Source organism: Lissotriton vulgaris, chromosome 2_1, assembly GCF_964263255.1.
Source record: "Lissotriton vulgaris chromosome 2_1, aLisVul1.2, whole genome shotgun sequence".
Classification (NCBI taxonomy): Eukaryota; Metazoa; Chordata; class Amphibia; order Caudata; family Salamandridae; genus Lissotriton; species Lissotriton vulgaris.
Window position 1 is genome coordinate 926123457 of NC_141687.1, and position 144179 is coordinate 926267635.

Below are 144179 nucleotides of genomic sequence, written 5' to 3' on the forward strand. Positions count from 1 at the left end.
ATGCATATAAATGTATATACATAGGTAGTTCCACCGCATAATGCAATACCTCAGACTGATCCCAATCACAAATAGTACATAAAAATGCTTTCCAGTGATATTAGGAATTAGACGGAAGGAGTGCAGATGATGTCATTTGTTAAAGGATCAATATAATTAACCTATAAGAAAAAAGGTATTCAATATACAAATCAGAACATATTCCATAACCATTTCTTGAGCCCACATATCCATCGAGGAGCACTGCTGGATTGCTTCACCATAGCATCTAACTGAAATGATTTGTCATGTTTTAAGCATTACAAAAAGTAATACCGCATACATTGATACATGCATTTTTTTTTATTTCTGTTAAGGAATTCCATTCACATCTACTTTAAAAAACTGGTGAGGGAGGCGCAAGTGCCTTACACCTAAGCGTTAGATGTCCACTTTTATTTTTATTGATAAACAATGCAGGTGAAATAAGGTTATAAACTACAAAGCACACCTTTTATGAAGGATAACAAGTCAATTTTTAATATCCCTTCCAGTTCAGAGGGAACTAGTTGCATTATACAATGTTTCCAAGAACACAAAAGGTAAGCACTTTACGAAAGTTAGGTGCAACACTGCACATTGTGCCATACAAAGCAATTCCACAATCTATAACCACAATCAAATAATCCAACGTCTTTACATTTGATAATTGCATCATTCCACACAACGAGGAAGCAGTTTGCTTACTAACATATGACATTACAATTCTGTAATGATAATTAACTGGAATACAAGGGTATTTCACACCCCTGTGGTTTCTTAGCACACAGTGCTAATTGAGCCAGTGTGAACAATCAATCAACGAGAAAAGAGAACATCCCTCAGAAAAAGTTTAGGCGAGGACTGTCTTCTTTGCTACAGCCATGTTCTATTGATTATCCCCTTTTGGCACACTGAGGGACTTGTAGATTGACCCATATGAACACATATTTCTAATAACGATACAATGTGTATCAACAAATCCATTGCCTGGTCTTGCAGGTACATTCACTTGCGGCCTAAAACAGCAATGATGTCTGTGAACAGATTCAATTAGGTTTTTCGGTTACTATTTTTTTTTTCAAATTACACAGTATTTACAAATACAGTATTAGTCGTTCCCTGAAATCGGAAAATTCACCAATGAAGACTTTTTATCTAACAAAGTAAGAGGTATACACACCACAATTGAGAGAAAATAATGTTTGTTCAGTCATATACTGTTCACAAAATCTGACTGTGGCGAAACCGCAGTTTATAAGGGAGGGCACAAAATGCGACAGTGACAAAAATAACAGAAAGCAACATTGAGTCTGCAAACAGACTGGCTAACTGTATGCTTCTGGCACACTCTGGCACCAGTAAGTAGTTACATGTGTGCACATAATGCCTATGGACCGGTGGCTAGGTTATTCTAACTGCAATATAAGATTGCGTAGAAGATAACATTTCAAACCCAGCACAATGCCGGTATGTTAAATGAAGGGGGATTAGTAAATTAAAAGGCCACTTCACTAAAACTATTTATTTAAAAAATAAACTTTCTTTATTTTGGGCTTTTTTACAGATCAAGAAAAACTGTAAATAGTAAACCTAAAAGGGCATAGATATCTGGGTTTAGAAGTAGATGCTTGGTGACACTGAGGTTCGCCTCCCTAAACTACTTTGGAGAATTTAACATAATCCTTAAAATGCAACCACAGGTCATGCATGGGCTTTGACGGGGACATGTAGAGAAGAACTCTAGTTTAAAGTCATGGACAGAGACTAATGTGCATATGTTGACACTTTCAATTTAGTGTCCTGATTTTCTGCCATTGGGCACATGCCTAATAATATGCAGACAACTGTAAGACAAGCCAAAACATAAATGAAAGAAAAAGAAAAGATTATAACATGAAGAAAGCAGATACAAGATACACTTAAACACCCATCACGACAAAATGCAGGAAAAACACTTTCTACTGAAGTCTGAAATAACTTCAAGCTGAAAAGGCAGTGAATGTAAAGATTATACTTCAATTATTATTGGACTGGTGCAGACAGCTAGGTGTAATAAGAAATTCAAAGGTGTATTGTGATAAAAACAAGCAAAGAAACAGGCAGATGAGTTGGACTAGCCGGTGCTTATCCTCTGCCAAATCAGAAGTACATAAAAAAGAGATTCAAGAAGACCTAGGACAGATAGACAAGCCATAGTAGTTCAAAAATAGAGACGAACGATAACAAGTAAAGGGATCATTCTAAGCAGCATATATGTGTGGTACAGAAATACTACACCTGGAATGTCATATGCCGCATGTCGAGGCAATTTGATGTTGTGGCATTCCCACACAATTCGAGTTTTGGACCTCAAAAAGGGGACAACACACTAATTTTGTTTGCACTCCAGTTTCTGAGGTGAGTAAACTCAGAATGCAGGGTGTTGGTCTACAAAATTTGTACAAGGTTTTACTCCTGTTTACACCTCAATCAGGATTAGCAAGGAGGTTTTTTTCTGTGGTATTAAACAGAGTGCAAAAGCATCCATGAAAACTGCCCTACTATGTTGCCCTCAATGTGCCCACCTCCCTTCAATTAACAGGCACCCAAAAAAAGTACACAAACTCACATCCCTGGGTTTTGAGACTTATAACTGAATATCTCAGCAGCTAACCTTTGGGGGTCTGTCAGATGAGGGTGGATTTGCATTACTCTGTCTACTAACTGAGGGTGGAAGATTCCACATAATTTTATGCGTGTACTTGAACGCTCTTTTGCAAAAGGATCACTCTGTGACCACTGGTTTACTGATGTAGATGCACCAGGAATTTGACAGAGATCCCGAGATCTTGTTTGAAGTGATATTTGGTGCGGTTCTGAAAGAAACTGGGAAGGGGCGGAGATGGGGTGATATGAGCCTGGGTCAGAACGATATTGAGTAGGCATTGAGGCAGAATGATAGTCACTGGGAAGACTATGTATGTCAGCTGGAGATTGGTGCTCAGATCTCACAAAACCTGGATACTTGAACGATGGCCTAGAATGAGACTGGTCCTGTATGTAAGGGAAGAGACTGCCACTAGAGCAACTCGAGGTAATCGTTTTGTGAAAGTCTTGATGGTGATGAGGGTGTTGGGGTGGCCGGTGATGAAAGTCATCATGTTTTGCAGCACCAGAGGATTGGTAGGCTTCTCTTTCTTTATTACATGGACAGTATCTACACGGTCCCATTGGGTCTGAATGAGAGTGTTCACAGTGGCTTGTTGACCTGCAACTCCACCTGTTAGGGATTTGGCTCTCAAGAGACAGAGACATAAAACCAGAGTCTGCACGATCTAGAGAGGAATAGGAAATTGAGTCCATGTGAGAGGGGTGATGTGGATACCAATCGGAAGATCCATAGCAGCTGTCATGAGAAGACACACTGTTCGAAGCACTTCCTCTGACAGAAGCATCAGCCACAAAGCAATTTCCCTTATGGCTGGAATTTCTTCTCTCTATTGAAATTGTTTGCTGAGGTGCTTTGTCAGACTCTTTCGAAACTGCTGGTGCAAGTTCAGCCTGTGATGGCTTCCTGGTCTTTTTTTCTTCTCTTTGTGGGGCCACATTGCCCTTTGTTGGGGAAAGCCTGGCGTTTGCACGAAGTTCATCTGCGACAGACCTTTGTGGCTGATTGATCCTCTCTGGGTGGTAAAATTTGCATTTTATCCCATATGTACATTTTTTGCCTGAAAAGAACAGAAAACAGAAATGTATTTAATTAACCTGATGAAATTAGAATAAGTGAAGCAAAACGTTTAGTGCTCTCAATGTACTTCCTACACCACCTTACCATATGGGCATTGAGCCTTTTTGTGCTCTGGAACAATGGCTTTCTTTCTCAAAAAATTGTCCAAGCTTGGTCCATGGCGACCCAGGGGATCATCCGGAGGCATAAACCTACAATACAAAATGTGAATTACAACTAGCTCTTCTTCATAGTTTTTGCACAGATTATAATCTTGAATACATTTCAAACGCTCAGAAACACACTGCAAAATCAAAAATGCTAGGTAAATCTACATTCATTGCAACCACCACTAGGTGCCAATATTTTGAAGATCGCAGAAACAGCAGGAGTAGAGAGAATATGATGGTGTGAGCCAACCCTACTCCCCAGTAAAAACATTTCAGATTGGGCAAACTAACAATCTTCACCAAGTTGTACAAGAGACTGTAACAACCTTCATGTATTTCAAAATGTTGAGCACATTTTTCAACAGATTCAGGTAATATCTACAAATGGTAATTCCACGTGGTGTGCTCTACAAGTGCACTGACCCACCCAAGCAATTAGCTTGTGGGGACGCATTGTGCATTTAAGGGTTGTTAAACATTCTTCTGTGGTTTTGATTTGCACAATGGAAAAAAATACTGACTGGGTAATGGCTTTCACTGTAAGTCAATACTTGAACCCAAGTATATATAACTAAATTCCGCAATTTATTGCATCACTTGTTTCTGGTGTTCATATCTGTCTATTACCAAACAACACCAAAAGACATCAAATTCACATCATCTAGTCACAATAACAGAATAGTAGGACATAACTAGCACTATGTACATACGTACTTGCATTTCTAACATTAGTCCAAGCTAGTTCGGTTTCCAAACCTTACGTTAGGAGAGTTTAAGACAATTCTATTTCTCTTAGTGGGTCTAAAACACAGAATATCATCGCTTTCTCAAAGCAGTAATTCTGATGTATTCGCAGTTTCTGTCCTCCTTGTAAAATTACGAAAATTAATTGAAATTCAATGATTTACAGGGTAAGCAAACGTATGCAATTAATGCTTGCACTTGACCATAAAACAAAAAAAACATAAAAAACATACAGCTTTGCACCTACAAATTGATTAAATATGCACAGGAAAAATCCAAAAAAGTGGGAAATTAGGACATGGATAAAGTAAAAAAAGATCTAAGACTAAATTTAGATCACCATTTAAAGGAGACACATAGGGGCTGATTACGATGCGGCCCGTATCGGCCGGAGCCTTCCGGGACGCATCGTATTCAGCTCCTCTGTTTACTTTCTGACTGCCACATTACCATGCTGGGGGTCGGAAACTAAACTGGCTGGCCATTCCGGCTGGCTTCTGGAGGGCTCAAGGAGCCCGTCGGCCAGTCGTAACCGGCTCGTAATCCCAAAGGGTAGGCCCTTCTGCCCTTGGGATTACGATGCACAGTTTCCGGCATGTTTTTTTGCCGGCCTCTCTGACATGGAAACCATGTCAGAAAGCGTATTTGGGGGGCCACAGCAGGGCCCCCTTGGGTGCGCTGCCTCCAGTATGGGGACGAGGGATCCCATGCAGATCCCTGCCAGCACCCTGTGGCAGGCCCCTCAAGAGTGCCTGCCACGGGGTGCAGGGATGAACAGCACCTTCCATTTCCCTATGGGAGCATGTATTGCAGACGGTTTACGGCTGTAATGCATGCTCCCATGGGGGAATGTAGGAATGCGATCAAACAGTGTTCGGTCACATCCTAATTAGGCGGTGGGGACCGCCAACCAGAGGTCAGTCAGTCTCAGGACCGAGACAGTATCACCATAATATTTACATTACAAATGCCCACTTCATATTCAGGAGTGCTGAAGATCATAGCTAGCTATACAAGATTTATATGTTAAGTGGCTCCTCCGCTTATGAAACATGAATGTTGTATCCTGTCACACTTATTTATTAGCTCTTATCAGGCACCGGAAACACATACTTGTCATTGACGAAAGAGTACATCAGTAGTCGTTCCTCAATAAATTTCTTCCATTCAGGTCTTTCATTTTGCAGATCACGGTATGTATCATTAGATACAACAATGCCATCAGATTCGTAAGCCAACTTCACAATGAAACGGTCATCGTAGCACACAACACGCTTGCCTCCAACACGCCGAGAAGGGGTGAAGACAAGGATTTTCTTCCGCTCAAGCTCACGAAGTAAATTTTGATCTGAAAAAGAAAATGATCAAAATATGTAGGGAACAAGTTATAACATTTTGATAGTCAAGAAAAGAGTAGTTTATGCAAAAACATGTGTGTGCATTACTAATATGATTTAGGATTGTGGATGTACTGCAAACGTTTCAGGTTCAAATCTAAATAAAATAAGCATAGTTTTTCGTTTTGTTTAGGCGCTCAGGTGGGGATAACTCCAAGTCACACATGTCTGCTCTAAGCAATGCAAGCATAACAAAATAAAGATTAAAAAAATACATTTGAACAGTACAAACTAAAGTCAACTGCCCATCTGAAGGGTCAGTCCTCGCACTAAGGCAGTGGTTCCCAAACTGTGCGCCGCGGCACCCCGGTGCGCCGTAATGAGGTGCCAGGGGCGCTGTGGCACGATGTGTGAAATTTAACGCACAGTCATCAGCCCCCTGCCCTGCTGCGTTACACAGCTAGAGTTCTGAAGTCACACGCAGTGAGAGTCTCATGCTGTCAGGTCACACTGTGTAGGACAGCGACGAGCCGCACATCAACATGCTTTTTGAAATATAACAGCGCCTGCTTTTCGCTGTAGTGCCACAGCCTCTTAGACTGCGCGTGGTTGTAGAAACGTTTACATTTGAACTGTATCTTCTCTACCAAGTGTGTAAACGAATGCTGTCATTTTTCACACGGTACTGTTAAATATAAAGTATGTCTCTCACCGAACCATTCATATAATCAGAGGTTGCTAGTGAAATCTGTCTATGAGAAAAGGTAATTTGGAATTACTTAATTTAAACGAGCGTAAGAGTTTCATTATGAAAAATGAGAGCTGTTTTAATGGTTATATGACACAACAGCCAATAATTCTATAATAGCTGCGGGTTTTATGATGTTACAAGTCTAACATTCGTCGTACAATTGAATTGATATACAAACATGGCAGTGTTCCTTGTTTGTAGGCACAATCCATACTTGAGTCTGTCTTCAGCTTTTATGAGCGGTAAAATCGGTCAGTGTCCCACTGTTTTTTGATAGGTCTCTTTGTGCAGATCCGGTCTCTTACATTGCAGCTAAGAAGGTAGCGCCCATGGGCACAGGGTCTGTTTAGGCCCAGGATACTGTGATACCACAGACTGGCACCTACTTGAAGCAGCCCGAGGCAGCAGGCATTTTGCCCAGCACTGACAATAATTCTTATTAAGTCAAAGACCCGCTGGAAAGACATCAGAGCTTTTTCTAGTGGCAGTTTTGAGTTGTCTCAGACTCACCATAAACTAGTGCAGAGGGTTAACATGCCTGCAACAAAGAATGAAGTACCTTGATATCACCAAAATGTATTTATGTAGATAGCCCGATAGGTTATTGTTTTTGCCACAGAGATCCATTTGTTACTTGTGGTTCAGCTGCACCTGTGACTGAGCTGGGGCAGGGGGTGCTGTGCTTAAACATAATTTATGGGTGTAAAAGCTCCTGCTAGAGTTACTTGTGGGTCCAGCAATTCTCACACCAAAATAAAAACAACAAAGCTAACTTATGATTAATGCTCCTGCTGGAGAGAGATCAGAGTTTTGTCTAGGAGCAGTTTTGACCCACCATAAAGAAGCGCAGGGGGTTAAAATGCAATCTGTAAAGCAGGGCACAAGTCCAATAAAAAGAAGTGGGGGACTGACCAAGTTAGACACTATGCAAGTGACATCATGACATCACAACGTAGCGCTATAAAAAGAATTTTAAAAAAAATGTAAATTATTTGTGTAAATACTGGGACAGGCCACCCTTTCTGACAGTGTTTCAGTGGCTGCACTTATGTACAGGGATAGAACAAAGGCAAAAGCATGCCTCTCAAATACCTGTGAAGAGATGGCAAGCTGTGTGCCTTTGTTTCCCCTCTGCTGCATTTACATTTAAGTGTGAGGTTCCAATGCGCCTCCAGTCAGGCGTTTCAAACAAGAGGAGGCCTGATGGCCCCTTAACTTGGGCCTGGCTGGAGGTGAAAAAAAAGCCTCCTCACTGGACAAGTTCAGCATATTTCTGTGGGACCCAACTTCCTGGCAGGGGGGACGGAGTCCACCATGTGAAAATAGTGGGTTGACGCCGTGTACCTGCATGTACCCCTGACTCGTGCCCTGCTGGAAAGATCAGGTGCATTGCACCAGTTTCAAGATCTTTGTAGAGTTTGCTCGTTGCTCAAATGGGAGCAATATCTGATATTTATATGTTTCCCTTGTCTTCATTGCTTGATTTTGCTCATGAGAAAGTGTGACTCGTAGTCATGCGCCCTGGCACATGTCAACTAGCATCCAGGTGAGGCTTGCACACATGATCAAGGAGCGTGCGTACACACTTAAGCGCTGAATGGCTGTGCGTGAACACAGAAAAGTGCACACACTTCAGAGAGAGAATCTCGAAAGTGTGCACAAAGGCAAGCACTTCTGAGCAGAGATCGTCCAGCCGCGAGCAAAGAGCATGCAAACATAGGTAACGTGCACACCCTCAAGATTGCTAACACACACAGGATAAAACACCTTCCAAAGAGAGAGCATGTGAAGTGTGCACATACCGCCGTTAGCATGCCTAGACAGGCGAGGCGAATGCATGCACGTGCTCATTGACCGTGTACACCAGTAAATAAAATGGTGGGGAGCCACGGCCAACTGCCGATTAGGTCAAGGGAGCCTCAGGTCACAAGAGTTTGGGAACCACTGCACTAAGGTAATGCTTTATGGCCTTTCTTTAACCCCCTTCAGCGCAGCGCGAATTTTCGCGCTGTGCTGAAGGTTCTATTGGGCCAACGGACTCATGACGGAACGGTTCCGTCATAAGCACAGGCCAACCGACGCTCATGATGGAACTGTTCCGTCATGAGCACCGAAGGGGTTAACTCCCTATACCTACACGGAATATGTATAGGAAGCTTCCCTTTGAGGGAATTCAAGTATGAGCAGTTTATAAGGCAATGAGACATTTACCGAAACTGACTGTTTCTAAAACTAGTTATAGGCAATCGTTCTATGCACTTTTGACAAGACCAGAACATTATGTGAATCTTTTTTTTAATTAAAAGTTCTTATTTTGCTGAAAAATGACAGCACTGCCAGTGCCTATCACTTAGATGCGCACTGGCATTTCTAGTAATTGCCACAGAGGTCGTTTCTTAGAAACGACTACTAAGTTTGTTCTCCATAATGAAATAAGTTCCTCCATTTTTTTTTACTTCCTCATTGGATGCCATCTGTTTGTGCTTCACATTTTATACGCGATTACTGGAAGTAGCTCAACCCAGGCATGGGTTCTATGCTATTAGCTGCGCTGAAAAATGTAAACACATTAAGTACATTTTATGAGGAATACGAATTGTGAAATAGATGTTTTCGGACTCAAGCGAATCATTTTGAGAGCTACAACTTTTTGGTGCTTTTAGAACAAAGGATTTGAAAACTTGGTGTATTTACCGCCAATGAGCAGATTAACTCCTACATAAAGACATTCCATACTGGCCTCCAAATTCTCAATATTGTTAAAACATTTTTTTAATAATAATGCTGAAGTAACATGCTTATGTATCCAAATCAGTGAATTTTTATTCCACTTATGTCAAAATAAACAGTTTCATTTTTGAATTTCACTAATACGGCTGTCCCAAGAAATTATTAGTTTCCTTTATATTTTTGAGACTATAAAATCTGGCGTGAATTGGAGGCTGAACTCACTGCTTTTCCTTTGGACACGAATGGGGTTCCTAGGTAATTCAGTCTTTCAGCTAAGTCCTGGCTCGGAACATATGTACCAGATAACTGTGCTCAGGGCTTTAAGTGGAATGAAAAGAAAATTGGGGGCAGGGGCCTCGCAAAGGGGCGTGGCCAAATTAATTAAGGGCGTGGCTTACAAATACAGAAGCTAAAACTCTGTGCTTAGAATAGTGTGCCACCCATCTTGTATTTTGCTGTTTGTCATTGTATCCAGATATATAATACAACAAGTAACATCATACCTACAACAAGTCAGGTCTATTGGCTTTGTCAATGATTGTTAGTTGCATAAGATAAATAAGCAGCAACTATGGCTTGTATATAATATTGAAAAAGCTTTCACTTAAAACCCTGGTGACACCACCAAAATGTTGCTGCTCCTGAGTTTCAAACAGAGAAGGGAAACCCAGAGAGAAATCACTCTCTTTACAGGATTTCCCTTCCTCTACAACGCTCGCCTGGCATGAAGTAATGCCGTAACTTCTCCCCTAGTCTGAAGTGAGCAGTGTGAGCAAGCGCAAATTGATGTGCCTTCTGTCACTGCAGTCTGGAAAAAAACGGATCGCCTGTGCCAGGGCACCAAACAGAGCCCAATAGAGATCCATTTTGAGGCCCCCTTTCAAAAACTGCCGATGTTCAGCACCGGTGAGACTTAGCCCACTTAAAGCCCTGACTGTGCTATCAAACAAGAATACTACTGAGGGTTTGAGGGAGGTGTTAATAAACCAGGACACCTAACAAACCCTAGATCCAGCCATAGCCATTGCAGGTAAGATTGGTGGGAGTTTTTCGAAAGACAATGAGGGAAAAATAATAATGTATTTAATTTTCCCTCGTGGTCTGTCGAATCTCCCCCTCTTACCCCAAGAAAATGAATTGTAAACTTCGTTCATTCATTTTATTCAGGTGGGGTTTTATAGTATATTTATAGTGTATTTTTTATTGCAGATGTGAGGGCTAATGCAGCTCCCTTCTGTGATGTTGAATTAGGAATAAACCAATGATTATAAAATATGTGGACTTTGCATATCTTGTACTTGGAAAAGTATGGCGACACAGAAAACAATGATTTGCTTGCACAGGGTGGGCTCCATTCAAAAGGTTTATGACAATATTTATTTATAAGTTTATCAGCAATTTACCAAGTAATTTCAAACAAAATGGTTTTGAACATGAGTATAACTCTGCCACAGTGGGTAGAACTCTGCACTTATAAATCTCTTTATGGGGTGGTAAATAGGTATAACCATGTCTTGTTTGCCCTGGAAGTTTGGGTATGCCCACAAAGATTTACATTTGTGGGGATTGCCAAAATGTTGTCTGCCCTCTTCCCATCCTGGAAATAGTCGGAGATTCAATTAGTAATTCTCTTCCTAGGATTGGAAGGAGTATGGATCACTACCAATTTTGCTCTCTCCACGCTGAAAAAAAATGCTTTACCTGTGCTTTTGAACAAAAACCTCATGTGTAGTGTGTTGCAATGGAGGACTCTGCTTACGGGGGATATTGCTTTGGGAAAAGTTGCATGACATTCCCAGAAGCACACCTGGAAGCATGTGAGTGGAGCAGCTTTCCAGGTGTATTTATGGGCATGTTTGTGAAACCTAAGAATTAGAAAATCTTTACCCACACAGAGACCCAAATCTACAGGTGCAGATTTACAATGAGTGATATTTTCTCGTTATTTAAAGAATCGACCTTAGAAAGTATTTAGAAAAAATAATAACAAAAAAAAATAGAAAGAAATTATGTTCTATGTTTCTCGTTAGAGGAAATCTATAACTGAAGGATGTAATTCCCAGTATAGAAAATATTTACTGGATATGGCATTGTTTCTTTTTGTGCTACGACAATAGTCACTTAAAAATCAGAAAAACAAGTTAGTACAGTAAGAGAGTCTTTCATTCATCTCAAATGGCACGCCTATTGTATTGCCCCTTAAGGTTTTGCAACAGGTCTGAATAGTCCATATTTGATCATTGTTAGAAAAGTGGTCTCTAGTTGGCAGTGGTTTGCACCCTGTCCAAGCAGAGACCCTCACTCTAGTCAGGGTAAGGGAATTACACACCAAAGATAATCCTGGCTCACCCCCCCTGGGAGCTTGGCACGAGCAGTCAGGCTTACCTCAGACGAATTGTGTAGAAGGGGTGAAAGTCCAGCAGGTGGAAACATTTTGTTATTTGGGTGTTATTTTTTCACATGATGGTAGTTGGTACCAGGATTTAGTAAGTGTTAGGTCTAAGATGGTAAAGAGCGCCTATGGCATATTTAAATTCGCCTCCAAGATCGGTGATAGGCGCATCAGGGATATGATGCAGATCTAACCGGCAAGGAGTGTCTCTATTGCATTATATGGGGCAGGATTGTGGGGCTACACCACTGTAGGTTCTCTGCAAAGGGAAGAAAATGTCTTCCTTAAAAAACTTCTTTGTTTACCTACCTCAGCCCCAACCGAGTTGATCCACAGGGAAGTTGGGGTTGCTTATTTGGGTGATCTCATTTCATTAAGGCCCCTGATGCTATGGCGAGCTATATGGTGCAGGAAGAGACAGTTTTTAACCAACTTGCCATTAAGGACTGCCTAGACCTGAATAATTGGACCAAGATACCTTGGCTCAAGTATGTTGTTGACAGTTTTCAGATCATCTATGGACTAAACATATTGACAGACCCATGTTCTGCTGGAAATATCCCTAAACAGGATATGAAAAATATCTTTTTGTTGTACAGAACTCAAAAACGCTTAGTAGCTAATGGTTGCCTTACTACAGTTCATCTTTATAATAAATACATTGAAAGTGAAGGCTTCTATCCAGATATCTAGACCAGCCCATAGATTTGTCTTAACGAAACTTAGATTTGGAACGGCCCATGTCCTGGTGGCCTTCCCCCATCCAAAGAAGCATCCTGTTGGCCCTTGCCCATGTGATGTGCATTCCAAACAAAACACCCTGCACTTTATGCTAATTTGCACGTTATTTTTGAATTTTAGGGTTGTTTACTTAAAACGTTTGTAAAGTACAGCATTTTTAATGTGGAAGACGCAATGAAGCTGATTTATAATATGAACTCTGTGGACAAATGTTTTTATACTGCTACTTTTATATGTAAATCCATTCAATCCAGGAAAAGTATGATATTTTAACCATTCGCTTTTTTAACCTGTATTTTTTATATTGTAATGCATTTTTGCCTGTGTGCTTTTATGGTCATTGTATTAAAGTAGCGAATAAAGCTTCATGAAATGAAAATGTGTAAAGCAGTTACAGTCACACACAGTAACAGTGAAAACACTCCAACTGGAGTTCACACCCATTCAGAAAAATAGCCAATATTTATCTGAATAAAACAAGACAAAAATAACAAAAATCCAACATACAGAAGTAAAGATATCACTCTTCAAAAGCTAAATAAGTTCAGTCTATAGAAATCTATGGATGAGTTTCCTTTAGCACAAAGTACCTTGGATTCGTCAAAATTCAAAGACAAAACAGATGCCAGGGGAGGTGAGGTGCTGGAAAAGCAAAGCGATGCATTGGTTCCTTACTCCCAGGGGAGGTGATGCATTGGTTCCCTACTGCCAGGGAAGATGATGGGTCAGTTCTCTACCTTCAGGGGAGGTGATGCGTTGATCACTGGGTACGCAGCCTCAGTTCTTTACTGCTCTGCAACTTCGATGATGAAATCAGCATCCAGTGACTATGCATCGAAAATCCAGTCGATTGACAGCAATGAAACAGGCACTGTGTCTGAGTTGGAGAGGAGTGTCACAGACTTTGGGGATGCGGTGCTCCAAACTGATGCTGTGGCGGTTCTTCTGACACATTGCAACTGAAAGATGGGGCCTGCAGTGAATGCTGTGGTCGATGCGCAGATATAGAACCATGCTACAGTACTAGCAGTGGTGATGCATTGAGGTTGTTGGCGATGCGTCAACTAAAACAGACGCTGGGAGTCGATATGTTGGTTTCTCCTTCAGTTCACCAGATTCTTCTTCCAAGGGCCCAGTAAACTGGATTTGGCACAACTTGGCAAGTCGGGACTCTCCACAGAAGAGCCCAGGCACTGATAGCTGAAGTCATTTATGGTTCTGAGTCTAAACAGGAGGCAACCACACACAAGCCCCGGGAGAACCTTTGGAAGCAGGATACAGAAAGTAGTCCTTTCACTCCCAGGACAGAAGCAGGAAGCAACAGGCTAGCCCAACAAAGCAACAGGCAGAGTTACAGTCCCTCAAAGAATCCAGCTCTTCTTCCTGGCAGAATGTCCTCAGTCCAGAAGTGTTCCGATTTGAGACTGTCAGAGGTCTAATGCTTATATCTCATTCTTCCTTGGAAGTAGGCAAACTTCAAAGGAAAGTCTTTGTAGTGCACATGACCAGGCCTTTCCTTGACCTGGCTCCAGACACACTACAGGGGGGTGGACACAATTTTGTGGGAGGACAAGCACAGCCCTATTCAGGTGTCAATGACAACTCCTCCTACCACTCTAGCTCAGGAAGACACATCAGCCTGGTGATGGCCCATCGGGATCTGCAAGGCACACTTCAGCTCCCTTTGTGTGACTGTCTAGAGTGAATTAACAAAAGCCCACCTATCATCCTAACCAAGGCATAGATTCTACAAACAGGCAGAAGCACAGAATGGTTAAGCAAGAACAGTCTCACTTGCTAAAAGTAGCATTTTCAAACACGTAATTTAAAAACCAGCTTCAACAAAAGATGTATTTTTAAATTGGCAGTTCAGAGACCCCAAACACCATATCTCTATATGCTTCGAACGGGAAATTACACTTAAATATATAATTGAAGGCAATCCCCATGTTACCCTATGGGAAAGATAGTCCTTGCAGTAGTGAAAAACGAAATTAGCAGTATTTCACTATTGGGACATAAAAAAACACAACGGCACACGTCCTACCTTTTAAATACACTGCATCCTACCAATGGGTTGCCTTATATGTATTAAAGGGAAGGTTTGAGCCGAGCAAGTGGGTGCACTTGCCAGATAGAAATAGCAGTTTTAATACTGCACACACAGACGCTGCAGTGGCAGGTCTGAGACATGTTTCCAGGGCTACTCATGTGGGTGGCACAATTAGTGCTGCGGGCCCACTAGTAGCATTTGATTTACAGGCCCTGGGTACACCTGGTGCACTTTTCTGGGGACTTATTAGTAAATCAAATATACCAATCATGAATAAATTGATCACCAATACAACTTAGACAGGCAGCATATGCACTTTAGAACTGGTTAACAGTGGTAGAGTGCCCAGAGTCCTAAAACCAACAAAAACAGGGCACAGAAAAAAGGGGGGGGGGGGCAAAAGGTTTGAGGATAACCCTACAAAAGGGTCAGGCCCAACAGTCATCATTATGTTTTCAAATGAAACACAAAACAGCAGCAGAAGTATTGTTAGAAAGCATACACAATGTTATGATTTTAATTTCTGAGCTAAATCATATTCTATTGTTTAAAATGTGTTTAATTAACATTCAGCATACCTGTGATTGGCACATCTGGCCTGGGTTGCTCCTTCCGCCATGATGGTACAAAAACGGTGATATCAGTATGCCCCCGTTCCAAAAACCAATCCACAGCCAATGAAATACCACGACATGAGAAGACCTCTTTGTTGCCATGGCTGTTGAAAAACACACAATTGGTCATTTAAGGTTGTTACAACAGTCTAAAAGGGAGAATTGCATTCTACAAAGGACAATGACCCTCTCGCATGAAATAAGCATTTTTTTGCTAGTTTTTGAACCCCTTCAAACATTTTTTTGCATGCTTTTAAATTTAAAACTGCCTTGGAAAAGAAGGACGATAGTGGAGTGGATCTGGAAACATGATAAAACTGTCTCTAAATGTTGGCTGAGACAAATAAAGCGAGTCAGTAAAAAAAAAAAAATTGTATATTTGTATAGTGCACCCATGAAGGCATCCAGGCGCTGTCCATGGGCACGGGTAGATTAAGTGATTTGCTCAGAATCATAGGTTGTTGGGCAGATGCAGAGACCCGAACACTGATTCCGTGCTCCCGAGTCGGCAGCTCTGTCTGCTGTGCCATATCCTCTACTTTGTAACAAGAAAGTATATTGTCACAAAAAAATATATATCAAAAAGATTTTCATTAACTAGACAAATCAGTGGAGTAACTCTATATCGCTGATATGCAATAAAAGGTCCAGATGAGACACATCCATGACAAAACCTAGTGTTTTTTTGTCCTCTCTGAGGACAAAAATGGCAAGCAGCAACGCAGGAGGGAGTGGGGTAAGCAACAATGCAGGAGGTTGGAGGGAAGGACGGACGGGATCAAGCAATATGGGAGCGGTCAGAACGATCGGGCAAGCAACAACACACAAGGGGGGCTGGGGCAAGCAACAATGCAGAAGAGAGTGACGAGCAAGCAACAAGAGTGAGGAGAGGGACCTGGCAAGGGCGAACACCAACAATGGAGCAAGCAACAACGCAAATGGGCGGGTGCAAGCAAAAATATGGAGCAAAATGGAGGAGACGGCCTGCAAACCCATGCACTCTTATGAAGTGCTGTAACTAATAGAAAGTGAAATCATGACCAGTGGACAGACATTGGGTGAGGAGGCAGTACTTGGGCCAAGCTCAAGTGTAGGGACAAACAAACGAAGTGATGTTGGAATGTCCTTACGAAAGAGAAGCAAGGAAGTGAGAGGGACAAAGCACTGGTAAGCAATGGGTGGACTTTGAGCTCCCTGTATGTAATCAAAATGTCTGTCTCAGGTAAGACCTAAAAATGAAAACTACAGAGATGCACAGATTTCCTAACGCTGCCCACTGCCATTACACTCTGGTGTCGTCGTCTATCACTATATTTAAGCTCAAAAGTGTTTTTTATCGTCTCACTCAGTAGATATTTCTGCCACCCGAAAAAAATAATACAGAGAGCTGTCTGCCCTGCTTTGTTTACCAATTATGGAATAATTTTGAAATTAAAGATCTAATATTAATAGCCTTATAGAAAGTGACAAATTACCTGCATCGAGTTGTTGGTACATAACTGTACACGTAAATTAAAAAATGTGCAGCTAAAGCTTCACACAGTATAACTGTCGGCAGACTTAGTATGAAAAAGTCAGATAAAAAAAAAACATTATTATAAACTTTAGAAAATGGTAAAAAGTTATATATGCAGTATCGCTAAAGACTAATTTTTCATTAAGTTTAGGCGAGTGGTTGGGAGTCAATGAATATCAGCCTTCCTTCTCTATGCACGAGAAGAGAATAACAAACAGAACTTTAAAATTCGAAATTATAGTGGGATTGCAAAAGCAAGCTATTTAAAACACCTCCGATGTCGAAAAGATTGAGCCATAAACGTTTGCATTTTATGAAACTAACCGTTGCAAAACTAAAATTGTCAAAATGTAATAAAATCTTTCGCTTCCTCGACAAAAAAAAGCCAATTGACCCTTTGGTACTGATCGTTTGTAACATAAGCAAGCAAACTGGCAGACACACAAACGCACATTGGTATACTCGGTGATCTGATTTGGCAACTGCTGCGAAAAATTCCCCGCGAGGAGGAAGTAGGTTCCGATTTACATACAGCTTTGCATAATGTCAAGAGCGTCGACATGCTGAACACCGTGCACATGAATCAACCAGGAACAATGTACAAGCTTCACAATACAGGAAGTTACAGGGTGGAATTCCCCTCCCGGTACATACACCGTCAATTAATCAGGTGATTTCAGAGCAAACACGAAACACATTTACTTCATGAAACTGCACTCTCAGGAGAGGAAGCACGCACCATTTATGTCTAGCAAAAGGGAGCCAAATTATAAATACTGGTTATAAGTTTCAGCCTACCCTACGGCAAGCCTTCTTTTTCTGCATATGAAGAGAAACAAATTATCAAACACAAACATGTCAGATTCTCAGTGCCAAATAACTTCAGTTGATAACATACTTAAAGGAAGAGTCAAATGTTCTAGATTCACACATAATAAATAGCAACAACTTCCAATGCACCATTTATGTTCTGGTCCTTATTTTAGATGTATTTGTAAAGCGCAATATCACTCATGAGCATAACCTGCTGCTTCACAGGTGTGCAAGGCTAGTCTTAGCCTGGGGTCTTACTCAGGACATCAGCTTCTTGCGGAATTCAAGAAGAGAGGAGGAGGTTCTAATGTGGAGTAAGAGGTTCTTTCGCGCTTTTGGAGTAATGTATGAGAAGGCTCGACCTCCGCACTGGCTTCTATGGATGCGTGGAACATGTGCTAGTAAGAGTTCGGCTAGGAGGAGATGCCTGGTAGGTTGGTGGAAATGTATGCAGCTGCTGAGGTAGGCTGGGCCTGAGCTGTGTAGTGCTTTGTATGTGTGGACAAGAAGCTTGAATTTTGCTTGCATGTGTATCGGAAGCCTGTGGAGCTCCCACAGCTGTGGTCGGATGTGGGATTGGCGAAGGACTTGCTTGCTTACTTATACTTACTACCTCTCCTGGGGCAAAGGCCATCAACCGGGACACTTCAGCCCTCTCATTTTTTTCAATCTGACTCCAGGTGTAACCCATCCCCTTGCTTCCTCTTTTCCCTTGAGGGTTTTAGGTCAGGGCTTGCCTAGTTGATGTGGACTTGTGGAGGGTGTGATCTATTTAGCCCCAGTGTCTTCATGATTTCTTCATGAGCAGAGAGTTGGAAAGTCTGCTGGCATAGGTTGTTGTTGCTGATGGCGTTTGGCTGGTGGATTTGGAGGATGAATGTCTGGACTTTGTTGGCAGTGGTCACTGTTGTCCTCCAGGTTTCTGCTCCATACAAAAGGACTGATTTAACTTTGGTGTTAAAAAGTGTGCCCTTGGTTTGCAGCGTTAGGTCCTTGGAGCTCCAGATCTTCTTTAGCTGAATGAAGGCAGTCCATGCTTTGCTGATTCTTGCTTTGATGTTGGGGTCTGTGCCGCCCTGTTTTTCTACGACACTGCCCAGGTAGGTGAAGGCCTTAACCTCTTCCAGTGCATCGCCTGCAAGAGTGACTGCAGTTGTGCTGGCCAGGTTAGCCTTCAGGATCTTTGTTTTTCCCCCAAGTTGTGCTGTTGAGGCAGCCACATGTCTGTCTTTTCTTGCATTTGCAGATGGATGTGGGAGAGTAGGGCCAAGTTGTTTCTAAATTTCAAGTCATCAAGCTGCATCCAAGGAGTCAACTGGATCCCATTTCTTGTCCTTTCTGTGGATGTATTCATATTCCTGTCTATGACTAGCAGGACGAGAAATGGGGAGAGCAAATCACCCTTGCGGACTCCAGACCTCGCTTGGAAGGCTTCTATGAGTTGTCCTCCAAGTACTATCATGTGGGTCATTCCCTCATAAGAATTCCATAGCATTCCTCAAAGTTTATCTAGCACACCGTAGTGGCCGAGTAGTTTCCAGAGGGCCTCTTTGTGGATGAAGTTCAATTCAATTGACTGCTCAAGGGTGATGCACAATGTTGCAATCTGGTCTGTGCGCAATCTATCTGTGTGGAAGCCAGCTTGCTGGTCTCTCTACTGAGTGTCGACTTGTTCCTTCAATCAGTTCAGGGTGACTCTGTTGAACACTTAGCCTGGGGTTGATACAAGAGTTATCCCTTTGTATAACATGGGGTAGAGTGTTTTCTGTGTTTCAATGTCTGCCTTCAGCGCCTCTGTGGGAATGCTGTCAGGTCCTGCTGCCTTCATATTTTTCAAATGTTTGATGACTTACTATATTATCTCCATGGCTTTCCTGCTGCAGTCCATTGGCAAGTCCTTGCCAGTTGGCTGCATGTCTGGTGGAGACTGTGGCACTGGCTGGTTCAGCAATTCTTCAACATTCTCCACACATCTTTGTTGTTGGCCTTTGTTACCCATGATTTTCTTCTCTGAGTTGTTTTCAACAGGTCTTTCTGGCTTGCTGTTTCTGCAGGAGAGTTTCCTGGTTATGCCATACGTTTCTTTTTAAGTTTTCATAGCTGCTTACTGCTTTCTAGGCTTCTGTGGCAATACCATAGATGAATCTTCACTTGTCTGTCTTTTCACCATTCTCGTTAATGTTGCCAAGAACATAGTTGCTCTTGACTTCTTCGTACCAAGTGTTGTTGCTTCCAATCTTGGCATCAAGGTCTCCCATTAGTATGGTGATGCCTCTCTTAAGGTATTTCTCCAGGATGAACCGGAGTCTGTTGTAAAACTGTTCTTTTTCTTTGCTGTCATTGGCTTAGGAGATTGAGGACAAGTATGGCTGCTGCACACTGGATGGTCTGTAGTCTCTTTGTGAGCTGCTTGGTGATTCCTATATTCAGGGAGTTACAAAGGTCCAACCAGATCGTGATGAAGGCTTGGGAGATGGCGTTTCTGTTCAGTCGCTACCTGGTGATCTTTCTCAGTATCCTCAGGGCATGGAAACAGGTCGTAGTGACCGTATTGAACTTGGCAGACACGCCCAGCTTGTTGTCATTGATGTTCCAGAGGTTTCTCGCTTCTGGGCTGGGGGCTGGAGTGCATCTAAGGTCTGCAGCCCACTAGATGGAGACCAATAGCGAGGTATCTACTCTAAAGATCACCAAGACCATCCTGTCGGTGCTGCACTCGAGACAGTTGGACTTCATCCATGTGGCCACGTCTGTCATGCATGTGATAAAGTTGTTCCTTGTTCTGGGGGAATTTTCTGAGGGATAGTATCAGCTGCTTGCCAGCAGTGCAGAATATGATGCTGTTGTGTATGTGGAGGACACCAGCTAGATGAGTGATGCAGATATTGCAGAGGGTAGGGCTGAAGGAGGAGCCCCGAGATACTCCTTGATGATGAACAATTGAATTAATACCCTTTTATAATAAGGACAGAACATGTATTGTGTAAACCCCTAATATAAATGAAAACGAAAAAGAAGCAATGATAAAGAGAGAATAGACCACACTGCATGGTGGAGTACAGCCTACAAAGATTTACCTGCCACATTACCACTTGAATAAAGTCAACATTAATGAGTAAGCCTTAAAATGTGCAAGAAATAGTTTGCTTCACATCTAGGCATTATGTTGAAGCCATCCATGTGGTTTTAAGCATAACACTCATTTGCATTTGATTCTATTTTTATCCTCACCACCCTGCCCAGCGTTTTTCAGAAAACTAACGTAGTTGTACTGCAACACATTTTTATATTCTTCTGTCATTTTAAGAACAGAAAACACGGTGTGAGACGGAGGTGCTCTTAAAGTAAAAGTCAACCTATTTCATACTGATTTATTAATAATAAACATGATTTTTCACTACACAAATTAAAAACACAGAGTGAACTCATTTTGATTTTGTAAGAATAAGACCACCAGAACGCTCGTACTTTCTGAAAGTTGTATTCACGTCTTCAGGTTATTTTTTTACTGACAAATGACTAGAAAAAGATGCAAGCGTTGGAAGTTTTAGCATCGTACTTTGGTGTATGCACATCCAAAGACAAGATAGGGCCCTATTTTGAGACATAACTAAGTTATGGACTGTTTAAAGATTGTCATTGTTTAAATAGGCATGTTTCAAAGCTGAAATATCAGTGTCCCTGTCATGGGTTTAAGTTAGATCTGGTGGATGGTATACTGCCTGTTGTCCAGACCCAACAATATGGGGGGGGGGGGGGGGGGGGGAGGGGGTGAAAAAGGTATTCTCACTGCCATGGAGAAAGATGGATCCAACCATGGTCTAAGTATAGGGCCCTATGGAAAATGAGTTCTCTCTGACTTTTACTGACACCCTATGAAGGATAGACTTTTTGTATTCATGTGGGGTATAGAGTTTGATGTAAATTCGTGTTAACTATAGATCAGGCACAGCTGGAATGAAGTGAGGTCTTCCGGTGCTGAGTTTGTACAATCACACCGGGTCTTCCAATTCTGGCTAGCTAGTGCATTGGCCCATTTGTTAGTCTACTGGACAAACAACTGATCTTACAGTAAAGCATTTTCATAAGCAATAGAATTCAAGAGAGCAACAGCGTATTTTAGTAAAATCAGAAGTGATGCAGGTGAACTTCACATTAAAGAAGGTAACACTATTTAAATTGAAAACTTGCCTTACCTCCACGTGATTGTCTCACAATTACTAATTAAACTAACCATATGACAAACTATACTGGCCTTTTCTAGGACGACATTATACTGAAAGCTCTGCATCAGGAAGCTAAGGAAATTTAATGTATGTATTTTCCATTACATAACAGCAGTTTACAATCACTAATCGCTCTTTATTGTTTCTCCCAACATAAAAGTTGTGGATAATGGGTGACCTCAGAAAGTCAATAAATTAGACAAGCATATCTACTACTACTAATCAGAAAACCATTAGTATAAAACTTTATACTGATACAATATTAAACCATGATTTTCCGACCCTTACATTGAAAAGGCCTTTTAAGATCTCGCCTACAGACACAAACCACCCACTATACAACATACATCAGCGTAATAATACATGAGACGCCTTTAGACAGCCCCTTCCAGCCTCTGTGATTCAGTGGGCTTTAGGCATTAGCCAACAAGATTGTCCATCAGCACTGGTATCAAAACACTGCATTTTGAGCAAATAAACTAATTCAAACTGTAGTTTATACACGTAGCATTTAATTCTGTCTTTTTTGTGGTTTTACTTCGTAGGCTCCCCAAGCTCTCTTTAGGTGGTTTAAATGACCCCTGTGCCTGCTCTTCCGAGGCAGCTCAATGCTCCACTACACATCCCCATGCTTCTCTACAGCAGCTGTGAAAAGCTACCAAGGGGCTTGCTTTACTGCAAACTTTATTTGGGTATTTTTATATTGCCACTCTTCAATAGCTGTCGGATGTGTTAAAATGGTAAAATAAAAAACAAATGGGTGCTGTATGCTTGCTTGCATTACGCTTTACGATGCTCACATGGCTAACTGCCATTTTAGAAGGGAAAAATATAACTACCTAAACAAAGCAAAATAGCAAGTGAGCAGCCTGGTAGTAATTAGCACCTGCTGGGCCCTAAATAATATCAACAACAAAAAAAAACACTAGCAAGGCCTGTAAAGGCAAGATCTATTGGCTTTGCCAATGCTTGTTTGGCTTTCTAATTACTTTGACGACGTTTGACTACTCTGCACAAAATCTGAGACCAATTCACAAATCCTATTATGTTGTTGTATGTCAAGTTTAATAGATATCCGTCTGAGGGAGGGGAGGAGTTAAAGGAAAAAAAGTTTCCAATTTTTTGCTTCCAAGGGAATATTTGCTCTTCACTACAGCAAAACCAGCCGAATGGAATTATACTAATCTTTGCAAGATACTCAAAATTTACTAGGAAACGGGTCATTTGGGTTTGGAGAAATTTTTGAGGTAATCAGACATAATAGGATACATATTAGAGATAAACTGGTCACCACAGAATTTTTTTGCCGGAACAGTCATTACAGGGTGCGAGGAACAAAGCCTGCACCCCGGAGGGTCAGACATCACCCCGCAACCATGCCTATAATTAATTGTACGGTTTGCAGTGACTTATCTAGCGCTCCAGTGAAGGTCAGGCAGAGAAAAGAATCATTTTTCCTCATCACTTCAGATGCACCCGCCTGCCCAGGAATAAGCAGATTTCCTATGACATACTAGTCAGACCAGTCACACAACATGGGAGGATGTTCTAATGCAGCTGGATTTAATGGAATGCCGGATGTGGCCTATTTCCTTGTGCTTAAAGCCAACTGAGGTGAACAGGTTTCACTTGGACACAAATATGGAAACTATCACTTAGGATGCCTCATAAAATAAACGTGATCCACCGTTTTGTTATGTATATGAGCTGCAGAGAATGATTGGTAAAATCAACCAAAAAAATCATGCTTTGTTGTACTCACATGGAGGATTTTGATCACCCAAACTACAACCAAAAAACATGTATGGTACAACCAAAATGGATTACTCTATTTTCATGGGAAGGCTGTTCTACAAGTCAATTTGCAAGTACAAATCCAGGGTTATGATAAGAATTGAAGTGCTGCCATTATTATCTATTTTTTTAGTTCTCATAGCTTTCTCAAAAGGCATCAAAAAAATAATGGTACACATCCCAACCAAAATACTGGCATCTTATAATGGTGCATTTGCCAGTGCCTCTAACACCGGCATGCCAACAAGATCTACTAAAGAGAGCTCTACTTCCTTTGATGAACAATTTCTTCAATTTTGCCCTTTAAGGTAGGCATGGTCCAGACAGAAGTTAGAAAGATTTTTTTTACCCTTTGCAATCCAACAATGGGTCACAATTTGAAGAACACATCACACAGTACAGAGCTGATTGCTGGACTATCTATTTGGCAAAAACACATGATTTAATAGGTTGTGAGGTAAGAATAACGTGGGAGCTATTGCAAAGTGAATACAGTTAGCGTATTAACTTGGGGCTACCCAGAGGCAAAATGCATGAGCTACACGAGGCCTTGTTTGCCTCTAGGTCAGCAATTCTTTCAAAACAATCATACAATGATAACAATGTTAATAGCAAACTCACTAAGGTCCTCCAGTGCGGCTGCATAGAGAACCTCTGGGCTTAGGTGGGTGAAGAAAGGCAATTCCTTTTTGTGCCCTCCTTATGAGCTGCATGGACATGGCAGGGTGCAAACTCCGCACAAGAAATGAATGTTAATGTATGGCAACAACCCACCAGACAGTTTAATGTGGAGTTAACCCTTCTAAAATGGGGAAAAAACTGTGCAGACCTACATTTACCAGGAAGATTTCACTTTGGGTTGCGGTGAATGGGAGATAGGGAGACGGGGGCGGGGAGGGGGGTGGTTTGGAGGGTTGGAGAGTGAATGAGAAAGAGTGTCCTAGCAGAGGGGAAGATTGCATGCTTTTCCAATGTCGAAAAATATGCCCCGGCTGGGATGAGGCCTGAAGTTTGGCTGCCAAAGTCTCATACAGTTTTACAAGCAGGAACTACTGGCTGGTAAAAGTAGGCCTAGTGTTCCAGCGCCCGAAAAAACTAGTGGAGGAACCAGGCCTGTCGCGATCAAGTGCAGCAGTACTACATCGGAACACCGCACCACCTGATTTGTAATAAGGACCTAAGATTCAGTAAATATGGACCAAAAAATAAGACCAAGAGCATTATGGGAAGCCATTCCCACTAGTCTGCTTCAGAAGTAGTGACTCGATTTAACAAATGATAATTGGCTACCCCACTTTTGACTTTTTAGGTTTTTTTTCTGGTTGCTGGACTTCAAAATGTTCAAAGGACATCACACAAAAAATTAACACATGCAGAAAATTTCAATAGTACACTTATGACTGGAAAAGACTGTAAGACTTAAATACCCATCAATAACGTAAATAGCTCACTGCTAAAACTAAGAGGAAAACGGCGTTTCCTAGATACTGTTTTACAGCAGGAAATGACTTGTTCCGCAGTGCCAGAACACCATGCCTAGATATCACCCAGCTTCCTCCTATGTGATCTACTACCACTCTGACACTCAAGCAACACCTCCTTTGACTCTAAGAATGAAATGAAATGAAAAAGAGATTTATAAAAGTGCAATACAGTTACCCGAAGGTGTCAAGGTGCTAGCTTGTCTAGTAAAAAGGTGCCGGGAGGTTTAATTACACTAGAGATTGAACATCCATGTTTTTAGTGCTTTCCTAAACGCCAGTAGGTGAGTTTCATTTTTTAACACCGTAAGTGCTGCCGTCCGCCAACGGTCGTCGCGAGCACTACCTCCCCAGTGCTGCGCACGACCGTTGGCCGACGGGCCAGCATTCGTTCGTCAAACGTTCAGCACTGGGCGCTGAACGTTCGACGTTCTTAAGGTGTTAACCTCCGTAAGAGGGAGTTCCAGAGTCTGGCCGTGATGACCAGAAAGCGTCTCTCACCCCAGAAACTTTTCCTGAACCTCGGGATCACCAAATTAAAGGACTCAGCTGAGGGTAAGTGGCGCGCGAGAATGTACAGATGAAGGTGCTGCTTAAAAAAGGCTGGACCTATGTCATGGGTAGCCTTTAAAGCTATACAAAGAGCCTTGACCTCAATACGTCTCTTTAGTGGTAGCCAGTGTAGTTCTTTTAGAGCAGCAGAAACAGATTTGTGTTTAGGAATATCTAAGAGAATAGGCGCTGCAGCATTTTGCACAATCTGTAGTTTATTCAGACATTTGGTTCAGAGGTTGAAGAAAAGACCGTTACAATAATCAGCTCTAGACAGCACCAATTTAAAAATCACCAACTTGCATAAATTGATTGGAAAGAATTTTCTGAGTAGTTTTAGTGTATAGACATTACTATGAACACCGCTACTGCCCCGGAGCTTGGTTCCGATTCAGATTATTCTCAGTCACTGACTTTAAAAGGGAAGCATGTTTATTTTATTCACTTTATTTTTGTGATATATTGTTCCGTAATTAATCTGCTACGTCGCACATCCCATGGTTCCACTTGCCAATTTGGTAAAGTCTATGGTTACTCTACACGAGCATACTACATACAGCATTGGCGCATCCAGCTGCTACAAAAATACGTAGATGTAACAACATTCCTTGTGTGGGGATGGGAATGAATGGGTTAATACAGCTATATTTACAGTCTGCATTGCAGAATCCGAGCAAGCCATGCATCGTAATTGTGGGTAATGCTTTCATTTCACAGTGTTCGTTTTCTCGTCGTCTCCAGCTTGCAAGAAAGGTCAAAAGTGTTGCGCATAGTTCCATAACTGCCAGGTTGAATTTTTGTTTCGTAACCATTGGGGTTTATTAAGGTCAGGCTGAAACTCCTAAACGGTGCTGTAAATGGAATCTTCCATTGCACACACACTTCCCTGCCCACAAAGAGGCCCAGGTCAGCCAATGAAACAACAGAGCTGTTGCTCTTTGTGATATGACAATCAGTTGTTACAGGTCTGTGCTATATTTAATCCTGGCTAGGGAAGGGAACATTTCACCTCCGTGCCAGCCAGCTGAGAGTCGCAGAGACCAACATCTGGCAGCTGATTGGCAAGCAGTGCAAACTGAATTTGGAAGCCTCGTAGTAGTGTCACCCCCATAGCCGACCCACCAAAACAAACATCAAAAGCCAAGTTATAGGGCAATTCCATCCTAGGACAACTGATAATACGGGATTTGACGATCTCTCAATCTGTTCTGGTGTCGTGAACAGAGCGGGTGGATTAGGCCCATTGGTAGATCAACTTTGGGAGGTTCAGTCTCTGTTGGCCAATTGGGCTTTTTGTAGGGCACATTCATTCAGTAGCACACATGCAAATATAATGGCTACGATGCTAGAAGAATTCTAATGCCCTTTTGTGGAACTTTCTGGAAGGTTTATAAAGCATCAATGTAGCAAATACCCCGTTTCTATCCCCTAGGAAGAATGTGGAACTGAGACAGACCTCAGATGTAACCCACAACACAGTTACATTGTGCTAACAGAGCAGGATACATTGACAATTGTACTATTTTGTTAAAATAACAAAAATACTAAAATACTTTCAGTCGGGAATTTGGAATAGCCAACAAATCGTACATTTTAATGAGTAGTTATTCTTGCAGAAATTAGCATGAACAAAACTGAACTGCTCAGTCTGATATAAATGAAGCCAGGATAATTGTGACAGTACCTACACAACTCTAGCTAGCTCGGTAGATACATCGGGTGTGCAGAATTAAAGACACATTTACAGGTGCAATTCAGATGTGCATTGCTGCCAATCCATCATATTATCCACAGCATATAAGAAATCACTCCAGGCACGAAATATTTGAATTAAAGTTTTCTAATGCTTGGATAGCAGGTGACAAGACCGTGTGATGGCTGATATCTCAAAGTGCAATACATGTGCCTAATACATTAAGACTTATGTACCAATCACAACAGAATTTAAATTAGGAGCGAGAGTGATCAGGATTTTGGAGCAAGACATGGCTCCTTCATCAAGCCGCACAAACTTAAGAGTTCAGTAAATTGGAACCTTGTAAATGCAAAAACCAAGAGACATCATTATTTGTATGGAATCACAAAGCATTCACGCTCATGGATCTTAAAAGACAATGAAGTTACTAAAAAAGACTTGAAGTTGGGACCGTCTTCACAAGCAACAAACAGGAGGCGCGTATGAAAAATATTTTCCCATAACTATCTCACAGACACCATAAGTATACAAAATAAAAACTAAACGTAAACAAAGTCAAACTTTACAAGAAAAATAGGCATATCATACATCCAAGTACATTTACGAGAGGTTTGTTGCGGAACAGTTAATAGCATGCATCCTACTAATTCATTTTAAGGAGACGGCTCCACTTGCTAGACAATGGTTATTGAGACTCAAGAAGTACAATCAAATATATTAGTCAAGAACTCATTCATGGTGGTCTTCCTCATTTCATGCTGAAACAAAACAGTTGTTCTCTCGTTTTTCACTCTGCAGTCCCTTCACAGTATTTTTGCATCTGTCTCCTTGGTGACGTCCACATATCATGCAGAATTAGCATACAAAAGCAAGACAGACGTAGCACTCCCTATCTACTTTGTCACTCAGGATAGGGTACACACACCTGAGCAGCTGAAGTGTGCACAGCAATGTAAACCTCATATACAGTCTGAGGAGGTTCAATCCAACAACAAGAGGGGGGCGGCATGAGAAGCAAGGTTTATGGGTTAGCTCCACTTCCAATCCCTTTAATGTCCAACACCAAAAGAGAGAGAATTTGTATTGCTAATTGATCTAACCTCTCTATAATGAAGTATTGGGAGGATTCCCTCTATGTTGAAAAGAACACTTGCCCACCGGTAACACTAGTTGCATGCTTCATTCTCAGGTGCTCACCCGTGATCCCATGTGTATCTAGGTGGCTTTACGCTGTGTTAGCAGTGTAGCTCTTTGTTCGTATTAGTGGGGGTCTATATTTAGAATTGCCTGCATGTGTCCCCATCTTGAACAAGCATTTACAATGCAATGGTCTCGGCAATATTATAATTAGAGCTATTGGTAGTGCTCATGATTTTTGTAATATATTTTGTATCTGTAAATAAATGGCATTGTTATTTCTATTGGCATTTTCTTTTTTTTGCATATGGGATACTTATTGCATTAGCAGAGAGAGAGTGAGGTAGCAAGATAGAGTGAGGTATTGAAATAGAGAGTGAGGTAGTGAGAGAGAGTGAGGTAGATAGAGTGTGATGTAGTGAGATAGAGTGTGAGGTAGTAAAGAGTGAGGTAGTTAGAGAGAGGGATGTTGTGATGTAGTGAGATATAAGCATACAGTGATGTGATGTAGTGAGATAGAGAGGTAGTGAAAGAGAGTGAAAGTGAGTTAGTGTGTTAGAAAGAGTGAGGTAGTGAGATAGAGAGTGATTGATGTAGCGAGTTATAGTGAGAGAGTGAAGTTGTGAGCTAGAGAGTGAAGTAGTGAGAGAGTGAAGTTGTTATATTTTTAGAGAGAGAAGTTGTGAGATAGTGAAGTACTGAGATAAATAGAGTGTAGTAGTGAGGTAGAGAGAGTTATGTAGTGATAAAGATACAGATAGAGAGTGAGGTAGTGAGAGAAGGAGAAAGTGAGTTAGTGAAAGAGTTAGGTATTGAGGTAGTGGAATCTTTTAAGGTAGTGAGATAGAAACAGTGAGTGAGTTTGTGTAGTAGTGAGATAGAGAGAGAGTGATGTAGTTAAACAGAGTTAAAGTGTCTTAGTGTGATACAAATAGAGATAGTGAGGTAGTGAGAGTGAGGTAGATAGAGTGAGGTAGTGAGTGACTGAGAGAGTGAGGTAGTCAAAGAGTGAGTTTTTGAGGTGTAGTGTTGTTAGATGTAGTGAGATTGAAACAGAGAGTGACGTTGTGAGGGAGTGAGCTTGAGAGAGAGTGATGTAGTGAAAGAGGTATCGAAAGTGAATTAGTGAGATATAGAGTGAGTGAAGTAGTGAGAGAGAGAGAATTTGTGAGTTAGTGAGATAGATATTAGGGGTATTAAAGAGCAGGCCGTGGTTACAGTTGCGTACCTCTGCTCACCTATATTTAAGCTTTCCAGATTTTAGTTTAAATCTGAAAAACACCGATTCTCAAACCCCAACTTCAAAACTTGCTTTTTTGGTTTTAACATGAATCCACAGTTTTTTAAAAGATTTCACCCACTACAAGATGTCCCATGGACATGCTGCTCTATCCACCTGAAGGGACACGGGGTGTCAGAGTCGCAGGAAGTAGGCGCGGTAAGTAATGTGTACCTTTATGAATCTGGTATATTAAAGAGACACAGCTCACACCACAGACTTCATTTTCCCTTCCCTCCTCCGACTGTTAGGCACCATTAATGTGAGAAGACATCAGAAAATGAGGTCAGTCTAACAGACCCTGTCCAAATAGCGCACAGCTCAAACGTTGGCAACATACTGATCCAATTGATGGGGGAAGGAGTACAGCAATTGTTGAATTTTTCACATCACTGGTCACTTCTTTGGTAGCTGTTAACTCTACAGAATATAGTCACAGTGGGCTGTAGAGGCAGCTAAACTTATTTGACTGAAGCATCACGAGGCAGTGAGATTCCCTAGCAACTTCTTCCTATTGGTTTTACTGAGCTTTCAAGTTTCCTAGGTCCACATATGAGCAGCACATAGATCCCAGTTTTTTTGCTTTCCACTTATTTTTATTATATAAAACCAGGACTACATGCCCCAGAATGCAAAGTAAAAGTCTAGCCTAGGTGAGCTACTTGCACATTAGCCTAGAAACTTTGGAGGCATGAATTTTAGGATGTTCAGTTCAGGTTGCAGCAAACGTTTTCTTAGTGCAGCACGTTCTGCCCTGTGTCAATACTGTAACGACATTAAAACAATGAACACTTGTGTCGGCACTATGGCCATCAGCACCTTAGATGCCTTACTCGTAACACACGTTTGCAGTTAAATAACCCCTCCCCATGTGCACACATCAAACTTTCTGACAATCCGTGGGCGTCCATGACGATAAAAATGCCTTGGTCTACAAAAATGAGCGTCTCTAGCCACCGGCTAAAATTAAGCACTGGGCGTCATGGTGTACAGTTCACAGAATACAGCAGCCAGCAAAAGAGTTTAAAATGCTGCATGTAACTTTTGAGACCAAGGAGAGCTGCGGGCAGAAGGAAGGGGGGGAAGAGAGACAGAAACTCGGGATCAGGCTGTATGCTAATGGTAAGAAACAGCGAGGAGCAGCAAGGAAACAGGGACGTCTGGGTCAAAAGTCGGGAGCAGCAGCAAGGGAACAGGGACATCTGGGTCAAAAGTCCGGAACAGCAGGAAGGGAACAGGGACATCTGGGTCAAAAGTCGGCAAAATGGCAATATGCCCGGGGCGGATGCAGGGTTTCTGATTAGAAAGCCTGGGGGCAAAGAATCCCCCACACAAATACGAGCAATGCAAAGCTCAGTCAGGACAACCTGACATGAGGATAGAAAACACTTAATGGTGAAGCAAGTGAGGTAAGGCAAGTGAAGGCTTGACGTTCTGATACCTAACCCACGTTACAGTTCAATGCTTACTGTAAACAGCTACTTAAACTATGTTAATGCACCAGGGGCAACCCAAAATTTGTTTGAGGCACCTTTTTTTCAGTTCTTTATATAGAGCGTCACTTGAACTTGATATTAGGGTATTGGAGCGCTTTCAACGAGCACCAGTTACATTACACTAGGAAACATTCATGTTTGTGTTGTCTTCCTGTCCACTCCAGCAGCAAAGGTGTGGTCCATATTGTAATCCAAAATTCAATTAAAGGTAATATCTGATGCTTCTTGTAAGTGTAAAGTGACCTAGTAATGTTTTCATAAATGTGTAGTTTCAAATATCCCCTTTAAAAAAGCAAGTATGGAACCAGACACAAACTATGTTTGCATAGGCCATGATCTGGTGAAAGCATCTCACGGCTATCAACTCAAAAGCTCCAAAGTTTTCCAGAACATGCCAGGGGTGAGATTATCATCTAATCCTTTGCTTACGTTTTTTTTTCTAATAGAAACTGAACTATGAATCTTACATGCTAAGAAAAAAACGGTTGGAACTGGGAAATGTGCCGAATTCCGCAGCTAATTATTATCTAGATGTTAAGTGAGGTGGCATGACACACATCCCCAGTACCTTTTAACATACCTATTAAACCTTTCGATTTGTTGTTTACAGCAGTCAGACTCCCTTGTCCTGCCACACTGCCTTGAATGTCACTGGCCCCATGATCTCCAGAATACCGGGCTGCACATGTGGGCCGGGTGCTGTGGACTAAAACGGCCACTTTGGCAAGCAGCGAGTGTATTGGGAAGGAAAATCAAAGCTGCCTGCTAGTTTTCCATCTGTCTGCCTCTGGCCAATAAGGGCACCGCACGCGTGGTCAGCAGGGCGAAGGCCTTTCCGGAAAAAACAGCAGGCAGGGTGCGGATCCACGAGGGGGTGCTGGGCACGCACTGTCTGCTGGGTGGCATTAATTTATTTGACAATAACAGAACACTGAGAAACATATCATGTGGAAGGCTCCTTATCTTTCGGGGATCTGAATTCAGCTATCGGGCACCGGAGCTGAGTGTGGCAATTAGCAACAGCGCACTAAATGGCAAGCAGGCTGCCTCAGTACTTACTGTGTCTAAGTGTCAGAGTCCAGGCTGGCGAGGTAAAGTAGCGGCCCGCGACAACGCCGCGTGAGGGCATGAGGTGCTGTCCTCTACTCTGCGCAAGTTCAAAATGGTGGCTCGGGGGGCTTCTCTGCGTCCTGGGGCTGAGGTGTGTGCTCCACGGTGTCGCGACTGCTGGAGTGTCCTTCAGAGCCAAGTAGACAAGAGAGATGGGAGCTCCGTGGGGAGAGAGTGGGGGGAGGTGAGCAGCGGAAAAGGGGGGCGAGGAGAGACGAAGGGGGGGGTGTGCGACGAGAGACGAAGGAGGGAAGGGGGGGTTGGGGGAGATAGACAGAAACTCGGGATCAGGCTGGATGCAAATGATAAGAAACAGCGAGCGGCAGCAAGGAAACGGGGACTTCTGGGTCAAAAATCGGGAGCAGCAAGAGAACAGTGTCATGCGGGCCTCGGAGCTCGCGTAGCTTCGCACGGCAGCAGACCTGAACGGCGGGGGGGGGGGGCATGAGGAGGGGCTCAAGCGCTGTTTGCAAAGGCGGGGATCCACGAGGGGGTGCTGGGCACGCACTGTCTGCTGGGTCGCATTAATTTGTTTGATAATAACAGAACACTGAGACATATCACGTGGAAGGCTCCTTATCTTTTGGGGATCTGAATTCAGCTATCGGGCACCGGAGCAGAGTGTGACAATTAGCAACAGCGCACTAAATGGCAAGCAGGCTGCCTCAGTACTTACTGTGTCTAAGTGTCAGAGTCCAGGCTGGCGAGGTAAAGTTGCGGCCCGCGACAACGCCGCGTGAGGGCATGAGGTGCTGTCCTCTACTCTGCGCAAGTTCAAAATGGGGGCTCGGGGGGCTTCTCTGCGTCCTGGGGCTGAGGTGTGTGCTCCACGGTGTCGCGACTGCTGAAGTGTCCTTCAGAGCCAAGTAGACGAGAGAGATGGGAGCTCCGTGGGGAGAGAGTGGGGGGAGGTGAGCAGCGGAAAAGGGGGGGCGAGGAGAGACGAAGGGGGGGGGGGGTGCGACGAGAGACGAAGGAGGGAAGGGGGGTTGGGGGAGATAGACAGAAACTCGGGATCAGGCTGGATGCAAATGATAAGAAACAGCGAGCAGCAGCAAGGAAACGGGGACATCTGGGTCAAAAGTCGGGAGCAGCAAGAGAACAGTGTCATGCGGGCCTCGGAGCTCGCGTAGCTTCGCACGGCAGCAGACCTGAACGGCGGGGGCGGGGGGGGGCACGAGGAGTGGCTCAAGCGCTGTTTGCAAAGGCCGGGGTAGGCAGGAAAACGGCTCACCTTCACTGTGGTGCTGCCTTCAGGCTCGCGGGCGACTCGAGGAGGAGGCTCTCTGCACTTCAAGACTTGGCGATGGACAGGCAACAATAGCGGCGAACAGCTTCTGCAAATTTTCGGATTGGGGGCGTGGTTTTGCTGTCCTGAGTGACGGACAACGTCACTGTCTAAAGAACAGCAAAATCTACGCCCCCAAATCCAAAAAAGACGGAGCTTGTTTGGAGTGACGCATCTCTCCTCCAATGGCTGGCCTCCGTTTAGGAAGCCAGCCAATGGAGGAGAGACGGGGCAGGCAGGCGGGACCTACAGCGCTACTAAGACTCATTAAATCTCACGCCTAAGACTGCGCAAGCGCAGCCTTTTAGGCCTTCGACCTAAAAAAGGTAGTTAGAGAACATCAGTATAAAGGATGAAAACTACTATCCGAGATTAAAAGAGTTCCTGTCTCAGTCTTGAAGCATAACTGAAGTGAAGAGTGCTGCTAGGCGATGCCAAGAACACTGGTCAATAGTTTCAAAAAGTAAAAGTTGGAGAATCCATCATCAACAAGTAAAAAACAACGAGGTGGGGACAACAGCCAAGTGTTAATCAGCGAGCAATCACTTAATAGTTGAGACCAGGGTTTCACCAAAGAGTAGCTCCGGAGCTACTGGAAGTTCTACATTTACCAGCTAATAGATCCTTTATGTATAGCCAAACCTAGTAAAACGAAAATCTTTTGTTTGGTTCAATTAGTTATACTTTCAAAATTGAAAAGGTTTTTTTTTTTTTTTAAGTACAATGAGTATATTTTTAGACCTTATAAGCTGCTGTTTGCAGAAAAATATGTACTTAAGGCTGATATTTATATGGCTGTATTGGGGAGTCTTATCACTGCGGTTCTTTCTTATGTGCCAGGGGCCATTGTGTATATAATTGCTATGATATGTAAAGGCACTCAAAACATTTTTAAAAAAATCTTTAGATTATTGCTGGTGACATTGCCTGATGCACCGAGATGGTCACTCCTAGTAATCCTGCTTGCAGTGGCCACTAATGGAATTGTCTCTCAAGTGGTCAATACTATAACACAAAAAATTTATTTTAATGGATCGAGATGATTTTTATTGAACGTAGATATCTCTCATAATAGAAAAGGTTGGAGATCCCTGGTTTGGACAACACCTATTAAAGATGCATCAGCATAAAGAGCCCAGGCTTTAAAGGTGCCCAGTTTATGATACCAAACGACTCGCTATAGGGCAGACACGTGTCAGTCATATACGTATTTAGTTGTATCTCGTGAGTGTATTTGTAACAGATATAGCAACAGATCATTTTTAAATATTACCCATATAAAGACTTTTCAAATCGGCAAATACTTTCTTTACGTTAATGCTAGACACTCTGCCTGATGCACTAGGGTGATCACTGGTGCGAATGTTGCATAGGGTGGCCACTAATACAATCTTGTCTGATGTGGTGGCTGTTACATCACTACAACACTAATAATATTGGTAGCTTTGGTTGATGGTTAGAGACACCTGCCATACCTATACCCATAATCCCTGTAGAACATATTCTCAACCACATACCCAAGTTCTTTAACTCCAACCCTTACCTTTTATACCCCTTACACACAATGTTTATACCCTATAACCCAACGCCTTAACACTTAACTCCTAATCTCACATCCTTTATTTAACCATCTACAATAAACCGTATACATGTAACCCTGTTAACACCTAACCGAAAGCCCCATTCTTTAACCTTATGCACCAAACCTTTAACCCTCTACCCTAAAACCATTACCTTTAATACTATTATTCATACATTCTGTACCCTACACTCCAAACCCCCAACACATAACACATATCGAAAATAGTATATCCTTAACCTCAAAATCTTAACCCTGTACCCCAATCTCCTAAACCTATATGCAGAGGCTTTAACCCAAAATGTACAATTCCATATCCCCAACCCCAACCATAACCCCATACACACCCTTAACATCTAAACAGTTTAGTGTACAGTTAGGAAAAGCTATAATTAGACATATTCGTTGTAGTTTTTCTGATCCTTTATTTCAAATGTGCTTGGTCTGCACCATACAGACAGCCAACGCGTTTTGCCCAAACATGGGCTTCTTCAGGGCAGAGGCAATGTTGCTAGAGTCTTGCCAGGTGAAGAGGATCAATGATCCTAAAATCAGTATGAAACGTCCGTTGCAGAACGTGAAGTTTAGAGACAAGGGTCTCTAAGCCAAGGATCCACCTGTAAATCCGTAAGGTGGTGATCCTAGGTCAGTAAGAGGGTGATATGTCCAGATAAATCTGATGTATTGCTATGATTTGTATACTTCGCAGTGTCGCATCCGTCGTAGCCATGTCCGGTAAACGTCCAATAGTTGGCGCGATGGAGACTACAACGAATACATCTAATTATGCCTTTTTCCAACTGTACACTAAACTGTATTCTCATACTGAACAGCTTGTGTTGCCTCTCATCTCCCGCTTTGCATGCAAAAAAGGAAACAAATACACAACATACTATTAGACACATTGTATAAAGTACTCGTGCCTACAGGTTATGTCATATGCATTTACTTGTGTAGCGCTAACGCCATTAATATGCCTTCCAAGGCCATTCTTGCAGAATCTAGGAAAGAAATCAATTGACTGTGAAAAGCATTGTCTGTGTCGTTAAATTTGAGTTTGCCCGTCTTAAACTTTGAAGTTGTATGCAAAAGTTATAGTGAAAATAGAAAAAGTAGTATAGGTGGTTGAGCTGAAGGAATTTCCTTTTCATCTTGATTAGAGCAGGTGGTTCAATTGCCCTCTGGTAGGTCAGAGTACAGTGTTTGCAACATGTGCATCACAACCCAGATCGGTGTCTTATGATTCAATGCCGTGCATGTTTTAGGCTACTGCTAGTCTTATTTACATGTTTCTAGGGTGCATATTAGTGTGGTGCATGACAGTGCTGTTGACCTGATAGCCCTTTGCAAAGTATATGGCTATGGTGCGAATTTAACTGTTATGCGCCAGTGTGTCTTTTATACATTAGTGTGCTCTGGCGTCGAGTAGTCCACGTAGTCCTGTAGGTGAAAAGCCTTAGGAGAGGCGAGGCAATATTCAGTCACAAATCTTGTAAGTCACATTCCTACCAACATGTAATCACACATAGCACATTTCATGCAGTTATAAGAACCAGTTTTGATGGTATACTAAAACGCAGCACCTCAAAACTTAACTGCATGCTCACCAAGCACAAGAACGTCTCATAAATGTCTTTCTCTTCTACATGGACCTATGGGAGGAGCCAGACAAACCTTCCCAACTTCCTAAATGTTGGGTCAGAGCTGCTGTTAACTGTGCTCATGTACGGTTTTTCTGGTATTTAAGGAGGCAGTTTACAGTGGAAATCAAACTACAGACTATTAATAAATGTACCCTCTTAAGGCTTTGTGGTGCCCTTGTTTTCATCTAAACTCTAATGGACTGAACCATTTCCTTCGTAATGCCCTGAACATCAGACATGTGTGCAGTGTACCTTAACAAAATTCATACCACCCATGGGAATTGAGAAAAAAAGAGTAAACCGTTCTTCAGCATGAGTGGATGATGGTTTAACTCTAGTACTCTATAAGGAGTAAATAATTAATATGTTGTCAAAATGCAGAAACTGTAAAAGAGAACAACATTTTCCGCTTAACTGCAATCTAGAAAACAATTTTACATCTTTTTACCCTGAGCGTTAGCTTGCAAGCGGCAAGCACAAACAGAAAATGTAGGACGTTCTCTCTAACAGCCACCCATGTCCTCGTCACAATATTTATTTCCAAGCTGCACCCTAGTGCGCATTCAAGTTTGTAGTTCCACAAATTCCAACTATAGAGGGGTCATTTACTATTCAACCCACTCAGTATGAGGGTGTATGCCAATGAAGAAGACGAGCCACATGCATTCTTTTTTCCATCATTCTATGATAACAACCTACTTTATCAACCTACACAAAACGACACTCGACCACGTACAATGTATAAGGGATCCTTTGATACAAAAGGGACCCAGATTGTTAACTGCAAACATTTCACACATGTATAAAGTCTCCTCATACATATGTATTATTCCGTTAGGTTTAGTGTGCACCAGCATGGCAAATAATTAAAAGAAATCATACGAAGTTTATCTTTCGCCTCTTTGAGAGGTCCCTGTAAATTCGATGGCGCTAGTGAGTTATAGGTGCCTTCAGCATTTGAGGGCCGCAGTGGCGCCAAACATCTGGTGTCTTGAAGCCTAAGTGTTTTCTGGTGAAATATTTTTGGGTGGAATAGCTAGAGGACATGGCATGGAATTGCAGATTCCGCCGCTAAATTCTAATTTCCAAAGGATCCACTCGTATTGCCCAGTAACTTTGACCCTCATGCAGGGCTGGACCGGCCGTAGCAGGCCCCGGCATTTTACCAGTGGGGCAGAAAGATGTGGGCTGGTTTTGACCCGTGGGAGCCGGTTTTGTTACTGTGGGGCGGTTTTGCAGAAGTGCAAAATCGCAATCTGTAACAAAAGCGGCAGCTGTGATTCTCTGTAGCACCCCTTTTGAAATGTTAAGCACAAGTGTAATAACATAAACTGAAATACAAAAATGGAGGATAAGAAGAAGTGAAGTGGAGTTAGTTTCCTTTGAGAAAATGAGATCTGGTTACTGTATAGAGAAGGTTCAGACCAGGATTCGGTTTCGCCGTCATTTGGTCACAAAATGAGCAACAATAAAGACATCCACTTTGCATGTAAAAACAAGCATTGGCCATGCCAAATGGTCTCAGCATATTAATGAGCTTAGTGGTGTAGTTGCTATTACAAATATATTAATATACTGTGTTTAGTATCAGATGAATAAGTTAGCAGGTTAGCAATGACTTCAGAAGTAGCAGAATAGTAATGCAGCAGTTTTACTAGTGAAGCAGTAAGCATGAGTAATAGAGTAGTGATAGCAGTTAAGTTACCAGCAGAGCAGTGATAAAAGTTAGTAAGATAGCATTAATAGTGTAGTGTTAGTAAAACAGCAGTGATAGTAGTGTGAGGAGTACAGCAGTGATAGTAGTGAGGAGTACAACAGTAACAGAAGTGTGAGTAGGACAGCAGTAACAGAAGTGCCAGGAATAGCAAACACAGCAGTATTAGCAGTTAACCGGATAGCAGTAACAGTAATAAAGGAGAAGAACAGAATAGCAGCAGGAGAGCAGTAATAGAGGCGTGAGTAGCTTTGTGACAGCAGCATTAGTAGTAACAGTATCATTTGCAAAAAAGTAGTAAGAGCAGTAACATAACATTAGTGTTAGTAGTATGAGAAGCAACAGAGTAATCACAGCAGTGACTGCAGAGCTAGGAGGATAGCAGTAATAAACTCCAAACGAGTTTAAGATAGTGGCATTGCAAATGGCAATGCCTTTTATTTAGGTTTCAAAATCAAAAACAATAATAAAAGGCATTGTCATTTGTAAGTTGTGAGACCATAGTACAATGCCAATGCCTCTGGGCTGCAAATGTAGAAGCCAGGAGGGGAACAAGAGCTCCTCCTGTAGACGAAACAGCGTACACATGGATAGTAAAGCACATATGGAAGGATATGGAAGGATATGGAAGGCAATGCAGAGCCTGCAATCTCCTCTGACCTAAGATGGAGCATGAGAAAGAACATATGTTGTACTCTAAATTAAAACATTTGGGCCCACTCAAAAAAGATCAACGTAGAGTGGATGATAGTACGAAACCAATGTCTTAAGCAAAGTACATTAGAAGTATGGCAGGAAATTTACAGCTTGTATGTACACATGCCATGGTGATGTGCAAATGACAGGCCTGAAAAACTCTGCACACCCTGAAAGCTTCTTCGGTTGGGAGAAAGTGGATGAAATAAAGCACAGTTTTATCCTAGACTCAAACATGAGTAATGTAGAGCAACCCATAGTGCTACGCTAATGTCTCATCCAATGAACCACAAGAGAGGAAAAGAATGCTCCTTTTGCAGAGTGAGTAGCAAAATAAGTCCACCTGCCCAGTCACAACAGCTGGGAGGATCTGCACAGTTCTGCACCTCCTGCCATCTGCTATGGCCAGAGAAATTAGAGGAAATAGGACGCATTTATAATCTAGAATGGAAAGTTTAGGCAAGAACATAAATAACCAATGGAAAGCCAACCACCATGGAGTCTCAACTGACGTATTTCATAAGCAGAAGATACAGAGGGAAATACATAGCTCCCTTGTAGATGGAGCAGTGACAAGCAGAACACATGCCATGCCCCACTATGCATGGGTCAGATTATCCATAAAGCTTTGCGCTGCCTGTAATCAGCTCCAACTGGCGAATGTAAAAGTAATTGGACACATTTTTAATCCTCACTAATAGATTTGGCTCAGATCATATTACTGTAACTGATCATAGGGCACTGCACAAAGCGTCCAAAGCTCATGTCTTCTGTTAGTCTGCCTTTCTGTGTTTCCTTCCAGGTTTCTCTTGTCGAGTGTCACTGTGTGCCTCCTACTGTTTTCCTTTTTATCTTTGTCCTTGTTTTAGGATCTATCTGTTTTGTTTAGGGCCATGATCAGTGTAACCCAAAGTTAGAAGTACTCAATGGACGTAAGAAGACATATTGCAGGATGAATCAGAAAACAGTAGCGTGTGGCCCGTAATATGCAGCACTGAGGGTTTGCAAAGATTTGCAGACCCTGCGGTCAGCTCTGCTAAGGAAAAAGTAAATTAAATGTGAATGCTGTGCAGGCCAACTCAGCGAATACCAATGAAGAGGGGCTCGAAACAATAGGCCAGTGTTTCTAACTAATGGGTCTCCAAATTAGCAGTTTGCAAGGGAAACAAAGAGCGGATGCTACAGACTATTGGAAAATGGAGTAAATAGGTCTAGTAACATATAGAGAGCACAGAGGATTCACACACCTGCCTATTTAACAATGTATCCGGGTATTTGATTAGGGGTTTGCAAGAAAGAAGTAGGAAGGAAGGTCAACTCTGGTCTCTAACTGCTCTTCTGGACATCTTAAGCAATTGGAAAACCACTGTAGCGACTATAAAGAAGCGCATCTTTAGTCCCATCTGATGTGAAACCAATGAAGCATTTAAGAAAAAGTTCATGTTTTATTTCCAATAAACTTCTAGAGTACAATTCCTTTTAACATAAGTATTTGTAAAGCACACGCTCACCCAAGGTCAGGTGTTGGTGCTGAATAACAAATGTTTATTGTTACCCAACTCAATGGCACTCATTTTATCGGCCTCAGAAGGATGAAAGACCGAGTAGACCTGCCAGGATTTGAACCTGTGACCATGAGGTAGAACACAGGTTCCTACAGGTGAATTCATTAGTCCACTAAGCCATCACACCCGGATGAAAAAATAATAACACATTTACAAACAATGGGTAAGCTCTTGCTGCCTCCTCAGGACGTCCCCTGCAGTGCGGTTTTCTAGTCTGTTAGAGCTCCTAACTAATGTAGCTGCTGGCTGTCCGCTGTCGGGTGTGTCTTGTGCATCGGAGTCCCCCACTCATTCTTTGGACATTCCAGAGAAAGTTTTGGCATTAAATGTGGTTTATAGTGAGCCACATCTGGGCGGGAAAGCTGGAGACATACATCAACAATGACATGTATGGGAGACAGTGCTTACGTAATCACTTTAAAACATGATTATGGCTTTACAATTTTAATTGATGCAAACTAGTAAAATAAAATAAAGTAAAAAGAGAGACGAACAATATCTGATCGCTGTCTATTTACGTATAAGATCAGAGCGAAAATGTATTTTTACCTCGCAGGAATATGTTCCAGTTTGAGCTCTTACGTGTATGGCGGGGTGAGTCGCAGGCAGTGAGAAGGGGTATTTAAGATACAAGTTCTAGGGGCATTTTGTGTTGTTCTTATAATAAGGCTGTGCTTTTAGCTAACATATGCGAACATTGACAATAAAAAACAAGCACTGGCAATGCCACGAGATCACCGCCGGGGCCCGAGCTAAGATAATGCCCCCAAAGCAAGCTCCTACGAGCTGGCTCTCACTGCCAATGTCCGAGAGCCGACTCACCCACACTCTTCCCCCCACCCCAGGTGATCACACACTGCCGCTACCTGGACTCCGGGCGTTGCTGTCTCTTCTGTAACTTCTGGCAGTTGAACGGTGGAGGAGGTCAGGTTGCTTTGTGACGCCTTGCACTTCCTGGTATTCACCGCAGCTCCTCTCTGCGACAAGCCCCTTGTTGCCGAGCAACCAGCTTGTTGGCACCAATCCTAGCGCGGCAATTCCATGACGTCAGCGGTGCAACCACAGGGTTTCCGAGGCTCCTGAGCTGGCAGCAGTGATCCCAAGGGCGATTAGAGTAACGATTTAGCTTGGGGCAGCGGCGGTGATCTGGGGCAAGTTTAAATGGCGTGAACACAAGCTCGCGGTGATAACACACACAGCCACAAGCAGAGAGGTGAGGGAGGGGGCGGGACAGAAGGCTCGGACAGCGGGAGGGGTTGCTCAGGACCAAAGTAGTGCTCAGCAAACACGCGGTAAAGGGGTCAATAGCCATGGAAGGAGACATGGCCGTCATAAGGCGGGACTAGCAGCGCCTAAACCAATCAGAAGGAAGCATTTAGGCAGCATGTAGTAAGGACAAAGCCACAAGCCAATGAAAAAGTGGGTGGGGTAGTGGGCGGAGCTTCCCCCACTATACTGTATACAGCATTTCTCTGACGAGACAGCGCATGCGTTGCCTAGTCCGAGACCTAAAAGGGCCAATAGAATTATTTGTACATTAGAAGTATGAAGTTATGGTATATGCACCATACTAAAGTGGTCCTTGCAGCCTAAGTCTACATTTTTAGAACTAGGCTGATTGGGTTTGAGGCATGGCAGAGACAGGATGGCACATCACTGTTATTAATGTTACACAACGCTATAACTGCAGTTTTCCGACCAAGGTATCGGTCGGCACAGAGGAATATCGGCTTGTTTGTAAGCAACTGCTTTAGCTGATATTGCTGATTCTTCCTTTAGCTTCCTTGACATCATTACCATAAAAAGTTTGAGATCAGAATAAACTTAGCGTGATTAGGGCCATTTTCTTTTACGTAATCGTCTACTGGTACACAATTCTGTATGACCTACTTCCTGGGCACATTAGAAGAATATTCTGTGATGAACTGACCCAACCTCATAGCAAATCAGTCCTGAAATCAACAGGAAGAGGTTGAATATCTATTGCTTTCATCATCAAATTATAAGATGAGCTGGGAAAGATCAAGTGTCATTAATGTGAGGTAGACATTTAGCTATAAAGCAACAAATCACTGCTCCGTGGTAACAGTACAGAATGTGGGTAGCCTATGGAGGCTCCAGTACACAGCACAGAGAAAGAAGAAGAATAGGGCAGATTTCAACAAAGGGTACATAGGTGTACAGTAGGAAAGATTGAAGCGATCTATGTAGTATGCAGAGAGGAAAAGCAACCAGAAATGAGAAGAGGAATTTCGGCAGTCGCAATTTGATGACTGGAAAAGGAGGCGGTATGGTATGCGGGGTAGAGATGGTGGTTAAAGAAATATGAGTCTTTAGTTAATTTCAGAAGTAGAGGAGTACAACAAACTCAAGCTTCGGCCTACCAAATCCACTACTGCTTGAAAATATACATTGATTAGCTAGGAGCATGTGAAGCTTGCCATAGCAGGCAGGGGAGAATACTAAAAGGTTGGTATTGTGGACAATAGAGTTATTGTCTACATAACTTCCTGAATCAAAACAGAGCCACTTGTCCACTCACTGTCTTGCTCATGACGCTGGGTACATTGTCTACTACTTACTCCATAGATGCTTCATAGTCTGGATTCAGATCAGCAAATTATTTGGTTTGCCCACTCACTGTTCATTTTTACATTATTGGAGAAATCTCTCTCTCTGCCTTTGTAACAGAACAACCTGTGAAAATGCACCTAAATTAAGGAGTCGCTTTAACCCCTTCCATGCGGGGCATATTCCCCCGCTGTGCTGAGGGGAGCGCGCGCAGCACCCCGGTGCTCATGACGCCACGGTGGTCATGTGCTCATGTCGAGCTGAGCTCGTCATGACCACACCCGTTTCATTAGAACGCTCGCACAGCAGGGGAATTTGCCCAGCGTGCGAGCGTTCTAACGGTCATGACGAGCTCAGGTCTTCATGAGCACACGAGCACCGTGGCTCATGACGAGCTGAGCTCGCCATGAGCATCCAACGTGTTAAGTGTCCAAATTTAGATGCTTAAAGTTATAGTAGAAGAGCACATCTTCACTAGTTTCCCTAGTAATCATCTGGCCCACTCATAGCATTCCTCATTAGGCAGCCTGCTTTCTAACGTACATAAAAAACCTGACCACTTCACCTCAGCACTATCCTCTATTAAACAGTTCCCTATTAATACTGATGCAAAAGCAAAACAGCAACTCTTGCATGCAAGGATCTCCACCTTACTATGCTTAGATATCTAAGTTAAAATTCAAGAACCACTGGAGGTGTATTTTGCACATAAGTAGGGCTCCCTGTTTTCCGTTTTTACTGATTTTTATAGATAAATACAGACAGAAAACCATTTATTTTTCGGTCTGCATTTATTTTTATATGTGGATAAAAATGGAAATAGGGGTTGTTTTTTGAGTGATTCTGAATGCTGTCAGTCATGACTACCAGGCCAATAGCTCTGTCGAATCAAAAGGAAAGGGGGTTAGAAAAAAATAGGGGAATTTTAGCAAAGAGCCTTAAACAGCAATAGATCTGCACAACCTTGATATTAAAATTTGGGTATGCTCGGACGTGAGTCCCATGCTCTCCACACCACTGGATTCAAGCAAGTCGGGCTGAAGACGGCTGGAATGCCAGAAACCGGTCCTCGGAAGCTTGTTTCCGGTCCAGGGAAGGCATGGCTTGGCAGTTCGGGCTGGACTGTTCCCATGAGGTACAGGGTCAGACTGATTTGCATATGGCCATGTCTGAACTGGGGTGGTGTGGAGTGCAAAAAAACTATGGATTTAGGCTCAGATCTCTGTACTGGGGTGAATGTATGACATTGTTCTGCATTCTGTCCATCAATTATTCTTTTTGCTGTTTTCTTATAAGAGCATACTTTATCATATGAGTGTGTTTATTTTCCTGAAACCAGTCAGTCGTTCAGGCATGTGTGCATATTTATCAGTCAAATAAATGTCGAAATATAGTCTTTCAGATTTTCTTTTTCACAAAACCCAAAATAAATATGGATAAATAAAGACGGAAATATCAAAAAAAATTACCATAAAACCATCAGCCCTACTCATAAGCAAAAATACATTCCTCTTTAATACTCCTCTCTTGAAACAAACAAAGGCAGTACTTGTTAGATGATTTGTAATTTAAGACACAGAGAAAGCGTCTACTGTTAAAGAAATGCCTCAACAAAAGTAGCACACCTTTGAATACCTAAATGAGTTATTACCTCAAGCTTGTATATTTGATCTTCTGGCCACCTCGGTATTTTAAGTCGAGCCTACCAGACATCAAAGGTGTCCGATTGCAAAAAACATATTGTGGACTTACCAAGAACACACAGGGGCTTGGAGCCCACACATTGTTGCCCCTCCCCACCGGTGTTAAAAAAAAAATGAAGCAGAAAACACTTTTGCGCTATTCACTTTACTGAACCAATTCTGTAAATAGAAAAAGTGCTGTTAATGTTATGTTAAAAGTATTTATTGAGTGCACATACACATGCGGTTTAAAGGGGCTAAGGTCCAGGGAGTGCTGCCGCTAAGTGGTTCATTTGTACGCCTGGCAGAAAGGACAAGTCGTTAAAAGCTTCCTGAATTGTGAATACAAAGTCATCGATCTAATGTCAGGAGGAAGAGAATTCCAGAATTTTGGGGCCAGGACCGTGAATCTTAGACCCCCCTCAGTTTCCTATGTTTAAAAGAAGGGGTAACCAAGGTTGGGGTGGGAAGACCTAAGATTCCGAGAAGGGGAGTATCTCCGAACCTGAGAAGAAACAAACACTGGACATTTGCCATAGAGCGCTTTAAATATGATGCATTCTAACTCGAACACACTGCGTTCAGCAACCGGGGGCCAGTGTAACTTTTTCATAATCAGGCTGACATGGTGCTGTCTTGGCTGGTGATAAAATCAATTTAGCGGCCTAATTTTGCACCAGTTGCAGTCTTTTGGATTGGTATGCTGGTATACCAAAGTGAAGAGAGCTGGCATAGTCAATATGAGAAATTACTAAGGCCAGTACTACATGGGTCAGGGCATCGGTGGTAAGAAATCTGCTAATCTTCCTGATCCTCCGGAGCTGAAAGAAGCAGGTAGAAACAACTGTCCCAATCTGGGATTTCCTCAAGAGGTCATTGTCAATAGTGATACCGAGGTTTTTGATAGAGCTCAACGGAAGGGGGGTGTTTCCCAATTCTGGCGACCATAAGTTGGACCTCCAGGGGTTTAAGGGCCCTCCAATTCTGATCAATTCAGTTTTATCTGGACTCAACTTCAAGTGATTGCTGTTCATCCAGTTACTAACGTATCGCATAGTTGTTTGAAAGTTAGAGAAGGAGGCGGGAGAGTTGTCAATGTCTAAAATAAATTTAAGATCATCAGCATAGTTGATGGTGCACAGCTTCTTTTCACCCAAGGAATGAATAAGGGGATACAAATATCAATTAAAAAGGTGCGGCGAAAAGGAGGAGCCCTGCGGCAACCCACATGTTAATTTGACTTTAGAGGAGTGGAATTGAGTGATGCGGACCGCTTGCGAGCGATCCGCGAGAAAGGATGTGAGCCACTTGAGGGCCAGGCCCTGTATCCCTGCGTCGCTGATGCAGTAGACTAGAAGTTTATGGTCGACTGTTTCAAAAGCGGCGGAGATTAAGGCGTGCCAGGGCCTGTGTTTTGCCCTGGTCTGCCCCTTTCCTAAATTTGTCTAGCGCAGTTATGATAACAGCCTCAGTGGAGTGAGAAGGTCGGTAACCCGCCTGATGGGGATCAAAAAAGAGGGATTGTGCAATAAAACAACAGAGGCAGTTTGCAACGTGGGCTTCCATTATATTGGCTAAGAAGGGAAGTAACAAGATGGGGTGATAATTTGTGAGGGCTAGAGGATCTGCCCCTACTTTCTTCAGAATCGGGACAATTTCCGCTTCTTCAAATGCCTTGGGGACTGACGCCTGAGTAAGAGTTATTCAATAGCGCAAGAGGAGTGTCAGGACTGGAGAGGAAAACTTCCCTTAAGATGTGAGGGGCAGCAGTCTATCGGAGAGCCTGATCTGACCGGCATCAGTAGGCTCGAGGAGGCTTCTCTGGTGATGGGAGGGAACTGTTTCAAGGAGTGAGAGTTCCTGAGCGGGGGTGGCTAAGCTTTAAGGGGAGGAGAGGAAGCAGGAATACTAGCCTTGATGGTGATAATTTTATCAATGAAATAAGTGTTAAGTGAGTCGCATAGTGCTTTAGTGGGGGCAGGTTTCACCTGGATTAGATAGCTTGTCAACAATAGTGAAGATGTCCTTAGATCTATTAGAGGAACTCAGTATTTTATTGGAAACAAAAAAAAAGTTGTCTTACTTTGTAAAAAGGCATTTTTATACTGTTTGAGTAGGGTTATGCATCAGTCTCTTTTTTGTAAGGAATAGTATAGTGTCCAGTCACGCTCAGCGCGACAAAGCAAACGTTTTTTAAGTTTTAAATCTTCAGAAAACCAGCGATGAGCATTGTGGTTTCTGACTGTGTTGAGTTTCCTATAAGGGTCATACCAGTCACTGGTGGCCACCAGCCAAGATGTAATGCTTTCTTTATGCTTGTTAATCGAGAACTGTTCAGATGGAGCCGAAGTAGCTAGCAATTTACAGAAATCATCAATGTTGCAGTAGTCCTAATTTCTTGCCATTCTGCTTTCCTTGGCTTGGGGCTTTTAATAGAGAATTTAAGGGAGAATTTAATAAAGTAGTGATCTGACCAAGTATTTGGGAAGACACTCAAATTAGTAACCGTCAGGTTAGATTTCGAGACTTGGTCATGGGTGTGACCTTTGATATGAGTGGGAGCTGTCACATGTTGGAAACAATTCAGTCCTCTAAATAAATCAAACAATTCTACTGAGCTAGTATCACCCATTGCATCGTTAGCCCAATAGTTAAAATCCCCAATTATTTGGATTTTGGCGTAGTTAATAGCCAAGTGGGATATTTTCTCACCCAATTATTGGGGAAAAAGTGGCATGTGACGCAAATCAGGGGGGTATGTGGGGTGTCCAGTTTTATGGTTAAGCTTTCAGTTGAAGGTATGCCTAGGGCACTGAGAGAGGAGAACTTTAGCTTCTGTTGGACTATAGCGGCAACCCCTCCCCTTATCTTCCTGGGGTCCCTATTAGCTTGGAGAATGTCATAGTTGCTGGAAAGAGCCGCTCATATGTCCGGAGTGGACTCTGCCGAGAGCCAGGTTTCGGAAAGAAGGAGTAGGTCAGGTTTGTCAGAGCGTAGCAGCTAAAATATCTCTAGTTGATGTTTGACGAGAGGGCAGGTAAGTGACTGAGTTCAGTCCGCCTTTGGTTGTACTGAATGAGAGCATCTTCCATTGCAAACTCAGCTTAAGGTATTTTGTTGGTACACTTGGTTTTCTTTAGCCATACTGCACAACACTGGTGATACTGGACAGCATGGCTAAAAAAAATAGGCAAAGCCAATAGTTCCCAAAGTCGAGAGCTACTGGTTAAGCCAATGCTTCTTCTTAAATGAATATGAAAACGTAGACACAAATCTAGATATATGCACACAACCATAGTACCTTTCATGTACCGTTTGATTAAATGCCTTTTAGTTTTTTAGAAAGTCCTCTCCACTTATTCTTAAGTTTATTGCATTGAGATAATAACGTAAGTGACACTGTCCCTTACTTGCAATCGAAATGTAGGGAGAATTCTGTTATTTTACATGTTCTCAACTTTCGTTCACATATGTACTCTGACAAAGGATTACATTGAGGAATACCCTTTTCACATTCATCTTCTATGCCTTAGAAACACCATCAATCATATGTGCTTTTTATTCTGTTCGTTAAAACCTATACAAGCATACATTTCCCGTCAATCAGTAATAAATGTATATTACCTCGCTAGCTTAATTATTGTTGAGTGCACTGAAACCTAAAAAAATACAAACTTCTCCAGAACACGGAAAAAGCTCAAAGCTACACATTTGACAGCAAAAGACCAGCTCCTAGAAATAGGAACCTGCTGATTAAATTCCAAAGTCTACAAACAATTCTGAAAGCTGTCATACTGGCCACAGTTAGCGTGATAAGGCTTATCTGTGAACATTACTCCACCAATCTGTAACCAATAATGAAGTGCAGCATATGGACCAGGGTCAAGATTGATTTGCAAATGGCTGGGTCCAAACTGGGGTGGCGTGGGTAGCAAAAGAATGATGGATTAGACCTGGATCCTTGTGACTGGGCGTGAATGTTTGCATTGTTCAGCATTCCGTCCATCAATTGTTTATTTTGCATATGTTTTATGAGCAGTGAGTGGAGTAAAATCGTAGACCCGCATTGGAAATGAGGCTCTTGTGCTTTCTACAATATGTGTATCAACGAGGACTATCTGACAAAGTCATTAAGTGTTTTAATTCTGTACATCAATTTTCGGGTAAGAGACAAATTCATTGCCCTGGAAGTCGCAATCCCCTTTTCAGGATTTGATCCCAACGAAACCAATAACACCACTTCTGCCTTCTCCCCAATTAGTTCATCTATGTTTTTCTCTTGTGATACCTATTTGCTGTGTACATATTGCACATGTGACATTTTATGCTAAATTTGTTTTCATGGTTGACCAAACTCCCCACACTTAAAATACTGTTTTATGCATTAAATTAAATTACACACAATTTATGTCATCCTCCCCTAGTATATATTATTCTTCCTTTGTAACTTGTGATATGTTATTTTGTGTAATCTTCAGTTGTAAAGAAGTATGGCATGAAGGGGGACCATGTTATGCTCTATATATAAAACTATGAGACATTTCAAATGTGAGCTATTATGAAGGCACATCATATACACCAGAAATCATATGTAGGTTAAGAGTGAATAAGCCGCTTGCGGCAAAGGAACAGCTATTTCCAACATCCAAGTCTACAAATTGATGTGAAGCACATTGAGATTTTTCCCAAAAATTGATGAATACTTCAAAGTATAAACAGATGCTGTATTTTCTACCCCTCTAGGACGAGGACAGAGAACTTCCACACTCACAAGTCACTGGGTCAGGTGCTAAATTAATGAATGAGCCACAGAGGACACGGGGACAAGGGTGTGACATATGTAGAGTGTTCTTCTGCTGCAGGCACAATAGGGTGCATTATGAAAGCATGTGTGGACAAAGCTTAATTTTAAGACACACCCAGGTTCCATTCCAAGCCAATAAAGCAAAATGGCCAAAAAACGTGCTTGTATTGCATACATTATTTGATTAACCTGGATGTTAAGACTTGAAAAGTTGGTGAATTAAATGTTTTAAGAATGTCCACAAGTAGTACAGTGCCAGTCAATTCTGTATATTTGCATATTGCGGGATATAGGTGATGAGGAACATTTTCTTCAATGAAAAGATAGTAGGAACGCATGGAAGTGCTTTCTACCAGGTGTCCTGTTGGAAATATCAATAACAGAATTCCGAAACTCCTTTAACAGGACTGATCATTGTATGAGAACAAAGAAAAGCTGGAGACTATCCAGAGGGAACAATGTAACAGGAACTAACATCACCTTCTTAATGTGCCGGTTAGTCATCATATGTGATAATCAGATCGATGATGGATTTAACGCAGGTCTGTGACTGGGGGGGGGGTAGGGGGGGGCGAGTGTCTGAAAAGTGTCTGCACTCCATCCATCATCTCCTTGTGTTTGCTTTGTTCGCCCTTAGTTGGCAGGGTATGCCCAGATGTGGCTCCCTTGCTCACTTTGCCACTGGATTCAAGCTAGCCTGGCTGATGAGGGGCGTTACCCCGAAACAGGTGACACTCCGGTTGGAGTAACCATTGCGCTTCATAAGCTTACCAATAATAATAATAACAATAATAATAGGATGCTGGTTTCTTGTCTAGGGAAGACCTGGCTTGGCAGTTCGGGGTGGGCTGTTCCCATCAGGCACAGGGTCAAGACTGATTTGCATATAGCTGGGGCTGAACTAGGGTGGCGAATGGAGCTAAAGAACGATGATGGATTCAACCCAGATTTGTGACTGAGGGTGAGTGTCTGAAAAGTTTCAGCACTCCGTCCATCATCTGCTTGTGTTTGCTATATCTAGATCTACGCCAGAACATTTCCGAGGGCATCAACTCTAAATAAAGAGTGTATTAACATACTAGTCCTGCCCTTGAATACAGAAAACTTGTAAAATTTGCTAAGTGTACGTATATATGCATGTGCACTTTCCTGTCAATTGTAGAGAGCATATCTTCATATACTTTTAACAAAGGGACAATGTTTCAATTCTGTGGAAGGTTGTATATGAAAAAACAATTTATCATAATACCATTGTTGACAAATATTGAATCTAAACCATTTAATGTAAATCTTCAGAATGAATGGCATTTACCATTTCACAGAAACCAAGAAATAGAATGTCTTTTATTTTTTATTGGCTGTTGCTTATTTCTTCCAGCTCTCTCTCTGAAACTTCCATCCCCATTTTATGACTTCAGAATGTGCCTGCTGCCAATAACATTACAGTAGAATATAGCATACCCCCTTTTCTTAGAAAAAAACAACACACTAACATCATGGAAACTAATACATATAGAATAATATTACTAGACAACATGTTAGGCACCCCTATAACACACGCTAAGTATTCACCTTGCGGAGTGGATCACATTTTTCATTGAATAAAACAAATATTACAAATAATAAAACATGACTCCAGACCTCGATTACCTTTTTCATATTTCTGGGAGGATTAAGAGTATGGTGGTCCTATGACTTCCACACCCAGGGTGGCGGTCCGATAGCCGGATCACGGCCATGGCAGTAGGACTGACGTAAGACCGCTGCTACCGCTAGGATCCTAGATCCAGCGGCAGTGGCGAAAGCAGTGATCAAAGGCGGAGGTGGCGATGCCGGCACCGTCCTGCTGATCACAGCCTGAATTTTCGCTGACCTTTTCATGGCGAGGACCCAGTCACGAAACAGTCAGCGGAAAGGCATGGAAGAGAGCCCACAAAGGGCCCTAGGGCGATTTTTGCCCATGGGGCGCTGGGCATGGGGGGCACATGTTGTGCCCCACTTTGCTTGCACTGTCATGCATGGACTATGTGCCACACACAACATGGCACATAGTGCACCGACATACAAGTGCCACAGCAGGGCATGTACTGCTAGCTCTCTATAAACCGAAGCATGCTGCCGCCTTGGCACCACCGCCGCAACACCACCAGCCCAGTGCTAAAATTGTAATGCATCGTCTGGATGCTGCTGGCTTGGCGGCAATCTCCCGACCCAGTGTGACCGACAAAGTACATTTCAGACTAAGTCTTTCTTTTTGTACAAGATTAACACTGTTTTATTAAAATCACTGTTGCACAAGTAATATTGTACATGACCATGTATTAACAACAAAGAGGTCTATGTTCCAAAGAAGATATCCACATTTTCCAAAACAATACAAAGATTGCAAACCAAAGAAAAGTAAGCCCTCTGAGCTTTACAAAAACTACCTAACAGAACTAAAGAACACAATGTTACACATCTAGGGTAAACCTGTGAAACACTCAAATTCATATACGGGTAAAAGTTGTGTAGGGATAATTTTGATACTGCCACCATGACCACATAGGGAATGGTTTGGTGGCCAATGCTAATGGATGGCACTCCAGTGTCAATGTTCTGAGTGATTTAACTTTAAAAAGGCACAACATGTTGCTGGGTACTTCTTTTCAAACATTAAGAACAGAACATCTGGATAATATGCTGTTGCCTTCAGAGAAAGGCAGGGTGCCATTAAGCATTGTTTGCCTACCTTTCACGTGTCACTGAAGCATTTCCCTCAACTCTGTACCCCTTCAAATACTTGAGCATCAATACCTCTTGCAGTAATAATGAAAAATGTACGGTTATTCTTTTTTTAAGCCACAGTAATGCCTGCAAAGCCATATAGTAAAAGAAGTGTAGCCAACAATGAATGTGACATACCTAAACGTTTTCACAATGGCGCTCATCAGAGCACTACTCAACCATTAAAATGGGGAGAATGCATGCCCAGATACGGCTATGACTGATACAGACAGAGCTTTGACCTTGTTCACCACCCAGCAGAACCTACCGCCCTATTAGAGTATCCAGGCAGCGACACCTGCAAACTCCTGCCAGTAGGAATTGCTGCCCACTCATTCAGCCAGCTCAATATACCAACCTCGATATCAAAGAGCCGGAAGTGCTACACCTTACACCACTCACATTCAGATCAGCTTTCTGCTCATCTAATGGTGGATGGCGGTACCCTCCTTGTGACCTGTTGGCATGAGTGACGATGAAGAATCCTTATCATTCAGGCCCACAGACTCAACATCATTTCATACACTGACGACCCCCAGCACAATCTTAACCCTCTCAGGAGGCACCAACCTCATCAAAAGTAACTTCAAAATGTACATGACCGATATGGCAAACTGGATGAGCGCAAACTACCTCATACTCAATGCCCAAAAGACAGAAGCACTGATTTTCGGCAACAAAAGCTTACACTTCAACTTCATCTGTTCGCCCACAGAAATAGGCCCCACTCCCACACCCTCCGAACATGTCAGAAACCTGGGCATCATCTTAGACACCAACCTCACCATGAGACATCAAATTAATGCTGTCATCTCATCCTGCATTCACATCCTCTACATGCCTGGAAAAAAATCATCAATATGGCTCACAACCGAGAACCACACTGCCTCCTCATTCAGAAACGCTGCCAGTTCATGACTCCCACCCATGCCTACAAGGCATTACACAACCTGGGTCCCATCTACTTTAACCACCATCTACTCTTTCACCAACCAACCAGGAACCTCCGCTCTGCATCACTCGTGCTTGTCCACCCCTCCCCCCCCCCCCCCCCCCCCCCCCCCATATCCACAGAAGCAAGTCAGGAGGCTGGGCATTCTACTTGGAAGTCAAATCCTGGAACGACTTCCCCCAGCACATAAGGTCAGCCACATCACTTATGAAATTGCACAAGAAACTGAAACATTGGCTCTTCATTTGAACCACCATGCAGAGCCTGTGCCTACTCAGCACTTGGATACCCTCACAGGTGATAAGTTTGCACTCTACAAACCCACATTGCATTACATTGTCCCCACAGTATTTATTAGTTAATATCCTGTATAAGCAATGTCACACCCATACGAGCTTTCAAATTAATCAATAAACGTGTACATTTGTGGCATTAGGCCAGGGGGGTTCAAAGTATAAGGAGGGCACCACTAGGGGGTCCTCAAATGATCCCGGAAGGGCTGTGGGGGTGACAGGCTCTGGCCAAAAGAATCATTATGCTGATAACTGTGCTTTGTTTTCAGAGGGAAAAAAAATTAGCAGCAATAAGCTGGTCTGTAATGGGCCATCACTGACATCTTTTGTCATTTATATCGTGGCTGGGAGAAGGTGTCAAAAGGGAAGTTACTCCAAATATTCTTCACCTCCACCTCCCTTTCTAATAATCACACTGTGGCTACCTTTACTTGTTAGTAAGGCCTGCCTGACCAGAATAGTATGTTTGTCAATCATGTATTGGATTCAATTTTGTACAGTACAGAACTTAGCTGCAATGTTTAAGTCTAGACATTTTTTCAACATTGCCAGTTTAACAGCATAATTGCGAATAAATTTGAGTTGGGCCACAATTATTTTTTTTCCAGGAGGGTGCGCAACATTAAAAAGTTTGAAGACCACTGCATTAGGCAATAAAATGTTTTTTTTTTGTTCGAGTTTATTGAAAGAGGGTCTTCATATCACTTATTATCCAAAAGAAGTAAATTGCTGACCCTAGAAAGGTAAGCCAAGCAAAATGAGGATGTTGTAGGGGTGAATGATCAACAACTAACCGAGCCTTGAGTAATCTTCTTGCATATGACTAGTAAAAGGCTTAACTGGCATTCAACCAATTAACACCAATGAAATGACCTGGTAAACATTTCTCTAAGGCTAGCAAAAACCGTGCTCAGCTTTCAACCTGATCTAAATGTTGGGTTATTGAGTTACCAGAAGAAACCACGTCATGAGGGATGCAATGTTCCAGTCCCAGGCTTTCATTTGATAGCTTTATGTATTACTAAATTAAATAAGTCGATTAGGAGTACATAAATGCAAAGATCTGGAAAACAAAACAAAAAATAGCAGTCCATAGTCAGCCCATTGCGTACATCTGACATGGAATTATCTGCTAACTATCACGAAATGCAAACGGTGGGACGAATGTGATTTGAGAACACAAGGGGATTACATTTGTGATTCACAGGTAAAGCCAATAAAGGCTTTAAAAGATCCTTAGCAGAAATGTAGTAAATTGCCTTGAACGTGCATTGAGAGTTAATCTTACCTCATGGCCACATTACTTCCATCAATAACCACAGGTTTAAACTGCTTCCCTTCACTCTCCTCAGGAGCCACCGCAGGGGCAGGGCTCGGGGTAGAACCCCCTCCTCGTGGTACCAGACAATATTCTGGAGAAGCTTCGGGCACCATCTCTTTATCAACAGCAGCCGGTGCATGCTTCACAAGTTCTCCGAGCACTGCATTAGTGTCTGCATTCACACCCAGTTTCTGAAGGACTGCAGAGATCTCTTCAGAGGTGTAGCCAAGTTTGCGGCAAAAGTCCATTTTGATTTGCATTTCATTATCATCTATGGTTTCTGGCTCAGCCTTTTTCTGATTCTCAGGTGTGAGGGCAGTTGCAGACACCACCCGATTGGAAGAGTTGAGGTCTTTCAGAGTCTTGCTTGTTAATGAGTCGTCGCTATGAAAGTCACAGTCCAATGTATTGAGAGAAGGCATGTCCCACTCGGGCTGGATAATGGGGCCTGTCTTGAGCTTACTGTCATAGAACCTCTCATTCCAGAGTGGCAAGTCCAGCTTGCTGAATGCATCTAATGCAAGGTTGTTGTCAAGATTCATGACTGCTCCCGGCTGCTTCTGTCAGAATCAGTTGCACTGCGCTCCTGCAAATGAATAATAATTACTGGTTAACTTTGAAGTGTTATCAACAAACATACATTATTTTTTTTACAGTCAAGTTGTTATGTGTCTAGTTGATTTGGCTCATATTTATGACAAAGTGGCATAAAATAGAAATAAAAAAATAAAATAAAAAAAAAAGATTTTCATTAACAAATAAGAATGTTGTATCTTGGGGCAAACCGTGTTGAAAATAAAATCCAAGTCCATTTCTTGCAGAGTTTAAAACAGGGGGTTGGGGGTGGGAGTCGGCTTATAACTGCTGCAACCCGTCTTTCACATACTTTAAAAAATACTTGCTTTGTGTATAGGCAAGTGTCTGACTTCTCAAGAGAAAGGGGCAGATTCGCAGGGATGCGCCAGAAGAGTTGCGAGGCATCTGCCCACCCCTGCGCCACCACTGATGCGCCGCATTTACAATGTGGCCCACTGTGGCGCATGGATGGGCAGATGCGTGTTGCATCTCCCGTCGGAAAGGCGGCACATTGCTGGAGTTGCGTCGCAAGCGCGACTCAGCTCCAGCAAGGCTTGGGGGTGCCCTGTCCCTAACATGCTGCGTCAATCCTTACGCCTGCTTCAAGCAGGCGCAGGGTTTTTATGCAGCACGGCCTTAAAAGTGACTGAGTGAAATCTTGTAGATTTCACTCAGCCACTTTTAGGACGCGTTCCTGCGCCGGAACGCCTACATGTGGTACAGGGCTTTACAACGTGATGCATCTCCCAGATGTGTCACGTTGTAAATACCCCACAGCATGGCGCTGGCTTTGCGCCGCCGCTTAGTCACAAAAGTGAAGCACCTGCGGCGTAAAAGAGGCGCAAGGGGCTTGTAAATCTGCCCCAAAGTGTTTAGCAACACAGTTGTACTTAGCCCCATTTGGTTATGAGTGACTAAATGGGTCAAACGTGAAATGGATTTTGTCGTCCCAGGAATGTAAAAACACTAAGGGGCAAATTTACAAGCCTAGCGCCACATTTGCGTCACTTTTAACATGGGAAAAGTGGCGCAAAAGTGGCGCAAGGGGCTTGTAAATGTGCCGCCGTACTTTGGAAAAATATGCAAAGCAAAAGTACAGGTCAACAGTTGCACCCAGTAACTGAAAGAGGAAGGGCTGGGTAATTATGAGAAGAGTAAAAGGATCTGGCAATCGAACGGATCATAACACATTAAAAAACAATTTAGGGAGTTGTGATGCTTAAACTAGAATATAAATGCATAAAGCAGCAGTGCTACACAAGGAATCTACAAGAACAAAATTATAGATGTTGCTAACACTAAAAAGTCTATGATCAGCTTATTAAAAAGCTACACCCTTGCCATTTTGAACCCCACTGTAAGTTTTATCAGGAAATTGTTTACATTCGCATACTATGAGTCTGTGTTCGACTAATGAGGATTTCCATTGGGCACCAACCTCAAAGCAACAGGTTATTACAGTGCACTGAGAAAATAAATCCCTTTGACCGCAGGTCGGTTAACTAGGGTATATTGGTAGTGCAAATAGATAATGTTATCACAATCACTCTCAGTGTCAAGAGGAAACAAGAACTGGAAAATCCCCTCTAGCAACAATCACAAAGCAAAGAAAGGCGGGAGTCCTGTATGCACCTCCACTTCCTGCACAACACAGGTACGAAAGAGCCAACTCCTATTCTTAGAAAAGCAGATCATACAGAATGTACGCGTCAAAAGGATGGAAAATAGCATTCTTGACAATTAACTGACCTGAGGTTAAAAATGGCACAATCTCAATAGGTGAGACGCGCCCTTAGACAGGCAGGCATCTGTATTTCCTGTAGCAACACGTATTTGCCTGCAAAATGGCATCTGCAAGGAATACACGTCCAGCCTCTTCCCAAGTTCACTCATGTTAAGGTTTACCTAATGATCACCTCAACATCAACAGGGGCGTGCCATTTTCAATAAAAAAAACTACTATGCGTACTTGTTTAAATGTGCTGCCAGTTTGAAGCAATAGCATCTGGGCTTGGCAAGTGGGTGCAATGCTTTTTTTTTTTTAAATAAATTGTTGCAAACTTATGTCACTAAAATAAAAGGAAACCTACCACTGCATATATATGGTGGTGCTATCCTTGCAAAACAAGTTGATTAAAAACAAATGAACTATTGCATGTAATTTTAATAGAACATTGTTTATGCTTCCTAGGAGAGAGGTGTACTTAAAAAAGGCATAGAAACCCTTGTTAGTTTGAATACATATCACAGGGAATTACGATCTTATTGGCACAAAAAGGTACTTTTAGTTTTAATTTACTGTAGCCTGAAAACATAGTTCAAATACACATGTAAGACAAAAAAATGAAAAGAAGAAAAGCATTTGACCACGAGTTCTAGCACTCAAGTCCATTCACTTTTAGGTGAATATGAAAAATGCAGACACGCAATGCAACAGTCAATAGTGGAAGGGGACTGACTGCCCACGTTGTATGTTGTGTTGGGTAGAATAAATATATGAATGATAGCTGAACAGGCCAATGGATGAAGAGGGTCAGTCTAAAGCCCCTCTATTTCTATTTGGAATGTATCCCAATTTGAGTTCTAAATGGTCACAGTTGTAAACTAATACATTTGTGAGCATATTTGAGGTTATTAGTATGGGCACAAAGACCATGGTATAAATCCTGCTCGCTTAAAAGGTCCATAGTGACTAAAGGTGCCAGTGACAAGTTACTTGGGCGCGCTATGCAAATATGCAGTTCTTGCACCATAATAATTCCTAGGAGTCTGTAATTATAGCGTAAATGATCTCAGAGTATGTATGTCAAAGTATTCATCAGCTAGGAAGATGCTGGTCAAATCATGGAGCACCGGCCGAATAATGTCTAATGTATGGAATCTACCTTACAGATACATCCACCAACCTCCACGCTGGTGGTCAGTAACCCCTGGGGTCACTGGGAAAGGACGATCTGCCATATGCATTATGAGGAAAGAAAAGGGTGGGTGGTTCTAAAGAGTAGAGTTGGCAGATGTCTCTGTGTTACCAAGACTGCCCTTTCATGCAAGTATGGTATATTCTTCAAGTATGGTGTATTCTGGAATCTGTAGTTTTAGTTCAGCTTATTTTTGAGGCCCTGGGTTTCCCTATTCCCATGGGCTATGAGCTCTTCAGTCCAGGTTTGCTCTCAGTGGTTTGTGAATTCCATTTATAACTGGATCAGACTGCAACGTAAAACCCCGGGCAAGGATAATCTACCCCCACATTGAATCGGTATTTAAGAGCTTAAGAAGCGGTGTGACCCAGTGTCACTCAATCAATAACTCCTGCGAAGTATTACTTTAGGTACATACAACATCAATAAGTGTGTGCGTGCTCTCCACTTATAAAATGTCAGGCCTGGGAGGTAAGGACGATGGGGGATAGAGCTAAATTTAAACTGGGATATACGGCCTACAAGATTGACCACTCATTTTGTTCAGTTTCCAATGAAACTGCAGTTGTAAAACGGTCCAAGTATAAGAGGGACCTCGTCCATCTTTAGAGGAGCGCTTATTGGGATCGAAACTATGGTCTCTTTCCCTTACTCAACATGTCCCGCTTTTCAACTTTCTAATACGACAAAGATTCGGGTAAACTTAAACTACCACAGTCAAAACAGGATATTTTGACTTTATTGCAAGGTCGGAAAAAAACAGGTATTGGCGAGTCTCGCGTGACATGACAGTGCCCTGACCGGTCACGTGACCTCTTCCTGATCTCAAAGGGCCTCATCTCAGACGTCCGCTTCCGGGTTTAGAGGAAGCGGTGATCGCAACAACCAGCGGGGAAAAAGGACGCGTTAGAAAGTAAAATGTCCAGTCCCCCTCCCCCCCCTAGACTGCCAGTGAGGAACGATTGCTTATAAAGTTACATAAGCCAGGCATTACATAATTCGGTAAACCAGGCGCCCAGGTTTAAAGTAACAGCTCCCTCGGCGTTACCTCCCGCTCAGACGGAACAATTTTAAACTTACGTGAGTTTTCGCCCCTTTGCTGCTTCATTTCTGGTTGGGTTGCTTCCACGGTAGGCCGTATTTCTTATTGATTTATTCAGAGAGGAGGGCAGAAGGCACAACAGAGCCGCGGGAGAGGGCATGAGGCTGTGGCACACATCTGTGAAGTGGCTGCTACTGCGTGTTTTCTCCCCTCGGCTCAGTCAGAGAGGAGTAGCTCGGGCCACTGTCTCTTTTCGACTTAGAACAGCAAAGATTCTGCTGCTGCCTGGGTGAAGGTGCTCTGTGCACTTCCTGTACAGCGACGGCCTGCCCAGGCTATGAGGGAGTGTGTTCACCCGCCTCCCTGACTGTGCAAGCGTGAGCACTGGAGGAGCCGGAGCCCACGCCCCCTCGGTCTGCCCTCCCACACCCGGCACCTCGGAATAATCGCAGCCTGGCTCAACTGAGCACTGGAAAATATCGCACCCCGCCATCAGTTATATCCATAAAGTAAAAAAAAAAAAGAAGTGGTTTGTTTTACGAAAACCACACTCGTATTGCGAAAGTAAACTGAAAAAGAAAAAACAAACAAGAGGCATACAATGATGGACAGCATTAGTCTTCGCAGCAGTGGTCAATCCATTTATGTTACTCTCTTTTAGCAACTAGCGTTAAATATATTTTGCCTTCTATTCGACTGAGTTGGTTCCTTGATAGCGAGGCTCTGAGGAAGTACACCCTGCTCTCATATCAAGCACCATTCCAGGCCAGCCCAGGCTTCGGTGGGGGTATACACAGGGCTTTAAGTTGGATAAAAAAATGCATTGGCAAAGCCCATAGGTCTCACCTATGCAAGAGCTATTGGCGTTGTTAATATGTTTTAGGCATATTGTTCACTACGTGAAGGTGGCTGCTGTTCAGCATGGTTAAAAATTAGGGGGGTAAAGGAGAGTGTGGTAAAATGGAGTGTTGTGCAGGGGTGGGTTCTCTATTAGGGCAGGGGAATGTCGCCCCACTGCTTTATCACAGTGCGAGAAGCAGAAACATAAAATGGTAAAACAACCTTTTTTTGTTTCTGCTTCTCGCACTGTGAAAAAGCAGAAGGGTATGGTTGTGGTTGGGCGATTCCAGGGGAGGAGTGGCTTGCCCAAACCAGTCATACGAACTCTGCATTTTCTCCATGTAGGCTGCATGCAGCCTATATGGAGAAAATGCCCTCCCCATAGACGCCTGTGTGGTCGGCGTCCCAGCCAATCACAAAGCTGCCATTGCAGCGTTGTGATTGGCTTAGGGAAGGGAGGGAGGCTGCCTACTCTACCTGCTTCCTGTTCAAACATAGAGTAGAGTAAAGTGTCATAGAGGAACCTGCCTAGAGTGTCATAGAGCGAAGTTGTGTTTTAGAGTCACATAAATGGAGTAGACTTATACAGGGAGTGCCAAAGGTACTGCCAATTCAGGTACAATCACACAGTTTTGGGAAAGAGATCTGGCACTGGATACTTGGTTAGCACGAACCCAGTGCACTTCTAGTCGAAACAATATAAAATACCAGGCAAAAAGTGGGGGTGAACAGTCATAAAGGGCCACTTTCCTACACCAAGACATACAGTTTTAGTCATAAACGTATTCAGAAAATAAACAATAGTGTGGGGGAAATGTCATCACCTGGTTTATTTTGATCTTATTTAAATATTTATTTCCACCACACTTCAAAATGACCCAAAAATGTGCTTCATTTGTTCTTTCCATATTCTGAAATATCTGCACAGTTCATTTAAAAACATTTACATTTTGTTTTGTGCTAGAAAAAAATAACATCGTATAGCCCACCGGAGTGGCCAGCATGATTGTCACGAAAATCCTCTCACTTTAAAGTCAGAGAAAGAAAAGTAAACACCAAGCTCCCTGGAAGATGGAGCATGACATTTGACCTCTGTCAGTGAATGCACAGCAAATGCGATAAGATAGGAACAAGATTTATTAGATTTGTTACAGAAATTCAGTACTGGTGGAGGAATACAATAAATAGGGTTTGGGCAAGGGAAGGGACAAACTCAAGCTGGACAGCCTAAAAAATATAAAGCAGTAAATATAAAGCAAGCAAATGTGAGTTACAAACCAGGAAGTGGCGGCCTGTCCATTTAGGTGGAGGAGCTCCACCACTAAGTCAAATAAAACAGGTTTTAAACCCGTTTTATTTCCTTTTATTTTAATCCCCTGGACCCGAACCCAGGACTTGCCTGGGGACGGGTTCAGGGGATGACGCTGCATGTGGGGGACTGGTAGTGCACTCCCTTCACTGCGCATGAGGGTTTGTCGGGCCACTGAGGTTTGCCAAACCCCCATGTGCAGTGAAGCTCTCTTCAGGCCCAGCTGCATTGCTGGGGCTGGAGAGACCAGGCACGGGCTCCCAGTCTGCCTGAGAGCTCAAGTTACCAGTGCTCATGTCAATCCTGACACTGCTTTCATGCAGCATAAGGATTGGCCACAGTGCCGTCTGGGAGCCTGTGCCCAGTGGAAAGAAGAGTGTGATGCGGTGGGCAGCAGTAGGGGCGTTCAAGGTAAGTTCTTTTTAATTGTTTATTGTTTTTGTCCCCCTAAAACCCTACCTCCCTCCCTCTAGCCCACCCTACCACCTTGGCAGGGGACGGGGCGCTACTGAAACCACTAAGCCAATGGTAAGCAATGGGCGGAATGCATTCCCAGGGAAGCTTTCTGAATTTCCCCAAGATGTTGTTAGCAAACTAGACAATGCAGGCTTCAACCTTTAGTGGTGCGTCTCTTCTAAGGTCATGGTCACATGGATATGGTAACGAGTGCCTTATAAGAGGCAGACGTTTATAAATAAGGGTGTGGCCTAAATCAGGTGAGTGTAGAATACTATTTCTCACAAGTTTATCATCTTACTCAACAAACTACAACTGAGATCAGCAGCAGCATAATTTTTGTATCATAAGCAGTAAAACAGTTTACAAGGTGCATGTAAATTTCTAAGAGGTAATTGACTCCATTATATTTATTGCAAGAACCTTTCACCAAACCCATCACACTGTTTTGCATGAAGTCGCTGTTAACTGAGGGCCTAATTATGATGGCAAGGAGACCACCACTGACAGGTTGACAGTGGCGGTCTCCATGCCATCGGAACAGGGATCTCCGTCTGCCATATTATAATGGCGTCTAGAGAGGTGGTCTATATCCGACCGCCTGTCGGACCTTCCTGTAGTCCCAGAATGGCGGCGGTGCCTGTCAGGCACTGCCATAGGGATTGCAATGTCTCTTTCTGCTGGTCCTTCTGCGTCAGTCAACCCACCGCAAAACGGCAGGCGGAAACAGATTTGGGGGCCCGTTGCGGGCCCCTCTAACCCTCTGGGCCAGGCACATAGGCACAGCATATCCCTACACCATGTGGTAGGCACCGCATGGTGCCTGCCTCATAGTGCAGGGATATGTGTGGCGTGTCTGTTTTGTCTCGCGGTGGGTGCTGCAGGGCGCAGCACCCGCCGCAATACAAAACATGGGCAATGCGACATCCACAGTGGCAGTCGCATTGTAATTTGCCCTGTGGGACCGCTGCCTTGCAGGCGGGCGGTCCCAAATATGATACAATGGTGGACGCACTGAAGTCCATCTGTCATTGTAATGACCACCTGAGTGTTTTTGGGCTCTATTCACATTAGCATGCAAGCCCAAAATGTATAAGACCTTGAATAAATAGATGCTTCCCAGAGTTACTGCAAAGAAACATGGACATTCTTGGCGCCTTTTTAGAGGTATTAAGCTCTATATAAGTGGCACTTACGTAGGTGTAGTATGAATAAAGTTCTAAAGAAGTTCACCAGAGCAGAAACGCTGTAAAAAAATCAAGTTTACGTTTAAAATAACATAGGTCCAGTGGCTAGAGAGGAAAAGCAGCCTTTCTCCATTTGACAAAAGGACAGATTTACATTTGCTCTTTCCACTCAATACCAACCATGCTGCAAAGCGTGGCAGAAGAGTTAATACTGCGATTACTTACAGGAAAATACCATTACTCTAAGTCCTTCTCTCTTTGTGCCGAGTCACATAGTATTGACCCTGAGTCAACACGGCTAGAGGGATGAAGGGGTATTGCAAACAAAAAATCTATACCCCACTTCAATTACTAGAGTTCCCCTTTGCTCCAAAGCTTCTGATCCGATGACGGGACCAGAATTCTTTTTTCACAAATTCATTATTTTCTTTCCCCTCCAATAGAGGACCCCTAACGGGACAGGCCGACTGCTTCCCACAGCTGCAAACCGCAACAAACACTGTTTAATTGCAGACAGAACATGGCTGATGATTTACTAGTTTGGTGTAACAGAACAGAAGACAATACAACAGAAGGCAGGGTCTGCTGGTTTCCACAAGGTGCATTCCTTGGAAGAGTCCAATCCTATCTGAAGAAGATCATGCGCTGCAAAAGTGGCAGAAAAGAAAGCATGGTTTTGTCTTGGGCTAGCCAACATGCTTCCAAGCCCTGCTTCCGATTGTTCCCCCCTTCTGATGCAGGCTGGGGTGATACTATCTATTGGGAATCTATCATGAGCCACGTTACCCTGTTCCTGACGGTGAACTAAAGGTTTTGTTTGCTGGAGTTTCTGCTGTGTTTTAATCCGCTCTTAAGAGTCCAAAGGGGACCCGCTTCAATCCTTCTTTTTAATTACTGCCGGTGCTCAGAACTGGACAGACCTGGCCCACTTAAAACCTTAGCCATAGCGTATCTTAAAAATGATGCACTTTACTAAAATGTAGTGACGGAAATGGGAAATATTTACTCCTGAAACCCTCAGATGGAGATAAAGGAAGGAGAAAAAGAGTGGAGTCACTAGGGGCGGTGTCATTGGGACCAGATTCTGTTTAATAGCAGTGTCATGAATGGGAGTAGAGTCTTTTAAAAGCCAGTACATATTGATTATTTTTTACAAGCTGCCACTAAAATAAATTGAGTACAAGAAAGCCTCAGTGAAGCTGTTCTTGCTCATTTGCTCACAGACAGAATGCATTTCACATCACTTTAGTGGTTTAAAACACTTACTGCAGAGATCTATGTGTATCCAACAAGTTTCATGGTATACCAGAAAGATATCTCAGGTGTGCACTTGCTCATGACATCAGTATGTAACGTTAAGTCAATGATTTGAACCATCGTAAAATAATGTCAACGGTTAATGTGCCTACTACAGATCATTAATTCAAGCTCTTTTTATAAGAGAATAAGGGGCCAATTATGATGTCAGTCAGAAAGCCTCTGACTGCTCGCCGGAAGCTTTCTGACCGCGGTCGGAGGCTTTCAAGCCGACTAGGTCAGTTTGCAGTCCGACTGGGCGATTACAACGTCGGCGGTTGGAACGTAAACTGGCCGGTCATTTCGACTCGGTTCCAACTGGCTCTCGGAGTCTTCCTGTCAGTCGGAACCACGCCGTAATCCCCTATGGACGCCGTTTCCGCCGTCGGTCCAATATCAGTTTCTCACAGCCTTTCCGCGCCAACCTTTCTGACATGGAAAGGTTGCTCTGAAAGCAACTTTGGGCCTCTAGTAGGGCACCCTTGCCTCTGCAGTCTACAGTTGGTGGTCGAGGGGGTACCTCGTAAATACTCTGTAAAACCCTGCACTGTGTGGCAGGCTCCATGGGGTGCCTGCCGCAGTGTGCAGGGTTTTACACACACACCCATTTATCTATAGGAGCCTATTTTAGGACCTGTTTATGACCATAACACAAGCTCCCATAGGGAAAATTGGGAATCCGACCGAACAGTGTTTGGTCGCATCGTAATCAGGCAGTCGGAACCGCCGATCTCAATTCGGTCGGTCCCATATCCAAGACAACGTTAGTCGGAGGCAGCTCCGACCGACATTGTAATAAGCCTCTTTTGTTAAGGCCCAAAGTTTGGCTCAGGGGCCCCTGGCCGGTACTTTTTCAATGTCAGTGTGCCGAATATCAGGGAATGCTGTGTAGTCTTGATTCCACCTCTTGACTCTGTGCTCCAAAACTAGAGACTCTCTGCCTCTTTATCTCACTCTTACAGGCTCGTTTTCATTCCTGCTTTGTTACTTTGTCATGGTTTTCTGACTTCCTCTTCAGCCTTCTTTCCCACTTGTGGGATGTTATCTCTATTGCTCTGGGTTAAAATCTGATGAGGAGAAATAAGTGTCTGCCCCTAAAAATGAGTGCAGGTGGACCCACCTGCAACCACTAGCTTAAATTAAGCAGTGATTAGGTCTATTACGTATGTTTCAGATTCAAAATCTATGTAAAATTCGGTAAATGTGTTTTTCAGAGAGATCCACATGTAACCCTGTACTACAAGTTAAAATATCGGTAGCCTTGCTTAATATGGTATGTGCATCATCAGCAAGCAGATAACTTTAATCGCTTTTCGCTTATTCTAAGTTTGTGAAAACGGGTTCTGTTGCCTAGTGAAAAACACATTATTATGTGCCTCAAACTAAACAGATTGTAGTTTACGATGGGGGTTGTGATTAGTGTATTATCACACTCACGCACATTCCCACAGAACAGACATAAACGTTTGTATCTTACAAAGATATAGAGCATTAGAAAGTCGAAAACACTTTCAAGTTGCATCTTATTTCTTGTCCATTTGTGAAGTGACATGCTGAACATATACCCCTGTTTGGCTGTTGGGTGCTGCTGCGGGAAGTGAGTAACTTGCTGTGTTCCAATTGACCACCCAAACCTACTCCCATCCAGGACATAATTCGAAACAAATAAATTCGTGATTGTACATGAACGGAGGCATTTATTGTACTGCTGGCCCATTGCTGGAGGGAGAAATTAGCCTTCCACCCCAGCTCATGCAGGCTGCTGCTCTAACGCTCACACTACATGTCACTGGATTAGTCACAGCACTGACAACCAGCAATATTACATGAGATGATCTGTTGGGCCCTGGCTACTACCCTACTCTGGCTCAAGAATAGCTGCTGTAACTGGATCCGCCCAGCGCCTGCTCTTTCTAACACTACTGGCATCAGAAACAAAGCAATCATACTCAAAGTAGGATCATGGGGTGAAATAAGTTACACGTTGACCTGCAAGGTTACAGTAATGGCACAAATGAATATATAAGCACATTTAGGTGGCATTACATTACTTCTAGCCCTCTCCCATTATGATTTTAACTAATCCACAAGGGGTCAGAGGGAGCACTGTCAATCCACCGATATGCTCTAGACTCTCTACTCCAGTCTCAGGGAAGTGCAAACTAAGATTCATCCCCTTTTTCCTCTAAACCTTCCAAGGTCGTGCTTAGAAGGTATCCTTATATAAAATATAAGCCTCTCTTCCCCCAAATACAGTTTTATCCAGGACTAGAGTGGACACCTAAACCTTCTGCCGAAACCACAGGTACTGAGGCAGAGCTAGGCCTCACTTCCCCATACCTTCTGCTGTTTGCAGCAAGGAGGAAGTACAGCTCTTTATTTCTCTCAAGCACAGTGATTCACCTTACCAGACAGGAAGAGGGAAGTACACTCACTTTGCATTCACCGCTCAGTCCTCAAAGAGCATCTCACCAGTGGTAACTGCCAGCTGTAGCACTGCCAACATAACTTTTATAAAACATGTACTGACAAACCGTTGTCTTGGATTTTGTACATTAAAGGGATTCTTTAGGACAAACAGGACCCAATTCATATTTGTTTTCCTGTGACCAAGTTTATTTAATTATCAATGTAGATATGATTTGCTATAGTTTTTCGGCGAGTAAGCCACCGTCCTATGCAAAGCATCGCAAATATCTGCGACACTTTTTCATTAATTGAAAGAAGCAAAAACTGAAGTTTGCATTACCCCCTTGTAATCTGGTTTAACTTAAAGTTCTTAAAGAAATCATAGATTACCTTTGGTAACAAAACAATGGGATGACAAGGCCATCATAAGAAGGGGGAAAGAGGGGTATTTTGACCCAGAGCCTACACATTTCAGGGCTCTATGCTCCTGAAATAATATTTATTTATAGCTTTTTACTTAAATCAAACGTGTCTGTCTTTATAAATAATGAAGCATTTTACAAACCTATACCACTGCATGGCACAAGGTGTCTTAGCTGCTTTATTTTCTATTTCTGTTGAGGATATGTCTTGTTTTATATTTTAAATCCGGGCTTAAGATACCTGGCAAAATGTAAGATGCATCCAGTATGCCCACCTCAAGTTTTAACGTCAGGCCACAAACATCTTTGACAGGCAAGTCTAATTTAATTGTACAACAATCTGATGGCCCGAAACTCACTTGGAGGACATTATTAGGGGACCGAGTTTGTGTTCACAATTATGTTAGGGGTAGCTGGACTCAGTTGCCCACTATTCATCACACACCCAACTCTTGGAGGTAAACCAATTGCTCAAATGTTAGAAATATAAAAGACACAATGTATTACTATAGCTACATATGGAGCAGGAGTCTGGGACTATGCTAATTCCTCCTCGTTTTACGTGGAAGAGATCTGCTTTTTCATCTCGTCCTTTCTCTTCCACCTCCTCCTTTCTCTTCCACCATGTACCTCACATTACATCTGTCACGATGAGCTAGGGCTTTCATATTTAGAGGATGCTATTAAGCTCAGCCCTGTTATGCTGTGACTATTTATTTTGACAAATTACTTTGCTTCCTTCAATCAAGGGATCATTAGAGATTGTCTATTTTGTGACAATATGTAGCGAAATGGATTCCGCCCATTTAACCCACCTGCATTTTTTGCATTTTGATCACTTGGTTTTGGGCTTTATGGTGAGGGTGAGTCTCACTACTGGAGACTCACCCACAGTAAACACATGGTACATGTACTGTGCGTGGTTACCACCAGTGTCCACATTTTAAGACAAGGCTGCTGCGATGCATCAAAGGAAAAGGGCACTTGGCTGGTTACGTGTGAACATGTGCACATGCATGTCAACATGTGTGAAGGCTGCATGTGTGAGACTACCATTGTGCACAGCTTGTGAACTGCACACAGGTAGACGGGCACAGAGGGGACTCTGCAAGTTTAGATATTAAACTGGGGTGGGCCTTATAATATTAGTGACATCTCATAGGGACCGTCAGTACTCTTACTATTTTATTTACTGCATCCCTCTATCATACACACAGTGGACACCTAAACCTTCTGCCGAAACCACAGGTACTGAGGCAGAGCTAGGCCTCACTTCCCCATACCTTCTGCTGTTTGCAGCAAGGAGGAAGTACAGCTCTTTATTTCTCTCAAGCACAGTGATTCACCTTACCAGACAGGAAGAGGGAAGTACACTCACTTTGCATTCACCGCTCAGTCCTCAAAGAGCATCTCACCAGTGGTAACTGCCAGCTGTAGCACTGCCAACATAACTTTTATAAAACATGTACTGACAAACCGTTGTCTTGGATTTTGTACATTAAAGGGATTCTTTAGGACAAACAGGACCCAATTCATATTTGTTTTCCTGTGACCAAGTTTATTTAATTATCAATGTAGATATGATTTGCTATAGTTTTTCGGCGAGTAAGCCACCGTCCTATGCAAAGCATCGCAAATATCTGCGACACTTTTTCATTAATTGAAAGAAGCAAAAACTGAAGTTTGCATTACCCCCTTGTAATCTGGTTTAACTTAAAGTTCTTAAAGAAATCATAGATTACCTTTGGTAACAAAACAATGGGATGACAAGGCCATCATAAGAAGGGGGAAAGAGGGGTATTTTGACCCAGAGCCTACATATTTCAGGGCTCTATGCTCCTGAAATAATATTTATTTATAGCTTTTTACTTAAATCAAACGTGTCTGTCTTTATAAATAATGAAGCATTTTACAAACCTATACCACTGCATGGCACAAGGTGTCTTAGCTGCTTTATTTTCTATTTCTGTTGAGGATATGTCTTGTTTTATATTTTAAATCCGGGCTTAAGATACCTGGCAAAATGTAAGATGCATCCAGTATGCCCACCTCAAGTTTTAACGTCAGGCCACAAACATCTTTGACAGGCAAGTCTAATTTAATTGTACAACAATCTGATGGCCCGAAACTCACTTGGAGGACATTATTAGGGGACCGAGTTTGTGTTCACAATTATGTTAGGGGTAGCTGGACTCAGTTGCCCACTATTCATCACACACCCAACTCTTGGAGGTAAACCAATTGCTCAAATGTTAGAAATATAAAAGACACAATGTATTACTATAGCTACATATGGAGCAGGAGTCTGGGACTATGCTAATTCCTACTCGTTTTACGTGGAAGAGATCTGCTTTTTCATCTCCTCCTTTCTCTTCCACCTCCTCCTTTCTCTTCCACCATGTACCTCACATTACATCTGTCACGATGAGCTAGGGCTTTCATATTTAGAGGATGCTATTAAGCTCAGCCCTGTTATGCTGTGACTATTTATTTTGACAAATTACTTTGCTTCCTTCAATCAAGGGATCATTAGAGATTGTCTATTTTGTGACAATATGTAGCGAAATGGATTCCGCCCATTTAACCCACCTGCATTTTTTGCATTTTGATCACTTGGTTTTGGGCTTTATGGTGAGGGTGAGTCTCACTACTGGAGACTCACCCACAGTAAACACATGGTACATGTACTGTGCGTGGTTACCACCAGTGTCCACATTTTAAGACAAGGCTGCTGCGATGCATCAAAGGAAAAGGGCACTTGGCTGGTTACGTGTGAACATGTGCACATGCATGTCAACATGTGTGAAGGCTGCATGTGTGAGACTACCATTGTGCACAGCTTGTGAACTGCACACAGGTAGACGGGCACAGAGGGGACTCTGCAAGTTTAGATATTAAACTGGGGTGGGCCTTATAATATTAGTGACATCTCATAGGGACCGTCAGTACTCTTACTATTTTATTTACTGCATCCCTCTATCATACACACAGTGGGAAATCTGCCTTATAGTGCAGTTCCGATTCCGCTAGGCCTTCAAAGTCCAGTAAGGTATCAACCTGGGGTGAAACATGTGCCCCAAGTTTGAATACACAAGTCGCAAGCACATATATGTAAACTTTATGGGTCATCCAGAATTGTCATATTTCTCTGGCTCTGCTCGGTATCAGAGTTTAGGCCTTTTGTCATTCTGCTGGGTCAATTTAATAAGGCTGCTGCACAGTAGAGGGAACAAAAACTATCCCATACAATAGGAGCAATAACCAGTGCTCCTGAGAAGGTAGAATGGGGGAAGAAAATCTCATCTGATAATTAGCTCTCACACTGACCCAGGGTTGGTACACTGCAGTCCCACTGAACAATGGAGGAAGGGAAGACCCCTTTTGTCAACACAGGAGAGGGCTCTCCTTTGAAGTTTTTGTGTTAAAGTCCCTGGCAGTGATGTCAGCTAGGAGCGGAGCTGAAGTCCCCAGAGGAGATGGGAACAGGGAACACTTGACGGTTCCATCTTGATTTGTCTGAGCATGCTGTGCAGGAGAATTGGGTCAGGGGTGATGTGGCACCCTAGGATTGGCCAGGTGTACCTGGCTTCTAGATCTTTCCACCCCCACTTTAAATCCCTTCCACAAGGGAGAGACAGAGAGTTGGACATTGCAATTGGATGTCGGCTGCAGCCATAGACAACTGGGAGGACAAGCCCTCTGATGCCCTAATAGACTAAGGACTCTGCCTACAGCTGACCCCAAGACTAGAAAGTTTCTCCAGGACTAGGGCACCCAGTTCCCTTACACCCCCTAAGAACCAGTTGGCTGTAGTTTTGGACTTCTGTGCCCCAGCATGAGGGGCTGAGTACCAGAGATTAAGCAAAAGAGAAAGGCTGCTGCAAAGTAAACAACATGAGAAGCTGGGAGGCCTGCTACAGAGATTTCAGGTGACTAGGACTCGCCACCAGGAGCAAAATGAGCCTAAGATGATTGAAAAAGGCCCAGCAGTGCCAGAGAGATCAACATTTGAATTTTGTGACCTTCAACCCCTGAGAGCAAAAAGAGCGTGTGGGGCTATGCTGCAGTTTTTAAAACGTACCCTCAGGGTGGTCGAGTGTCTGGGGGCTGGAGCAAGTTTATTAAATGTTTATCAACTTGGAGAGGTCATGCATACAGCTCACTCCCTAGAGCTCAGCTCATTTTGAATAAATTACTGTTAGAAATGGGGTTCCTGGTTTGAAGAGGTATGCACCCTGTCCAAGCAGGAATCACTAATCTAGTCAGATACACATTAAAAGACTTGTGCTCAACCTCTGATAGCTTGGCACATAGCGGGCAGGCTTATCTAAAAAGGCAATGTGTAAAATATTTGTGCAATACACACACAATAAAACACTACAAAAAGACTCCACATAGGTTCAGAAAAATAGAGAATATTTTTAGGAGAAAATCAAGACTAAAATGACAAGAATCCAATTAGTAGAACCAGAGTCATGAATTTGAAAAAAGTATAAACCCAAAATAGTTCTTAGAAGTCAATAATGCTATAAGGTTACCTAAGGTCGTACTAGACCAGAGTAAATCCAAAGTTAAGGCTGACAGTGATGGAGGGCAGGTCGGATGCAGGACTCAGACAAGTCCCTCTGACAAAATTCCTTGGATGGAGCAAAGTGGTGATGGTGAAATCTTGAGGCAAGGTGTTGCTGCTTCGTTGTCACTGATTCGTTGTCGATCCGTGGATGGAGGTGGGCGTCAGCACCGAACCACGCTGTTGAAGGAAGCTTCGGTATTAAACCCCTTTGCAATGAAGGTGCTGCGTCGATGTTGAACTGCACCGTCTGCCACGTTGCACCGCATCAGCTATATATTTGCTCAAGGCTAGCGGGTGCTGCTTTGGCAATGAAGGCATGCATCAGTTCAGATCAGCACAAAGTCACAGCTGCTTCAACGTTGATGTAGAAAAAGCTGCAAAAACCCACTTCTGAGGCCCAGGATTGGAGGGGACACCTCAGACAGGGGTAGGTCTCACATATGACAGTCCAGCAGCACCAACAGAGTTGGAAGAAGTGTTTTATGATCCTGAGACTTCAGAAAACAGGAGTCAAGCCAGCAAGCCCTTGGAGTCACTCTGGGTTTAAGTGAGATGGGTCCAGTTTTTGTCGGCAGCAGGGCAGAGATCAGCAGGCAGCAGGGGCAGCTCAGCACATCAATGAGGCAGTTTCTTTGAACAGTCAGTCAAGTAGGGTGGCAATCCCGGTAGTACAGCAGTACTTACTTCTGGCAGAGGTCTTCACAGGTCCAGTAGTGTACTGATTTAGTAGGATCAGACCCCAGTACTTACACCCAAATGTGTAGTTGAAGTGGGGGACGACTTCTAAACATCTCTCTGGAGTGCACAGGTCCCCTTTAATCCCAGCCCTATCAGCTAGGCTTATCTGTGGGTAGTATAAAGTCCTTTGTGTGGAGACAGGACACAGCATATTCAGATGTTGTAAGTGTCATCTCCCTCTTACCCTACCTGCCCAAGAAATGCTATCAGAATCTAGATTAATGCAGATAAGTCATCTGTCATACCCACCCTCCCTGTGTTTGTGGCTGTCCAGAGGGAATGCACAAAATGTAGCTGTCACCCAGCCCATACGTGTATAATTGACAGGCTGCAGGCACACAGAGCACAGTTAAGAGCAGAGAAAATAGTAATGTTAAATTCAACTTTACCATTAAAGAGGATTTATTATTACCATTCCAAAGATATGAAACATAATGCAGCTACTCTTTTCTAACCGGTGATTACAGCATAAAAACATTTAAAGACATTTCCCAATGTTAGCCTCTGAGAGGAGTAGGCTTCACAGTAGTGAAAAAACAAATGTATCTGTCACTACTAAGACATGTAAAATGTAAAAGAACATGTCTTACCTTTTAGTTGCACGTTACAATGACCATAGGGCTACCCAGGGCGTCCTTAGGGGTGACATATGTGTAATAGAAAGGAAGTTTAAGGCTTGGCAAGTGGTTTTCAATGCCAAGTCAAAGTGGCAGTAAGCTGTACACACAGGCCCTGCTGTGGCAGGCCTGAGATAGGTTTGAAAGGCTCCTTGTGTGGGTGACACAACCAGTGCTGCTAGTCCACTAGTAACATTTCATTTACAGGCCCTAGATATATGGTATACCACTTTACAAGGGACTTACAAGTAAATCAAATATGCCAAACAGATGTTAACCAAATATGCCATGTTTAGAGGAGAGAGCTCATTCCCTTTAGCACTAATTAGCAGTGGTAAAGTGTGCAGAGTCCTAAAGCTAACAAAATGAAGGTCAGAAATACAGGAGGAGGAAAGCAAAAGGTTTGGGGTGACCCTTCAGAGAGGGCCATTTCTAACAATAACCATCATTAAATCTTACATCATAAACTATTTGTAGCTAGTAGCTGGATTGACTTCTTAATAGTGTCTTTAAAAAGATGCCAGAGCTTTAGGATGATACACTTCTTTTCCTTTTCAGTCACATGCTGAGAATTGGTGTAATTCCTTCTATTTAGGTTTGACCAACATTTAAAAATAATTAAAATATAGGCTCCAATTATGGTCTTGTATGATACTAAAAATCTCCTTATTCTATTCTGTTGTTGAATTGTTTGCTGACAATTTGGTGCAGCATTTAGAAGGAAGAGTAGCAAAATGAAAGCTGACCCGGCCCTTTTGGCAGGTTCACCCCAAGACTTTTTGCTTTTTCCTAGCCTGTTTCTGGAACATGGTGGTGGTGATTTTAGGCCTCTGCACACTTTTTCACTCTGGTACAGTGTAAAGTGCATGAGCTCTCTGTCTATGTGTGGTGAGTGACCTGCCCTCCCATAGGAATGAATGGGGAATATGTATGCCCATGGTAGTTCCTGATGTGTGGGGAGTTCAGGGTCGAGTTTGGTATGTGCAAACTCGTGAGATTGAATGCTACGTAATGGTATATGCGGCATGATTGTGTCTAGTGGAGAAGTGCCACTTTTAGAAGTTGGCATATTTGTGTAATTTGTGTCTGGCGTGTGATTGGCTGAGGCTGGCTGGTGAGCCTGGCTCCAAGAGTCTGGGAGGGTCTGCCCCGGTGGTGAATGGAGTGTTTAGCATGCTGATGTGAGGGGAGGAGTGAGCCTGGGCCTGCTTGTGGATTGACCGTCTGGTTTGAGGGTCCTGAGTGAGGCTGGGTTTTCCCCACACAATGCTGGCTCCACCCCCTGGGGTGCGTCTGATGTCCCTAGCCTGGTCAGTGAAAGGAATTCACTATAACCAGTTCTAGCTGGTTCTCACACTGCCTGCACCCTTTAGACAAAGGATTTTGGGTATAAAAAGGGTGCTGTGACACTCTAAAAATGTTCTTATTTCTGACTTGAATCCTACCAGGGGCGTGTTGCTGCTTGGGCCCAGGGGAATCCCTGGGCCCTGCCCAGCCCCTGGATATCTGATGGACTTTCCTGTTCTGGGAGCTGCTGGGCTCCACCTTATGTCCTGGACTGCTGATTTCCTGGACCCCTGAAGGACTTTGCTGGACTTTGTGTGCCTTTAGCGCTGGGAGCGCTTTACTCTCACTGTTAAGCGCTGGGAGGGCTTTATCCCTGCTCTTAGCGCCTGGGAGCGCTTTTATTTCCAATGGGACCTTGTTGGTCCTCTAGTGCTTGGTAGCGCTTTTATTCCCCGTTTATTTAGTTAATTTACGGGTGCCACCCCGTTTTTATTTAATTATTTGAAGCCGGTGCCCACCCGGCATTGCCCCGTGTTGAATTCACCGCCGCTGGCCCGGAGATCGATATAGAGGAGCTGCACCCGCCTCCCAGCCAAGGGCCGCGCTGCCATTGGCGGCCTTCAGCACAGGAAGCCAGGCAAGCAGTGGCGCGACGTGGGCGGGACCTTGCGACACCAGGAAGCAGCTCGCTGGCCAATCCTCTGCGTGGCCGGCGGGAAGAGCTCTGGCGAGAGGAGAAGGAAGCGGCCTGCCGGGTCCCCCAGGGCTCCCGAGTGAAGGGAGAGCCCCGGGGAGAGAGAGAAGTCCGTCGCGAGGGCAGCGAGGCTTTCAGAATGGAGGGAGAGCCCCGCAGCCGGTGAGAGGAGCCCCGCAATAGAGACAGACCGGTGAGTGGGGCAGAAGAGAAGGGAGGGGCGCCGGGACACATTGTCGGTGTCCGACCCCCCAGTAGCGCGATCTCGCGCTTGTTGTCAGTATGAAGCCATGAGGGCTTCAGGGGGGGCCTAGTTACTGCAAGCAGGGCAGCCCCGGTTGGCAGTGGGTCGCCCCAACATTGAAGTAGAGCCCAGAGAGGCTCCAAAGGGGCATTTGTTTTAGGACCCAGACAGGCTCAAGGCGCCATTGACCTTGCGAGTCCCCCGAGAGGGACACCCACCACCGGCCATATTGATTTACGAGCCCTAAGAGGCTCGAGGGCCAGTTATTTTGTTCACGAGTCCCCAGAGGGGGGATTCCAACGTTGGGCACGTGTTATGCCAGAGCCTGTGTGGCTCTAACGTGTGTAGAGTGTTTTCAGAGCCTGTGTGGCTCCAGCAGTGGGCGCAGTTCGCGCCTAAGGGTCAGTGAGGACCCTGTCGCAGTTTTGATTCACAGCTGCCCAGCAATTAGTGGGCAGCTGCACCGTTTAGGTATTGTGATTGTTCCCAGGTGCCCAGCAAGTAGTGGGCACCTGCAACGTTTAGGTTTTGCGCCAGTGGCGCACCCCTGACTGGCGCTGCATGGCAGCGCGCCCTGACATTCTGGACACAGGGCTCTTTTAGTCCCTTTTATTAGATGGGGGCTGGTATGTGATTTTATTTAGGCGCAATGTGATTATCTATGTGATGGTAATTGCCTAATGTGTTTTCTTGCGCTATTGAGTTATGTTCTGGCACCTCTGAATGTTTTTATGCATCATGTGTCTTCCTTGATTTTACACCTCTGAATGTGTTGATTTATGCATCATGTGTTCTTCCTTCCCTACACCTCTGAATGTTTTAGGCATCATGCGTTTTCTTTCCTTACACCGCTGAATGTGTTTTTATGCATCATGTGTTTTCTTTCCTTACACCTCTGAATGTTGTGATGCATCATGTGCAATGTGTTCTTGCCTATACCCCTAGATGTATTTTATTTATTTAGAAAGTTTTATAAAGCGCGAACAAGATCCTAGCGGATATCAGAGCGTTGTACATACAGTAAATGTTACTTAAACAGAAAACAAAGCAGATCAGAAACATATGTACAAGGGAAATAGTAAAAACAGCCTAGTTAGGTGTAACATCAAAGGAAAGAAAGTGTCTTGAGGGTTGGGGGCACATGTGCGTTTCGTCACAGGACTTCAGTAGGTTCAGTAGCATCATGTGAACTTGGCCATGAGGATGGCTTTAACTTCCTTTTTAAAAAAGGTAGTGGATGGGTTGAGTCTGGTTTCTGGGGGTAGGGCATTCCAAATTCTGGGTGCCATCCCAGAGAAGGATCTGTTATACGTTTTTTTCTTATGGAATTTTTGTGGTTTTAGTAGTAGTTTTGCCGCACTTCTTGAGGATCTGGGACCACCCGAGATCGTCAATTTCTGTGCCAAATAACTGGGTGACTTGTGATGCATGGCTCTGTGTGTCATGCAGGCAATTTTCAGCTGGATTCTCGCCTCCAGGGGTAGCCAGTTCAAGGATTGAAGGTCCGGGGAGATGTGGGAGGTACGTTTAGATCCAGTTATGAGTCTTGCTGCAGCGTTGATGGATGCTCTGAGTGGTGCAGTTGATGTTTTGGGTAGGCCACAGAGAGAGACACATCCGTATTCCACTCTGGGTATAACCAGGGCTTGTACTGCCTGTTTGAAGTCATTGTGTGGTAAGTAGGGTTTCATTTTCCTCAAGGCGTTTATCTGAAAGTTGGCTCCCTTTGTAGCATTGCTGATATGTTTTTGCATGTTGAGGTTACTGTCCAGAGTGATTCCTAGTGATTTCACAGAGTCTACGATGGTAGGTTTAACGTTAAAAGCCGTAATCTGTTTGATCCAATCTTGCATTTTGGGGATTTGAGCCGGGGGCGCTATTAGTAGGAATTCAGTCTTTAGGGCGTTCAGTTTGAGATGATTTTCTGCAAGCCAAGTTTGGGTGCTCCTAAGCGCTGTATTAAGTAGTTTGACATCCTCTAGGGTGTGTATCTTGAGGTAGAGTTGAGTATCGTCGGCGTACATGTGGAATTGCACGTTAGAGGTTTGTAGGATTTCAGTGAGCGTTTCTAGGAAGAGATTAAATAGTGTTGGGGATAGTGCAGATCCTTGTGGGACACCAGTGTGTACCTACCTTTACCAGTAGTTACTGGATGTGATTTATAACTGTTATTTTGTGCTATACTTATTCTAAGTTCTAGAAGTGCTATTTCTAAAAGTGTTGATTCCGACAGTGGCCCATGTGGCCCTGTCCTGTACATAATCCCTTGTGAATATTGCCCGTGCCAGTTGGCACCATGTATATTGTGTGATACTATCTGATGTGTTTTTACAATACAAAAGTTATTTTATAATAACCTTGTGTGGAGTTCCTTTTGTGGTGTGCCTAAGATGTTGTTGCTGTTGTGTGCTGACGCAAATGCTTTACACATTGCCTCCAAGTTTAGCCTTACTGCTCGTGCCAAGCTACCAAGGGGGTGAGCAGGGGTTATCTTGGCGTGTGACTCCTTTGCCCTGACAAGAATGGTGGTTTCTGCCTAGCTTTGGCGTCAGCCTTAGCCAATCAGAAATAGCCAGTTCTAACAACCAGGATTGAGCAAAGTTCAAAATTTTTTCTCTGTAGAAAGTAGGGCAAAGGTCTGCTCCACAGGGCAATTTATATGCTTATTTAATGAACGTTCATACTGCCGTTGAAACAATAGATAACAATTGCTTCTGGGCTACAATAGGGACCCTTTGGGTCTCTATTTCCTTCACCTTGCTGACTAAGGGGTCGATTACGATGTCGTCCGGAAACTCTTCCAACCGAATCGGTTCCAGAATCGTTTCCGACCAAATCTGGTTCTGCGAGTCCGTTCGCCCGATTGCGATGCGCCCGAACATCGTTCGGTCGGACTCGCATTGACTTCAATGGGAGCCTGTGTTCGGAACAAGAACACCGGCTCCCATTTAAACAAGCATTTGCAATGTAATTGGTCTCGCCTTTGGGCCCTTATATGTATTTAGCTATGCTGCACATTCGCCTGGGAGCTGAAACAGCTACTGTTCTTTAACATGGAGGGAAAGTAAGCACCAAACTGCGTGATACGCCAGGTATGGTAAAACATGGAGAGAAATATTGCCTTTCAGAGTGAAATGGTATAGTCCAAAACTTTGTTTTTAATATACAATCAGGGCCTTCGGTGGTCATATCATGGAAAATAAAAGATTTGAAAAAAAATGTTATGGTCTACGGGTGCTAGTGGAAGACAATTTCTATGGACTGGACTCTACGGAATGCTAAAACAATTCTGGTTACTAACCTCTACTGGTCGTTTTCCAAAAAGACAATTAAATAGAGGTAGTTTAACAAGCAGAAAGCAATTCTGGTATTTTACTGACCTCTACTGGTCGTTTTCTATAAAGACAGTTACATTGAGGCAGTTGAACAGAAAAAAAGTCCCTGAGTGGAAGCAGACAAGCATTAGGGCTGGTCTCCAGAGCCCACAAAGTAAATACACATATAAGTATATACTAATATAAGTATATACAAGAGGTCTCGAATGCTCAACCTAAAAAGGGGTGGTGGGGGAAAACCTTGCACCCTGTGGCGGGCACCCCATGGTGCCTGCCATACTGTGCAAGGGTTTAAAGAGGGGTCCCATGGGTACCCCCACGGGTCACATGCTGAGGCCTACAGGGGAAGGGGGGCCTGCTAAGGGCCCCCAAAGTCAGATTCCTACAGCCATTTTGTGTCGGACAAAACGATTCGGAACGACTGTCTTAATCGCTCGTTCCGAAACCGTGTCCATAGAGCTGTACGATTTGGCTCCGAACGACTCAGGCTGCCCGAATTCCGCTTAGAACCGATTTGGACAGGCAGGATGGTATGCAGAAAAGTGCAGTTGGCACTTTGACGGTGGCGGGCTGCATGTTAGGCTCTTCTATGAGCCTAACAGCAGCCACCGTCAGACCCCCACAGCACCGCCTGCCAGACCAGGATTTAACTCCTATTCTGACGAGCAGTCGCACCACGGCTTTGGGGGGCCTGCAGTGACAGCACATTGCTGGCCCCATGGTAGGACTGCCAAAGTCGTGATGAGGCCCATAATCTGTGGATTCATTAAATGGGCTGTTGAGATGTAACTCTTTGTACAGAGGCTTTTCAATTACACCCTTAATGGCTTTTTTGGTTTATCATCTTTTATGTTACTGGGCCATGTAAGTTTTAGCGAGTTAAAAAGCAAATCTTGGATGTGGGGACATTTTGCCACCTCTAAGGGATGCAACCTATTCCACTTGATGTAGAACCTTCTAGTTTAAATGTGAAAGACAAAGTGACAGGCATTAGATTTTATCACCATTAACTAATTATTTTAACTCTTTAATAGCTGATTTATGCTAATTTGATCTGAAGAATGAAAGTATTCAAGCTCATGAACGGGTATTATTTTTACATCTAATTAAAAAATATCAGTTTTAAAGCTTCCACTGAGCTGCATAGAAACCCTTCTTTTCCCCTTTTTTTAATAAGAACATAAAAAGAAAGAACACATAACACTATCCTTTATTGAAGATAAAAGTTACACGGCTTAAAAAAAAATGTACCGGTGATATTTTGTTAGAATGTAAAAAAAAGTATTGTCTCAGCAGGTACCTAATGAATGCCGGAACCTGGAAGAAGACGATGTTACTCTTGATGTGGTTAGAAATAACACATTGTATTCCTTCAACAAAACTTGTGGCTATAGCTTTTAAAACCTAGTGCCTTCTTGCATTTGCAGTTAATATTAATATGGGTACAATATCAATTACGTTGGGAAAAATTCCAGAATTTTGCTTTACACACAATTCACAAATGTTTTATTATGCAATTTTGCATAACTTTTCTTACTCGAGGATGCACTTATCACATACATGTCTCACCAGATACCAGTGGGAGACTGGTTCTTACAGAAATTGCCTTGCCTAGCAACATTTTCTGCTTAAGCCAGTTTACTGATTGTATCTTGTGAGATGGTTTGTATTCAAGTTGCGTTCTCTTGTGAAAATGTTACACAAGATACTACTAAAAGGATAATTTTGTGTAATTTTACCCATTTTTCGTGAAATTTTGTGAAAGTGAACAAGAAGTAGACATGTGATTGATATTCTATCCCCCAATTAAAGCTGTTCTTAGAACTGGTAGGCTGATTTTTAGATTGATCCTAGGCAGCGCATGTGGTGCTTTGCTCTGTATCCAAACTGTGGGCTTGAAGAACTTCCTATCTTTTCCATTTGTTCCTGTTTGCGTCCTTCATAAATCCCTGCTTTTGTTTGGTCGGTATGCTTTATTAGTTCTGCCTTTTAGTATTTAAGACTCTCTCAAGAGAGTGCCCCTGTTGCATGTGATCTTAATCTTCTTTTTTTATTTAGATACATTTGTGCTCACTATTTTTTATTGTTTTCCTCAGCTTGTGTACCAGCATGGCACCCCTTTCAGGGACTCCGCACTTCATGTTGTTTGTTCTATTTTGCCTGCCTAAAATGGCTTATGCACGCTGCTTGCAAATGCTTTCACTTTAAATATATGAGCTGTTACACACCCAGGTACAAGAGTTTCCTCAGCATCTCCTGTTGCATGTGAGCGACTCTTAAAGCACTGTGGGAATGCTGGATTTCTAGCTTGAGGAGCCAATTTCTTTTCTTTAACTTGTTCCAGTGAATTGGGCTCACTGCCCAGTAGCTTTCATTCAGCATGCACACTCAGTCCCCATTAGTCCTTGTCCTACAACATGAGTGATCACAACTGTGGGGAATCTGGGATGTGCGACTGTACATCACTCACTGCCTGAACTTTCCCTCAGCTTGAAAGTAAGTAAGTAGTGAGTAATTTATTGTACAGTTAATTAAAACTCACAATTTAAAAAAACATTGAGGCATTAAAAGTATATAAAAAGAGAAAAAATCCATTGTCTCAATTTATGCTTTAACATTTAAAATACAGTCTTTCAAACTGTTATGCTTTAGGTAGAGGTTGCATCGAGCATCGGTTTTATTGTCTGTTCGGTTCTTTTGAAGTGGATAAAAGTATGGACAAAGTGCCAATGCTTTAGAATGCCTGTTCAAGCTTTTTGAAGTGTGTAAGAGCATGGTAAAAGTGCTTGTGTTTCAAGGTGCGGTCATGGTTTGGATGAAAGAGGGCGTATGTAGGTTGACTGCTAAAGTGCTCAGAAAAAGTAGTCCAGCAGCCTTCTATTCTGCTGTTGCTTGTGGCTTAAGCTTTAGCCACTATATCGAAATACTTTGTAAATTGGCATTTTAGCTGGACCTCTTCTGGATTAAAACATAATTTTACAGCCTGCCTGCAGATCCTGATGCCCTTCTGATTCAATGTTGGTCGAAGTAAAGCATGTCTTATGTCCGTCAAGCTTGAACAGATGCAGACAATATGTATTAGGTTCTCTTTTCCTGATCCACAAAGACGACAGGACTGTTCATCTGGTCTTCTTTTCCAGGGTGGCAGATGATGGAGAGTTGGTAGTATGCCAAAGCGTAACTTTATACATTTTTCTTTTATCTTTTGTTTAACCCCCGGTTTTAGATAAGATAGTGGCGTAAGAGGTGTGTAGTCATTAAGTACCATCTATCCGTGAGCCCACTTGACCAAAGTTTCCTTATCTTTAATTGTGGATATAATTTGTGCTACTTTAGTTACAAACTTTTTAAAGCTCCTGTGATCTATGGAGGATTCCCAGAGGTTGGTCAATTCAAGGCTTTCCAGTGATTCGACCATCGGGTGATTACTCTCGATGTGACAACCCAACCTTAAATGCACATTTAGAGATCCCTGCTCAGCACTTCTGATCTTGTGGCAGCTTTTTATGTAAGGACCCCTTCTTTCCACTGTTTGCTTCTGAAGACCGAATTCCTAGCATATTTGGGCAGGTGACACATTAGTATGGGGGGCGGACTTTATCCGCCAGCCATATCCTCGGGAACCGGGACCGCCCGCTGAGAGTGCGGGGGTCCCGCACTCCCGATTAGCATGCGCCTGCCACACTGGCGGGTGCATTGAGCATCTGCAACATTGCGACGGGCGGTGCAGAGAGCACCACCAGCCGCAATGCCACAGTGGCAGGTTGTGCGTTTCAATGCACAACATGACAGGCACCGCGTGGTGCCTGCCACGTTGTTCATTGAATGTGCACCCCCACCACCCTGGAGTCGCTGGGGGCCCCCAAGCCTTTCCCTTGCGTTGGTTCACTCCCATATGTGAGCATTGGCTGCAAACATGCTCAAATCACCTGTAACAGGGGATCTAATGTTTGGTCTGGTAAGACTTTCTTCAGGGGCTTCATTGAAAGGTAGCTCGTGGTGCCCTTCCATCGCAAGGCCTCCAGATCGGGTTTCTATGAGCCTCTGCTGTCGAGTAGAATGCCAAGATACTTGTAGTTGGTCACCCGTTCTAGGCTGCACCCATCCAGATACCACATGATTTTCTTGGTCTTGTAATTCACTGTAATCATTTTTGTTTTCTTTAAATTATTGTGTAATGCTTTTTATTGTGAGAATTTGTTGGTGGTGTCCAGCAGTTGTTGGACAGGCCTGGGCGTAGTTAGCAAAGTTTTGCTATGCAGAACTCCGCAAAGTTACAAAAAAACTCAGTGCACCGCCCACCACAATGGTAGGAATGCTGGATGCGCCCGCAACTGTGGCGGGCACATTCTAATGCCATGCACGGGACCCCCGCCCTTATGGCGGGTGGTCCCTAGTACCGTGAGGATGGCGAGAGGGTAAAGTCTGCCCGCCCTCCAAATGGGGCCCTACATTTTTTTATATTTTTTAATAAATATATAAAATTTAATTAAAATTATTCCAAATGTATTATAAAAACTAAAATTCAAATGACATTTTTTAAATCATTCCAATTAATCAAATAAATAAAAAAAATCCACACCCTTATCCACTATAAACCGAACACCACACTCTGAAAATTGTAAATTTAATAAATACACTTCCAAATATGCACACTAATTAATAATTTTTTTCATATACTTCGCACCCATATCCACTATAAACCCAACATCCCGTTCCTCAGCATACCAATATATAGAGAACCATGAAGAACACTCTAAAAATTAAGGGGCTGATTATGAGTACGGTGGTCCCAAAACCGCCGTGCCCACGGTGGCGGTTCAACATCCACCACCTTGTCGGTTCGACAGCCATTTTTACAGGGATGGTGGAGTTGGACCGACACAAACCTGACTCAAAACCACTGCCACAGCCGGGATCTTGGATCCCGACATGGTGACGGTGGGTAAGGTGGTGGCCTGTGGATCATGGCACCGACGTGCAGATTAGGACCTGCCTTTCCGAAGAGCTTTTCATGACAAGGACCCTGCCATTAAAAGGTTGGTAGAAATACATGATAAAGGAATCACAAACAGTGCCCCAGGGTGTTTTAGTCCATGGCCGTGGTGCATGGGGGCACATGTTGTACCCCTCTCTGCTTGCACAACATGGTGCATCGTACACTTTGTATGACGTGCAAGCGACACTGCTACGCTGTCAGCAGATGCTGCAGGCGCTCTATGAGCCGAAGCATGACGCCACTGTGGCACCCCAAATAACACACTGCCAACCCGGCTTTCATCCTGTCTGGTGTCCCCCAGACCAGTTGCCTGTCTGTCTTCTTCCTCGACCTACAATTCCTGGAAGTGTGGGCTGTTTCTTGTGATGTGGTAGCGCCCTGCTGATGCTGTTATCATGGGTCCTTTCACTTCAATCACCGTCAGCGGCTCCTTCGAGAACGGGCTGTCTGACTTCCTCAGCTGTCTTTGCCGCACTACCACTTTGTCTCCTTGCTTTAGTTGCACCGGAGTGGCGTGCCTCCTTGCATCTGCGTATATCTTCATTTTTGCTTTTGCTTCTTGATCTTTGGTGGCAATGCTGCCCCGCTCTTGCTTTGCTACCACCTCCAGCTGCGGTATCCTCGTCCTGCTCAACCGGCCCTGCACTAGCTCAGCGGGACACCGTCCTGTGGAGCTGTGAGGAGTGTTTCTATAGTCCCTTAGTATTTGGCACAGGGCTGCCCTATCGATATCTGTTTCAGCTTAAGTCGTTGTACAGCCTTCTTTATCGTTCCCATGAACCTCTCTGCCATGCCATTTGCCTGTGGCCACAACAGCGTTATTTTCCGGTGACGGATCCCTAGGTAGTCCTTGAATTTTCTGAACTCCTCCCCTGAGAAGGGTGGACCTTTGTCAGTCTTTAAAGTTTGCCGGGAGCCCCACGCTGCGAAAACATCGTCCATAGCCGGCAGTGCCGCGCTTGCTGATGTTGACGCCACTTGCTGCACAATGGGAAACCTGGAAACTTCATCAATTATCACAAGCAGGTAGTTTCCTGCCTCCAGGGACCCATAGAAATCAGCTGCCAATTTTGTTCACACTGCCTTTGGGAGCTCTGACATCTGTAGTGGTTCCGGTTTTGCCGGCTGTCCTGTCACTTGACAGATGTGGCAGTGTGCGACTGCGGCTTCTACCATGTTGTCTAATCCTGGGAACCACACTTTTTCCCGTAGCATTTTCTTTTTTGCTACCATGCCTCTTTGTGATTCATGCGCTAAGTCCACCGTCTGTCTCCTCAGCGCTCCTGGCATTACTATTCTTGTTCCTCTCATCATTATTCCATTCTTGGTCTCTGAGAGCTCTTCATGGATCTTTTTGAATGCCAACATTTCTTCTTTGATCACCCCTTTTTCCATGATGCTGTTGTTGTTGACATGCCTCCACCTCTGCTGTCTTGTCACTGTTTTGATCGCTTGCATTTTTGTATCCCTCTCTGTTTCTTGTTCCAGTTCTTCCGTCTTTATCGATGCCGGAGTATTATGTTTTAGTACAAAGTTCAGGTACTCCTCCGCCATTGAAGGTGCCTCAGGAGCGTGCGGTAGAGGGTCCCTTGACATGTAGTCTGCCCGATTGTGCTCTTTTCCTGGTTTGTTTATGACCTTGAAGTTGTAGTCCATGAGCCTTATGCCCCACCTCTCTATTCGGGCGGTATTGTTGCATTAGGGATTCCATAGATCGTTACCAGTGCCTGGTGATCCGTTATGATGGTGAATAGTTTCCCATATATGAACATTTGATAGTGCTCACATGCCCATACTACTGCCAGACTCTCTTTCTCCGGCTGAGAGTATGCCCTCTCAATGTCAGACAGGCTCTTGCTTCCGTAGCCTACTATGCATCTTGGTGAGTTTTTGCCTGGCCTGTGTTGTGCCAGTATTGCTCCCAAACCCATCGGGCTGGCGTCCAGCATCAATTCTGTGCATAGCAGTGGATCAAAGTATGCAAGGTGGTCTACTGCTATCACTGCTTGTCTGATGGCTTCAAATGCTTTGTTGCAGTCTTCTGTCCACATGAAGGTCTGGCCTTGTTTGATCAGTTCTCTCAGTGGTGTGATTACCATGGCAAAGTCTTTTATGTATCTTGCACAGTAGCTAGCAAGCCTGAGGAATGACCTTACTTCTGCAACGTCGCTTGGATGTTTTGCTTTTTCTAGCGTGTCCACTTTTCTGCGATCTGGTCGCATCCCTATTTGGAGAAAATGTGTCCAAAGAACACCAATTCGTCCCGCCCAATTTTGCACTTGTCCTCGTTTAGCGTCAGCCCTGCTAGTTCTAGCTGTGAGCATACATCTTGCAGTGCTTTGTCATGTTCATCATCTGATTTGCCGAACACCAGAATGTCGTCACTATAGTTCAGACTGCTTTTTATCGGCCTTATTACTTGCCGTATCGTCTCTTGGAATATTACAGCAGCCGATGAGATTCTAAAACTCAAACGCTTGTATCGGAAGAGACCCATGTGCGTGGAAAATGTTGTGATGCATCTAGACTGAGGGTCAAGTTCTAGCTGATGATATCCTTTGCACAGGTCCAGCTTTGAGAATCGTTGTGTACCTGTCAGGCAGCTGATCATGTTGTCGAGGTGCGTCCAGGGTGTCTTTCACGTTCGAGTGCTGTGTTCGGTATTCTCATGTCAACACAGATGCACATTTTGGATGTTTTCTTCTTTGGCACTGCCACTATTGGCGACACCCATGACGTCGGTCCCTCCGCCGGCTCTATGATGTCCTGACTTAGCAACGCTTCAATTTCTTCCTCTACTTGTGGTTTTAGGTGTATAGGCACTTGCCTATGGTGTTGAGCCACTGGTTTCACTGCTTCATTGATGTGCAGTGTTATTTGTTGTCCTTTTAGCTTCCCTAGTCCCTGTAGAGGTCCGGGATACTCTTGCAGGATGCTTTTCTTCTCTGACATGTGGTATGTCATTGCGAGGAGGCCCATTACCTGTCTGTGACATTGCTCAGTAGGCACAGTGCCGGAATGTCACCCTTGAGTACATGTATGTCTTACTTTATTATTTGGCCTTTATACGTCAAGTTCTCGGTAAACTTTCCCATGTTCATCACTGGTTTTCTTGATCCCCACGTGAATACATCAACTCTGGATGGCATCAGCACCGGCTTTACTTCCATCTTCTCATATTCGGATACACACGTGATGTTGCATGTGGCTCCGCTGTCTAGTACGAACTGTGTTTTGTGTGGCCCCACATCTATGGTCACGGTCTCTGTTTTCTTTACTTCATTTTTCCCCATCAGGTGGATGCTTTCTCGACTCATGTCTTCTTCAGTGGACACGGCAACAGCATCAGACTTGAGGTATAGGCGTTCTACCTTTTCTTCTTCCTCTTCTTTCCCTGATTCAGCCAATAAGCTTCTGTTTGTCGTTTCCATGTGCCTGGCATGCCATCTCATCGTAGTCCCCGGTCTTCCTCTCTCATTTCCGAACTGCAGTCGCAGACATGCATTGGCAAAGTGATTGCTCCTGTTGTATTTCCTGCATGTCTGGCCCATTGCCGGGCATGCGCCTTTGTGTGGGAATTCAAGTCCGCATCTGTAGCAGGTCATTACTCAGCGCTGATTGGCCAACCAGCCTGACCTTAAAATGGCCGCTCTTAATTTCTTTGAGTTCTTCATGTTCAAGGCTTTTGTTCTAGGATGTCGGGGGCTTCTTATCGGCTTGCCAGTGCCGCTGGACGATCGTTGCTTCGTGTTCCTCACTGGTCCTGTTGCGGCCGGGGTGGGCTCCCGCGCCATGACTTCTTTCCGGTCACTCAAACCAGGGTGGGCTCCTGGCTTTGCTTTTTGTCTATACCGGACACAAGTGCGCTTCTCTTGGCACCTTCGTCGCCAGTTTTCGTGTCTGCACACCGAAATCACGACATGGACCAAGGGTTATAATCAGGTATCTTTATTTCTTATCCTTACAGCTCGCTTCGTTACGTCCTGTCCCTTCGTCAGTTCCTGTGCGTCTGTCCGTGTGTGTGTTGACCGAAACTGGTATCCGGTTTCCTGCCCCCTCCCACCACTCGTTGTCCAGGGTCCTAGCGCCCTATGTCCAGGGCACGACAGTACTTATCTGCAATTCCCTCTTAGGGGCAAATTACAATGGCATTCGTAAATACTCCGAATGGTATTTGGATTCAGAGACTTCGATTCAAAACCTATGTTTTGGAACGTATGTTTCCGACCGATTCGGATACATTTCTAAACGACCGATTATGATGCATGGAAACTGTTTGGGCTGTCCGAATCAGTTTTGATCGGTATTTGGACATGCTGAGTCATTTGTAGCCGAATCATACAGCTCTATGGGCATTGATTCTGACAGGGCAATTACGATGTCTGATTCTGACAGCCATTCTGAATTGGTTTGTCTGACAGGAAACGGCTGTCGGAATCTGAGGGCCCATAGCAGCCCCCCCTTCACCCGTAGGCCTCCTGTTGGGACCTGTTGGGGTACCCATGGGACCCCTCTCTACAGCCATGAACAGTGTGGCAGGCATCATGGGGTGCTCATCACAGGGTGCAGGCTTTTCCGCAACCACCCCTTTTTTTCAACGTGTTCCCTTTCGGAACACAGGTTCCCATTGAAGTCAATGCTAGTGTGACCGAATTATGTTCGGTAGCATCATAATCGATCGTTTGGACTTACAGAACCCAATTCAGTCGGAAACGATTCTGAAATCGATTTGGTCGGATGAGTTTCCGAGCGATATTGTAATCGGTCCCTTAGATGAATACTTCAAACCTCCAAGGCCTCTATAATATGCATGACACTAATAACCCATCCTCTTGAAATCTAAATTGGCGCTTTTATGGGAATTAGACTTACACTCTAGTTGGCATACCACACTCTGGCAGAAAATATGGGAGTAAATTCACTCTGCCAACCTTACCCAAATGCTTTATTATTTCTACAGTAGTCTATACCATGCACCTGAACTCAAACTGCTTAAAAGTGATGCATGATTGTGGTGCAACTCAAATCAAGGCACTTACTTTCACGTGTTCTTCCTGTATTTTAAATTGCAACTGCCAGTTGTGGACAAGGCTAGGACATATCACAGAATTTCTGACTACATTTTCTATTGACATTTTATTTGTAGGCAGCTAAAGTAGTTCTGGGCTCAGAATTATTTTTTTCATCTACTGATTGCTAATGCATTTCATGTTATTACTACTAATTGGAAATCTGTTGAAAATATTACAGTACAACAGTGGTGGAACTTAGTATGTCATAGCCATCTTTTGGATCATTATAATTTTAATTCTTCATCTTTCTTGGCAAAACGTGACGAACTTTGGGAACCTTTGACTAGATACTTCTCTGTGCTTGTTCGTACTACAACCTAATCACATATTTTATTTCAGGATTCAGACTGTGGGTGTGATAATACATTTTTCTATTGCTCATACTGTTCTTATTTATCATATATTGTATTATTTTCATGATATTTTGGAAATGTCTTTTTACAATCTCATAGTATTCATATTTTTTACTTTTTCATCCAAAAATATTTTGAAGAATAAACATAAAACAATATACACTAATACATTGTTTTTAATATGCGTCCTACCCTTATGCACAACAAAACCACACATCCCTTCTGAAATATTTTAAAATTTCTAATCCAAATTTGTTTAAATAATAAACATAAAAATATACCCTAATACATTATTTTTAAAATACTTCCCAAATCCTTATTCCCTATAAACCCAACATCCTGCTCAAAAAGTATAATTTAACTGAATTAAAAAAAAGTATGTAAATAACAAAAAATCTTATAACAAAAAATTCCAAGACAAATTAAAAACTATTATTATAAATAACAAATATAAAAATAAAATGAAATATATAACTCAAAGTACCACTAAAAACACTGTAAAGGACAGAATAAATGATGGACCCTTCCTAGAGTCAGCACCTGACTGGCTTTTCCCCCCGTAAAGTTCTTTAACCCCTAAATTAATCAAGGGGGTTGTGTGCACACTGAATGGCACCCATCATCACCGTGCCTCTTTCCTAGGGAATTTCAATGCAAAACAAACAACCGCAAAGGTGCACCACAAAACATGAAACAATAAGTGCAAATGGTATTTAAGCACAATGAGGAGATATTTCTCAAAGATGTTGAAGTTCTTCTTTTAATCTTTATTTTCAATAAGCAGTAAAACACATACAGCCGACGCGTTTCGTCCCAAGCTGGGACTTCTTCAGGGCTTTCAGTTAGTGGGACGTCGCTTATGGGGAAAAGTGTGAAAGGAACCGGGGTCCAAAGGTCACGTTCCCGGCTACTGTAATCCTGTTATGTATTGGTTCATTCAAAAGTTGAATTTGTAAGCATGGACTATAAGCATACTAAAGGCCAACGTAGGTAATGGTTTCTCGAAGTTCCTTGGTGGTGAAGAAGATCTTCCCACCTTAATAGTATGATTATCTCAGACCGTATACTGAGTCAAATAAAGAACTTGTGGTGGACTGAAGGTCCTATTAGTCCAAGGGAGGAGGGTGTGGGCACTGTGTTCCAGTAGGCCGTTCTCGGTCAAGCGGCCGGCGCCCATCCACTAAAAACACTATTATTAACAACAATATAAAGAACATCAATAGGAAATACATCAATATTTGAAAGAACACCTAAAACAATAGTTTGGAAATGAAAGACAACTATATTTTTGTATCAAAAAATTCTTGACAATATTTATGATACACAATATTTTTAATTTTAGATTTTATCTGAATACCGGTTATACACTGTCTGATATGTCAATCTCTGGAGGCAAAGTGCTGGTCCCAATGTGATGCATTTGTATAATAAAAAAATACAAGATAAGTTATGAACACTTAATATAAATAAAAAAAATATAAAATAAAATGCAATATATAACACAAGCTTCCACTAATAAACTGCAGCAATATGAAATACATCGATATTTGAAAGAACACCTAAAACAATAGTATGGACAAAGATATGAAAGACAACTATATTTTTGTGTCACAATATTCTTGACACAATATTTATGATACACAATACATTTTTAATTTTATATTTTATCTGAATACCGGTGATGCGCTGTCGGATGTGTCATTCACTGGAGGCAAATTTTTTGTTCCAATGCAATGCACTTATTTTAATCCCGCAACTGGGCCAGTTCTGCTACATTCAGACAGAAGATGCATCATAATCCATGTTGCAATTATTTGGGCCACTTCCAGTGAGCCAGGCACAGTAGCAGAGGTAGAGAATTTGATATCCCTGAGTCTCAAGCAACAGGAGGCAAGTAAAGATGCCTTTGGAGTTCACTTGGAGTGAAAGCAGACTCCAGCTCTCTTTCAGTAGAGTAAGAGATCAGCCGAGCAACAAATATAAAAGCAGATCTTCCAGATCAGCAGTCCAGTTGAGTTATTCTAGCAGAGCTTAGTTAAGTCCACTTGTGTCTCATTTTAGGGGGACAGAGACCCGGTACTTATACCCAAAAGTGCCTTTGATGTAGGGAATTACTTTAAAGTAAATCCTGTTAAGTGCACAAATATCCTTTTCAACCCAGTCCTGTTTGCCAGGCTATCTGTGGGGGTAATCAGTCCTTCTTGTGCGGGGAAAGGACACAGCTATTCAAGTGAAGTGTTATACCCTCCCTTCCCTCTGCCCTGGCAAGGCTGTCAGAATGCAGATGTGTGCAGTACTCAGACACACCTATCCGTCCTGTGTTGTGGCTGTCTAGAGGGAAGGCAGAAAGTGTATTGGAAACAGGCTCACAGAGCAGTAAGTGCCAGCGAGGTCTTTGCCTGGTATGGGAAGCATAATTATAAGGGCTTTCCACATATGAGCCATTAGTTCCCCATCATTTTTCGCTACAAGTAAAATTTGAATGAGCTCAGGGAGGTCGTGGAGTATGCTTGGAAATATTCAACAGGGAGACTGTCTGGTCCCAGACATTTCCCTCTGGTGTGATGTCTTCTCCGGGCCCCTCTGCCTTGGCCTCTGTCATCTTGGAAATGTCAATCTAATCTAAGAAAACCTTGACAGTGGGGGCTTCTGGTTGCACCGGGGCCACATTCACCCCTGCCAGGTAGTTGCACAGTGGCAGCTTAATTGCCACTTGAACCATGGTTAACGCACCATCTAGTCAGTGGAGGATAGGAAGTGGGGGGCATTCACGTTTGAGCAGCCAGGCCAACATGCTGTCCAACCTATTGCCTTCCCTATGAAGACACTGTGTATAGTATTTCCAGACATGACAGTTCAGTCTGTTCCAGATGGCCGCCATTCTCCTATGCTCCTCTGTCAGGCCCACAACCCCCGCCTCATGTCCTAGTGTTTGTCTCTGTTGTCCCACAAGGCACTCTTTCCCATTCCCTCAGTTTTTGCTCCATTTTCTTCTTGATACCTTAGGACTTGCTTGGACAACCACTTTAAGAGCCCCCCACTCTGCACCTCTTGTCCCGAAAGTGTTCCAGTTCTTAGCAGGGAAAGCCTTGCCGTTCTTCCATCATATCTTTGTTAAATTCTGGGTCACCCTACGCCTCAGGCCACAGCCTCCATAAAGGGATGGTGAGATCCATGACCCCGCACTCCTTACTCCAATAGCAAATGGATGCAGTCAGAGAGAAACCACATTTGATAGCATACCTTCTTGACATTAAGGACACCCTCGTTTGTTCTTAGAAATTGGTCCAGACAACTATGGGTACCTTGAGTAGGGGAGTAACAAGGGAATTCTGTAATTGTGGGGTGGAGTTCCCTCCATATGTCAATGAGCTTTAGTCTAGACATGCTTTCCCGCAACCCAGCCAACATACGGGCTTTGTGCACATCCGGGGCGGATGCGGGTCCAGCCGACCATCCAAAATACAATTGAGATTACCCACCCAAATGATAAGTAGTCTGACCTAGGGGAGTAACTCAGTTCCCAGAGCTCTGAAGAACCCTTCATTGTCAGTATTAGGTGTATAAACGTTAAGCCTGCAAAGCTCCCGACCATCCAATATACCATGCAAAAGAACATATCGTCCGGCCACATCAGCTACCTGTTCTCGCAATGGAATGGGACTCCCTTGGCTACCCATATAGACACCACTCTGACATAGGAGGAATATAGTTGCCCTTGCCATTTTTTGTCTAGCTTATGGGCTTCGGCATCCAGTAGGTGTGTCTCCTAAAGGAGCACAATGTGTACCCTAGCCCCTCTAAGATAGGTGCGGGTCCTAGATCATTTTACAAAAGAATGCAACCCTTGCACATTTAATGTTAGTATACGCACTGAGTCAGTCATTATAAAGAGTCACACCTGCTACAGCCATCACCCCGTCTCCACGCCCCCCCAACTCCCACCCTTGATTCAGATACACAATTACTACTGCACTAATGTAAGAAAGTGGCTCTGTATATACTGCACCAAAGTAAGGTTCAGTGTCCACAGTCTCCAATGGTATGGCAGAGGCTAAAGTTAGATATAACCTTACCCTCCAAAGTGGTAGCTTGGTCGAGCAGTAAGGCAGTATCAGAGGACAGTGTAAAGCATTTGGTGTACACACTCAGTCAGCAAATGGTCTCACACACTCAAGAACTGAACTCTAGGCCAATAGTTTTGTATATAAAAATATATTGTTATTTCATTTTAGAACCAAAAGTATGTATAAAAATACTTTCTCAGAATGAGATGTTGCAATTGAATACTTTCAAATAGCAATAGACTTTTAAATGCAATAGATACAGTTGTTGCCAAATGCAACACAAGTTAAACACAAAATAACATTGAGCTCAACGGGAAGTTTGAAGTAAATGCAATAAAATGACTTTACAAATGTTTTTCTTACTCAGGGCTGGATCCTGGATTGAGCCCTGGTGTATTTCCTGAAAACAGTTGAAAGAAATTGTTTTGGTTACACAGACGATTTTTAAGGAATATTTGTATGTTTCAAAAATCGACAGAAGAATTTCCGGTAAAAACCAGGCAATGTTATCCTATGGAAGGAAATTAGGTTATCGGAAAATCACGGTTGTAATTACTTTTTAGGTTCAGTGCTGAGCTCAAAGATACATCACTGGGATCTCTCCTGATAGCAGGTGAGTAAATTTGTTTTAGTTGAGCCGATGATTTTTAGTGAATATTTTAAAGTTGCAAAACTCGACACTTAAGGGCCTATTCCGATGTAAGACGGACCTAAGTCCATCCGACAGCGGGCAGGAACTGTAACCGACTGACCTGCTGTCGTCCGTTACAGCCCTGCTAGTACGATGCTTTGTATACCTTACAATGCAAGCATGCTTTCCGACCGGAATGTATGCTTGCAATGTAGAAAGCAGGGGTGCAGTTCATCCCTGCACCCTGTGGCTGGCACCCCAAGGTGCCTGCCACCGGGTGCAGGGATCAACGGAGGGGCACCATATGAGGGCCCTGCTGGGGGCCCCCAGAGACAGTTTCCGACTGCCTTTTCGTGCCGGACAGACCGGCACGAAAAGGCAGTGAAAAGCTACCATTGTATTCCCTCGGTCACACAGAGGCGACCGGGGGAGTACTGGAGATTTTCTGGACTGCGGACAGCGAGCCTGTCGTCCGCAATCCGGAGTCGGATTCCTTCCCGACCGAACCCATCGGAATGGCTCGGTCAGGAAGGAATCCAGCCGGCACTGACCGATTCGGTCAGAAGGGTTCCAAACATGGTTCGGAGCCTTTCTGGCCGAAATCGGAATCGGCTCCTTAGAAGAAATTCTGAGTGAAACCCAGCCAATGTTATCCTATGGAGAAAATCAAGTTATTGGTCTTTGTGTAAGTACTCGGCTGGCAGAGTTAAGGTTCTGGGGGTAGACTCAGGGGTCTTCCAGGGTCAGGTAGATACTGTTGTTACACCCTCAGCGGCACAGAGGCAGCCGGGTGCAGAGTGAGTAGACCCAATGTTATCCTATGGACGATAGGGGGCCTTTGGTTGGTGGCTGAGCTCCTGGTCACTTACACAGGGCAAGTGGGGAAGTAGGTTAGGATAGTTGCTGCACTTCCAGTGGCACTCGGGTGGCTGGGTGTAGGGTTCTTTTGGGCCTTCCGGCACCCAATGTAATTCAATGGGAAAGCTGGAAGTTGAACAAAGGCTGCATGCTCGGGGTCGGAGATTCTTCAGGTGCGACCACCACTTTGAGTGGTAAATTGGGATGTTGTAGGATAGGTAGACACCCAGGAGTTGGGCGCAGGGGGTCGGGGGGCGCCCGGTGCAGAGGTGTCTTTTGGTGTCGGGAAATCTTACCCTCAGCTGGTCGCGGTTGGAGGGGTCCCTTGTTGTGAGGCTGCAGGCGTCATCAGGAGCGAACGAGGAGGGTCCTTGGGGGCTGGATTCGTGGTCACAGTCGCAGGGGGGCATCCTTGTGGTCTTTGTTCACTCAGGCAAAGGCTGGGCTCTGCGTGTGCAGAGTGTGCTGGTTTTGCAGTTCCTGACTGGCACCAGGGGTTGTGGGAGTCCCAGTCTTTAGATGAGCAAGGCAGTCCGGTCCTCCGGGGATTTAGAAGTTGCTTACCACAGGAGACGCCGGGGTTTAGCAGGAGCAGGTTCAAGGATCGACAGGCCTGTTGGGCTGGGGCCAAGTTAGTTGTTCTTCTTCTTGTTTCAAAATCGGGATCTGAGGAAGGAAGGTTTAGGGTGCCCCTAAATACTGAATTTATGGGCGTTACAGGTAGGGCAAGGACATGGACCAATGGGTCCCTGTCCTGGGGTGAGTACACCCCCTATCCTGCCACTCTCCAGTGGGAGGGGGGCAGGAGCCTAGCTCTGATTGGGTAAGGTTCCCCTTTCTCAAAATGGCTAAAGCCCGGAGTTGTGCTTTACCTCACCTCCCCCACCTGGGGGTCAGAACCATTACAGCAAGTGGCCTGGAGAAGCTCACAAAGCGGCATACCTTTGAAGCTTTCCGTGCCCATCCTGGGGGAGGAGGCCTAGCACCTCACCCCCGGATGTGAATTGTTGCAGGCCCATGAGAGCGGATGGCTCTCTACCAGGGGGTCCAGCAACATGTCTGCTGGGTGGCAGTCTAGGCAGCCTCTCAGTCAGGACGCTGGTTGTGGGTTAGTTTCAGGGGGCAACTCTAAGTTGCCCTCTGTAGTGCACTTTACATTAAACCCCACACTGGCATCAGTGTGGATTTAATGTGCTGAGAAGTTTGATACCAAACTTCTCAGTCTTCAGTGTAGCCATCATGGTGCTGTGGAGTTCGTGATGACGACCTCCTAGCACTATATACTCTTAATGGAAGCACTGCATTTACAGTGCCCAGGAATGGACATGGGGACTGTAGGAGTACAGGCCTCATGCACCCCCACCACTGGCATAGGGCACCCAGCTAGAGGGGTGACTGAGGTATGCCAGGGCAGTGTTTTGTGGGCATGGCACACCAGGATGTGTGCCATGTCGACTCTTTGTTTAGTTCTGCACCCAGACACTCAGCCTGCAAAGGCTGTGTGTGTGTGCCAGGGCACAGGGCCTCTAAGGGTGGCACAATAAATGCTTCAGCAATTAGGGGCCTTCTCTGGTCACAATGCCCTGAATACCTATGGTACCATTTACCAGGGGCTGACCTGTGGCCAGAGATGCCACTTGGGTAGTGTTTGGGGAAAGAACACAGGCCCTGGGAACCTGATTGGCAAGGACCCAGAACACACCAAGAAAAAGTACATCAGTTATCAGGCAAAAAGTGTGATACAAGAACATTGCTTCTCTGGTGATAAACAGAAGGACCTTAACCCTTGAACTCCTTTTTTCTCAATCAGCGATTTGTACTTTGTTTAAAACACACAGCACTTGTTAGTAAGTTGGCATAGGAAAAGGTTATCATTGATGCAGATATTATAAGGCTCCATATTTAAGGAAACTGTCATTCACTAATACTATTGTTATTTCATTGTTATTTTCAGAGTTTGCTTAAATAATAATCAAGAGATAGAGGCTCGGTGTTAACAGTAAACTAGAGTCATTAGTCATTGTGAGAAGTCTGGTGACTTGAAAACCAGACTGGAAGGTACAGTATATATATTTTTACTTTACATATATAGAGTTCAATTTCAAAAGGAAATATTGATAATGATGTTATTCTAAAAACACTCATGTCCTTTTGTTTCATTTAGAGACACATACCTAGAGAGGCAGTCGCCCTTCCACAAGAAGGATTCAGCTTGGAAGTGTCTTTCTCTGGTTATTATTTTCTCCACTTCCCCCTTCCCTTGGGACTGTGATCTCCTTTGGCTGTAGAAACAATCAGTCATGTGGATTGGAGTTCAGAGAGTGGATGAGAGTACTCTTCACATCTTTTCAAGTAGAACTACCTGGATGTTCAGGTGAGTGGAGGCTTTATCACTCCATTTTACTGGAGCGGTCCTCGAGCACAGCCACCACGGCCATCAGTGTGGCGACCTCCTCCCGTATCTCAGTTACCTGCAGCTCCGTGGCCACAGACCTATCCTACCACCCTGCACAGACCTGATCATAGCAAATTGACATCTGGCGCTATTGCCTTGATCTTCGCCTGTACCACCTAGCCAGAAGCTTCAATAGCCTCCAGTATCTGGGCGCCCGATGGCTCACTCATGCCCAGTGGACGTATTCCATTGTCGGTCAGCGGGCCTCTGCCTGCACTTAAGACAGTGAATTGGTCCATCTTTGTGTGTTGGGTACCCTTAGTTGGTCTGTCTTTACCCATGTTATGTGGGGGTCCCCGACTGATCACTTTTGGCACAGGGCCTACGACTGTCTGTGCAGCAGGTGAAGTCGATCCCTCAGCATAATCAGTGGTTCCTCACAAAACTATTGTAGGTTTCAGCTTACTTTTTGAGCCTCCTCTGACACAAGTAGTGCTCGCCTCCTCCCTCAAGCCCACGTGATCCCTGGACCTCATGTCGGGTCTTCAATCACTTAGGCTTGTGTCCTTCAAACCTGCAAAGGAGGCAGCACATTCCATCCATGCCCCACAAGCTCATCAGCCAATCACCAGATGTCGGAGAGGAAGCAACTGTAGAGACAAACACCCTCCCAGTGCTGCTCAGCTCTGAATGCTGAGTCTTCCAACTGGACTGTTGCTGTGCCTAGCAAGTGCCCCTAGACCATTTGGAGTTCCTGAACTATGCATATGCAGTGACAGAGGGAGTACTACTAGCAACCATGCAAATCACAGTGTGCGGTTCATGGGGGCACCAGGGAACAGGGGGAGGCAAGAGTCACCTCACTTCACTCTGCTGGGGGTGGGGCGGATTGACCACAACTTAACAATCAACTCCTCAAGGGGGCCAATTCCATTAGTTTACACCAGTGTCTGAGGTGCCTTCCCTGCATTAATAGAGGGCTGGACTCATCAATAGCAGCTCTCACATCAATAGGTGTAAGCTAGGAGGAGAAAGTCTTAATCGTATGCAGCGCCCTGAACGTACACATAAAGGGGCTGGTGGTCCCATTGAAGCTTGCCCTGAAGCTCATGGCCACCATTCAGATGACCGCTATTGTCCGTGGCTCTCTGTGTTCTTCTCCCTCTGCTAGTTGGCGGCCGAACTTAAGAGGAGGGGCAGACCAGTCACAGTAGGAGTGTCCTGGGATCAGCCAAGGCAGTGGTCCCTGCATAAGGCGATCACTAGTGTGCAGGCGGTATCATAGGTACCCCCTCCTTTATCCATGGATTTGCCACGTCGTACACCCCTGAGCTTGGGGTCCAGCCACACCTTACCGCCTCTCACACCCGGAGTAGGGAGAGCGTCATCAGTCAACAGGTTATTGATGGGCTGCCTGCTCACAGGCGACCAGGGTGGCGGTCATCAGAGGCCCGCACCAGCATCTCTGGAGATGTCTGTATACCACTAGCATGTGAGGCAGAACCATGCACATTCAATGTAGTTAGTCCACAGTGAGCAAGCGCCACAGTCCGGTGTCCTACTCTTTACTGCTGTGCCCTACATCCAAATTGGAGACATTTATGCCCATCCAGGCCTTGGTCAGGCATGCGTGGTTGCAGGGACTCCTTTGTTTGTGGCAGGTGAGTCTGCCCTGAACAGTACTATCACAACTCCCCAGCTTGAGCCCTGATGTGCGGTCGAGGTTTCACGCACAGGGAGTCTCGAAGGCAGCAGCACGTGGTAGGATAACATAAACGGGTCCAGAACTTTTCTCTAGTGCTGCCACTCAGCCATCTTGCTGGTCAGATCCATTCAGTACTATCCTTCAAGCTATTTATAGCTCACCAAACTTTTGTAACTGTATAATTCTGATTGCACTTACAATATTTGATACAGAACTCTATGGCTTTAAATATTATAACTGCTAACATAGATGGCCTCGCCCTCTCTCTGCTCCTAGACTGAGTCAATTCATTCAGAAATTTAGAAAATCTCATGGAAAGTGATATTTATCCGAAGCTTGCTCAAATGCATTTCTCTTTTGAACTACAGTCATAAACTGGCAAATAGTAAATTAGTAAATTAGATGACAATCAAATAAATGAAGTAAACACAGCTACCACTAGATCCCTGATAATGGTATAACAATTCAATATTAGTTAAAAGTCATTTGATTTAAATTAATTTATAGGGCACTTTCCAGGAGATCAGGGCTTACCATTCTAGCACTCTAAAATGTTCTTAAAGCTTGGGTTTTTTTCAGAGCAAGGTGGGGGTGCAGTGACCCAACTGTGCCCCCATTTGAGTTGCAGCCTCCTGTAGTGTAGGGGCTGGTTTCAAATATACTTTTTTTGTCAGATCATTCCAGTCAGGCTCTGCTTTGAAGCTATGAAAGGCAAAAGAAGGATAGTCTTTCAAAGTAGGCGATGGGAAGGGCAATAAGCGGTACAAAAGGGGGTGGTGATGGACGGAGCATCTGAATCAATCAAACACTCACACCCAGTCAAAAGATCTGGGTTTAATCCATCACCGTTCTTTAGCCCAATCTGCCACCCCAGTTCAGACATGGCTATATGCAAATCAGTCTGACCCTGTGCCTCATGGGAACAGCCCAGCCCGAACTGCCAAACCATGTCTTCCCTGGACCGGAAACAAGCTTCCGAGGACCGGTTTCTGGCATTCCAGCCGTCTTCAGCCCGGCTTGCTTGAATCCAGTGGCAAAGTGAGCAAGGGACTCACGTCTGAGCATACCCTGCCACACTTATGGCGGCCAAAAGCGGTACAAAAGGGGGTGGTGATGGACGGAGCACCTGAATCAATCAAACACTCACACCCAGTCAAAAGATCTGGGTTTAATCCATCACCGTTCTTTAGCCCACTCTGCCACCCCAGTTCAGACATGGCTATATGCAAAACAGTCTGACCCTGTGCCTCATGGGAACAGTCTAGCCCAAACTGCCAAGCCATGTCTTCCCTGGACCGGAAACAAGCTTCAGAGGACCGGTTTCTGGCATTCCAGCCGTCTTCAGCCCGGCTTGCTTGAATCCAGTGGCAAAGTGAGCAAGGGACTCACGTCTGAGCATACCCTGCCACACTTATGGCGGCCAAAAGCGGTACAAAAGGGGGTGGTGATGGACAGAGCATCTGAATCAATCAAACACTCACACCCAGTCAAAAGATCTGGGTTTAATCCATCACCGTTCTTTAGCCCACTCTGCCACCCCAGTTCAGACATGGCTATATGCAAAACAGTCTGACCCTGTGCCTCATGGGAACAGTCCAGCCCAAACTGCCAAGCCATGTCTTCCCTGGACCGGAAACAAGCTTCCGAGGACCGGTTTCTGGCATTCCAGCCGTCTTCAGCCCGGCTAGCCTGAATCCAGTGGCAAAGTGAGCAAGGGACTCACGTCTGAGCATACCCTGCCACACTTATGGCGGCCAAAAGCGGTACAAAAGGGGGTGGTGATGGACGGAGCATCTGAATCAATCAAACACTCACACCCAGTCAAAAGATCTGGGTTTAATCCATCACCGTTCTTTAGCCCAGAACACTTAACAATGGTCATCACATCAATAGGTGTAAGCTAGGAGGAGAAAGTCTTAATCGTATGCAGCGCCCTGAACGTACACATAAAGAGGCGGGTGGTCCCATTGAAGCTTGCCCTGAAGTCAAAACTCTCTTCGCACATATTGGGTTTGCTGTCTCTTTGAAAGATTCTTAAGTGGTGTTTGCCTTGGATCGACATCCAACAAATTCAAAAGGGTAGCTCCACGAATTCTCATGGTTTTTCTCTTATGTTTTCTCCATTTATATTTGGGTTGGTTGATTAGATTTTCATAGCTCCATCTCAGTTTCGAACCAAGAATAAAATTAAGGTTTCTTGTACCGTTGTGTATGTTTTGCAATTTCTAAGGGTGTTTTTCTAGTGTTTCCTAGTTTTTGAAAATCACTGCTTATCGATGTTTATGCAGTCACTCTCCCAAAAACAAATACTCCAAAATGTTCTTCCAAATTTGTTAAAGATGCCCATTGCTTTTGCAGTGTGTGTATTGCACTAAACAGACTAGAATGGGAATAAAAAGAAAAGATTAGGGGCATGGCCTAAGTACTGAGACAAGATGGCGGCGGACCGTTGAGTTCCATACTCTCAAGGAGCTTCTGACTTCTTTCACGGCCATATTGAGACCAGCGCTCCCAAAGATGGTCTCACGAAGTTAAGTACTTTTACATACCTGTGGGCTAACAAGAGCTTTTTAAGTCTTGTCCTTCCTATGCAGCAGTCGTGCTGACATTTCTCTTCAAGTCGGCACACCGCTCGATTCAAAACTCTACTCTTCTGGAATACGACATTTATGTTTGGGTGAGTCTGCTTTTGTTCCTCCTCACCACTTTCTCCTGAAATGTGTCCTTTGTAGGGAATCAGCCTTTTTGAGCTATATTCACTACGCCTGCATGAATCTCAATGACACTTGGACTTCCTATTTGAATACTCAATATTATGTATAGACAACATGAATATCACTGAGCGACTCAGATTATAGGAAAATGAATGGAGTTTCCAAGAAACTGTTTGCAGACCTGTTTGCAGACCCCTGTTGTTTCTTGGAACGTCTGTGGTCTGGGTCTGGCAGTTCAACGTCAAAAGGTAATTTCACATTTATCGAAAACGTAATTGTCAGATTGTTTTTTACAGGAAACTTATTGATTCAATTGAATATGATTCGAGCGGAGGACGGGTATTTCTTAATGCCACTATCCATAATAAACAGATCACTTTTATCAATATTTATGGTTCGGTTGAATCTGATCAGTATTTTTTGGCACAATGTCAAACTATAATTATCCTCCTTTAGTAATCCTAACATTGTTGTTGCTGGCGGTTTTAATATTTGACTAGACTCTTTTTCTGATAGGAAATCAAAATGTAAATTCAAACCAGATAAATCACATAAAGCATTTGAATCCGCCATTGCCTCTCATCCACTCTATGATCTATGGAACACTAGTAATTCTGAAAAATATGAGTTCACATTTTATTCAAATGTACATCACACCATGTCTCCTACTGATTATTTTTTGGTCTCCATTCAATCCTGGATTGGCTTTCTGATCATGCACCTATTATGTCCTCTTTTGATTTGTCTCTTGCTATTTCCAAACATGCTCAATGGAGATTCAACAACTCTTTAGTATCTGACCAAAACTTTATATTAGAAGCTACTGCCTTTATAAAATATTTTTTTCAACATAATAAACCTAGTGATACTTGCATCCATAGCAACTTGGCTGCTTTAAAAAAATCTCTTTTAGAATCTTTACCATTGCTTAGACTGATCGCTGTTGAACTCCCAGTATCTTTCCACCCTGAATCATCTTAAAACTCTCAAACACACTTATTACACTTTTAAATCTCCCTCCCACCTTTGTGACCTTATTAAAGCTAAATCCACTCTGAACCAGCTAGCTGCTATGGATGCATGAAATTTCCTACTCAAAATAAAATCCAAATTTTGCGGGGGTCAAAATAAAGCTGGTAAAATGTTGGCTAATTATTTAAAAGTCAAAACAGAAAGGAAAATTATTGGGCCTATTCGCTGTGGCCTCACTAATACATTACTAAACTCTAATTTAGGCACTGTTAATGCTTTACAATCTTATTATAATTCATTATACACAGAAGATACCCATCCCTCTGAACATCCTATTCAATCATTCTTTGGTGATCTTCCTTCTCCTCCATCCATGACGGGCACTATGGCTCTTCTTGAATAGGATATAGCCCTTCAGGAGATTTTGGAGGCCATCAAATCTCTGAAGAGAGCTAAGGTCCCCGGTCTTGATGGGTTTTCCATTGAACTCATTTCTTCTTTTTCATCTACTTTTGCACCACATTTACTTGAGCTTTTCACCTATTTTCGATTGAATTCTAAACTTGAAGGCTCCTTTTTGATGCACTCATTGTAATTCCAAAACCTGATAAAGATCACACTTTGTATCAAAATTATCACCCCATCTCAAAAATTAATTATGATTTCAAAATGTTGGCAAAAATCCTTGCCTCTAGATTGGACAATGTTAAACCTCATCTTATTAAACCTGATCAATCTGGTTTCATTAGGGGGAGGCTTGCCTCAAATAATGCCAGGATGTTCTCCAGTATTCTCACATTAGGGAGGAGGTATCCTGATCCTTTCGCTGCATCATCTCTTGACCGTATAAATTGGAAATTTATGTTCAAAGCTCTACATTGATTTGGTTTTGGCCCTAAATTCATTTTATTTATTAAACTATTATGTTCAGAACCGCGGGCTTGTGTCTCTGTCAATGGATTCTCATCCCCTTATTTTAACTTACATAGAGGAAGGAGACAAGGCTGCCACCCTTTTCCTCTCTTATTCCTTATCTGTCTCAAACCCTTGAATGCATTAGCCGCAATTCCTTGATAACAGGTTTTCATCATACAACATCCAACCTACGTAACCAAATTATGTGATTATGCAGATGATATTCTGGTCTACCTCTCGAATCCCTTAACTTCCCTAACTCCCATTTTACAGGAGATTGATATATTTTCTAAAATATCTGGTTACAAACTGAATTTTACCTTTAAATTCCCTATGTTATCAATGTATGTTCTCTGACGCTAGCTTTATGTGATGTCCATCTAAGATTAGATACCTAGGTGTCTGTTTTTCATCTACCATCCCTCAAACCTTACTCACAATATTAGTGCATTAAAACTTAAGATTCAAAACTTCCTCTTTTCCTGGTCTCCTCTCAACTTTTCCTAGTGAGATAGATTGGATACTGTTAAAATGGTTATTTAACTGCTTATTCTTTTTTTCTCTGTATGCTACCCTTCAAAAATTCCCAATTACTATTTTAATTGAATTAACTCCCTCTGTACTAAATTTCTCTGGAACATTAAACCCGTTCGTATTGCTTTATCCAGATTAATTAAACCAAAAAAGGAGGAGGATGGGCGTGCATTTTCCTAATTTTAAGCTGCATCAGACTGCTTTTCTAATCAGACAAATATATGCTTTAGATAGACAATACCAAGATTCCCTTATACCCAGCTGGATTGATTTTTAACGTTCACTACTAAATGGATTTTCCTTCCATGATATTAGTTATTTGTCCAATTGTACTTTTATTTCCAAGCATTCTATCTTAAAATATTCCCAACACTTATTACATTCATGGTTCATGTCTTTTATCAAGCTTTCCTTGCCTCCTCTATCAAATACAATAAGTTCATTAGGTTTCGACACAAATCATTCTATTTCAAGCACTGGACAGAAAAGGATATCCTATACGTTCGTGAGCTAGTATCTCAAAATTCTGTTATATCCTTCAAAACATTGCAGGAATGATATGATCTACCCTCGTCTTGCCTTTCCCAATATTCCCAATATTCCCAATTGTCATAGGCACTTCAAGTGTTTTTGTTGGACAAAAATTTCCCTGCTGTTTCTACTCCATTCTCTTCCTTGACTCCCGTTTACAACAGCTCCTCCGATTCTAACCCTAAAGCTGCTTTCATACATAAACTCTTGTCTGCCACTATCTCTGATAGACTAAAATCCAAAGCTGAAATACCATGGGAACAAGACCTCTCGATATCCCTCTCAACTCAACAATGGGATAGATTATGGCATAACATTTTTACTACCTAAAAAGCTGCAATATCACTTAATCCCTATTTTTAGGTTGAGCCCTGAGCCAGTCACAAGTGCTGCTTTGGGGTTGATCTGTGGTAGTAGACTATGAGGGATAAGCCAAGCCACTCCCCCACCTATCTTTTTCATTGGCTTGTGTCTTTGTCCTTTCTAAATGCTGCCTTCCGATTGGTTTATAGGCTGTTAGTCCCTCCTTATGATGGCCATGTCGTCATTTGTATCCTTCCATGGGAACTGGACCCTTTACTTCGAGTGTTGCATGGTATGTGTTATTTACATTGTGCACACTATTTTCTTCCCATGCCTTTCCGCCCCCAACCCGCTGGCACTCCCGTTGTTAGTGCCTTCTCCCCCTTCTGCCCCCCTGCCCACGTGCACTCCTGTTTGCAATGTAATAGGTCTTGCATAAATGCAAGTCCTATTGCATTGCAAATGGGTGCTTTCAGTGTGCGTGCTCTTTACTGTGCGTCTGCTTGTGCTTCACCCAACTCTTAAAGGGACAACATATGCCTGAATACAGCGAGGAACATGTCCCGTGATGGAGTCAGTGGCCTGTACTGAACAAGAAAACTAGTTCGAACCGGTTCTCGAGCATTGTTGAAGAGGGTTTCGCAGGCAGCAAGAGTGGAAGTTGGAGAGTGGACCTGGAGCAACATGCGGCGTGGAATGCATGAGTGCTGGACAGGGAGTCATCTTCTGCCCCAGCTCTGTTTACATCTATGCTTACTTGTTATTCTGTGCTTTCATTTTGGACTCAGTGACAATCAAAGAGATTTCTGGTGGCCACAATTTTGGCTGTGTTTCCAGGAGACCTGGTTTATAATCCCAGCTCCATGCGACAACCACAAAGTGTGATCCTGAGTGCATGTTCCAATACCTTCTTTTTTTCTTTATTTACAAACATTATGAGAATACAGGAATCTGAACACCGGCTGTAAAGACAGTGTAGCCAGTATTGGGCATCATATTACACGCTGGGAGCGTACACGGCCTTCTATACAGTTGTGTGCCTGAGGCGTACCCTTTGTAAAGGAACTGCAGGAGCTTCTGTTCTTCCTAGTCATTGTGTGTGGGATAATGAGAAGCATATTCATTTTCTTTTGTTATAGTATCCAGGGCTTGTGTGTCTGTGGTATGCCCAGAACACGGGCAGCCACTATGGATATTCTATTGTGTTTGAGGCCTCTGCTGTTAATTTCTTGTTTTAGCACCTTTTGAGTGATCTTGTTGTGTTTAATTGGTGTTTTCTGAATCAAACGCTGCTTTGGCTTGGCCATTTCTAAACGATCCAACATACACAAGGTTTCTAGGAAAAGAAAATGTACTTAGATTTAAAGAATAGACATGTCATGTGAAGGCGATGCCCCTGCTTCTTGATGCTTTGAGATGGGAATTAATGTTGGGTGTTGTGTCGCTATGCCTGACCGGATGTGTATCCCAAGGTCAGGTATGGCCGGAAAGGGAAAGGGAGGAGCAGAGGGGAGAAAGCAGGTTCCCGCTTGCGCATGTTATAATAAAGTTGTGACACAAAGCCGCCGGTGTGCTGTGTATCTTTGGGGGAGGAATGTGAAAAATGGCGACGAGGGTGGGATGCAAAGTCACCCCCCTCCACCTCCCGCACTGCAGAGGATCGGCAAATGAAGCGCACGCTGCCGCAAATTAAAAAAGCGGAGCGTATCTGCTGCCAGAAGGAGCACAAGCAGAAAATCGGCATACTGGTTCGGCCCTTGACTGCGAGGTACGACCAAGGGCCCGAAAATAAAAGGGACATCATACAAAGGCAGGGGTAGGCCAAACAAGATTCCCCTGTGAAGAGTGAAGAAAGCATGCAGGTGTCCTTTCTGTAGCCATTTTAGAATCAGACAAAATTGCATTGAGTGAGCCTGATCACAGTGCGGCGGCCATCTTAGAGTCAGGCAACATACATAAAATTTCCTGGAGCTTGCTAGCACTGATAATAAGACACCACTGAGGCCTGCTGCGGCCCCACTGCGCCCCACCATGTCAGACCCTGACTCCTCACACTGCACCTCCGCCAGGACAAATACTTATGGGGGTATCGTACCTGCGTTCTCCTGAGCCCTTAACGCTATCATCTGGAAACAGCATGGGCCCCAAGTGGAAGGGCTGGCTGGAGGATTGTGAAGACTTCATGAAGGGGTCACAAGTCCATGACTCCAACCAACAACTCATAGCCCTACGCAATTTAATAGGCAAAGATATTGGACAAATTATTAAAGAATTACCCCCAGCCAATGCTACGTCTTATGAGGACATGAGAGAAGCTTTAAAAAAGAAGTTCCTTCACAAGTGAAACCTAGAATACGAGCGCTACACATTCAACCTCGCATCTCAGGAGCGAGATGAGCCCATGAGTGATTTTATCTCCCGCCTTAAGCGCCTAGCTCGCTACTGCTCATTTGTCAACTTCAACACAGAAGACACACTTCACTTATGCATCATTGAAGGGTGTCAATCTGAATCACTATGCTGTGGACTACTCTCTCGACAAGATAGAAGAACTCACCCACATCAATGACCAAGCAGAAGAACACGCAAAAAAGATGGAGGCCAGCAAAACCGAGAAGAAAGAACAAGCCCTCTGAATACCGTCTCAAGCAGAACTGAGACACCGTCCGGACTACCACAAGTTGGGAAGATTTACAAGGTCAACTCGTACAAAGTCACCACGCAGTGGGACCAGAAGCTGTCACTCCCGGAGACAACCATCACAGTGTTAACGGTGCGGCCAAGATTATCTTCACGCCGGTCAGTGTCCAGCCATTGGTCAACAATGTCACCGATGTGGGAAAGACAACCATTTTGACGCCTCTTGCCAAACCCGTCGCACGGAAACAAGACAGACCAAGCAAGGAACAGGATCACATCACCACCTTAGCTACACTACACTACATTTGCACCACTGAGTACCAGAGTATGAATCCAAAACCGAAACTGGAGCCAGCTGCGGTACCTGTTTACACCTGGATGCCCAGAGAGCCATTGCCATGCCTGGGACAATTTCGCACAACACTGACATACGAAGACAAAGACAGGAAAATTAAAACGAAAATCCATGTGATTGAAGGCCCTGAGGCAGCAGACTGCCTTCTCAGCTTACCAACAGCGGAACGCCTGAAAATAGTTGAGATCTTATACAAAGTAGATGACGCACTAGACATCATCAACAAAATTCCCGAAGCTGTTCAGTGGTTTAGGGAAGCTGGCACACTTCAAGGTCAAAACTACATATCAACGAACAAGTGACCCCAGTAGCACAGCATCAAAGGAAAGTGCCATTTCATCTACAGCAAGTGGTAGATGACGAACTCCAAGACTTACTAAAGGCGGACATTATAGAAATATCAACTGGACCCACTCCATGGGTGTCACCAGTAGTAGTCGTGCCCAAGAGATGTCAAGACAACAAGGTACGTCTGTATTTGGATATGCATGCTCCGAACACAGCCATTGAAAGGGTCCAGCACCCAAGACCTCACATCAGTGATATGATCACACGTCTGAATGGAGCAACAGTCTTTTCGAAACTGCACCTCAACAAAGGGTACCAGCAACTTGAGTTGCACAAAAAATCGAGGTATATCATCACTACATTCACCACAGACCAAGGACTCTTTTGATATAAGTGCCTCAACTTCGGAATCTCGTCAGCCAACAAGATTTTTCAGGAAGCTGTTCGGCGAGTAATACAAGACATCCCAAACGCATTCAATTACAGTGATGACATCTTGGTGTTTGGAGAGACCCAGAAAGATCACGACAAGGCGCTTGACCGGGTGTGTTATGCCTTCCTCAACGCCAATCTCACACTCAACCAAGACAAATGTGAGTTTCACAAGTCGACTCTCAGATTCTATGGCCTCATCTTTTCAAAAGAGGGCATGAGACCGGACCCTGAAAAAGTATCAGCACTATCGGACACTCCACAACCACATGATGTCAGTAATGTCTGCTCATTTCTGGGCACGGCTAGTTACTGCACCCGCTATATCAAAGATTATGCAACCATCAGCTACCCATTACGTGAACTAACTCAACAAGGGCAAGCTTCCAGTGGTCAACTAAGTGTGAACAAGCGTTTAACAAAATTAAGACAGCTGTGAGTTCAGTCATCAACCTAGCATACTTCAACCCCAAACAGAAGACAGAAATCACAGTAGACACCAGTCCCGTTGGACTAGATGCAATTCTGGTGCAACATGATGACGAAGATGACTAACGCACATCGTAGCGTATGCCAGTTGCAGCCTCACAGACATGAAAAAAGCATACTCCCAACCGGAAAAAGAAAGTCTGGCAGTTGTGTGGGCGTCTGAACATTTTCACATCTTTGTAAATGGTAAGCACTTCACACTTATTACTGATCACCAAGTTCTGATAACCATCTTTGGAAACTAAGATGCCTCCGCGGATCGAACGATGGGGAAACAATCTGCAAGATTATATGTACACCATCATTCACAAACCGGGCAAGGCGCATCCAAAAGCTATAACGCAAGTGTGGCACTCTGTAGCTGAAAAATACCTCCATTTTGTCATTGACCAAGCCTGCCCACCTGCTGTTCCAATAGAAGCCATCATTGAAGCTTCTGCTAAAGACGCCATACTCCAAAATATCATACGTTGGGTCCGCACTGATTCATGGCGACACTTAGAAGAGCCAAAGGCCGGTGACAACATCAACACTCAGGAACTTATGACATTCAAACATGTCAAAGATGAACTCTCTGTCAGTGCCAATGGGTTGCTACTAAGAGAACGGAGGATTGTCATCCCTTACCAACTGAGACAAGGAACCGTCAACTTGGCACACAAAGGACACTGAGGAGTGGTAGCCATGAAGAAAGCACTGCGAGAACGTGTCTGGTTCCCCTCCCTTGACCAGATGGTAAAGACCACGCTCCAAGATTGCCCATATTGTCAACTGAGAAGAATCACAAGCCCCTTTGCAGATGTCAGACCTCCCAGACAGTGTATGGCAACAAGTAGCTGTCGATTTCTTTGGCCCGCTGAAGTCGGGAAAGTACATCATCGTCATCATGGACGAGTGCTCCCGGTTCCCTATCGCTCACCAAATCTCCTCTACCAAGGCAACCACTGTCATACCTGTCATTGACGAAGCATTCGCCACGTGGGGAATCCTCACGGTGGTGAAGACTGACAACGGACCACCTTTTAATGGACAAGGATTTGCAGAATTCACAAGACACCTGCATTTCAAGCACCGAAAGATCACTCCCCTGTGGCCCCAGGCCAATGGGATGGTGGTACGATTTATGGCCACCATGAAAAAAACAATGCAGCAAGCTGACCAGCACGACATTCAGCCGGCACTAAATGAAGTACTACGGGCATACAGGACCACGCCACATAGTACCAGAAATCAATGTCCTGCCACTCTGATGATTGGGCGAATTCTGTGCACCCAGATACCGACTGCAGAGGTTCTCACACAATCCAGAATCACGACCTCAGACCTCAGACCACGAGACCCTGGTAGAACGGGATCGGACCAAGAAAGCAAAAATGAAAGAATATGCAGACTGCCGTCGACATGTCAAGACATCTGACATCCGAGAAGGAGACTGGGTGCTGGTGAGACAAGAAAGGAAAACCAAAGCAGACAGTCGATATTATGCTCATCCACTACAAGTGACAAGAAGGAAAGGGACCATGCTTTCTCCCCTCCGCTCATCTCTTTCTCTTTCCGGCTATGCTTGACATTGGGATACACATCCGGTCAGGCATGGTGACACACCATCTCCCCCTTTTGCATTTTGAAAGTTCAGTGTCTTTTTTTTTCTTCTAGAGTTCTTCAATAAGTCGGGTGGGTTTTGGAATGATTCTTCGTGGTCGGCTGATTCCTGGTCGTCTGGAGAGGCGATCTTCTCTCAAGTTGCAGGCCTCAGGCACTTGTATGGATTCTTCTTGGCAGCTCTCTTTTTGACTTGACACGTCTGCATGTTAAAAAGCAGGTTCGTTCTGGTGCGCGATATAATAAAGACGTGACACAAAGCCGCCGGTGTCCTGTGTGTCTTTGGGGGCAGGAATTAGATATTGGGTACCTATAATGTCACCCACTGTCAGGCACACATAGTTGTTCTAATGATGGTGAAGTTCTCGAAGATTGTATTTTGTCACCTGGTACTGTCTGTCAACTGCGATCTGAGATTGTAGTGAACTACACAATGTAAAATATCCTTACATTTTGATGTTAACATAGGTTCAGCCTCTGTCGGACTAAATACTTTTATTTTGTAACACGTTCAATCCCTTCATTGTTGCCATGTTCTCCTCCAGTGGTTCTAAGTTTTATATGTGGAACCATTACAAATTGCCGTTTGTTATGAGCATTTTTGTTTCACACGTGTAACGTGCAGCGAAAACCAGAACCATGGAGCAAGACTCCTACTTGAAACCAGTTGTAGATTTGTTTAGTCCTCTCAGGAGGGGGCAGGGCACATTTCTTGTTTACACGAAGCGTTAGTGTGTTGTGTGTTCTTTCCAACTGATACCCCCCATGAGCACATATGCAACAAAACTGCAAAAAGGGATTTTAATCCAATTTAAACCTGGCGAGACTGCAGGGCAAGATCCCAGCGTTTGAGTTGGCATGAGATTACCTCTCATGCCAATTCAAAGACAGTCCAATTTTAGACTCCGAAAATGTTCTCTTCTCCGTCCACCGGCCGCCCTCGACCACCCTCTCGGGACTGCTAGTTTACCGTCCACCAGGACCGGTACTACGCTTCAACGAGTCGATCACTGACTCTATCTCCTCCCTAGCCTGTCTCTCACCGAATTTCACACTCCTGGGAGACTTAAATCTCCATTTCGTCGACCCCTCCAGCAAACCAGCTGCGGACCTCAAAGTAGACCTAGGCTCTCTCAGTCTCGAATTATTAAACAAACTACCGACTCACAACAAAGGACATCTGTTGGATCCCGTATTTGCCAACCTTCAGAGACTAACAACTCAACCTCCCATTCCCCTCCCATGGTCTGACCACTTCCTGGTCCCTTTCAAATTACAACTTCCCACCAAGGCCCCCGACCGACACCCCACCCAACCTCCCTCCCGCCCTTGGAACAAACTGGACATAAACTCCTGGGCCCAGGTCCTCTCCTCCTCTATACCTGAGCTCGACCAAGACCCCTCCAAAGCAGACGCCCAATTACAGGAGTGGATTCATCAATCCCTAGAAACCTCCATCCCTCTCAAACACCTGCCCAGCAGTAGGAAAACGGCCAAATCTCCATGGTTCACCCAGGAACTGAGGAACCAAAAAAAGACATGCAAAAAACTAGAGCGCTCTTGGAGGAAAACCTGGTCAACGGACTCCAAAAACGAGTACAGAGCTGCCATCAGGCTCTACAAGAACTCCATAAAAAGGTCACAGGCCTCCTTCTTTGAAGGAAAGATTGCAGCAGCGGCAAACTCAGCGAAGGAAACTTACCGTATTGTGCGTCTCCTCACAAAAATCCAAGACCCTCTACCTCCGCCAGATCCAGAGGGCGTAAGATGCAATCAAATGGCCGAATTCTTTTCCGCAAAAATCGAGAAAATTTAGCCTCACTTCCCATCCCCACCTCCCCCCACTCCGCCACCTCTCCACTACTCCAACTGGAGGCTCCACTCCTACGAGCCTTCACCCACATCACCACGGAGACTTTCTTAGCTACCCTGAAAACTGTGAAAAGTGGCTCACCATCCGACCCAGCTCCTATCAGTAAGCTAAAAATGGTAGCAACCACTGTAGCTCCGCCCATCACCAACCTTATCAATGCCTCCTTTAAGGAGGGCACCGTTCCAGCCAATTGGAAAAAGGCTACGGTCAAAGCCCTTCTAAAAAAAAACCACCTCGACCCCACAGACCCCTCCAACTTCAGACCCATCTCGCTCCTCCCCGGGATCAGCAAAGTAGCCGAACGGATAGCTAACCAACAACTCTCCAATTTCCTAGAGACGAATCACCTGCTACGGGATTCTCAGACCGGTTTCAGACCTGGCCAAGGCACCGACACTGCCCTACTGACAGTGGTCGAAGAGGCGCGGAGCATCATGGACGCAAGAGGATCAGTGGCAGTGATCCTCCTCGACCTAAGCGCCGCCTTCGATACGGTGGACCACGCCTTCTTGGTCCACCGGTTAAACCTAGTGGGAGTCACCGACTCCGCCCTTGTCTGGATTAAATCCTTCTTGGAGGGAAGATCCTTCCAGGTGTCGGATGGTACTTCCACCTCCAAAGCTCTACCCATGCAGTGTGGGGTCCCTCAGGGCTCCTCCCTGAGCCCCACACTTTTTAATGTTTACATGTCCCCCCTTGAGGACGTTATCACCCCCTTCGGTGTCAAAACAGTGATGTACGTGGACGACACACAGCTGGTGGTCTCCATTAATCAATCCAACACCAGCCTAGAAAATCTGTCCAGGTGTCTAGAAGGAGTCTCCCAATGGATGTGTGACTCTCGACTAAAACTCAATGGAGACAAATCCGAGATCCTCCTCCTCGGCAACCCTAACAAACTCCCAACTAATCTCTTCTGGCCTCCCTGTATGGGAACCTACCCTACCCCAAAACCAGAGGTCAAAAATCTGGGCATCTGGCTCGACCAGGAACTAAATTTTAAAACCCAGGCCAGGAAAACCTCAGGGACCTGCTTTGGCCTTATCCGCATGGCCCGAAAGATCCTCCTCCTGATCCCCCTCCAGTCCAGGAAGTTACTGATGCAGGGGCTGGTCAACTCCAGGCTAGACTATGGTAACGTCCTGTACCTGGGAGCCCCGGCATCAGTCATCCAGAAACTCCAGGTGGCTCAAAACGCGGCAGCCAGAATCCTGACAGGTACCAAAGCAAGATGCTCGGCAAAACCAGCACTCAAAAGCCTGCATTGGCTACCAGTGAAGGAGCGAATTACCTTCAAGACGCTGTGCATCTCGCACAAAATTATGCATGACAAAGGTCCCACTATCCTCAGATCGCTGATGAAACCCCACCAGTCCACCAAAAATCTAAGATCCAACTCTCTCCCCTAGCCAGCATCCCGAGAATAAAAAAGGCAAGATCCGGCGGCCGCTTGTTTGCCTACAACGCGCCTAAACTCTGGAACGCCCTTCCAGTAGCCATGAGGAGAGAACACAACCTCCTCTCATTCTGGAAACAGTTAAAAACCTGGCTCTTCCCCTAAACACCCTTTCCTCCTCACCGCCACTCCTGCCCCTCAGGAAATAAGGTCTGGTCTGCGCTGGGATGCCCAAGGGTAGCTATGCGCTCTATAAATCCTAATCCAAATCCAAATCCAAACAGTTGTCAAAATTAGAATATTGATTTCCTACAGACCGCTTATGTGCAGTCAGGAGGAAGATCTCAGGGTCTCCAAATGGCATGCTTGTTTTATTCTATTGTGTTTTGATATCTACCTGCTCCCTTCCTGTCTGACTTGCTTAGTTGCCAAGTTCATGTGCACTGATTTGCATTGCATGCCCCCCCATTTAAAAAAAAAATTAAATGAGTCAAAAGGCGTGTGATTGAGCAAGGGGATTGGGTTCGCCCAGCTGTATTTGCTACTGTATAAGAACGCACAGACGCCTTATTGCGAAAGGAAGAAGGTTTTTTCTTAAATTACACGTTGAAGCATCAGTAGCAGGGATTACATGGGACTAAAGGAAAGATCCAGAAACTGCAGGTATGCTTGTAACTAGAAGATCTCATTATCTTCGTTTTTCAAAGCAACTCAAACATAAAATACAGCCTGTATACATACTTTCGAGAAGGAAGGAAACGTAGTTCTGTTGCCTGTAAATATTTGGATGGTAGTGCAGCTGTGCCCTATGGACCGAGACCCTCTTAAAACTTAATTTATCTTGACTTTTTTATAAAATCGTATTTTCCAGGTATGTTTTCGTAAATGGCTGCTTCTGAAAGAAGTGTGCTGGTGATTAATGACCTCTTGCCGTAGAGTTGTGTAATAATTACTTATTGCATGCAGTATTGGACCGGTTAAATGCCTCTATGTTAAAACAAGACAAGTTCCAAACCAGCCCTAGCACCCATTGTACTGTTTAAGGATAAACAGATGGTTTTGATATTTTTTAAGCCAGTTTAGACTTTATGTAATTTTTGCTGGTCAATACTGCAGATGTAGATGACCTCATTTGATATAATGGACAGCACTTGTGTAAAGCGGTATTATTGCCAAGGGTATCTTGTGGGAATGGTTTCCTCTAGTGTGCTGTGTTAATTTGCTTGTTTAATGGGTAACTTCTCTCGACATACACTTCTTTTTCTCTAGTTTGTACCATTTCAGAATTGGGTCCACAGTGCTTGAAATGAGGGAAGAAAAGACATGAAGAATCCTTCTGTCTTGCAATGGCAGCATTGCTCTGAGAAGTGTCTGTGCTGATGTGTCATGGGGAGGTGCCCAGTGGTACTAGGCCCTGCTGCCGCATACTGTGTGTGTTCGAAATCTGACCATCAATACCACCACCAATCCCACCACCACCAATACAACCACCACCAATTCCACCACCACCAGTACCACCAATACCACCACCACCAGTACCACCAATACCACCACCACCAATACCACCAGTACCACCACCACCAATAGCACCACTACTCAATACCACTGCACCACCACCAATACCACAACCACCAATGCCACCACCAATACCACCAATACCACCACCACCACTTATTCCACCACCACCACTACTAATACCACCACCAACAATACCAATACCACCACCACCAACAACACCACCACCAATACCACAACCACCAACACCAATTTCACCACCAACACCACCACTAATACGACCATTACCATCAATACAACCATCACCAATACCACCACCAATACCACCACCACCACCACCAAGACCAAGACCACCACCACTCAATAGCACCACCACCACCAATACCGATACCATCACAACCAACACCACTACCACCAATACCACCACCATCAATTCTACCACCACCAATACCACCACCAATAACAATACCACCAACACCAATACCACCACCACCACCAATACCCAACCACTAATACCACCACCACCCCAATACCACCACCAATACCAATAGCACAACCACCAATACCAATACCTCCACCAACAATACCACCAGCATTACCAGTACCACCACCACCAATACCAATACCAATATCACCACCACCAATACCAATACCAATAACACCATCACCAATACTAATACTGCCACCACCAATACAATACCACAACCACCAATACCAATACCACCACCTCAGTGCCTCTCGCTCACTAGTAATAGCAGGGACACTTTATCGCAGACGTGACCATCCCTCCTTCCATGTCTACCATAAAGGACAGCCTGCCCTGCACCAGGCGGTGAAGCCAGGTCCCTGCTACAGTTGGAGTGTTTTTATTAGGCCTAAATTAGCAATGACATTACGCAATTCCACACTGCACACTCAAATTAAGTAGAGGTCAGGAAATAGCCCCACCTCCCACTCTTCCTGTTGAGCCGTGTCAGAGCAATCACAGAGCGAAAGGTGTTGGAGCACTTTGTTAGTGTTTATAGATCGGATCACATATAACTCTCACTTCACACTTTGTGTCTGTGTAATTTACAACACTTACACAACTTCTTCACTGCACTATTTATCACTACTTTGAAGACGTCGCAGGTAAGCATGGGCGAATTTTGCAAATTCGCGATCCGCAAATTTGCGGATTTGCGAATTTGCGATCCGCAAAATTCACGAATTTGTGCGAATTTGCGGATTTCTGTCCTTTTGCGTGTTCGCGGGGTTTTTTGCATGTTCGCGGGGTTTTTTGCGTGTTCGCGGGGCTTTTTGCGTCTTCGAGACCGCTTGCATAGCGAAGTTACCCATGCAGTTGTTTATGGGAGAGAGATAGATAGATAGATAGATAGATAGATAGATAGATAGATAGATAGATAGATAGATAGATAGATAGAAAGAGAGAGAAATAGAGGGAAAGAGAGAGGGAGAGAGAGAACGAGAGAAAGAAAGAGGCCAGATCTCTGAAGGGCCAGATTCCTGAGTTGCCCCTACAGAACATACAGCTTTTTATTTTTAGCAAAATGCATATGAAAATTGTGCTGTAAAGGTCTCTTTTAGTTTAACCCCTCCTCACAACTCAAAATGGGTGTATTTGCCATCCTCTCCCTTCTTCCTGTTTTTTATATCTGTAAGTGCTTCCTGATGAGGTTTAATTCCTTGGACAGGTGCCTCGTTGCCTACTTGTAACTATTCTCTGACCCTGCTTAAAGGGTCAGAGCAGGGTCAGAGAATAGTTGCAAGTAGGCAACGAGGCGCCAGGAAGCCATTAGCAGCAGGTGCCCAATTTGAAGTTAATTTGTTTGTAACCCTTTTGTAAAAGGTTACAAAGAAATTAGGTTCAACTTTTGCACCTGCTGCTGTAACCCTTGCTTGGCTGAAAATTCGTCCCCGCTGATTCGCGGATTTTACCGCGATTTCGCGAGATTCGCGGATTGCGAAATCTCAGAAAATCCGCAAATTCGCCCGCGAAACGGATTTTACGCCCACCCTTAGTCTCAGGATAGTCTCTTCCTCTGATGTTTACAATCTAGCAAGTGGTCGAGAAGGCCACAATGCAATATGCTTTGCATTTGCGAGAGGTTAAGCTATTAGTATTGTAAAGAACAATGCCTTTCATTTATGTTTTAAAACCAAAAACGTAAATAGGAGGCATTGTCATTTACAATGCTAATAGCTCAAACTCAAGTGAGTGCAAGACCTATTGCATTGCAAATGCTTGTTTTCTATTCAATAGAGTTGTTCTTACACCCATTTTTAAGTTTCGACCTGGTGAAAAGTTGCGCAAGCAGCGATTCGCGCAGGCGAAATCTTTTGTTTTGCAGTATGGGAGACTTGAATCCGCCCCTTCTTCCATTGGCTAGCTCCATAAATGGAGGCTAGCCATTGGAAGACAGAGGCGTCCTTCATTCACCGAGGCGACTCGTGGGCGTTCCTGGGATGTTTTTCTCATCCAGCCCCTTTTAGGACGTCAGTGCGGCGGTGGGCGGGGTTTATTTTTCTGTTCACCGAGGTTTCTTTTCGTCATTCCGCAGCCGACCGCCGCCGGAGGAAGTCCAGATCCAGGTGAGTGCTTTCCGTGTGTTCCCGCACACCCCTCCCGCTGTCCGTCTTCCCGTTCCTGACCCCCCCGCTGTTCATGTCCCCGTTCCCGCCCCCCTCCCGCTGTCCGTGTGCCTCCCGCTGTCCGTTCATCCATTTGTGTCCCCGTTCCCAAGCACAAGCACAATTGTTCCTGTCATTAAATTACAAGATATTTTGTGGCAATCTTCTACGCCTTTTGCAAGTGCACACAATCTCCATTGATCTGTCGATTGCACACTTCATGTCCTCTTTCCCATCTACACCACAAGGGCGGTGCATATGGCTCTTATAAACGAACGGGTTAACTTCTCAGATGAGTTCCCAAAGTATGGCGGGCAGGATTGTTAGAGTATCCCTAGCAAAGGGGGTACAGGATCCCGAGCAAACGGCTAAACTAAATGGTGCCCCTTCACCTGACAGAAAACCTAGAACCTTCCAGCTTTTTTGAATATTTTATTTTATTTCTCTTTAATATGATTTGCTTCATGCATCTTTTGTGGGGCTTTAAGTAAATCAAATCACAGATGTTTAACATTTCACCCGCCGATTTACCTGTCAGCACAGTCTCTCTGGAGAGGGGAAATATTTCCAAAACTAGGCTAAAAACTTCTTTAAAGGTATAAAGTTTCAATGATTGGCCAGTAGTCAAGACAACTATGCCACGCTCTCTTGCAGCTCAATTTTCCCCCTTTTCTTCTCATGGAATTCAGGACAACGCTGTCTTCAACCCACACCATTAACCCGACAAACGTCGAAAATAAACCCCACTCCTTGGAAAATTAAACAAATCAGTTCGCAAAGTGCCGTCAAGTCCTCGCTAAGATTTCCCCTCTTTCGCCCTCAGCTTTCCCTTGACACGGGGGGTGGAGCCCTTCCTTTGAGAGCGTGCGCCGCTGGTGACCTGCAGCAAAAGGCAGGGCCCTAATAACAAAAATTAACATGAATAGCCGAGTCTTTAATGGCAATTACCGCTGCTCTCGTCACCATGGCAACGTGCCTGCAGCAAACAAAAATTGTCCCCATTCCCGCCCCCCTCCCACTGTCCGTGTGCCTCCCGCTGTCAGTTCATCCATTCTCTGGCAGACAATGCCTTCTCCATGATAAAAGGAGCAAAAGGATGGGGCATTCACAGTGAAGATCATGCTCACTCTGCAAGGGATATTATGAATAGCATAACCCATTTAGCTGCAAGAAATTATCTGTGTCTACAGTGTTGTAATAGCTGCGAGGACAGTGCTGTCATGACTAAGTGCACAGTGTTGTAATAGCGGAGAGGACAGTGTTGCTGTGACAGGGCAGTGTTGTAATAGCTGAGAGGTCAGTGCTGTTGTAACAGTGCATAGTGTGTTAATAGCTGTAAGGACAGTGTGGCTGTGACAGTGCACAGTGTTGTAATAGCTGACAGGGCAGTGCTGTCATGACTAAGTGCACAGTGTTGTAATAGCTAAGAGGACAGTGCTGCTGTGACATTGCACAGTGTTGTAATAGCTAAGAGGACGCTGTCCATCTTCCCGTTCCTGCCCTCCCCCCGCTGTTCGTGTCCCCGTTCCCTCCCCCTCCCGCTGTCCGTGTGCCTGCCTGCCCCCCTCCCGCTGTCCGTGTGCCTCCAGCAGTCCGTTCATCCATTCGTGTCCCCGTTCCCGCCCCCCTCCCGCTGTCCGTGTGCCTGCCCGCCCCTCCCGCTGTCCGTGTGCCTCCCACTGTCCGTTCATCCATTCTCTGGCAGACAATGCCTTCTCCATGATCAAAGGAGCAAAAGGATGGGGCATTCACAGTGAAGATCATGCTCACTCTGCAAGGGATATTATAAATAGCATAACCCATTTAGCTGCAAGAAATTATCTGGCTAGTATCTTGGAATATGCATTTCAGTGAGAAGGACTCTGCTTGTCATTAAAAGATGCTTTCCGTTAACCCTTGCTCGCTGTCTGTGTTTGGCTGCATACTTTTTCAGCATATTTTCTCTTATGTTAATACACTTTTTTATTTATGGGTTCTCGTAACTTCAACTGACCCTGCTTTACAGAACTGTGCCGCAGTTTACTATAGCAAGTACATTAGGCAAAATCACATAATTCAGTGAGAACATCTTCTGTCCGGGATACCACTGCTACGCACTAACATCCACTTCCCCTCTCTGACTCGAGCTACCACAGAAATCACCCCTTGATTCTACCTTTGCCTTTGACCTACATCGCTCCACCGCCTGTCAGCTAGGTTCATGCTTTACAGAGGCCACATAAAATACATACCTACCATGAGGGACATTTTTGGTGGAAAAGCTCACAGAAAATACCACTGTGACTGCTCCAGAGTGTGTGTGTGTGTGTGTATGTGAGTGCTCCAGAGTGTGTGTGTGTGTGTATGTGACTGCTCCAGTGTGTGTGTGTGTGGGGGGCTCTGGGTGTGTGTGTGGCTCTGGGTGTGGCTGGCTCTGGGTGTGTGTGGCTGGCTCTGGGTGTGTGTGGCTGGCTCTGTGTGTGTGTGGCTGGCTCTGTGTGTGTGTGGCTGGCTCTGGGTGTGTGTGTGTGGCTCTGGCTGTTTGTGTGGGTGGTAGTAATTGCTCTCTGCTGAGCTTGTCCGTAGGGTACAATAGTTCTCACATTTGCGGGAGATTAAGCTACTGGCAATGTAAAAGACAATGCCATTTATTTATCTGTTTTCAAAACCAACACATGAATACAAATTTTGTCATTTACAATGCCAATAGCTCTAACTTCTCCAAAGGCGAAACCGTTGCATTGTAAATGCTTGTTATCCATAAAATCAATCCTTCCCCTGCGTTCTTTGCTGGTCATGTCTTTCCACTAATGGCACACTACCCCCACTTCCGTTTAATGTAAGTGTTCGAAGATGTTTCATTGCTATATCCCTCTATCAATTCAAAATGTTTTCCTTGGATCCCTGTCTGTTGATTCACAGGCTACTTCCTCAAAGTCAAGGTTATTTGATCTTTTTATTGCTCTTGCTTTTAAGGTTATTCTTACTTGTTGGAAAGATAACTCTAAAATATGTATGCTAACATGGTGGAATTTTATTTGCGATGAACATAGAATTCTAAAGTTACATCTTCTCTGTTATCCCAGAAAATCAAGTCTGATTTACTCTGTTTACCTTTTACTATCTTTCTATCTTCACACTCTTCTATATCCTAATTATTGTTCGTCTTTTCCTTCTCTTTCTTTGTTCTGCTTCTATTTCTTTCTTTTCACCTCTTTCTTTTTTTTCTGTATAAAAAATAATAATTGTTACGATTGGGTCTATATTCCCTTCAGTACTTATCTTATTGCATACAGTTGTACTTTATAGTTTTATTCCATAGCAGTATCATATTTATTATCATATTAAATTTCTGGCGTGTTTTTTTCTTACAATGTTATTTTCCCTTCTTATACTACCTGCAATCTTTGTTTTCTCCTTTCAACCCCAATAGAATTATTTAAAAAAATATTCAAATAAAATAAAAGATTCATTTTTAGAACATTTCTAAACATCAAAATGTAGGGTAAAGTCAAAATTTGAACCATTCTTACTTGCTGTCACCTTTTGTATGTGACAAAGGCGACTGGGGCGCATTCTGAGTTTGCCACTAACTGGAAGAGCAAAAACAATGGGGTTTCCAGTTCTAGAATCAGAGAAAAAAAGCAGGACCTAGTATTTCAAGGTCCATTACTACATGAGATTCCCTACCCCAGGGTCTTCTCCACGCATATATTCCTTCTGCTTTCAACAGAAGGAAAATGTGCATGGAAACTCATTAGGGTTTACCCGGTGTGTTTCTGCACCCGGTAAATCCTCCGTGGTGTTGGAAAATGTGTATAGAAACTCATTAGTTTTTGCCCAGTGTGTTCCGGCACCTGGTAAAAGTTTGGAATCCTGTGGGGTGAGATCTCATACCAAGGTACGATCTTCAGTTTCTTGTCTTGGCCTCTTCAATAAGAAATAAAAACATAAACATTCTCTTGAATTACCGCTCCACCTCAGGCAGACAACATCACTCCCCATCTTCACGAGAAACCTCAAGATCAGGCTCTTCGACAGACCCCCTCCTTGATGGACTGGAACCTGCACCTCCCCTCCTTCTCAGCGCTTTGCGACCCTTACGGGTGAGTAGTGGCACTTAACAAACCCATGATTGATTGACTGATTGATTGAATTTGATTTTCTTTGAGTTATATTTTAGTTTGTGGTAGTACAGGAAAATCTTTGTTTAGCGATGTCTTTCTATTTGATCTGATGAGGTCAAGTGTCCTTTTGGATCTTATCAGCACTTATGGGTTTGAACTGAAAGCACAAACGCCTAATGGGTTGTTTTTAAGGAAGTGTTTGGAGCTTTCTACCGTAAAGTACTTTTGGATGGTGGACAACACTTTTTATGTTATCCTTTGATCGACAGGCAGCTAGTGAAATTCATTCAAGGCATTAGTAATACCAATATTTAATTTTGCTTGCCTTGGTTCTGTTTCCCTTTAAGTACCAGTGAATGCTCATCGTAGCAGTAATTTACATTCCACCGTATGAGGGCTCTTGTGAGTTTGTTTTCGTTGTTTAATTGCAACGAATGAGGGAACCTATCAGTATCATGATACTAGACACCATACAACGAGTTCTCTGAAATTACTTTTCCAGACTTTTTCCTCTTTTTACTATGTCCTGTAGTCAATATCACTGAAATCATGCATCACTGAAGAGCGAAATCAATTATTAAGAAAGGCTTAATTGTGCAGCATGGGAAAGGCACATTTTGTTCAGTTATCTGAGGTCCTTATACAGCCTAATGCAAACCAGAGGCCATAGACAAGTGAAACCTAATTATATGGCTTTTATTTTAATGTACTAAGGGATTGGTATAACATGCATACCACCGTTGTTGAAAACGCAAAGAATGTTTTCATATGTGTATGTGTGTGGTATTTGTAGAGTGCAAACTTAGTCAAAATGCAGAGGAGCACTTTACAGTGTCAAAATTAAAGAGAACTTCAACATATGATTGAAGAGGCAGCTGAATTCTGGGAGCTGAAGAGCCCTGTTGTGTATGTTTGTATCCATGTGTTATTGTCTGTAGATACATACATACTTCAAATTATGTGGGCATTAAATGCTGCCAAAAGCAAAACAGCCCTTCACCTTAGTGGTCATTGGCATGACCTCTAGAGAGATAATCCCCCTTTTTAAAGTCTGAAAATAGCATTCCAAATGTGAAATACATCCATTTAATGTCTGCAGCACGTAAATGGCTGCCTTGCAATGTGTCCTTTGATCTACTTTCACTAGGATACTTTTTTCTGCTGAAGAATGCACATTATGGGCAGATTATGATCTCTGTGGCAAATCTGGAAACTACCTAACTGTGGCGTTTATCACTGCATGCAGTCACATGATTCAACTGGCTTTGCTTACAATGCTGAGCTATTACCCATACTTTTTACCTTGGGTGCAATCAGAACTCCATCATGTATAGCAAAGTCAAAAGAGGTAGGGAGGGAAGAGGAAGTGGAAAGGTGATAGACATCAAATTGTAACTCGCTGACACTCTAGGGAACATTTGAGAAAGCAACATATCAACAAGACTTTCTGCTAATATGTTTGTGTGCAAACTGGGACTATAATTTGTTCCTAGTAAGAATTTTAACATCATGGAAAATAAGATAGAACGCCTTACATTTTTTTGGGAAAATATTATTCGAAAGGTTGAAAGTGACATTAGGAAAAGGTGATTATGACCTTAAAAGAACCATTAACGGGAAGTACATGAAACATCATAGCATGTTATTTGGTGTTGAGCATGTTGAAAGTCAGGTTACTTAAGAGGATGTAGTTGATTTGGTAAAGGTGGGTGGAGTAGAAATTGACATTAGCATGCAAAGGTCATAATTCAATGGTGGCTATGCATTGTAAATATTTTCTCCTAGCCCACTGGAATATGAAGCTACTGACCCCAAATAAATTCTGATTCAGTTGAGCATATCTGAAGTGAGTCATCTGGGTGAAATCTTCTTATTAATATAGGTCCTTTGTCAGCTACAGTTGTCTCTGTACCCTTGATCACCTAGAGTTCCTCTGCTAGTTAGCAAATAGAGCTATGGAATGACATCACCATTCAATAATTTTAGAACCTCGTGTGTGTTTTGAAGGCATCGTCAATAATTGTACAGGAAAATGCTTGGCTTTGAAGTAAAGCTGGGGTATGATAAATGGTGACAATTCACAACTGCCGCCGCAAGGATTTTGGCGATGAGCCGACTTACTCATGCGTCTTTTATGGATCATTGGTAAAGTAACCAATAGAAAAAACAAGAAACTAAGAAACTACAAGAAACTACAGTAGCCAGCGAAAGTACGAGAAACTAAAGCAACTACTTGAAGCAGAATGGAGTTCCAGACAAGCCAGCCCCACCAGTGTCCTTGTCAACAACAGCCCTATCCAAATGTGGCCTTACCAATGGACACTACAGTTGAAAATACTCCTCAGGATCTACAAGGTTTCAGTGAGTTGGAGGTGTAGTTACACTACGGCCACATGTAGGTGTTCCAGCCACAGCGTTATCTACTAAAAGGTTTGGTGAGTTGGAGGTGTAGTTACACTACAGCCACATGTAGGTGTTCCAGCCACATTGGGTTCTATAAAAGGTTTGGTTAGTTGGAGTCTCCTGTTCCAGCCACAGTAGTCTACAGAGACCGTAGTGACTTGATGAAAAGTCTAATTTATGGATATTTCTGATGTGCCATTTCGTTCTCTTTGTGACTGCTATGTGTTTCATAGCATGCTTTTATGGACATTTTGAATGATCCGAATAAAGCTTGATTTGATTTGACTGCTATGGACCTTCTAGTCACTACAAACTGCATGCAGTGGCTGCACATATGGTGTGTTTTGGATGCCTGACTGTCGTTTATGACTTCTTGGAAGCTGTACCAACTTTACTGCACACTGGCACCACACTGGTGTAGTGTGGTTCTGCCAATAATTGTGCCTTATTGCTACATTTAAAACACGATTGCAGGTGTCTAGACACGTCTCTGCACAACTAGTGGCACGATCCTGTGTTAAATTTCTTTACGGAGCCAGTAGGGGTACCAAAACATGTATTAGGTTATTGCTTGTTTTTTATTTTATTTTATTCGGCTGGATATGGAGGCAAATGCCCAAATGTTGACTTTTGAGAGTCTACAAGGTGAGCCATTCTTTTCATTGTATTTGTCACTGGTATCTCTTCACTTTGAAAGTTCAACTGCTCCTCACCGGTTTGAAAATTATGGCACTCGGCGTTCCCATAGCGCGCGCAGCCTTACCTTCACCTTCAGTCCTGTGGGGTCTCCATGGATCTTCAGTGATGTTTCACCGTGATTCCTGTGTTCTGCCGCCACTGCATTCACCGACGTGCCCTGAGCCATCTGGCCGGACTTCTGCAAAGTGCCGACATCTTGTGTTTGGAGGCACTGTTAAGATTGGATCCTCTCTGCGGTCTACTCTGTGTGGTTGTTTGTTGCCAACCATGTTGTTCTTCTAATAAAGTTCAGTTGAAACTTGCACTTGACCGGGAACGTCGGCTGCAGTTCATGTATGTGTGAGATTTGAAGGAATACAGTGACATCGCGTTGTCCACATTGTCTACACCTCTGCACCTTTCCTGTTTGAAGGTTTGTCGAAGCATGGTGAATCCACAGGTACTCTCTTTTGCTTATTGTCCACCTGTATGACTGAACATTTGGCTCTATTGTGCGGCAGCCATCCAATTCAACATAGTGTCACTTGCATGACTGAACAATGGCACTATTGTGCAGCAGCTATTCTTTTCAACATAGAGTCACAAGGTGCTGAAAAAAAAATCGCAACAAAACTATACTTAATCACAAGAAATCAATTTAAGCTATTGCTTATTAATTTTGGTTTTGTCATATACTATTGTTTCTTCTGTGGCTCCATATTTTTGATGCCTCAGTTGGGGGGACCTGCAGCTAAGGTATTTCTGGCTTATGCTCATCTTACTTGCAATTGCCCTGTCTCTAAGTTTTCCATTTGTATTTTTTACTTGTTTTAGGTTGTTTGCGCTGCACCTGTAATTGAGCAGTTCAAAACAACTTCGGGGGGGGGGGATCTCTCACCGGCGTGTCGTATAGGGGCATAACAGTTATTCTGAGGGGCCTGATCAATTTTATTGCCTAGATTGTTGTATTTAAAAGATATGAAGACTACTTCTACGGCACATTTATGCCACAGTTTAGGTTCCCTTACGTAAGGGGTGTCCTAGTGTTTCAATGGGTGGTCATCACAGTTGATCCCTTCAAGGAGGGATGGGTTTGGGGCAATCTCAATAGTCCCATCACAGTTTTATCCCTTTCGTCTGGGATGGGGTTGTGTTTGAGTCCCAGTTTGTGACCTCTATATGGAGGGAGGCATATGGGTGTGTTCCAATACACACAGTTTTTGTTTTTAACCTTACACAAGGTTGGGTTATGGGATTTTTGCCATGTACATGTACAAAGGTATATTTTTTGGCGTAGACTCTTATATAGGATTGGGTTGTGGGTGTCAACCCCATTTACATGTACAAAGGTACAACCCTATATAGGGTGTGTGTTATAGGTTCAAGCCCCATACACAGTTTCCATGGGTCACAGCCCCATATACTTGTTAGTTCCCTTGTAGTTGGGGTCAGTGTCGCGGGGTGTGTTGCCTTTTGCGTCACTCTATTTGATGTTACAATTTGTTACGCTGCAACATTTTGCAATTGGTTTTCGCTACAAATTGTTATAATGTGTTTACACTTTAAAATGTTTTAATCATTTTTCATCGGGGAGGATGGGGTATATTGATACTTTTGTATGTTGTATTTTACCCATCCTTTCTTGTTTTATTGTTCACTCTCTCGTTATGTTTTGCTATTAGTTGCATCCCTCAGTTTAGAACACTACTGCTTTACTGTGCATAGTTATTCTCTTGAAGTTCTGTTATTTTTGTTTTTATTTAAAGGAAAGGGATAATGTTATATCCTCTATATTGTATGTACATCTAAACCAGCCTGAGTCATCCTAGCTGCTCAGCCAGAGTGTGAGTTGGTTACGGAATGTTGATGTGACTGTGATGCGTGGAATGCTGGGTGCCTGAGTGGATGAGTGGTGACAGAGATGGGCTGAGCAGCTAAGCAGACTGCTCATGTTGTGGCTGGTGCTTGACCAGAGCTGGCTGGACTAAGAAAGATGGTAACTGGACATGGAACCAATAAAGGAGGCTTAGAAATACTACAAGGCTACCTGTGTCTCTATGTACATGGCACCTCAGAGTACATGTTCTCCATACAAGGAGGTGACTTAATAAGTGCATTATAGGTGTGTTTACAACTTAGATCACTGTTCAACTAAAACTGTGATTACACATAATTAAATACAGTGCTGATGATATTCCTTACCTAATCACAGGAAGGTTCTATTCTGGATATGTACCTGAATTTATTTGTATAGGTGTGGCACAAATAAAAAAATAAATGGGTCTAATGAGCTATTATTTCAGTCTACTTCCTTGCTGAACGTTTGTGATCAAGACCCTTATTTAGCATCAAGCTAAGTTTCAAACTTGCATCACTTTTAATGTTGTTAGTGTTCTGGAGGATTTTGTGATAGGTATTTAATAGGATTATGGCCTCTCAGTATCAACCCTAGAGAATAGGTGCAATAAACCTGGTTGTCGCCGGTAAAATGAGACTAATAGTTGTTTATGGAAGTTGATGTTCAAGTGTTCGGTAGCCTCACAAATTGTATTTACCCTAACAAGAGGGTGATAAGTGTGATTTACCAGATACTGATGATTGTGGAGTCATAGATTACTGCAAATGAGTTTATTGTAATTTGGAAACAGAACATTTCATCCTGCATATCTACAGCTTCTCATACAAAGTGCATTGCGAACGCCAATAACATATCAAAGCAGATTGCAGAGAATCCAATAGTTCAAAACGTTAAGAGCCCCACTGCTAACTCCTTAAGCCTGCATTCTAATAATTATAAGAAATGCATTAAAATAATTGTAGCCCAAAAGCAACTGGTGCAACTAAGACTATGCTTGGATCGCAACATAATGTTTTTTTTGTGGAGGCTTGGTCATTTGCTTGCTTTCCATGCTATACCAGTTTAGTGAGTTAGGTTTCTGCAGCTGCTGCCCATGATTTTCGTGCGTTGTCCAAAGGAGCTTTGCACAGTTCCCACCCACGCGGAATTTGTGTTGCTAGCCAGCCTTCCACTGCTCTATCTATTTTGTATAAAGAAGGTCTGCAAACTGCTCTCAGTGCTGTTTATGGACTGAGTGACAGTGGGTTTTACAGCTATGGCCAATTTCACTATGGAGGAGACTGATGCTGATACTACCTGGTCTGTGCTTACTCTGTTTGTGAAGGAAGCAGGCAGGGGCGGCTCCTTCATAATGGCGGAGGAGCATCACCCCACTGCCTATAGCCAGCAGATGATAAATAAAATTATAATAGCACAATGTTTTTATCGTGCTGTTTATCGCTGTCTGAGCCGGGCAATGAGCATAGGGTGGGGCGTGCTGCTCATGGCAGGAGGAGAAGTAGTGTTCACTTATAAGTGTGCATGTCAGTTTGGCTGGCCTCTTGGGGGTAAGGGTGGGGGAGGTGTGTGTGTGTATTCCTTGAGCGATTTACTATATCGGTACATTTTCTATTACATCCTGTTGCAAATATTGAAGTGATATCTCTACAGACCTCCTTGCAACTTTGAACTCAGCAATAAAGTTCATAAATAGCCTGACGGCAGAGACTGGTCTTGCTTGGCAGAGAGGTCGGAGGTTTTGGAGAAGAAAGGACCTAGCATAGTAATGAAGTAAATCAAAGAAACCGAGAGAATAATGAAGGGACGGTGAGACAAAGGAAGATAGAAACAAATGGGCAGATAGAAGTATGGACAGCAATGAAATAGGTGGGAAAGTATCAGGACATTTTGAGAGATGTAAGAGAAAGTGGGAGAAACAACAAGGGGAAGAAACCTAAATGGGAGAAAATGAGCAGGTGTGGGATCACTAGAAGGTAAAAGAAAATGTAATCAAAACAAAGAATGAATAAATATATAACGGCAAGAGAAAAAAGAATTAGTGGAAAAGGGAACAAATAAATGCAAAAGGTGGAAATGACAGAAAGAAAGGAAAAGTACAGGGAAAGCAAAAATATATACATAGTAAAGAGACGGAATAAAGGAAATGGAAAGAGAATGTAATTAATGGGCTAAAAAGATAGAGACAGTACCAGAAAAGTCAAACAATTGGAAAAAGACCATGAGAAGGAGAAGATAAAATGCAGTCTAAATAAGAGCAGGAGACAAACCGAGAGAAAAGGATGGAGAAATTTAGTACAAGTTTGTAAATGAGTTGACATGGGTGGCACAGATGTAACAGGGCGAGTGGAGAGATGAGTGGGAAGACCTGATTGCAGAGTGGTGGCAGATAGGTTGAATACAATAAAAAAGGGATAAGACTGATGAAAGAAACAGGAGCTTGAGTGTGATAAAAGGAATAGTTGGAGTTAGACCTATATGAAGAAACAGTGGAGATATAATAATGACAGTTTGATTGAAGCTGGAAAATGCATGTGGCAATAAGAGAAGAAGAGGTGATGAAACCGAAGAGTTAGAGAATGAGAGAGGCAGAGGTGAGGGAAACCAAAGTAATAGGTGCCAAATCTTGATACTATCACTGTATCTACAAATGCCACAGTGTCACTATAATTATATTGTGGTGCAGTTGCTGGTGGTCCCAACCATCTTCTTGTCTCCACTGACCTGCCCTGACCTAACGCACCACCCGGCCTCATTTGAACCAATTGGTTGTCTGTTGGTTGCTTTCTGCTGCCCACTGAACCAAACATCCAGGGGCACTGAATTATAGAACTGTCTGAAGGTCCTCTCTTGTCTGATCAAGCTCAATGGGTATTGGATGAGTCTGACCACAAGCATCCCAGTCAAGTCAAATACAGATGCAGGAAATACTAGTAAAAGGGCTTGGGAAGTGCAGGTCAATGCCGTCACCTCCAGCTGCTTCAATAACCTCTGCATCCTCTGCAAGACCTTCAAATGGATCCCCCCTGAGTCGAGGGAAACAGTCACCCATGCACTCATCACAAGCAGACTTGACTATGGCAAGGTACTCTATGCTGGCATCAACAAGTCCCTACTCTGCAAATCCAAACAATACAGAACATCACAGCCAGACTTGTCCTCGGCATCCTCCGGCACAAACACATCAGCCAACACCTGCGGGGACTTCACTGGCTCCCCGTGGAGAAGAGAGCCACCTTCAAAATCCTCACTCACACCTACAAATGCCTACACAACAACGGACCCAAATAACTCAATGACAGAATAAACTTCCACGTACACAAAAGAAATCTGTGATCCTCCAACCTTGCGCTGGCGGAAACCCCACTCATCCACAGAGCCAGAACAGGCGGAAGATTCTTCTCTCACATTGCAGCCAAGACCTGGAACGAGCTACCGGCAGACATTAGACTTCCCCCCTCCCTGAACACCTTCAGGAAGACCCTCAAGACCTGGCTCTTTGGCTGAACGGAGTGGCGTGCCCTCCCTCCAGCGCCTTGAGTTCCTCACGGGTGAGTAGCGTGCTTATAATTCCCTGATTGATTGATTAATTGGAACACCTAACTTGCAGTGTATATAGTTGTATAGGGTTTGGTGCTGCACATGTTTTTCGCTGGTACTGCTCATCCTACCACATATCTTTTAAAAATTCTTAGTTCTCTATTATTATTTTTTTCAGTATTTGAAAGCTAAAATTGAAAACTGACTGTTTGAACCTAAATATTTATCATTTTACATATTACCTAAGGTGTTAAACATTCAGTCTCTGGGCTTTGATCATGTGAATAATTTAAGCCAAGGTAAGGAACCGTGAATGAGTAAAACACTGAAAATCTGCAACGTTTTTGATGACATTGTCCAAAAAAGTGAGTGACGAATAGAGGGGTTTGGGGAAATGCAGTTTTCCTTCTTGACTTTCCCTCCCTGAAGTCTCTTGCCATGTTTTTATTCTTCATTACCATAAACGTACCTATTCCTGCAGCCTAGTATACCCCTCTTCCAGAGTGGGAACATAAAACTGAGTAATTCTTTTTAACTTTATTGCTTGATGATGTGTTGCAGCCCCAAGCCACCTATCAACAATACTGCATACTGGTTAGTTACTGCCTTTGTAACTATTGACCTCTAATGAGGTCTGCCAACATCATACACAAAAATCTCGATCTTATCTATCTCTCCTTCCCGAGAATAACATCAGTTCTAAGGGCCATCATTATGATGGCGGTCGTATGTTCGCCCGAACGCCATCCTATCCTAGATGGGACTGCCCGACAGGCAGCGGTGGTCCCTCCATAGGCATTTGGATGCGAACACCACCATGACGGTTGCAATCTCTACATTTTGTATTGCAGAGGGTGCTGCAGGCTGCCGCACACGCCGCAGTACAAACAGGAGACGCAACACATATCCTTGCACTAGGTGGCAGGCACCATGAAGTGCTGCCACATGGTGCAGGGATTTAAAAACCACATCTGAGGGCCAGGGGAAAGGGGGGCCCAATACAGGCCCCCAATGTAGCCTTTTTATTGCAGGTAAACCACCATGAAACGACAGGCAGAGGGGACATCATAATACCTACAGCAGTGCCTGACAGGCACCGCCACCGTTGTAGAGATTGGAGGTTCCTCTGACGGGCTCCTTGAGCCTGTTGGATCTGTGGTTTTTGGTCTCTCCAAACGCCATACTTCTGACCGCCATCCTAATGTGGTTGGCAGGAATCCTCATTCCGATGGCAGTCCCACTGTCATCGTAATGAAACTTCTTGACTCGTTCTTTCATGACTAGATTAAGGGATGTCTGCTACCTCTCTCAATCTTCCCAAACCTTATTTCAAGGCAACTAGACAGAAAGAAAACACAGAGTTAGTGGGTAATCCAAGAATAAGACAACCATGACAAAAAAGTCGTATTACAAACAACAACTAACAATAGTAACCTCTAAGCAATCTGGGGAGCTAGTAACTATTTCATTTATTCAAAAAATGAAAACCAAAATTACAAAAACCTTGAGTTAGGATTCAAGAGAAGGTTTCTCCATGTTGCATAGAATTTGTAAGCAACGCAACGCCTGATTAAAAAAGTAATTTCTACCTTTGGGGTTACTTTACTCTTCCATCAGTACCTTAACTGTGTGAGTAGTAACTTTGTGAGCAGTAAGAAACTCCTATAACTTTAAAAGGAGTTTCTATTACGTCTAGTTTGTCACTACTTGTGTGAAGTTACTACTCGTAAAGACCTGGCTTGGCTGCTCGAGCTGGACTGTTCCCATGAGGCACATGGTCAAGACTGAGTTGCATATAGCTGGGTCTGAACTTGGGGTGTGAAGTGCGCTAACGAACGATTATGGATTCAACCCAGATCTTGGGGTGAGTGTCTGAAAAGTTTCAGCACTTCGTCCATCATCTCTCTGTGTTTGCTTTTTTTGCCCAAAGTTGGCACGGTATCCCCTGACGTGGATTCCATGCTCACTTTGCCACTGTATTCAATCTAACCTGGCTGATATGGGGTGTTATCCCAAACCGGTCCCATAATGCTTTTTTCCGGTCCAGGGAAGACCTGGCTTGGCAGTTTGGGCTGGAATGTTCCCATGAGGCATAGGGTCAATACTGATTTTCATGTAGCTGGGTCTGAACTGGGGTGGCGAATTGAGCGAAAGAACGATGATGAACTCAACCCAGATCTGTGACTGGGGGTGAGTGTCTGAAAAGTTTCTGCACTCCGTCCATCATCTCTTTGTGTTAGCTTTGTTTGCCCTAAGTTGGCAGGGTATGCCCAGACGTGGGTCCCTTGCTCACTTTGCCACTGGATTTAAGCTAGCCTGGCTGAAGAGGGTGTTACCCCGAAACCGGTCACAGGATGCTTGTTTCCAGTCCAGAGATGACCTGGCTTGGTAGTTTGGGCTGTACTGTTCCCATGAGGCACAGGGTCAAGACTGAATTGAATATAGCTGGGTCTGAACTGGGGTGGTGAAGTGAGATAAAGAACGATGATGGATTCAACCCAAATCCATGACTCGGGGTGCGTGTCTGAGAAGTTTCAGCGCTCCGTCCATCATCTCTTTGTGTTAGTGTAAATTATTAGGTCACATCTCCAAAGATAACTCACCCTGGGGGAAGACGGCTAAGGGCTTGATTAATGGATGGAAAGAGGGAGTTGGGGAATGGTGAGATAAAGACAAACACAACATTTATCACATCAATGAGCAGCACATTATCCTTACATCTGTTGTGGAGGTAAATAAACAGTTCAGTTATTAAATACAAACAGTCCCAAATTATCTAATTGTTCTGTTACCAAGGTTTGGGAAATACAAAATAGGGAGGACCCATACAGTTCTCCAAATTGTTATTGTTAAAAAAGGAAACATTATACTGTATATAAGTGACAAAATGAAAGGTTTATCTCCAGTCTAATAGTTCCTGTTGTGGGTGAATGTTATTAAGATTTGTTTGGCGCTCCCCCACTATCTCACGCTGTTTTTACTAATCCTTGTATATGTTGCGGTGCTGTCAAGGGTAGGGAGATTCACCCTTCCTCTATAAAACATGTGATCCTGCGGGTCACTTGAAACAATTGCATCAATCCCCCAAGCACACGTAAAACTGTAAATCAAATAATGAAACAATTTGAAGACAAACAGCATTTGTTCATTTCTTGTTTTATTTTCTCTCTTCCTTTTAGCCAACAAGCATTCTGTGGTGACAGCATGTACCCTACGACTTCCTCAGGGCTGTCTTTCCTGTAATGTGGGTTCAATCCTGAATACCTGTTTGACTTCCGTCCCTGATATCAGATGAAGACAGCCTTTATGAGGTGTATCAGTTTTGCATGGTCCTGCTGTCCTTAATCACAAATCATTCAAAATCATGTCAACCATGGCATCACTATCCAAGTATTACTGCGACTGACCGTCTTCTCCTTTGTTTGTTTACAATTGCTGTTATCAAGGTTGGGCAAGTGTCAGCGAATACGCTCCACACCGCATCACCGACAATCTTCGCCTATCTCCAGTCTTCTTCTTGGAATGTCTGTCTTGGGTGCAGGGCTAAACTGGTCCAGTAAGCAAGTGTTATAGAGCTTTCATGCAGAAGAAGAGAAGTCCTGTGGAATGCTAAAAAGTCAAAAGCTATCATGGTGAATGAGGACCAAGAGGGCAGAGCATAGGCTGGTGCAGTCATGTGCCATTAACTGAGAAGAGAGAACAATCTTTTATCATTAATCCCAGGCAAGTAGCTGCATGTACCTGGCTGATCAATCTTACAAATGTCAATTGTCAATAACATTTAGCTGTGTGTGTCCATCATGTGACATGTATCCAGTGACAGCCCCCCCGACCACAACTACTTAATTAGAGTTTGACATCTGTGCCGGCACACTATTTGGCATTTTCCAAATAAACACACATCTGTCCAGTCCACAGGAGGAGACCTCTTTCAGTCATGTTGTTCGATTTCCATTGAAATAAAAAGGCATTGTTCATACCTTCCTTCTTCTGGCTGTTGAGATAGTCCTGTCCCGACTCCTAGTCCCGTCTCGACTCCTAGTCCCAACCAAAATGTGATAGACCTGTAGTGTTGATGAACAAGAAGTGCAAAATAATTTGAGTATTTTGTGTAGTTTTGTTAACTAAACTGACTTGTCTCTGAAGAACCTGAAAAAAAGAAGTACATGAAAGGAGTGGGCCATGTCTGTCACTACACGGTGAAATGTAAAAGCAAGGCAATCATTCAAACAGAATCATCCGTCGGGTCGCAAACATTACAAAATTGTATTTACAAAGTAGTTATGACACCCACCACGAATCATCAACCACTCAATATATCTTTCAATGGTGCAATATGTTATGTTATGTTATGTTATGTTATGTTATATTGGCTTTTGTATAGCGCGCGGCTACTCAAAAAGAGTGTCCCGGCGCTTTTAGTAAGGAGGGCTACAGTGAAATAACATAACACAATTAAAAAAGAAAAATATCACAGACAGAGAAGACACAACAGGCAAGAAGGCCTACTGGGTAAACAACCAGGTTTTGAGGCCTTTTCTAAAAGCAAGTAGGCTGGTGGCTCCCCGAAGTGTAAGCGGCAGAGAGTTCCACAACTGTGGCGCCAGTAGTCCAAAGGAGCGACCTCCCAGGCGCGCTCTCTTCACTCGTGGAACAGTCGCCAGAAACAGGGATTCTGACCTCAGAGAACGAGCCGGATGGTAGAAGGCAAGTCTCTTTTGGAGGTACTTTGCTCCCATCGCATGGAGGGCCTTGTAGGTCAGGGTCAAAGCCTTAAAGGCGATCCGCTTGCGGATTGGGAGCCAGTGCAGAGTCTGCAGCAAACCCGCTGTGCTAGCACGTCTATTCAAGCCAAAAATAGCTCTCGCCGCAGCATTCTGCACAACTTGGAGCCGCTGTAGCAGGTACTCTGGCAGGCCCAGGTACAGAACGTTTGAATAATCTAGCCTAGAGCCTATCAGGGCCTGCACAGTCACCTTCCTGTGCTCCTCCGACAAGAGGGGAAGAAACCTCCGCAGCATCCTAAGGAGGCCGAACCAGATGCCCGACACCCCCAGGATCTGGGACTTCATCGTCAACCCCTTGTCCATCTCGACCCCCAGGTTCTTAGCCATTTGGGATGAACAAGTCGGGGGGAACATATTAATAGGCCACCAAGCCTGCCAGTCTGGCTCCGTGTCACACCCAAAGAAGAGTACCTCGGACTTATCGGAATTGCACTTGAGGCTGTTCAGTTGGAACCATTGAAAAACAGCCCCAAGGCAATCCCGGATACTCTACAATAGTTGCCTGCTTGAAGCGTGGTGCACATTTGTTTACTGTATCTTTTCTTTTTGCATGGAAGCAACAAGCAGTGGTAGTCATGTGCAATTAATGATCTTTACTGGCTGCCTAGCGAGTGACGGACAAAAACAAGGATAGGGGTAAGAGGCCTTGTCTTCATGCTCTTTAAGCGAAAGGGGAGGTTTTTTGTGTGCCCATTTATCCATCTTCACTCCATAAACAACTCCACTCAACAATTAAATAAAAAAACAGTTGAACAAATATATGAAAGTTCTGTTGTGCTTACTTAGTCAGGGAAGTAGAGTTCGTCCTCAGACTCAAGGGGCTTGCCCCGAAGTTAATCAGCTAACACACTTGAGTCTGACCAATCACTCTCCTCCTCCTCCTCCTGTGCTGTTTCAGCATAAGTGTATTCTTGTACTATGAAGTGTTTATTCATTTAAATCATGGTCAATATCTCCACATTTAGCGGCAAGAGACTGATCATATTGGCTGTGACAAATGTGTCCGGCCTGAACTAAACATATTCTCAGAAGACACACTGGCTACTGGACCTGCCAGATACTTTATTGCCATCCTGCTGAGCTCTGACCATTGTCACGTCTACCCATAACAATAGACAAGTGGGTTTTGATCAAGGTAGAACTCTTTTGGGTCATTCAGATAGTCTTGGACCATCCCTTGAATGCTCATTGGTGCTGCTACTTGCTTGCTCTCTGTTGTCTTCGCCTCTACACTTGACTTTAACACTGCAACTTGGAATCAAGCCATTGAAGAGGTTGGGTCCAATTCTTCTGTTCCTGGTGTTCCTGGTGATGATGATGATTAATGTGAGACAACATCACTGTCCTCTCTGGAGGTTGAAGGCTCTGATGCACAACTTATACCAAGGCCTCTAACTTCCAGCTGTTCTTCTTCTAGGTCTCTAAATTAATCAACAATCCAAGTCTTGTAAAGAGAAACATCTGCTTCAGAAAATGGAATTAAAGTTTCCAGTATGTTTTTGTAGCTGTGAACCAAGTATTGAGGCACATATGTACTCTTTGGTGGACATAAGCTCTCTTTGCAGCCTTGGATTAACAGTCAAGTGAAGGATTACGCTCGGAACCAACTCATATGCATCTTAGTCCATAACTGCAAACCTTTTAAACACCTTTTTCAACTGGTTCTGTAGCAGATACAAGAACAGGATAGCTTGGCTCATCGAATTGTCCTCCTTGCTGGCTTCCCGTGTGAAGATCTTAAAAATAAGTAGCATCTGTTTTGGGCATTTGACTAGCCTCCATTTGTCCATCTCCATTATCATGGTTATCCTAGTTGCATACTCTCTGTTTTGAAAGACATATTTGATGATCAGTTGGTACCGCTCAAACATATGTTGCAACATGTGGTAGGTCGAGTTTCAACGTTTCGGCACGTCCTGTATGAGGGCTTTAATCAGTACCCTATTAGTATACTGAATTATCCTCTCCTGTTTACGGGCTTTAAAAGAATGACTAAAATGAGTGCGCATTCTTTGGCAGGTGGCCAGTATTTTGTTTACTGTGTCTTCTTTTTTGAAAAAGTCCTGCACAATCAGGTTGATGCAATACGCCAAACAAGGGACCCTGAAACATCCACCATCTATCACGGCCTTGACTATATTACTGCCATTGTTTGTGGTAACAAATCCAATTCTGAGACCTCTGGTTCGAATTCATTAAAACACCTTGCTTTTAAACTCTTTCAAGATGTTTGCAGCTCTATGGGATTTCTACATGGCGAACATAGTTACTGTAACATGCCACTGAAAACCTTTAAAGCTTTCCTCAGCGCTTAGACCTGCAGACCGCTTGTGGTTAACCCACACAAAAGAGATCAAGCGTGCAATGATGCACATATAATCAGTTGCTTGACAATTGGTCCACATGCCTGTCATCAAGCGGATAGTGTGAACAGCACTCTGCTACATAGCTTGGCCAACCAATTGCAGCACATCAAGATGGAGTGCTGGAACAGTAACACTGGAAAAATAGGCCCAGCTGGAACCTTCCATATCTGCCGGAAATTCTAAAATTTCTACTCTTTTCACGGAAGAAAAAGGGAGGAGGTCCAGCGGTAACATTTTAGCCAGTGTCTTGCTGTACAAGGGTACTGTTGGGTGGTTTTGTTCGTAGGGCCCCTCCTGTCTAAACATGCCTGTAATAGCAGCTTGGATTTTTTTTCTTTTATTGTGATACCACTTTTGGAGACAACTAGCAGGTGGCAGACTCAATGTGCAAGGGGGAATCACTGTATGTGGCAGCGGTGTCTGTATCTGAGTCTTGTGCCATTTCGAGGTTGCTGACACAGGGGTTGTTGGGCATACTTCAGGGAACAGGGCTGTGTTATGATGTCAACCATATTCTTCTTCTATCACTGTGAACTGACCTGCTTCCCTTCTATCACCACTAGCTATCTTTTAAAGGTGTTTCTCCCATCAAATTGTGTGATGCTTTTTCAGATGGGATGTTTGGCCTCCAGTAGCATAGTGTCAACCTGGCATATCTTGACAAACACTTGCGTGGCAAATAATATAGCTTGTGAATTATAAAGAAGTCTCAAACTATGGAGGATAACGTTTTAGTGTGCCATTGCCAGTGCCTGAAGAGCTGGAAGTAGGTGGATGTGTTGTTTGCCTCTCTGTAGGGTGCACCTTGACAGTGGTAGTGGTGGATGTGTGTCTGAATGGGAGCCAGCGATGGTGGTGGAACCACATCCCTCTATGTAGGTTTAATTTATAGGGGCCATCTTGTTGTCCTCTGTGCTGCCCTCCATACAGACAATCACTTACTTGTCCTCATCACTGTCACTTTCTATTATTGTAAGGCTTTCAGAAACTTTCCTTTTTACCTTGACCCCCGGGGCGGGTCTCAGACTCAACTGGAGTCCAGTCCATGTCTAGATCATCAGAAAGGGGGCTTAGAGAAGATAGTGGAATACCCTTTCTTTTTCTTGCTTGATATCGTGAAGACAATGGTGGAAGAGCAACATCTTGCTCAGCAGAAAGCTCAAACTTCTGTTCTTTTCCTTCTTCAGGAAGAACTGTTACTGGCTCCAGTTCCTGTGGTCCACTTGCCTGCGACAATTAGGTACTTTGGGGTTGAGACAAATTAGGTTCAGATTCACAGCTCATCACCATTACTGCAGTGGATGCATTGCTGAGGGACATAGGCTTAGGCTAAGCTCTAGGTTCGGGTGGTGCTGTGGATGATGCAGGATTGCTGCTCCCAGCCTTTTGCTGCCCAGAGAAAGGTGCAGCAGGTACACCACATTCTCTGAAAAAAGTGGAGGGGGGCACATCAGTGGTGGCAGTATCCTTTTTCTTCTTTGGGGCCACCTTCAAGTTCTTTCTCAGCTCTGGTAATGGCTATTTATCTGGACAAGCAGAAGCAGAGGAAGACTCATGTGGTGTCACTGCCAACTCTCTGTCTGGCAGTACTGTGTTTGATAACTCCTGTTGTGCACCTAAAAGCAAACAAACAAGAAAACAATTCAGTGAACGGTGGCATTTGCAGTTTAAATCTACAGACAATATAATTTAGTGAGGTCATAGCAGAAATAAATAAAAATAGTGTATGCATTCCAAACCACAACCAATTTTTTGCACTAAACGTCAGATTGAAACTTTAACTTTATGTGCTACTAAGGCCTATGAGATGCCTGTGGCAGCCAGGGGGTGTAGGGGAAAATGGAATAATCATTAAAAATAATATTGCTGGTTTGCGTTTATGAGACACCTATGGCAGGGAGCGGGTGTTAGGGGAAAATGGAACACTCTTAAACAATTATTTCTGGCGTGTATCTATGACCTATGGCAGGGATGGGGTGCATGGGAAATTGGATAATCCTTAAAACAGTTATTGCTGGTGTAGGCTAATGGAAAATTGAAAAACAATTATTGCTGGTGTCTCCTTAAGGTCTATGAGAAATCCTATAAGAGGCAAAGTGGAAAATAGAAAAATGCATATAAAACACTTTACATACATACAACAATCATCTTCAAGCATATTGCCACAAAGGTTGAAGGCGTGGACAACAAAGAGCACATGCAGGCCTACGGCAAAAGCGAAGCACACTGGCTACACAAAATCGATGCTCTGGCACATGGTCACCAACGATGGAGGCCTCCTCAAATGACCCCCCTAGATGACTCACTCAACCCGATAATGGAGCACTGCAACTTCCAGCTCCACACAGATAGAAAATGTACAATCAGAGGCAACCACGGCTACAGACGACCAGGACCATGCCCCAGCTACTGTGAAGCCATCCCTCACCTCATCGCACAATCGCTATTGACTCAGAGCACTACATCTTTGTAGTAGAACTTAACTTCCACCTTGATGACCCCAGCAACACCAACACAACTGACTTTTTGGGAAGCATGAGCAACATCAGCCTCAAGCAAATCATCATTGAGCCCACCCACATCGCAGCACACATGCTCAACCCCATCTTCAGATCCAGCGATAGTCAAGTACATCCATGTTAGAAATGGGGGTCTTTAGTTGGCAGAGGCAGGTACCTTTGCCCAAATATGGACCCTTGCTTCTAGTCAGGGTAAGGTCGATACACACTTTAGATAAACCCTGCTCACCCCCTTGGTAGCTTGGTACGAGCAGACAGATCTATCCCAAAGGCAATGTGTAAAGTATTTGTACCAACACACACAGTAACACAGTGAAAACACCACAAAAGGTCACTACACCAGTTTAGAAACATAAAATATCTTTATCTAAATCAAACAAGACCAAAACCACAAAAATGCAACATACACAGTTAAAAACATGACTTTCGAACGGTTTCAAGAACTTGTACCATAGAAAATTATGGATGCATGACTTTTACACAAAGTACCTGTAGTTGCGTCAAAATTCACAAGGCCAAACAGCTGCAAAGTCGGAAACAAAGAGAGGCATCAACTCCTGAGGCCTGGGGGAGGCGATGCGGCAGTCCCGCTGCACGCTGAGGAAGGGTTGCTTCGAATCCGGTCTTTATGGGGAGTGATGCTTCGCTTCTTCATGACAGTTCTGGTCCGCAGGCAATGCATCGGGAAAACTTGCCACACAGGTGAGATGCGTGGAAATCGGGAAAGCATTGGTGATTGATGCGGCGTCGCCGAGCAGCGCTGTGTCTGTTTTCTTCAGCCGATATCCCTCGATGCGTCAATTCTTGCAGCAGCGACATGCGATGCATCAGTTTTCGCAGTGGCACAGCGAAGCATGTAATTTCTTCTCACGCCATGGAGATGCATCGAAAAATAGCTGCAAGAGGAGTGATGCGTCGATTTTTGCAGTTCTTCAAGTTTCTTCTTTCGTCCAGCTCCCAAACAGAAGCAACAAACTCCAGAGTTCCAAAACTGGCACAGGCACCTCTTGGTAGGTCAGAACTCACAGCACCAGAGTTCAGGGGAGCTGGGGGTGAAGCCTTTGTCCGCTCTCGACAGACAGCCACCGGGAAGCAACGGAGGAGGGATTCCTAACGACGGCGCACCGCCATTCGAGGAAACGTACCCGTTTTCCGAAGTTTCCTAACTGATGGATCCCCTCCCGGTCAACACCTGAAACACATCGTTTTTCAGCGTTCTAACCCGAAAGTTATTAACACGCCCTAAGGGTTTCAAAAGAGTGGAGTTCACTCGTCTTGCTCATAACTCCACTGGATACTTTACTACCACCTATCAACAATTTTTGGATATAAATAATCCCAGTGTCTCTCTCAAGTTTATCTACGTGATACATCACCACAATTCCAGACTATTCTCAACCCACACCCAGGAGTTGAGTCCTAAGCCCTGAAGAGTCGTGTTGACTCTACGGCACACGACGAAACACGTGTCGGCATATTGTGATATTCCTTACGTCTGGACACAATAAATCTTCGCCCTGCTGGGATAAGAAACACACCAAAGAATCTGCTTCTATTGTATTGTTGATATCTGTTTATTGTACTTATTTGTGTCACACTATCTTGTGGTTGCGAGAGCACTGCTGTATAGTGAAGCCTTTGTCTCCCTGAGACTTCAGAACAGGAGGCCAGCACACACAGGCCCTTGGAGATCTATAAGCAGGGGACACAGTACACACAAAGTCCTTCTCCTTTTCTTGACAGAACCAGCAACTGCAGGCCAACCCCACACAGCACACAGCAAAGCGGCAGTACTTCTCCTTAGTCTCTCCAGCTCTTACCCGTGGCAACGCGTCCCCTTGAATTCCAGGGATGATGTAAAGTTCTGTGGTCTGGGCCCCAATATTTATACAGCAAAAACAAGTTCTGTCCTCTCTGGTGCAGCTTCCTGGCAGGAGGTGGAGACAGCATTGTGGAAGGCAGACCAGGCCATTCAGATGAAAGGAAATCTCCCCCCCTACTATAAATACAGCCTAGGTTTATTCAGCCCTGACTCATCCGGACTTTCTGGAGCCACTGCACATCCCCAGCCCCTGTCACTCCAAAACCAGACAGTCAATACACATCCTAGCAGAGGCACACTGTATGGCTAAGCAAGAAAATTGCTACTTTTAAAAGTGGTATTTTCAAACACAGAATACAAAAATCACCCTTACTAAAATATGCATTTCAACAGTTCAGGCATACTAAACTTTATTTTCCTACCGTGTTCCCAGGGGTAGTGAGGCTTTCAAGATGTTATAAGCAAACTCCCCATTCTATCCTATGTGAACAGATAGCCTAGCAATAGAGAAAAACAAAACAAAATTGGCTGTATTTCACTATCAGGACATGCCAAACACACCAGGGCATGTTCCATTTTTCACATACACTGCACCCTGCTCACAGCAGTACTTTGGGCCTACGTTAGGGGTGACTTACATGTAAGAAAAGGGAAGGTTAGGGCCTGGGAAGTGGGTGCACTTGCCAGTTCAACATGAAGTTTAAAACTGTGTGTGGACACTGCAGTGGCAGGCCTGTGATACCTTTTCAGGGCTACTCTTGTGGGTGGCACAATCAGTGCTGCAGGTCCACTAGTAGTGTTTGACTTACAGGCCCGGGCACACGTAGTGTACATTACTAGGGGATTACCAGTGAATTCAATATCCCAATCAGCGAGAACCAATCATAATAACAGTTTTCATAGGGAACACTTGCACTTTGACACTGATCAGCAGTGGCAATGTGTCCAAAGCATCTAAGCCAGCAAACTGAAATCCAACAATGCATTAAAAATACAGGAGGTAGAGGCAAAAAGTCTAGGGAAACCATGCCAAGGATGCCAGGTCTAACAAACCACGTCTCGCAGCTCACCTGGACCAACCACTACAGCGTCCACTTCACAATCTCAGGACCTACCAAGACTGGCACCACGCCCCCTAGCTCCACATGCAGAAATTGGAAAAAGATATCAGAAGACCAGTGGAACAACACTCTCAACTCTCACCTCCCTGACACAACACCCCACCTAGAACACTCAGCAAAGAATTTCTCCCAGTGGATCAGAGAATGCACGACACAATCGCCCTCGCCAAGCCAGCCATATCCAAAGGAACTGCCAGAAGAGTGAAATCTGCCTAATGCAACTACCTGCAATTAGAAAGGAAGTGGTGCACCAGGAAATAGACTGGAGACAATGCCACCTTTAAGCCAGTACTCAACCACTACCACAGCCTCCTGAAAGAAACAAAAAGGAATGCTCTAGTGGACTGAATAGAATATAGAAGTCAGTACAAACTTCAGCAAGGAATTCTTCACCATTGGGAAAGAGTTCTCAACCCCCACAACTGCTGAGAAACACATCACCCCTCCTAAGAATTGTGTGACACCCTGACAAATCTCTTCCATGACAAGATCTCAGCCAGCTATAAAAACCTAAAACCTCAACCCCCCTGCCGACA

The 144179-nt window shown here is 43.8% G+C and overlaps 1 protein-coding gene across 1 annotated transcript; it reads right to left on the reverse strand.

Annotated features, from left to right (window-relative positions):
• Positions 1 to 403: 403 nt before the first annotated feature.
• On the reverse strand, positions 404 to 60118 carry ZC3H12A (zinc finger CCCH-type containing 12A). The gene is made up of 6 exons (XM_086956456.1): positions 59808 to 60118; positions 55201 to 55819; positions 15224 to 15363; positions 5755 to 5989; positions 3833 to 3939; positions 404 to 3728 (listed from the first exon to the last, which is right to left on the reverse strand). Exons 2-6 carry the CDS (start codon positions 55773 to 55775, stop codon positions 2626 to 2628), a joined length of 2160 nt encoding a protein of 719 aa, XP_086812582.1. The 5' UTR covers positions 55776 to 55819; positions 59808 to 60118; the 3' UTR covers positions 404 to 2625.
• Positions 60119 to 144179: the final 84061 nt, after the last annotated feature.

Bases quoted from the DNA above. Each gene is read 5' to 3' on its own strand.
- ZC3H12A (XM_086956456.1), bottom strand. From the start codon at position 55,775: ATGAATCTTGACAACAACCTTGCATTAGATGCATTCAGCAAGCTGGAC. The intron at 5,990-15,223 runs GTATGCTGAATG...TTTCTTTTTCAG, and splicing joins GCCAGATGTGCCAATCACAG to ATCAAAATTTACTTCGTGAG. The intron at 3,729-3,832 runs GTAAGGTGGTGT...TGTTCTTTTCAG, and splicing joins AAAGGCTCAATGCCCATATG to GCAAAAAATGTACATATGGG.